This window comes from Plasmodium gonderi (genome assembly GCF_002157705.1).
Source record: "Plasmodium gonderi DNA, contig: Chr09, whole genome shotgun sequence".
Lineage (NCBI taxonomy): Eukaryota > Apicomplexa > Aconoidasida > Haemosporida > Plasmodiidae > Plasmodium > Plasmodium gonderi.
The window spans coordinates 933,536-1,071,611 of NW_021628934.1; the positions used below are offsets into that span (position 1 = coordinate 933,536).

At 31.0% G+C, this 138,076-nt stretch overlaps 23 protein-coding genes across 23 annotated transcripts in view; 14 read left to right on the forward strand and 9 right to left on the reverse strand.

Annotated features, from left to right (window-relative positions):
- Positions 1-7,622, forward strand: part of PGO_091940 (hypothetical protein, conserved) — a gene marked incomplete at both ends in the record, with an annotated part of 9,153 nt that extends 1,531 nt beyond the window's left edge. The window contains 20 exons of the mRNA XM_028687782.1: positions 1-235; positions 430-624; positions 841-1,173; positions 1,362-1,560; positions 1,817-2,389; positions 2,529-2,613; positions 2,799-2,979; positions 3,224-3,343; positions 3,532-3,784; positions 3,987-4,244; positions 4,429-4,677; positions 5,004-5,236; positions 5,455-5,573; positions 5,664-5,843; positions 6,057-6,214; positions 6,382-6,442; positions 6,542-6,769; positions 6,924-7,031; positions 7,173-7,325; positions 7,471-7,622. The exon at positions 1-235 is cut by the window's left edge and continues 1,531 nt beyond it. Coding sequence (XP_028543583.1) covers positions 1-235; positions 430-624; positions 841-1,173; positions 1,362-1,560; positions 1,817-2,389; positions 2,529-2,613; positions 2,799-2,979; positions 3,224-3,343; positions 3,532-3,784; positions 3,987-4,244; positions 4,429-4,677; positions 5,004-5,236; positions 5,455-5,573; positions 5,664-5,843; positions 6,057-6,214; positions 6,382-6,442; positions 6,542-6,769; positions 6,924-7,031; positions 7,173-7,325; positions 7,471-7,622 — 4,073 coding nt within the window. The remainder of the gene's footprint in view (positions 236-429; positions 625-840; positions 1,174-1,361; positions 1,561-1,816; positions 2,390-2,528; positions 2,614-2,798; positions 2,980-3,223; positions 3,344-3,531; positions 3,785-3,986; positions 4,245-4,428; positions 4,678-5,003; positions 5,237-5,454; positions 5,574-5,663; positions 5,844-6,056; positions 6,215-6,381; positions 6,443-6,541; positions 6,770-6,923; positions 7,032-7,172; positions 7,326-7,470) is intronic.
- Positions 7,623-7,745: 123 nt separating this feature from the next.
- Positions 7,746-8,549, reverse strand: PGO_091950 (conserved Plasmodium protein, unknown function; the record flags this gene model as incomplete). Its single annotated transcript, XM_028687783.1, has 1 exon — positions 7,746-8,549. The coding sequence occupies one exon, from the start codon at positions 8,547-8,549 to the stop codon at positions 7,746-7,748; it is 804 nt and encodes a 267-aa protein (XP_028543584.1).
- A 3,272-nt stretch (positions 8,550-11,821) lies between these two features.
- PGO_091960 (calcium-dependent protein kinase 6) lies at positions 11,822-17,655 on the forward strand (the record flags this gene model as incomplete). The annotated part of the gene is made up of 6 exons (XM_028687784.1): positions 11,822-14,858; positions 15,237-16,180; positions 16,371-16,692; positions 16,897-16,973; positions 17,238-17,378; positions 17,611-17,655. The coding sequence occupies 6 exons, from the start codon at positions 11,822-11,824 to the stop codon at positions 17,653-17,655; spliced, it is 4,566 nt and encodes a 1,521-aa protein (XP_028543585.1).
- A 1,705-nt stretch (positions 17,656-19,360) lies between these two features.
- On the forward strand, positions 19,361-35,426 carry PGO_091970 (dynein heavy chain; the record flags this gene model as incomplete). The annotated part of the gene is made up of 2 exons (XM_028687785.1): positions 19,361-35,091; positions 35,357-35,426. 2 exons carry the CDS (start codon positions 19,361-19,363, stop codon positions 35,424-35,426), a joined length of 15,801 nt encoding a protein of 5,266 aa, XP_028543586.1.
- Positions 35,427-36,454: 1,028 nt separating this feature from the next.
- Positions 36,455-43,099, reverse strand: PGO_091980 (hypothetical protein, conserved; the record flags this gene model as incomplete). Its single annotated transcript, XM_028687786.1, has 1 exon — positions 36,455-43,099. The coding sequence occupies one exon, from the start codon at positions 43,097-43,099 to the stop codon at positions 36,455-36,457; it is 6,645 nt and encodes a 2,214-aa protein (XP_028543587.1).
- Positions 43,100-50,596: 7,497 nt separating this feature from the next.
- Positions 50,597-57,262, forward strand: PGO_091990 (calcium-dependent protein kinase 7; the record flags this gene model as incomplete). Its single annotated transcript, XM_028687787.1, has 2 exons — positions 50,597-50,701; positions 50,903-57,262. 2 exons carry the CDS (start codon positions 50,597-50,599, stop codon positions 57,260-57,262), a joined length of 6,465 nt encoding a protein of 2,154 aa, XP_028543588.1.
- A 2,041-nt stretch (positions 57,263-59,303) lies between these two features.
- Positions 59,304-62,596, forward strand: PGO_092000 (leucine-rich repeat protein; the record flags this gene model as incomplete). The annotated part of the gene is made up of 4 exons (XM_028687788.1): positions 59,304-61,432; positions 61,718-61,845; positions 62,142-62,251; positions 62,543-62,596. 4 exons carry the CDS (start codon positions 59,304-59,306, stop codon positions 62,594-62,596), a joined length of 2,421 nt encoding a protein of 806 aa, XP_028543589.1.
- Positions 62,597-64,454: 1,858 nt separating this feature from the next.
- Positions 64,455-66,317, forward strand: PGO_092010 (RING zinc finger protein; the record flags this gene model as incomplete). The annotated part of the gene is made up of 1 exon (XM_028687789.1): positions 64,455-66,317. One exon carries the CDS (start codon positions 64,455-64,457, stop codon positions 66,315-66,317), a length of 1,863 nt encoding a protein of 620 aa, XP_028543590.1.
- Positions 66,318-69,548: 3,231 nt separating this feature from the next.
- On the forward strand, positions 69,549-71,404 carry PGO_092020 (translation elongation factor EF-1, subunit alpha; the record flags this gene model as incomplete). Its single annotated transcript, XM_028687790.1, has 2 exons — positions 69,549-70,368; positions 70,503-71,404. 2 exons carry the CDS (start codon positions 69,549-69,551, stop codon positions 71,402-71,404), a joined length of 1,722 nt encoding a protein of 573 aa, XP_028543591.1.
- A 2,181-nt stretch (positions 71,405-73,585) lies between these two features.
- On the reverse strand, positions 73,586-77,212 carry PGO_092030 (hypothetical protein, conserved; the record flags this gene model as incomplete). Its single annotated transcript, XM_028687791.1, has 1 exon — positions 73,586-77,212. One exon carries the CDS (start codon positions 77,210-77,212, stop codon positions 73,586-73,588), a length of 3,627 nt encoding a protein of 1,208 aa, XP_028543592.1.
- A 2,617-nt stretch (positions 77,213-79,829) lies between these two features.
- On the forward strand, positions 79,830-82,058 carry PGO_092040 (hypothetical protein, conserved; the record flags this gene model as incomplete). Its single annotated transcript, XM_028687792.1, has 1 exon — positions 79,830-82,058. The coding sequence occupies one exon, from the start codon at positions 79,830-79,832 to the stop codon at positions 82,056-82,058; it is 2,229 nt and encodes a 742-aa protein (XP_028543593.1).
- A 1,340-nt stretch (positions 82,059-83,398) lies between these two features.
- Positions 83,399-84,388, forward strand: PGO_092050 (hypothetical protein, conserved; the record flags this gene model as incomplete). Its single annotated transcript, XM_028687793.1, has 2 exons — positions 83,399-83,722; positions 84,254-84,388. The coding sequence occupies 2 exons, from the start codon at positions 83,399-83,401 to the stop codon at positions 84,386-84,388; spliced, it is 459 nt and encodes a 152-aa protein (XP_028543594.1).
- Positions 84,389-86,112: 1,724 nt separating this feature from the next.
- PGO_092060 (SMC family, C-terminal domain containing protein) lies at positions 86,113-89,775 on the forward strand (the record flags this gene model as incomplete). The annotated part of the gene is made up of 1 exon (XM_028687794.1): positions 86,113-89,775. The coding sequence occupies one exon, from the start codon at positions 86,113-86,115 to the stop codon at positions 89,773-89,775; it is 3,663 nt and encodes a 1,220-aa protein (XP_028543595.1).
- A 2,107-nt stretch (positions 89,776-91,882) lies between these two features.
- On the forward strand, positions 91,883-92,934 carry PGO_092070 (ribosomal protein L7A; the record flags this gene model as incomplete). Its single annotated transcript, XM_028687795.1, has 3 exons — positions 91,883-92,057; positions 92,265-92,368; positions 92,776-92,934. The coding sequence occupies 3 exons, from the start codon at positions 91,883-91,885 to the stop codon at positions 92,932-92,934; spliced, it is 438 nt and encodes a 145-aa protein (XP_028543596.1).
- Positions 92,935-96,698: 3,764 nt separating this feature from the next.
- Positions 96,699-99,162, forward strand: PGO_092080 (endoplasmic reticulum oxidoreductin; the record flags this gene model as incomplete). The annotated part of the gene is made up of 5 exons (XM_028687796.1): positions 96,699-97,276; positions 97,619-97,962; positions 98,167-98,393; positions 98,551-98,654; positions 99,015-99,162. The coding sequence occupies 5 exons, from the start codon at positions 96,699-96,701 to the stop codon at positions 99,160-99,162; spliced, it is 1,401 nt and encodes a 466-aa protein (XP_028543597.1).
- A 1,024-nt stretch (positions 99,163-100,186) lies between these two features.
- On the reverse strand, positions 100,187-104,866 carry PGO_092090 (hypothetical protein, conserved; the record flags this gene model as incomplete). The annotated part of the gene is made up of 1 exon (XM_028687797.1): positions 100,187-104,866. One exon carries the CDS (start codon positions 104,864-104,866, stop codon positions 100,187-100,189), a length of 4,680 nt encoding a protein of 1,559 aa, XP_028543598.1.
- Positions 104,867-106,719: 1,853 nt separating this feature from the next.
- PGO_092100 (hypothetical protein, conserved) lies at positions 106,720-108,678 on the reverse strand (the record flags this gene model as incomplete). The annotated part of the gene is made up of 4 exons (XM_028687798.1): positions 106,720-107,190; positions 107,346-107,975; positions 108,241-108,278; positions 108,636-108,678. The coding sequence occupies 4 exons, from the start codon at positions 108,676-108,678 to the stop codon at positions 106,720-106,722; spliced, it is 1,182 nt and encodes a 393-aa protein (XP_028543599.1).
- Positions 108,679-114,053: 5,375 nt separating this feature from the next.
- PGO_092110 (hypothetical protein, conserved) lies at positions 114,054-116,171 on the forward strand (the record flags this gene model as incomplete). The annotated part of the gene is made up of 3 exons (XM_028687799.1): positions 114,054-115,610; positions 115,793-115,887; positions 116,075-116,171. 3 exons carry the CDS (start codon positions 114,054-114,056, stop codon positions 116,169-116,171), a joined length of 1,749 nt encoding a protein of 582 aa, XP_028543600.1.
- A 2,449-nt stretch (positions 116,172-118,620) lies between these two features.
- On the reverse strand, positions 118,621-119,447 carry PGO_092120 (LSM domain containing protein; the record flags this gene model as incomplete). The annotated part of the gene is made up of 3 exons (XM_028687800.1): positions 118,621-118,877; positions 119,086-119,187; positions 119,351-119,447. The coding sequence occupies 3 exons, from the start codon at positions 119,445-119,447 to the stop codon at positions 118,621-118,623; spliced, it is 456 nt and encodes a 151-aa protein (XP_028543601.1).
- A 1,740-nt stretch (positions 119,448-121,187) lies between these two features.
- On the forward strand, positions 121,188-122,984 carry PGO_092130 (pyruvate dehydrogenase E1 component subunit alpha; the record flags this gene model as incomplete). The annotated part of the gene is made up of 1 exon (XM_028687801.1): positions 121,188-122,984. The coding sequence occupies one exon, from the start codon at positions 121,188-121,190 to the stop codon at positions 122,982-122,984; it is 1,797 nt and encodes a 598-aa protein (XP_028543602.1).
- Positions 122,985-125,490: 2,506 nt separating this feature from the next.
- On the reverse strand, positions 125,491-126,903 carry PGO_092140 (ethanolamine kinase; the record flags this gene model as incomplete). The annotated part of the gene is made up of 1 exon (XM_028687802.1): positions 125,491-126,903. The coding sequence occupies one exon, from the start codon at positions 126,901-126,903 to the stop codon at positions 125,491-125,493; it is 1,413 nt and encodes a 470-aa protein (XP_028543603.1).
- Positions 126,904-132,077: 5,174 nt separating this feature from the next.
- On the reverse strand, positions 132,078-133,135 carry PGO_092150 (GrpE protein homolog, mitochondrial; the record flags this gene model as incomplete). Its single annotated transcript, XM_028687803.1, has 2 exons — positions 132,078-132,108; positions 132,255-133,135. 2 exons carry the CDS (start codon positions 133,133-133,135, stop codon positions 132,078-132,080), a joined length of 912 nt encoding a protein of 303 aa, XP_028543604.1.
- Positions 133,136-134,931: 1,796 nt separating this feature from the next.
- PGO_092160 (ribosome biogenesis regulatory protein) lies at positions 134,932-136,636 on the reverse strand (the record flags this gene model as incomplete). Its single annotated transcript, XM_028687804.1, has 3 exons — positions 134,932-135,103; positions 135,644-136,141; positions 136,569-136,636. The coding sequence occupies 3 exons, from the start codon at positions 136,634-136,636 to the stop codon at positions 134,932-134,934; spliced, it is 738 nt and encodes a 245-aa protein (XP_028543605.1).
- Positions 136,637-138,076: the final 1,440 nt, after the last annotated feature.

A 138,076-nucleotide genomic window follows, 5' to 3' on the forward strand; every position in this document is an offset into this window, starting at 1 on the left:
AGCAAATTTTTTATGTAGACGCTATCTGTAATTATTCTATTAGCTATCAAATGTGTCCACTTTCAATGCATCACATATTTAGATATAAGCATTTAATTCGTGATAAACAAAAATTATACAATTCTTATTATGACCAGAAGGATTACATTGACATCTGGGATTTTCCTCTTGAGTTTGATGCATACGAGGATAGTTCATATGAAATGATAAATGAGATAATGGAGGTGGAAGACGGGTAAGACCTATTTTTTCTTGGAGAATTATTCTGTTTCTATTCGTATAGTGACAAAAGTTTTCACTCATGCACCGATCTATAACCAATACTAAAAGTAAAAGTGCTCTTTCATGTACGCACTCATCGAGTTTCTCCCCCCTCCCCCCCCTTTTTTTTTTTTTTTTTTTTTTTTTTTTTTTTTTTTTTCTTTTAAGAGACGTCTTTGTCGTTCCCAGAGAGCTGGAAGTCCTGGAATCCGAAGAAAAAGATATCATGATTATAAATAAAACTCCAATAGAATACACATGTGTATGGTCAAATGCTGTAGACCCACGGAAAAAACAATTCACCCATTTTGAGGTCAAACCGGAGGAGGCACAGCTTTTACCTTATGGCTGTCAAACATTTAGGTATACTCTTCTGTGAGTTTTTTTAAGAGGAATTCGTTTCTCTCCCTCCCTTTTTCGGCTTGGTGATGGTGTATTCGTAGGTATGCATATTCACAAAAAAATCATCGTCATCACCATCGCCACTGTCATCATTATCTTCACTGTCATTACCACATCTTGTGTTATGCTCATCCCCCAAAATATGCATGAATTCTCCGTTCTACAACTGTCCTTAAGAGTCAAAAATGTAAAGACACTGAAGGAAAGATACATCAAAGAAACACACGAATGCATTATTTTCCCCTCTAACAACAAAGATTACAGAAAATGCAATAGCAAAACGTTATTACCACCAATATTTCTATATGTTACGCTTTTTCAATTTAAAATCAAATATTTATGTGAAACAGAAAATGTGCCCGACAGATTATCCTTCTATCCTAAACATATTTCTTTTTTGAATATGATAGAACGGGAAAGTCCTTATGTTGTTGCAAAGTTTGAAAACAATTCAGACGTTGCTCAAATGGTTGATTTTACTCCCTTTAAGGGTGACATGGAGGCAATCCGGTAAAAATATGTGGCCCAAAAACAGGGAAAAAACAATGGAATTGTCAAAATAATGTACATTATATATGTATACATATAAGTATATATATATACACACACATATGTATATAAGTGAATAATCGGTGACCACCGCTATTGATGCTAATTCTTCTTTTTTCCCTTCCTTTTTATCATCCCCTCATTTTCAGAGTGTACCCACTAGTAAATTACGTCCCAAAAAGGAGCTTCCTAAATGTTCTTATTTTTTATTCCCACAAAAAAATAGAATTAAATGAGTCTGAAATTAAAATATATTATTTAGTAAATGGAATTAAAAAAAAGCATATATCCGTTTTCGTCTCGCGTGAGATAAACAGCGTCTTATTAAACAATGGGGATCCAAATATAGTAAGGCAGTTCCTCAAAAATGTGTGTCTAATGTGTGCATGATTTATGCATAATTTATGTACTTACATGTTGATACATATTTATGTATTCCTTTTTTTACAAAATGTTACTCTGGGATGCCCCTTTCTGCTTCTGCAAATGGTATACCTCCTTTACTTGAGAAACGATGCCTGTATTTTCCAAATTTGTTTTCTTTTTTTCTTTTTTTTCTTTTTTCTCTCTTTTTTTTTACTTTGACTTCTTCCTCACTGGAAAGAATTTACAATGTGTAAGCACCGACACAGATAGTTCCAAAAAAGTAGTCATCGAAAATATGACAGAAAGAAATGCACTGTGCATGTTAATTAAGGAAGATGTCAGCAAAATTGTTGATATTAATATAGAGGGGAATAAATCGATGTTTGAAGAGCAAAATAAAGAAGATAAAGTTGACGATAATATGGATGAAATAAACAAAATAAATGTAGATCAATTTCAGAATGGAAGCGAAAAGAAAAATAAAGAAACAAGCTTACTTATAAATGAAGACAAAAAATACAACTTTTATTTCTTCTCTTTATTTCCCTTTGAAAAAAGAAATTTGCACATCTCTGCTTTTTCTGATTCCACTTTAAGCAAATCAATTCCTTTGCTCTTCGACCATATGCTGTATATAAATCAGGAAGATATGAAAAATAAATTTATATATTTAAAAAATAATATGAAAGATCATCTAAAAAATTGCAGAAGGTTCCTTATCCATGTTAACATAGTAAAATGCTCCCTCACTCTGCACCCAAAAATAATTGAGAGTGAGCCGATCATATCCGGCACTACGTTTAATGCCAAGGTAGGTAGTAAAAGGGTAGAGCAAAATAGCAGAGCAAAGTGGTAGAGCAGAAATAATCACACTTTCCTGCTCCCCAGAATGAAGCCGAAGGCTAAAGACCCCCTTAAATGCTCCACGAACTTTGCTTTAACCATTTCAGATAAGGATACACAACGAACACCCCGTTAAAGTAAATTTTAAGACAAAGACTGAAATTAGTCAAATAGACAACAGGAACATATTCGGTATGCTCTCTCGATACAAATATTTAATGAAAATTGCACACATATATTTCTTTATCATATTCATGCCCCCTTTTAATTGGAACATTTTTGTACTGTGATATATATTCCATCAGACGTCCCATGTTTTTTTCCAATTTCAATTCCAATTTCGTTTTTTTTTTTTTTTTTTTTTTTTTTTTCCAAAGCTCAAGAAGAAATTAAAGAAGCAGATAAAAATATTATAGCAAAAGAAAGCGAAGATGTAATAAATCCATTTTCGGAAAAGTATTCCTATGTCTCTTTTAACACCAATCAACAGGGGCGTTTTGTCTACCGCTTTTGTGCTTTCATGGGAGGTAAAAAAATGAAAGAAAGGAAACCAACAATGTTTCCACCGAATTGATAAAAACGATTCTGAAAAATCTTATCCTTTTTTCAGGAAATAAGTAACAACATAGGCAGAAGAGAAAAACGGCAAAAGAGACAAAAATAAAAAGGGCAAATGAGAAAAAGAGAAAAACGGAAAAGGAGTCGATACACGAGGAAAGTCATCCACATGTGCACACTTCATTCCCGTGTACTCACCAAGTGAAACAAAAATTTTAGCGATGCACTAATCCCTCATCTGCAGGAGCTATGTTGACATTATACTGAATGTTGTTATGCCATATTTCCAAATTATTGACATAAACGATTTTAAAACCCCCCAGTCCATATACTGGAATATGACTTCCGTAGATAAGATAAACATGTATATTTTTTTTTTTTTTTTTTCTGAACAATTGATAGATTAAAATTATCTATATCCAGTTACTGTTTTTACGAAATTTTAGCTCTTGGTTATGTTTAGGCTTTTATTTTAACACATAATTTAAGTAACGTTTTTTTTTTTTTTTTTTTTTTTTTTTTTTTGAAATGTTTTCTTTTTTTTCCTATTAGGTACCTAAAAGAAAACATATCAGAAATAGACATGGAATATAAGAAAAGCCAAGGGATGGAGAATATGAAAAAGTTATTCAATCAATTTAATTATATACCATTTAACATTGGAAATAATACACTAAATGAAATAACACAAGTAAATTTAGTTTTATACAACCCACTAAATGTGCCTCTAAAGGTTCAAATAAATAGTATAAAATCATACATTCTACCTATTTTACCACCTTACGTCAAAAATGAAGAAGAGCAGGTAATATTAATGCATAAAAACAAATTGTAAGTGTCCCTTATGATGAAGCAAATAGTTTTCGGAAGTCGATGTGGATATTTGACCATAGTGATAGTGGGAGTAGATATGATGAAATGTGATACATTGCATGATATGTATGCATATATATATATATATATATATATTTTTCTACCTTTTTCTCCCGTCCTGTAAATGCAAACAGCTGGCCCATCTCTTATACGTAGACAACACATTTCGAAGTTTCATGAGATGCTTAGACTGCTGTGAGATTAGACCCACAAATTTTGAAATAATAGAAAAGGGCACAAAAACCATTACTCTATATTATAAACATAAATATATTGGCCTCCACAATATGCCATTAATAATTGATGTTGAAAATGGAAAAGTGGTTCCGTTAAGTCTATGTTCCCTCACCTTTCATCCCCAAGTACCTCCCATATACTTGATGAATATTAAGGTAGCGAATTCTAAAAGCATTGCAATGGTTTCAATGTGGTGCACGTTTTCGTGCTTCTTGTTACTTGTCTGTTTTTTGGTTAATTATTTGCTTTTTTGCTTATTTGTTTTTCTGCCTTGTTAGCCTAGCTTGATATATATACAGCATGTTTTAATTTTCACCTATTCACTCACCATTTTCTTAGGATTTAAATGAACACGTTTTGGGACTAAAAAACGAGTGCATCATAAACATAGACATACTAAATGATAGTGAATTAGATATATATTATGACATAGAACAAAACAAAAATTTGGTAGTTTTAAATCCCAAGGGAGTTATAAAAAGACGAAAATATATTTCCTTGTTTATACTAATTTCGAGACTATCGCCATCTATAATTATCGAAACGTTGATAATGAAGCCATACTTCAAGCACTTGCACAAAGATATAGTAATACACCTGATGCATGCGTTACGTCCCCGTCACCCATTGATATATGCGCATGAATGCATACATACTTACACAAATGCATACATACTTACATAAATGCATACATACTTACACAAATGCATACATACTTACACAAATGCATACATACTTACATGAATGCATACATACTTACATGAATGTATACATACTTACATGAATGCATACATACTTACATGAATGTATACATACTTACATAAATGCATATCCATTTGTGCATGGGTGAATATGTGTACATCTATAAGCACATATACATATGCTAGACATACCCCAAACCTCTGCACTTGTAGGAGTTAAACAGAGTACCAATAGAACTCAAGCTGAAAACCACAGCAGACAATATATACAAAGATGCCTATAAAAAAATCAATGTGTTCAACAACAAATGCATTAATGATATTCATGGACAAAGCATCAAGACCTTCTGTTCTAATTTTGTCCCTCCTTATTCTTACATACATGTAAAGAACAAATTATTTTACATCACTCCCAGTTCTATAAACATTCTATACGCCCCGACAAAGTAAGATAAAAGTGTTTTCCCATATGTATCAGTGAAACGATGAGAAGGAGGAACTAAAGCAAAAACTACCACATGAATATCCTCCCCACATCGACTCAGTCTCCACCCCCTTAACAGCGTATTAAATAGTGATATTTCCATTTGCACACCTGCATACACACAAATGCACATTTCCCAATTTTTTTTTTTTTTTTTTTTTTTTTTTTTACGACTCGCAGCTCCATAGTTGAAAGAGTTGTTATAATAAAAAACTACTCATTATCAAAAAATTTAAAATTTAAAATATCCAGTAAAAACACACTTCCAGGAAATCTTTTAAAAATCACCCCAAACAAAGGTTAAGTGAAATAAATACTGTTCTCTACATACCAATAAACTGCAGTCTCTTCATTTCTCCTTTTTTAATAACTTATTTTACATAAAATAGGAATCGTGAAAAAGGAAGAACACATTGTTCTCAGATTTACTTTTATTTTAAGTGATATATTGTTGGACATCGAAGGAAACATTCAAATAGAGCTAAAGTATGTAGAAAATGATGTATCTCTGAAAGTAGAGCCGCAAGAAAACAGTTGCATTGTGGACGATCCATCGGAAACGAAAATTGGTATGCAAATATGTGAGCGTATATATACATAGGTGTCACATATGTACGTTTATATTTACATTACGTGTACTCGTTTTATTTATTAAAAAAAAAAAAAAAAAAAAAAAAAGAGCATGGCATATGTGGTTGTGTTTGTATGGAGATAGGCTTGTGTATGTGTGTGTGTATGTCTTTTTCACGTAATTCTCACCTTGGCCCATTTAATAACCACAGAAGAGGTATACGAAGACACTAGGGATGAACGAAGAGGAAACGAAGGAGCTAAAGTTTTACAAATATCCAAAATGAAGAAGAAAAAAAAATTCGATGATATAACTTTTTCATATGCCCAAAAAATATTTGAAAACATTCAGATGTTCAAATATTCATATGTAATTATGATGCATACAAATATATATGCATGTATGCACATGTACATGTCTACATATGTACATATAAATATATGATAGCATGTACTAGCTTAACCTTGCGAATGTGTACGTTCACGTATGGACATAAGACAAGCATACATTCCTGCTGTTTTCCCCTCGAACAACAGGAAAACATCAATAACAGTATGCTTCAAAAGGCTGTGAGACGATTATACGGAATTCATAATGGTAACAAGAAAAGGTATTGTGTAAATATAGGGCTAAACCCTTTAAAACCTACTATTACGAAACTTAATAATATAAAAAATATTTTCTTCAAATTATTAGAGGAACCGTCTAAAGAAGAAAATCCCAAAGAATCAGTTGAACGAGGAGTTAGTGTATTTCCTAAGTTTTATTTTTATATTCACATCAAGTTATTCACATGCAATTCTGACGATATAGCAACAGCAAAAAATAATTTTAAGAATTTAGTCAGAACTAATATTTACCCTGAAAAGTTGTACTTTAAAAAATACATCAATTTGCCCATTCCTCTGGAGGACAAATCGAAAAGTATGTCTATCCTTTAATGCACCGTCACATGTATATATATGATTACGTGAATATATTCCTGCCCGCATTTATATGTGCTTATGTGTATGTATGTATCACAATTATGCCATTTTCACGCATTCCCTTTTTGCGTATACGTTCACACAACTTTAAGGATTTTTTAAAAGACACTATTTTGAATTTGATAAAATGGAAAAAATCAAGACTCAAGATGAAAAGGGAAACCGAATCTGCTTCAACGAGGAATTTAAATATCATAAACGTAAGCCTTCAAAACGCTCTCCCATTTTTTGAGATATTGGTCCATTCTTTACGACCTTTTTCAGATAAATTCTCACAACCTCTTGACAACGTTTGCATACATTCTCTACTGCACTATTTCCAATTTTTCCGAATTATATAGGAGACATTTACGTCTGTATGTTTACGGGAATGTTTAAAAGCATAATCAAGAATGATATAAAGAAACACATTGCAATCCTTTCCGATATAAACTCCTGTTCGATCCAAACTATTGAGAACATTTTGCGCGAAGATTTAATTGATGTGGTGACAAGTTGGTTTAACATGTGGAAAAAAATGATTACACGTATATATATATATATATATATATATATATATATATATTTGTAAATAGCCACGTGTAGCAACCTGTTCAACTTAATCACACAATCGTCACTCTTTCTTCATATACTTTTAAGGGAATAAAAAGACGGATTTAAATTCTCAAATTAAATACGATTACACATTTTTGAGGCCGGCAATTCTATCCCATTTCTTTTCGCATATGTTTTCAGATATTATTAATAACCTTATAAATGAAACTAGTTTGTTTGCAAAAAAGTTGGACTAAAAAATTTAAAGGGTAGAAAAATTATGACGAGGAATTCAAAGGGGAAGATGGGAGAAAGGGATTAAAGAGAAAAAACTTTCGCACGAAAAAATTGTTGAAATGCTACAAATATGATCAGAAAATTTAATAAATGTCTTTATTGAAATAGTTCTCCTCTTGTATGTCATCAAAATAATCTGCACCATGGTCATTTTCATCTGTGGAATCCGTACCCATATTTATGTATTCGTCTTTACTTTTATTATAAGCATCGATTGCAGATTTAATCCGCTTTTCTTCCCTGCGTTTTTCTATATAAACCTTTAAAATAATATATAAAGAATAGGATGCAATAAGAATTGTTGATAGGAAAAGTGGAGAGGATCTGAATTCAGAAAGCGATATAGTTAAAAAACATCGTCTGATTTTGAGGGGTATATTTAGACACAATAAGTTTTCTTTAAAAATATTTCCTATAGTCAGTTCAATTTTTTTATTTATTAAAATGGTATATACTGGATATAATGCTAAACAGAAGCTACCAGCGCAAAAGAATTTAATTAAGACATCTTTGCTAAATCCCATCAAAAATTTAGACGTAAATTTATTCCATAAATTTTTACCTTTTTTATTCAAAGAATTGTTCTTCAATTCTTTTCTTCCATCCTCAAAACCCTGTGAATATAAAACGTGCACACTGTTCTGCTTTTTTACAATATATTTATTATTAGGGGTTATTTTATTCTTGCTTAAATTTATCAAATGGTATTCCTTTTTATCAAACCCAATAAAGGCATACTTCTTGCTCTTATTTTTTTTTCTCTGATAAGGGTTATGATGATACCCAAAATGTAAGTACCTCTTCTGCGTTATATTTATAATACATTTTATATTTATAAGGGCTAAGACAAAAAGAGGGACAAAGGCAAAGAGTTTAAATTCTTTCATTTTAAATACTAATTTTACTTTCGAGAATGTCTTTTTGTAGGAATATTTTACTAAAGCATACTTTTTTATTTCCAAAATAAATGGGGGAAATGTGTACCCATATTGCTTTTTCTCAAAAAAAAAAAAAAAAAAAAAAAGCTTTTTATACAATTTTTGAAGAGCGTAAATCAGGACAGCTTTGAAAGGTTCTTCCACTTTTTAAGCATAACAGAGAAATTATGATGTATTTACAATTGTGCTGAAAAATTAGCTCTTAGTATTTCATTTTCCAAATGTTCAAGTCAAGCCAAATCAAATCGAATAAAGTCAAATAAAGTTAAGTTTTTTTTTTTTTTTTTTTTTTTAAAAAGATAGTGTCAAATGGCTTTAATTTTTATTTTTTATTTATTTATTTTTTGTTCTTAGCACATTCTACCACCCTATTAGTGCGACTTACTATCGAAAAGAAGTGTACACTTCCATCTTTATGCGCTCTTTTTAAATTTGCTTGAAAACTAATTTTGAATGTTCGATTAAAACGCAGATAGAGACTCTCTTCCTATCCCTTTCCATGAAGATATATGCTCATACTTTTAGTGTTTTTACTTTTTTTTTTTTTTTTTTTCTTTTTTGTATAGCTTGGTTATTCAATGAACCAACAACAAGGCCTTTGCGTCACACACATTTGAATAAGAAATTGAATAATAATCTGAAGGGTTCATAAAACATTAAAAGAAAAGCCTGAACAAACATAATTTCTAAGTTGTTTGAAAATATAGTTTACTGTGCCACACTCTGGTGGCTGTAGTATGCACATAAGGGGAGATGTGCAAAAAAAGAGGGGAGAAAAACGCTTATGTGTATATTTCACTTACGTATAAGTTATGCATAAGTGTACATTATTGTATGCATACCTCCAAAAGTATTTATATGGCAATACAAAATAAAAAGAGTGTTAAAAAATTGTTAAGTGTAACATGTTTGATAAAATGAGAAAAAAAAAAATAACATTATGAAAAGGTATAAAAAAGTAAGAAAAGTGTGAAAAGTGTTAACAAATACAGCATAATGTGAACCAGTAAGTAATTCTACAAACACATGCATATAGGAAATGCATGAGTTGTAAAGTAAAATGATGATAAAAAAAATAAAAAAAAATCAGGCCTCTAAGGCAATAAGAAAAAAAAAAAAAAAAAAAAAAAAAAAAAAAAGGACAAGCAGACAAACGAACAAACAAACAAACGCAAGTGAAAATAAAAATAAGTTTTGTAACGGCGAATTACACTCTAAATTTCACTTAATTTTCATTTCATTTATTCAATATCAATAAGAAATTTCTAACTTTTGTTGGGTTAATATTTCTGCTTAAAATGTTGGAATAAGGAAAAAAGCAAAAAAAAAAAAAAAAAAAAAAAAAAAAAAGGAAAGGGTTGTGTGGACGTACACATATAACAGCTCTTCGAAAAAAGGTGGAATTTTTTACAAATGTATAAGACTATACATTTTTCATTTTAAAATAGTAAGGATTTTTATACTGGATAAATCATGTTTTTTGTCTGATTTTACTTGTTTTTTTCATTTTTGTGCTCTCGTATGTGGTTACATACATGATTTGCAAGCAAGCATTTAATCACATTTTATGTTATTTCATCGCATTTTACCTAATTTCGTCTTATTTCACCTCAATTTACTCAATTTCGTCCCATTTCATCGCATTTAACTCAATTTCATCCCATTTCATCGCATTTTACCCAATTTCGTCCCATTTTACATCATTTCAACGCATTTTCCCGTTTATTCCTCCAATTAAATGCATGCTAACTTTTATTGTGCATACATGATAAGCTCAGACATTATATATTTGTGTATTCCATACTTATAGATACATATACTTTATGATCACACTATACCTGTATATGTGCTACTGAATATATACATATACAAAAATATATATTACAAGATCCCCATTCACATGGCCCACTTTTCGCTTATAGCAAACCTTCTTGTTATAAACCCACTCCAACATTCATAACGGATTAAAAAAAAAAAAAAAAAAAAAAAAATTCATTATTTTAAAATAACATTTGTTTTCTTGAAGTTTTTTTCTTTCTTACTGTGCCTTGATATACACATTATGTTTTACGTATTTCATGGGTGTGTTTGTGGGTGCCACAAAAAATTTATGAAAATAAGCAACAAATCATTTGCTTTACACGTTTGTTGTGTGGATCTACAGGTTCGTCTACAAAATACAAATCCCCTTTTAACACTTTGACAATTCATTTATTCAAAAGTTAATAAAACATTGCAGTGTGTGTATGAAGTCTAATGGACATCGTACCATCCACCAGTCACTAATTTAGTACACGCGAAAAAAAATTATATGTCGTTTATCACTTAACAGACATAAGAGTGAACAAAGCTACTGTTACATTCAGAACCTATTTCATATAATTTTTTTTCTTCTTTTCTTACAGTTTTAGAATACACACACGTACACATAAAAAAAAATAAAATAAAAATAAATAAATAAACAAACGCTTATAACAAAAAGAGAAAAAATTAAAATCTACAAAAATTGAAAATTACGTACTTGATAAGTGATATACTACACATTGTTTTATTATTTTTATTATTTTTTTTTTTTTTCTTTCACCTTTTATTTACAAAATCGTGAAAATGGATAAAATAATAAAACAAAAACAATAGTGGTTTTTGCTTTAAGCAAGATATTAAATCTATGTATCCAAAATGAATGACAACATTGGGGATTTCGGAAATGTGCACATTTTGGAGTTATTTGAAAATGTAACATCTAGTAATGTGAAATATTTTGAGTTAAAGAAAATCCTTACTTTTGTTTTATGAAAAATATAACTTGGATGATTTTCCCTGGAAAACAACTGAACGGGCTTTTGTAGCACCCCGTTTTTTTTTTGTTTTTTTTTTTTGTTTTTTTTGCTATATTTTTTTTTTTTTTTTTTTTCCCCTACCTCGTCCATGTTACCAGCCTTAAATATAAACGTTTATTTTTTTTTAAAAGTCGCAAAAATATCCTAAGGTGGTAAGAATATAACTCTGAATGTATGTGTCTATAGGCACGTGTATACATATGTAATCATGCGCACGTACATTCTTATTCATACCCTTTTAGAGCATTTTCCGCTTGTGGACACATTACAACCTTTTTCCTCCAAACCTTGTTACATTTTTGCCAATTTTGTATAACATGATATTGGAAGTTCTGAAAAACAATTTTGAAAAAAAAAGGGGAACATTATTATATTGACAAAATGAAAAATAGTGCCAACAAACAGAAAAGAAAAAATAAAAATAAATTTACATTACACGAAGAAAAGGAAAAGGATAGGAGAAATGTAGAAAGCGTAAATAATGAAAATTCATTCGACTTATATGAAGAATACAACAAAAATGTTTTCCCAAATACCAGGAATAGAGTAATAACAATAGATGCTTCTCTTCAAATATCAAATAACAAAAATGTACTAGAGAGGAATAAGGTATCACCGAAAGGATTGTACATCAATTCGAAGGAGAATATACACTATGGGTCCAATGAAAATGAATTGTTTGCAGAAGATATTTTTGAAAACGAAAATTTTCATGAGGTGAATTTTGTTGAAGATGAAAATATGGAATACAAAACATATAATTCTTACACGAACTCAAAGGTTAAATTGTTATCTAAATATTTATTCCAAGATAAAAAAAAGAAAACTGACAATATGCAAAAAAAAAACAAAATTAGTAAACAAGAACAGCAACTGTCTTATAAGGAATATTATTATAATAATGAATCTTCTAAAGAAAATCATAACGAGTTCGATTCAGACATTATTAAATTTCTCAACAGGAATAAGAAAAGCATAGAATATGATAAGCAAAATGAAGGCCACTACAAAAAAGGAGTTATACACACTTATGATTCTAATAACAAGTATAATATTAAGCGAGAGAAACAAAAAAACTATCATGTTGTTAAGGAAGACAAGAATAACCATAAGCATTATCAACAGGATAATGCAGACTATTACGATGCTGAACAGGTGGATCAAGACAACGAAAAAGAAGAACGGGAAGAGGGAGAAGAAGAAGATCAGGAAAGAGATAATAATAGCTATTCCGATGATGATAGAGATAATAATGGCTATTCCAATGATGATGGAGATAAGAGTAGTTATTCCAATGATGATGGAGATAAGAGTAGTTATTCCGATGATGAAGGAGATAACAATGATTATGACCCAAATGACAATTATTATGACGGCATTGGCAATCTGACAGAAAAAAAAAATTGCGGAGATCAAATTTGTAAACATTTTCTCAAAAATGCGTATAAGAATATAAATATGCCAACGGAAGGAGGAATTTATGATAAAAAGGAAGAAGACTATTTTGAAAAAGAAATAATGAATCCTATAGAGGAGGATAATAAATGGAATATCACAGCATATGATAATTACGCAGGTATGTATGGAAATAAAAACAATTATGAAATCAAATTTGGTAGTGGAAAAAGCGGAGACGATGAGGAGGAAAATATAAAGAATAAGGAACAAATGCAAAATAAAAATTTCGTGAAAATAAATTTGAATGAAATTAATTTAAAAAAAACATATATTCCATGTAACAAACAACATAATATTCAAAGGAATGGTATGGAAATTAAATCACCAATAAGAAACACTTTGAACATTGGAAAACCAAATTTAAGCATTAATAAATATAATTTTAATACCCTTAATAGAGAAGATAATCTAATTAAGTTTAATATCAATGCCAACATTAGAAGTAGTGATAATAAACCGAATGGTAAAGAGGAGAGGATAAGCGAATTTGAGTATATGCCTACTTCATTAAGACAGAATGTGTACGAAGGTAGGGGTAATTATTTTTTAGAAAAAAGAGAAGCAAAAAGAAAAGAAGATTTAAATTTCGGGGAAGTAGAATATAAAGATCATCCATTTAGGGAAGAAATTGAAAAGAAGGATATTAATACCGAAGAAAAAAAAAAAAAAAATATCAAAAACTTTTTAGACAAAATAAAGCGCAGAAAAAGTAATGAAGATTTTTTAAAAAGGGAATGTAGTAAATATGAAAATTCAGAAAAAATAGATAAAAAAGACAAATTTAAAATGAAATTTACAGATATTCTGTACACACGAACATTAGGTAATTTTTTCAGTCGTAACAAAAATAACATTGCAAAATCTTTGTCACCACAACGAGAAAGAGATAGTAGTATTGATTCATCTGTTACATCAAGTAATACAAAAAAGTTCGATCCGAATAATTATCGTAAGCAGCACCAGAAACATGATCAGTTCCATGACCACAATAGTCATCATGGCAAAAATAGAACTCTTCTGCACATGTACGCAATAAAGGAGGAATTAAAATATTATAAGACAGGGAATTCAGAAAAAAGGTTAGATAATATTTCGAATGAAGAGAAAATCCGTATTGACAATGCTGATTATTACATGAATTCACTGGGAAATGAAAAAGTGGACATTTTAGACAGTGATGGAAAAACATATGATAAAGGCATATTTCACAAAATGCCAAACGTGATGAACAAGCAAGTTTTTTCTTCCAAAAGGTTTGATTCGTGCAAATTTTACAATCATGTAGGAGTGCCTAATTCTGCATTAGATAATAAAATAAATGAATATAACAAATCCTCTGGTAACAGAAGAAAATCTCATCTAGAGAACTTAACAATATCCACTTCAAAGCACACCTTTGGAGACCACACAAAAATTGACGATAATACAATAAACTCAAATAGTATAATAAATGGCATATATAACAAGAGTTTTCACTCTACTAAGTATGATTTAGATGCAGTTACTAGCAGTAGACAGATGATTGTAAAAGAAAACATTCCTCCTCAACATCTACAGTTGTGTTACAAAAGTACACTTGGGAGGGAAAAAGCAATCATAGGATCGGAAAATAACCAAAAGGAAAAGGATATCATGACACAAGAATTAGATAGAAGAGACGAAGAATTAGACAGCAGAGACGAAGAATTAGATGTTAAAATGGACCAAACGCTAAGTAGAAAGATGATTGAAAATAATGAATTAAAGAAACGAAATGAAAATAATGATGATGTTCTAACGACCCCATTTTATATAAAAAGTAAAATAGACAAGGTTTTAAAAAATAGTGAAATTTTCGAGAGGTCTGCTAGAGCAACCTTTCAGCAGTTTGATGTGAAAAATAAAAATTTTCTCCACTTCAGTGAGATCGAGTCGCTCATACAGAAGCTTTGTTTTAACCTCGAATTACCTCCCGTAGACAGTAAAAATAAAATAAAATAATATAATATAATAATAAATAAAATAAACTGTTTTTGCACGTTTATATGTATGCCATATTGATTCATATTCATGCTGATTTGTATATACGTAACCTTGACCAGAGAAAAAAGTGCATTTCATAGAGGTGCATTATGCACGTGCTGTGATTCGCCAACTTTTTTTTTTTTTTACTTATATATATATATATATATATATATATATATATATATATATATATATATATATATATACATATACATATACATGTACATATACGTATACATATACATATACGTATACATATACATATAGATGTATTTTTTTTTTTTTTTTACTTCTTCTTGACATCATTCTACCGTCTTATCACCCCACTTCTCAGAAAACATCCTTTCAATTGTTTACAAGGACTACGACAGCAGCAAAAATAATAGCATGAACTACACAGACTTCCGGCAAATGTACTGGGATTTGCTAAAACAGATAAAGAAAAAATATTATCCAACGAAGAATTTAAAAATAAAAAGAAACTGTATTATAAGCAGAAAGAAATTAGGAGGATATGGTTACTCATCAATTTACAACTACCTAAGTTTCAAGAAAATTCTTGGGTGTGGTGCATTTGGCGAAGTACACTTAGTTGAAGATAACATTTGCAAGATTTATAAGGTTGTAAAAATATTAAAAAAAAAAAAATTGAAAAATATTAAAATAAATGAAGAAATTAATGTATTAATCTATTTAGATCATCCAAATATAATAAAAATATTTGATGTCTATGAAAATGTTGACTGTACCTATATAGTTATGGAACTTTGCGAAGGAGGGGAACTAATGGATAAAGTAATGAATTCAGCAATTTTTAATGAAGAATACATAAAAAATATTATGTTTCAAATTTTATGTGCAATAGCTTATATGCATAGTAATAATATAGCTCATAAGGATTTAAAACCAGAAAACATTTTATTTAAAGCTAAAGGTGATGATACTTTAAAAATTATAGATTTTGGATTAGCAGAATTAATTAATCAAACAGAGGGGGTAAGCAAAACAGCTGCAGGAACTATTCTCTATATGGCACCAGAAGTTTTTAAAAAAAATTTTACAATAAAGTGTGACATATGGTCAGCAGGAGTAATTATGTTTTTTTTATTCTCCAAAAATTTGCCCTTTTGGGGGAATACCTATGAGGAAATTAAGCTTAGTATATTTAAAGATGAACCAGATTACAAAAGTTTAAAGGGGAAGTTATCTCAGCCTGCTTTGCACATGTTGAAACTCATGCTACAAAAGGACCATACCAAGAGGCCAATGGCTGCCGTGGTAAAACACATTTCTGCACACATATGTCTGTAGTTTTCGCTTGAACTTGAACTTGCTCTTGAACTAGTGGGCACATATTCATATGAACTTCTTAAATTTGAGTACGAACTTGAGACGTACGTGCATTTTTATATACCCACATGCCAGTACATCACATTCATCTTCTCCTCCCCATGCACACACACCCCAGCTCTTGCATCACCCATGGTTCCAGGGTTTCCTCGATCCAATTGTAATAAACCAAAGCACCCTGAATAACATAAAATCGTACATGAAACAGTCGAATATAAGGAACATTATAGTAAACATAATGGCACATGAGTTGAGTGTGATTGACAGTCATTTGAAGTACATCAATAACCTCTTTTGTAAAATAGATACTAATCATAATGGTTCACTCAGCCATGGAGAAATTTATTCTGTTTTGTCAAATACGGGTATTAAAAAATGGGACATCAATCGAATTGTCCAAGCGTTGGACATCAATGATAGAGGAAGCATAAATTACACAGGTAGGTACATTAACTTTCCTTCGCTGAAATTCATTCGAGAGGAAAGTGCATACGTACATATTCATATAAACACATCCTTTTCCATATATTGTATATATACGCTCATACCATTATAAACACATGCGCTTACATTTTACCTCCTCTTGTCCATCTTCCTTTTGACTTACATATTTATGTTCCAAAATTACCCCTTCGTCTATCCAGAATTCATTGCAGGGTGCTACCAATGGAAGAACATAGAATCCACCTTTTTAAAGGCAGCTTTCAACAAGATCGATAAGGTTGTTAATACATGTGCGATGGGTGACATTTTAAAACATCACCCAAGCTACATCACCCAAGCTACATCACCCAAGCTACATCACCCGAGTTACGTCACCCGAGCTACGTCACCCAAACCACATCACCAGAGCTACGTCACCATTTTGCCACTTTGTCCCATTGCAATGTCGTCATTTTCCCGTTTTCTCTGTTTCACCTCTTTGCATACTTACTGTACAACAACAAAAAAATTCCTTAGAACGAAACAAAACTTAACTTTTTAGGATGAAGATGGGTACATCAGCAAAAGTGACATTGTCACATTGATGAATGATAAAGTCATAGAAAGTCATGACGTGGATAATTTTTTCATGTCTGTGTTTCGTGTTAAAAAGGGCTTATCCTGTGAGAGGAGAGCCAATCGGGTAATCTGGAGAGCTTAAATGAAAAAAATTGGAAAAAAAATGACAAAAAATTGGAAAAAAATTGGAAAAAAATTGGAAAAAAAATGACAAAAAAATGGAAAAAAATTGGGAAAAAATTGGAAAAAAAATGACAAAAAATGGAAAAAATTGCAAAAACAAATTGCAAAAAAAAAAAAAAAAATAATAATTATTGTTTTAATCCCCACAATAAACTTATTTTTCTCATACACAGATAAACTTCGAAGATTTTAAGGCGTATCTATTAAGCACATTTTAAGTCCATGCAGAAAAGGAGAAAAAAACCCTTTCCACAAGTGAAGGACAACAAAGATAAAATATAGAGAACATTTAAACTTAAAAGTAAAAGGAAACTTTTTCATTTTTTTAATGCATCACCTTATAGTCTATTTTACGTGTGTGTGAGTGTTTATTTGGAAGTGTACCATATGCATACGTGTAAAAAAGGTACATGTATATAGGCACATGCACAAACACACCCAGACAGATTAGCATGTGTACTACTTTTTTTTTTTTTTTTTTTTTTTTTTCTTCATTCCGCCGAATTCTCATTTTTACACACCTCGATGTTTATTTTATTTCCAAAAGCATCCACTCTTTATAGTTTAAAATATGATTTAAAAGGAGTTTACAAGCATGTGCTACTTAATGTGTATTATTGTAGTTTGTCTTTGTGCAGCACCGTATCTTATCGTACCACATCTTATCATACCACATCTTATCATACAGCATCTTACTTTAGCACACCTTAGCTCATAACATCTTAACTAATCACACCATGTTATTTTTTTTTTCTCCTCCCTATATATTTCCTTTTTACCCTTTTTTTTTTTTTGTTTCATTTTCAAAATATTATTTAAAAGTCGCACCCTAAAATATCCCCCTTTTTTATTGTTTAAATAAGAACAATGTCTATTACATGAAAGTTTTAAAAAACGGATCTTCAGATTCTAATTTTTTATCAAATTTGATTATGGCTTTTGATAAAATGTGAGATATGCAGAAAAAGCTAGTAAATTATATGTTACTTAATATGCCTTTTTATTTTTTTACATCTACCTTTTTTTTTTTTTTAGTAAACAATTTTGCACACACCATATGAAAAAGAGAAAAAAAAAAAAAAATTTAAATAACTAAAAGAGTAATGAAATAAATGACGAAAATTATATATTAACTTTCTAATTTTGTACAAAAGAAAAAAAAATATATATATATATGTATATTTATATATATATGTTAAAAAATTTGGAAATTTCTTGTGGTGCTATATTTTATAACATCTTTCTAGGATTAACGTAAATGTGTATCCACGAAAATGTGTGGAAATACTAGTAAATGTGGAGAATAGGAGATACTGCATTAAAAATAGACATGTTAGACATTGGCTCTATTGTGTTAGATGCTCATTTAAACTAATCATATTTGTATAGAAGGCGGAAAGGCCACATGTATTTTTTTTTTTTTTTTTTTTTTTTTTTTTTTTGTACATAACCTCGCAATTGTTTAAGTAAACGGGAAAAACAAAAAGTGCGCAAGGGGATCAGAAAAGGTCCAGGATAGGTTCACAAAAATTTTAGAAAATATATCAAAAATATCAAAAACTGGTCTTTTGAATAATGCGGGAAGGGGATCATTTGCGAGCATTTTCTAACAAATGCAATAAACCCATATTTTTACGTTAAAAAAAAAAATAAATAAATAAATAAATAAAAAAACAAGAATGCCGATGTGAGTCTAACAGATTTTTCATTTCTATATTATTTCGAAGGATATATTAATAAACCATCACAGTTTGTTGCAAAAAATATATGCAACTTCTTCATAAATAAGAATATACACATCTACACACATGCATAACGACGTATATATATATATATATATGTATATATGTATATATTACATGCAAGCGTATACCTCTTCGCTAACATCTACACATATGCATATTCCCGCATGAGTAAAAAACTATGACAAAAGATCTCGAAAATCAGTATGAACCCTTAAATTTGACAGAGATTAAAAGTAACATTCAGGATAAGAATATAATAGGTTATAGTGTAAACTTCACTATTGGTGGTGTACTATTTTTTGGAGGATTCAAAATAGATGTGGAAAAGGGTGATGGTGAAGGTAGTATATGTAATGATGCATATTTAATTCATATAAAAAAGGAAAAAGCTGAGTATGAAAACCTAACAAGCAAAGTTAAACCAACATTTAGGTGCTACCATAACTCTTGTACTTTGCTAGAAAAGTATGTCGTCATATTTGGTGGACTAAATAATGAAGTCCCATTTGTTGCGTTAAATGATTTATGGATTTTTAATAGCATAAACAAAACCTTTGAAGAAATAAAACATAACAGTGGAGCAGTAGAATCTTTAGAAAACAATATCAACAAAGATTCAGAAGTATATGACAATGTGAAATTAAATGAAGAAGACGATCACAAAAAAGTAGAAGAGGAAGAGGAAGAGGATGAGGAAGATGATGAGGATAATAATGATTCCATATTAAACAGTACACATTTAAAAAATCTAAAAAAATATTTAAGGCATGACAAAAATGAACATTTGAATCAGAGTAATTGTGTCGTTCCTGCCCCTAGGTATTTTTCTAGTTTAGATGTATACATATGTAAAAAAAAAAAAAAGGAAAAAATAGATCAAAAACAAGGGAAGGTGGAAGAGGAGGAGGAGGAAGAAGAAGAAGAAGAGGCGGAAAAAAAAAAGGAAGGGGACCAAATAAATATAAAAAATAACAGAATTGTTCTAAATAATGAAAATATTTATGAATATTTTAGTCTTATTTTATTTGGTGGATATGGTGGTTATGACAGAAGCAGTTTTAATGATTTATACGAATATGACATTTTAAAAAACGAATGGATTTTAAGATCTTGCAAAGGTAGCATCCCTTCACATAGATATGGTCACATTTCTTTTATAAATGGAAATAATTTGTTCATTTTAGGTGGAACAAATGCAGAAGTAAGTTTTAGTGATATGTATACCTGTAATTTAAAAACCAATGAATGGTCTGAAATTGATTTTTCTTATTCCTTTAACTCCTCAAAAGTATTCTGTAGAACTATACTCGTCGAATCGATAGATAAAAATATAATTTTCATTTTTGGAGGACACAATATTGTTAGTGATGATAAGGGGAACAGAAAAATAGAATATAATAACATTGAGTTGAATATGCTCAAATTGTATGATACGTTTAAGTTGGAAGATTTGAAATACAACGTTGTTAGGCTTAGAGAAAGCATGATAGATTCTACATTTACTGGAGTTGGAAATACCACCACATCAGTGGCTAGCTATGCACAAAATGGATCATTGATGAATAAAAATACCAATAGTATGAACCAAATAGACAAGAAAAAAATAACAGAAAAAAGAGAAACACAAGTAGAAGATGCTGCACCAAGTAATATTACATTCTGTTCTATTACTTACGATTTTGTTGAATCGAATCTAATTATTACGGATTCAAAAAAAAAGATTTATGTAATGAATATAAGTAAAATTATAGGACCTAAATATGCCATTTTTAATTTATTGCCAAGATATTGCAATATGGATGGCAATAAAAAAATATTATTGAAAGGAAAAGGGTTCACAAATGAAGGGAAAATAACTATAAAATATAAGTCAGAAGATGTAAATCTATTCAGTGAGGGGGTTTACATTAATGAAAATAATATTTATACAATTGTACCTAGTGCAAAAAATAAAATTAAAAATAATATTTGTGATGTACAATTATCTATCAATGATAAATGTTACACAACCAATAGTTGTGTCCTGGAGTACTATTACAACATAGATCTAAAGAATACTCTTATTTTTGGAACTGGTTTGTTAGAACCCATATGTTTAAAAGAATCAAATATATTTTTTTTAATAGCTAGAAATTCATTAAATGAAAATAAAAAAATTGGAGGGGACAAATTCGAAATATGTATCTCATATGAACAGAACAACCATCATCACAATTTGAAATACACCATATACGACCTTAGCAATGGTTTTTATATTGTTAAGTATTTTCCTTATGAAAAGCACACAGAAGAAAATGCTGCTACAGTTCCTTCTATTCATGGTGAAGAAACTGGAAATACTGCAGGGAATTCCAACTTAACACAGGGTGTCGGAAGTACCGATGGGAAAACTGGAGAAGAACCAAGTGTAAGCGTACCCGTGGAGGAGGGTTCAACTCTGATTATGGAAGGCGGAGGTTCACATGTAGGGATCAGCAAAGAGGATCTGGAAAAGGATAGAATCCATGACAGCCGTAGCAATGACAGCCGTAGCAATGACAGCCGTAGCAATGACAACCGTGGCAATGAAAACCACAGCAATGAAAACCACAACAATGAAAACCACAGCAATGGTAAAGGGTTTAATGAAGTTCCTTTAATGAACACAGGAACTGTCCACATCTCAGTGAAGTTGAAAGAAGAACATATTCGAAACAGCCCATTTGCCTTAAAAGCATACAACCTGGTACAAGAAAAAACAACGTTCGTCAAAAAATTCGTTAATGATAGATTAGAAGACTTAGTAAGAAAAGGGGAAAGAGTGTTTGACTTAATTAAAAACAAAGATATGAATATTGCTAACTTGATTGCGTTAAATAAAAATATTGAAGACTTCCTGCACAATTTCTCGAAATCCATATACGACATAAATGTAATCGAGCAGTACATACGCTATGGAACAATTGATGCAAGTAAAATAGAACAAATAATAGAACAGATGCATCTGGATGGAAATGTGGTCGATTCCTTTCTGGAAGATGAGTCTTCCATTGATAGACAGATTAATGATTTGATAAATGGAGAAAAAAACAAGAAGTCGTGTTCGTGGGGTAGCACAAATGGAGAAAATGAACAAACTGAAAAAAATACTGAACATGAATTGGATGAAGAGAAAGAAGCGAGAGAAGCACACGAAGCGAGAGGAACAAACGAAGCGAGAGAAGCAAACGAAGCGAAAGGATCGAAAGAAGACGGTAACCAAAATGAGCACACTTGGAAGAACATCGGAAAGAGCACTTTAAAGGTTAAGGACAATGAGAAAATTGCAGGTTATATCGAATCAAACAAAGTAAAAACTATAGACTATATTGACACTAAATTGCTGAAAAAAATGAAAAATTATATTACACAATTGAATAATGAGGAATCCAATTTGAGAAAGAGGAAGGATGATAAAAGAAGCAACAACGCTGATACAAAGACTTCAGCAGCCTCTACAGTGACGAATAATAATAATGTGCGAATGAAGGAGGAAATGGAGGAAAATTCTTACGAAGAATATCTACTCCAGTGTGAAGAAAACCAAATTGAAGTAATAAAAAGCTTGCTAACATTTTACTACAAACTAAGGTCTGTTTGTATTTGCAAGAAAGAAAAGGAATTGAAGGATGAATTTTTGAAGGAAGAGAAAGAAAGCATTAAAAAATTAAAATTAAATTTTAACAAATTTGTAAATATAAAAAAAAATTTAGAAATTTCAAGTGTCTATAAGCATAGCAATGGGTGTGAGAATTCACTAAAAGAGTTGGAGAATATGAAAAAATATTTAGCTGAAATTCAAGAAGAAACTACAAAGATAAAGCAGATTTCAGAAAATATAATAAAAATAGACAATGTAGAAGAATTAAATAAAGACATAGAAGTTTTGAATAACGAAATAAGCGAAATTGAGAAGCTATGGCTTTTTATTAAAAAGAAAGAAGAAGTTTTAAATGGATTTCTTTTTTCCACTTTTAAAGATTTAGACGTCGAAGATTTTGATATCGAAATGAAGAAATTACAAAACGAATTTAAAAAAATTAAAGTAGATAGAAAACATAATATATGTAAGGAAGAAATGACAAAATTAAAAGATAACACAAAGTTCATTTCTGTCATAAGTGAATTGAAAAAGCCCTTCATCAAACATAGACATATAAAAGAGATAGAAGATAACATAAATGAAGAAAGAGAAAAGGAAAATCAAGACCCAATCACTATTTTAATTGATGAAAATACATTAACAGTGTATTTTTACAAAATGAATGTAATGAAATACCAGGATACAATCGAAGAAGTAACGATAAAAGCTTACAACGAAAAAACTATTGAAGAAACTATTCAAAAATTTGAAAAATATTGGGATAAAATATACTTTAAAAATAAAAATTATAAAAATAATATAGTACTAACATACATTGATGATATGTGCATAGAAACTATAGAAGAACATCAAGTGACTTTACAAAATTGCTTTTCATCAAAATATTTTCTATTCTTCTCAACAGATTTAAACATCTGGCAAAAAAAAATCTCTAATACATATGAAGTTATACAATTACTCAAAGATATAGAAAAGTTGTGGACCTATCTACAAAATATGTACATTTACTCAGAAGAAGTAAAAAAAGAGTTGCCACTCTATTCTAAGTTCTTTCTAACCATAAATGATGAATATTTAGAAATGTTAAAACACATTAACACTAATAATAGCAAAGTTATCGAATTTTCAAATGAAGAAGGAATTATAGAAAAATTAGAAGAACTAAAAGTTAAGTTATGTAAAAGTGAAAAACCGCTAAACGAATATCTGGATTCAAAAAGGAAATCATTTCCCAGATTTTTTTTTATATCATCCACTGATTTGATCGATATTTTATCCAATGGAAATAGTTTCAAACTCGTTAATACCCATGTGCAGAAAATTTTCCTTTCTATCAGAAGGTTCGTTACTAGAAATGAGTCTCTCACTGAGTATGAGAAGCAAAATGAGGTTAGCCTTTTTCCTGCTGGAGGAAGCAGTGGAAATGGGGATACACAAAATGGAGAAAAACAAAACCTTGATAAGGAAGACAAACCGAAAGACACAGCACAAGAAATGAACTCGTTAGTAGAAAAGGATGATACCACAATCAAAGGGGAAGAACAGAACGAGATTATTACAAAACTTATTTCATCGTACGGAGAAGAAATATGCAACTTTCATGATCAGCTAGCTCTGAAAGGAAAAGTTGAATGCTACCTGAATGATATAATAAGACATATTAAACACACTTTAAAATATTACATTGCAAACCTGTTTAAGTTAAAACATGTATATAACAAGGAAAAAGAAAAATGGATTGATGAAAATTACTTGTCTCAAGTTTTTATCCTTTGTAACACTATCTTTTTTATACAAGATGTTGAAAATATTCTAAGAAAGAAGGATTCAAATGTTCATGAAGAGTTGAAGATGTATTACAAGAACCATATTATTCAACTAGAAAATGTAATTAAAAAGGTTCAGAAAAAATTGACCGTAAAAAATAGAATAAAAATTATGTGCATAATCACTTTAGATACTTTCTACAGAGATGTATTAGAAGTCATTTTGAAAAATAAAAATTCAATATCTGTAGATATGTTTGATTGGCAATCTCAAATTAGGATGTATCCATACTTTAAAGATAAAAGCAGTGATAATCATCTCCTCTCAATGAGAACAGGTAGGATATCGGATAATACTGACTTTGTACAGGAAAATGAACAGATAATCGGATCTACAAAACACAAGGACGAGGGAAATTCCCAAATTATTGCAGAAGATACAGAAGATGCAAAAGATGCAGAAAATGGAGAAGATGCAGAAGAACAGGAACAACTACAACATTCCGTTGTGCACAAGAGCGATGATGAAGTTTATAAAAAAGATTCTCGAAATTTTAAACAATTGTGTATAAAAATAAGAATAATGGATTGCTCTTTTAACTATTCTTATGATTATATAGGAAATTATCAAAGGTTAGTTATAACCCCTTTGACGAGTCGTATATATATAACTGCTACTCAGGCCCTGAGCTTATATATGGGATGTGCTCCTGCTGGTCCTGCAGGAACTGGTAAAACAGAAACGACAAAAGATTTATCCAGCTTTTTTGGAAAAAACTGTTACGTCTTTAATTGTTCAGATCAGTTAGACTATAAAAGCATGGGTAATATATTCAAAGGAATTGGTAGCACAGGATGTTGGTGCTGCTTTGATGAATTTAACAGATTAATCCCAGAAGTTTTATCTGTTTGCTCTATTCAATTTAAATCCATTCTAGATTGTAAACGCAATAACAATAATGTGTGTATAATTGGATCAGATGAAATCATTGTTAAAAAAAATTGCGCTGTTTTTATTACTATGAATCCTGATTATTTAGGAAGATCAAAATTGCCAGAAAGTCTTAAAATATTATTCAGACCTATCACTGTAATTATTCCAGATTTTAACAAAATATGTGAAAATATGCTCATGGCTGAAGGGTATGTAAATGCAAAATATCTGTCTATCAAGTTTACTACTTTTTTCGAATTAGCACAAAGTTTACTCAAGGAGAAACATTGCGATTGGGGGTTGAGAAGCATTAAGAGCGTTCTTACCAAAGCAGGGTTCCTTAAACGAGCTTATCAAAACATGGATGAAAATAAATTACTCTATTCAGCTATACACGACATTAACATTGCAAAAATATCCGCTTCCAATTGTCCAGTGTTTTCAGGGCTCCTCAATGATATATTTCTTTCCAATAAAGGGGAAGGGAAATCATCTGCTTCTTTGGAAATAGTAGACTCATCAAAATCGATTCCTTCAGAGGATAACCCAAATGAGAAGAAGTGCAAATCGCAAGGATCAGAAGAAGACACAAAAAACACAGAGACAAACTTAAGGGATAAACATAAAGATGGATTCCATCAGAATAAGATGGAAGAAGAGTTGATGGAAATATGCAAGAAGAATCACCTATTTGGGCTGAATTATTTTGTTAATAAAATTATACAATTAAACGATATTATTAATATAAGACATTGTGTATTCATCATGGGAGAAGCGGGATGTGGAAAAACAACATTGTTTAATATGCTAATGGAATATCAAAAGCAACAGAATTTAAAAACAGTGAGTATTAGAATAAACCCTAAATCTATCAGCATTGATGATTTATACGGTAATGTACATATCAAAACAAGAGAATGGAAAGATGGAGTTTTTTCGAAATATATGAGAAATTATTCCAAGAGAGATGATTGTGATAAAGCTTACATAATTTTTGATGGAAATTTAGATTCTCATTGGATTGAAAATATGAATTCAGTTATGGATGATAATAAAGTGTTAACCTTATCATCCAATGAGAGGATATTATTAAAAAATCATATGAACTTAGTATTTGAATTTAGTGATTTAATGTTTGCTACCCCTGCTACTATATCTAGAGCTGGGTTAGTTTATTTTTCTGTGGATACGAATGATATATGGAAGAATTATTTTCTATCATGGATTGATAAGCATGATAATTTTAATTCCACTGTTAAGAAATCATTTGAAAAATTAATGTATAAATATGTAGAGCCCACTTTTGCTTATCTAAATACAGTACAAGCATCTATTAAGGTATCTGCCATATCACATATCCAATCTTTGACATCTCTATTAGATATACTATTAAAGGATAATAATTACGAAAGTATTGAACACTATTTTGTTTACTCAGTCATTTGGTGTTTTGGTAGCTTTCTTGGTGAAAAAGAAAATGTAAATTACAAGAAATGTTTTGATAAATATTGGAAAAATACATTTAAAAGTATAAAAGTGAACAGAAAAATTAGCGTATTCGACTTTTACATAGAAAATAATAAATTTAAAGAATGGGAAGAAAGTGAAATAACGAATGAAGTAAATCCAAATCATTTGCTAAAAGATGATATATTCATCGAAACAGTGGAAAGCTACTCATATAAATATATAAGCAAATTATTTTTAAAATCCAACATGCCTATCCTTTTTATAGGAAAGACAGGTGTGGGAAAAACACTTTTATGTAAAAAAATATTAAATGAAGAAAAAGAACAATATAAAAGTTTCTACATGATTTTTAATTATTATACAAATTCTAAAAATGTACAATGCTTAATGCAAAGTTGTTTAGAAAAAAAATCTGGCAAACAATTTAGTCCTCCATATCAACAGAAATTAATTTACTTTATAGATGATATTAATATGCCCAAATGTGATGATTATAATACACAAAGTGCTATTGAATTATTGTGTCAATATATAGATACAAATTCATGGTTTGATTTAGAAAAACTAAATTTGATAAAAATATTAAACACCAAACTTGTATCTTGTATGAATTATAATAGAGGAAGTTTTACAGTAAATCCAAGATTACTTCGTCATTTTTTTATTTTAAATATGAATTTTCCAGAAAATAACACTGTAAATAATATATTTAGTGTACTTTTGAAAGGGTATTTTAGTAATTTTAAGCAGGATGTATCAGATTTAGTTCCGTCCATACTTAAATCCACCATTTCTTTATATTACAATATAGAAAAGACATTCAAAAGAACAGCTACATATTTTTATTATGAGTTTAATTTGAGAGATATTCACAGTGTGGTTAAGGGATTACTCACTGCTCAACCTAGTGTTTTTCAAGATTGTGATAAACTTCTCTTTCTTTGGCTCCATGAATGTGAACGGGCTTATTCAGATAAACTAAACAAAGTAGACAAAAAAAAGTTTAAAAGTATTATTGTAGATATAATCAAAAAGATGTATAACAAGTACGAAATTAATAAATTTGTTATGAAGAATTACAATGATTTGCTCTTTTCCAATTTCCACAAAGGAAATAGTGCTAGTAGTACTTATCACACTAAAGCTTACGACTTGTGCAAAAATATGGAAGAATTGAATGAATATTTAACAGAAGAACTAAACGAATATAACAATTTCTACAATTTAAACATTGTACTCTTTAATGATGCTATAAAACATATATGCAAATTAATCAGAATAATAGACAATTTAAAAGCTCATGCTTTATTACTAGGAATTGGTGGTTGTGGAAAAACAACAATATCAAAATTTTCTTCCTATATATCATCCAAAACATTTTTGGAAATGGATTTTTCAGCACATTGTACTGATAATGATATAAAGAAATATTTACAAAATATTTTCCACAAGTGTGCAATGAAAAATGAAGACATTATTTTATTTATAAAAGAAAGTAAAATACACGATAGTTTTTTTATCTACGTAAATGAATATATGTGTTCAAATAATATTATCGATTTATATACGAAAGAAGAAAAAGATTACATCATACAAAATATGAGGAACATAGCAAAATCAGAGGGAATCCAAGAAAATGACAATGATATATTTGATTTTTACATCAAAAAGGTAAATGAAAATTTACATTTTATTCTTTGCTTCTCTCCTACAAGCAATAATTTTAGGGATAAATCTAACAACTTCCAGTGCATACTTAACAAAACCATGATTGATATTTACGAAAATTGGGAATCTGATTCCCTTATGTGCGTTGCCCAGAACTATGTTAAAAACATTTACATGAACATCACCACAGGGGATATTGTCTTAAACGACGATTATTTAAAGTTGTTGAATCGTACAGAAAATATCAGTAAGGATTGTTCAACTAAGGCAGGGCAAATGGGAGAAACTATCACCACACCTGCTACTCAAGTGGGTGAAAGTGCATGCACATTGCCCGTAGCTCATGCCAAACCCCCTACAAACGAAGCTGAATATGTCAATCTGAAAGGAATTATAACAGAATATCTGAAAGAGTGCTACGAAGATCTTTTGGGCATATCATCCAACTACTACTTACATGAGAGGTCGCACATTTATATAACCCCGAAACTATACCTGGAGAGCATCAAGACGTACCACATGATGCTGGAGAAAAATATAACAAGCATAAGTAACAAAATGGACATGCTAAAAAATGGAATTACGAAAATGAATGAAACAAGTTCTAACGTAGAAAATATAAAAAATTGCCTGAAAGAAAAAAAAAAAATATCTGAGGAGAAAAAAGAAGCGGCCGAAAAGTATGCTATAGATATTGGGAACGAGAAAATGATTGTTAAAAAAGAAAGTGATTTGGCAGATATAGAAGAACAGAAGTGTTTGGAGATTCAAAAAACAGTATTGAAGCAACAAGAAGAATGTGAAAATGACATAACTCTAGGTATTCCACTAATAGAACAGGCAGAAGAAGCTTTGAATACATTAAATAAAAAGAACATACAAGAATTAAAAACATTAAATAAACCCCCACCAGGAGTAGAAGATATTACTGCTGCTGTTATGCAATTATTAGCAACAATTGACACAACTATAAGTGTGGACAAGTTTGGAAAAATTAAAGATGCCAGCTGGAAATCTGCTCAAAAAATGATGATAAATCCAGAAAAATTTATTTCTTTACTTAAAGATTATAAAAATAAAATAGATGAAAACTTAGTCCCAGATTGTAATTTCAAATATGTAGAAAATTTAATTAATTTGCCACATTTTAATAAAAATGCGATTCAGAAAAAATCCAAAGCTGCTGCAGGTTTAGCTGAATGGGTTCTAAATATTACATCTTTTTATAAAATTATACAAAACATTTTGCCAAAGAGAATACTACTAGATAATACCAAAAAAAGTCTAGAAGAAGCAAATGAAAAATTACAAATAGTACGTGAAAAGGTACAATCCCTCAAATCTCAGTTAAGCACTCTCATAAGTCAATATGATCATGCACTTTACGAAAGAGATCTTGTAATTCTAGAAGAAAAAAAATTAAAAACCAAATTAGAATTATCTATCAGATTGATTGACGCTTTAAGTAGTGAACAAATATCATGGTCTAATCAATATGAAACTTTGAAAAAAAAAAAAAAAACTATCTTAACAGATATATTGTTGTCTTCCACATTTGTGACATTCTGTGGAGGATTTACAAAAAAGTATAGAAACAAAATAATGACCAAGTGTGTTGAAACGTTAAATAGGAAAAACCAAATTCAAAATAACATTTTTAACGAAATGTTCAAGAAGTTACATAATGGTCATGAAAAGGAAAGTATCAACAAGGGAAATTCTGAGAAAAGATCAATGGAAATTCCATCTGCAGTTAAGATTGGAAGAGACTGTGGGAACAACGCCACTGTTGTGGATAACGGTGCTAATGGAAATGTTGGAATTTGCCATAACGCAGATTTACACAATTTGTCTAAAACGAGAGAAGAAAGTGCACAATGTGCAGATGGAGCGAAAGAAGATATAATATATGATATTTTTTCTGTAACTAACTTCAATTTAGATCTACTTATAAATGAAGAAATTTTATCAAAACTGAGCAAACAAGGATTAACTTTAAATTCAGTGTGCATAGAAAATAACTTAATACTAGAGAACAGTGAAAAATTCCCTATCATTATAGACCCACAAATGGAAAGCTTGAAATGGTTAATAAATAATCAAAAGGAAAAAAGTGAAAAGTTAATTATAACAGATATTAATGATAATATGCTGCTGAAAAAAATACAGGAATGTATATCATTTGGATATTCAATAATTATAGAAAATGCAGATGAATATATTGATAATACCTTGTATAATATTATTTCTAAAAATATTATTAAAAGAAAAAATAATTACTATATTAATATAAATGATAAAGAATTTGTATTTCATCCATCTTTTTATATTATTCTACACACTCAATTATCTAACCCACATTATCAACCAGAAATTCAATCAGCTTGTTCTCTTATTAATTTCACAGTAACTCCTGATGATTTAGAGGAACATTTATTATCTATAACTTTACAAAATGAGTTTAATCATTTATCCAAAAAAAAAAAAAAATTGTCTTTATTAAAATATGATTACATGTGTCAGCTGTCTTTTCTCCAATCCTCTATATTGCAAAAATTAACCAATGCCAAAGGAGATATTTTAGAAGATGTATCATTAATAGAAAATTTAGAAAAAACAAAATTACTTAGTGAAAACATTGCAAAGAAGACAGAAATTGTTAAAAATACTGAAGTACATATTAATACCATTATTAATTTATATAGACCTTTGTCAAAAAGAGCAGTTATGTATTTCTTCGTTCTACAGAAACTCAAAAATATACACTCATTTTATTTTTATTCCTTGGAAATATTTTTAAAAATATTCATTAAGTGCCTCAATGATTGTTCTCAATTCAGGCCTCCAAACAGTGGTCCAAACGTTAAGGAAAAAAAAAAAAACAAAAAGGTTCTAAAGGGGCCAGGGTCGCATAAAAGCAGTGATATGCAACAGGAGAAAGCGAGAGAAGAAAACTTGGAAACATATAAATTCGAACTGGAGTCTCCAACGAATGCAGCCGTAAATGGAGCCACAAATGGAGCCACAAATGGAGCCAAAAATGGAGCCAAAAATGGAGCCACAAATGGAGCCAAAAATGGATCCACAAATAGAGCCACAAATGGAGCCAAAAATGGAGCGCGATTATCGGTTGAGTCATTCGATCCAGAGCCTGACCCTTCAGAAGTGGAAGAAGAAAAAATAAAAGTTCTGGTGGAAGAGGAAAAGCAGAAAAACGGGTATAGTTCACAGAAAAAAAATGAGGATCCCGAAATGGAAGGTCTAGAAAGGTGCAAAATATTAGAGGAACAAAATTTGGATGAAGACGACCTGGGTGAAGAAGACCTGGGTGAAGACGACCTGGGTGAAGACGACCTGGATGAAGAAGACCTGGGTGAAGATGACTTGGATAATGAGGATGCGAAAAATGAAGGAACGAAGATAGATAAGAACGAGGTGGAGAAGAGGGTGAACGTGCTGATAAGTCTTCTAATTGAGAAGATGTGGATGTACATCGACAAGGGGTTATTGGAGAGAGACAAGTTAATCGTGAAGTGCCTAATTATGCTAAACTTGGAGAAGCTGAACGGTAAGATTAACCAAGAAGAAGAAGAAGTGTTTATAAACCCTAAATATAAGTTAAAAATGAATAAAAAGGAAAATGAACAACATGTAGAAAATAGATTAATGAACAAATCATTTATTAGTGAAGATTTATATCAGGATTGTAAAAATTTAGAAAATTTGAAAGACTTTGAAAATTTAACAGAAAGTTTAGAAAGTGAAAGTATGTCATGGAAGCAATGGTTTCTGAGCGACAAGGTAGAAAATGAAGAACTTCCTCGAAAATACAACAACTTAAAGGACTTTTCTAAACTGCTATTAATAAGAGTATTGCGTAAAGATAGATTTCCGATAGCTTTAAAAAACTACATTAAAGCCAATATTAAAATGACGAATGATGAGAAAAATACATGTTCACTTGGAAAAATACTAGAAGAATACATCGACAATAAGACACCTGTTTTGTTTCTCTTAACCCCTGGCAATGACCCATCCAAAGATATAGAAGAATACGTTGAAAAGTTAAAAAAGGAAAAAAAAAAAGAAAAAAAAAGTGAACATAATGAAGAAAATGAAGGCAAAAATGGAAAGAACATTGGAGGTAAAAGTGAAAATGAAAATGAACTTGAAGGTGAAAATGAAAATGAACTTGAGGGTGAAAATGAAAATGAAATTTCATATGTAAACATATCTATGGGACAAGGCCAGGAAGATATTGCTCTAAAGTACCTTAAAGAAATATCCAAAACTGGAGGATTAATATTTTTACAAAATATTCATCTGATGACTAAATGGTTAAAAGAATTTGAAGAAAATTTAGATAAAATACTTGCGGATGCTCATCCAAACTTCCGACTATTCCTATCATCAGCAATTCCTTTGGAAAAAGACACAAAATTATTACCTGAAAAATTGTTGAAAAAGTGTTTTCGAATAAATAATGAAAAATCTTTTAGTTTAAAGGATAATATTAAATCTTGTTTAGAAAAATTTGAAAACAAAGACTATGACGATAAACTGAGAAATGTCATTTTTGGTCTATCTTATTATCATAGTTTATTATTGGGAAGGTTTCTATATGGAAAAATTGGGTTCAGTCAAACTTACTCTTTTAATGATAATGATTTGGAAATCTCTTTTAATATTATCAAGAGATATTTAAACAGCTACAATGCTTTTCCCTTAAGAGATGTGTTATTCTTGATAGGGGAAATAATTTATGGTGGTCATATAACAGACATATGGGATAGGAGAATAAATAAAACGTATATTAAAAATATACTCAAGGAGATATACAAAAATGTTGTTTCGATTAATGAACGTGCTTGCCAGTTTCAACAAAAGATGGATCCTCAGGGTAGCGACTCTCACCTGAAGGGAGTAAGCGCCCAAGTGAGTTATCCAAATGTACGCAATGGTGTCGATAATGACGTTGATAATGATGTCGATAATGGTTATGATAATGATGTTCACAATGATGTTCATAATGATGCTGATAATGATGTTCACAATGATGTTCATAATAAGGATGATGTGTGCGATGAAATCGAGGGAAAGAACGATATAGACTCAAACGAGAGTGAATCTTCCATGGGAAACCATAAATTCCACAAGAGGAACAACAAAATAGGCGAAATAGACGAAGTGGACGAAATGGACGAACGAGCCATCCTGAAGAGCACACGAAATAACATATTGTTCGAGATTTTTAAATTCCCAGATTGCACCAAATACAACATTGGTCAGCTAAAAAAATATATTGATGAAAAGTTGAACAAAGAACAGACGTACCTACTAGGGTTACATGTGAATGCAGAAATTGAGTATATGAAAAATGAGTGTTCTAGAATTCTGCAGAATTTACAAGAGATTAGCAATAGAGAAATTTCCTCCACTGGTACTTATCAAAAGGGTGAAAAAAATGATAACAGTAAGGGTAGTAATACTGACCATAATACAGATCCTTCAAAGTGCTCAAAGTTGTCAGACGAAATGGGGCAAAAGAGGAAGGACAACAGCAGAAGCACCAACAATGGGGGTGGAAATGAAACAGAGGAAGGGGAAAACAAAGGAAGCAAAATTATATACGACATTATCAACCGTCTTCTAAACGAACTCCCTGAAAAGATCGACATACAGGATCTGAAAATTGAAGACTCTGAAACGAATACATTTATGATTATAGCATTGAAAGAAGCAGAAAAATTTAACATACTGATTGAATGCATCAATGATACATTAATTGAGATAAAGTTAGTCTTAGATGGTATTTTAAATATGAATAATAAAATACAGAATACTATTAAATCTTTACTATTACATAATATTCCTGATATATGGAAAAATTTTTCTTATCCTTCCAAGAAAAAATTAATGCCATGGTTTGAAAATTTTAAGTTGAGAATTATTTTTATAAAAGAATGGATTTCAAAAATACGAAATAATATATTTTTACCAAATTCTGTTTGGCTGTCTGCTCTATTCAATCCAATTTCTTTTCTCACTGCAATTAAGCAAAAATTTTCTCATGAAAATAAAGTTCCTATTGATAAGTTAAGGCTCAAATGGCACGTAACAAATATAACTAAGGTAGAAGATTTAAACAATAAAAACAACGCTTTATATATTCATGGTCTATTTCTGCAAGGTGCTTCTTGGGTAATAAATTCAAAAAATGACACATTCACATTTGATAAAGATAATTTAAATGATAACGTCTCTTATGGAAACATAGTCGAATCCATCCCAAAAAATATTTACTTCCCCATGCCACTTCTGTACGTTTACTGTATCACCAATGAGCAAGATGAACTCCTCAATCGCACCTTGGACTCCCACTATTTGGACACCCCTCTCTACATTACTTCAGACCGTGGAAATACTTTTGTCTGTTCGATCGATTTGAAGTAAGTCTCCTAGGGATGCTCGACTAGCGTGTGTGCCACGCTTTGGCACAATTTCTAGCTCCCCTATAGGGGCGGATGAGCTGCACCTATGGTATCATATATAGGCACATTCATACGAACAATTATAGGCACATTCATACGAACAATTATAGGCACATTCATACGAACCATTGCTGGAACATTCATACGAACCATTGCTGGAACATTCATACGAACCATTGCTGGAACATATATCCCCTCCCCCATTTGCTTCCTCCCACTGCAGCCTAGAAATTGACGATGTCGAAGACAAATGGATTTTGGCAGGAGTGGCACTGTTACTATCGGACGATTAGATTAAAACGCTTTCTGTTCTTTTCCTGTTTCGTCACAGGGCCTAAACGTTGTAAACCTCATCTCAATATGTACATACTTTTTCACTGTGATTCTCCCATTGAAACATCTGCATTTTTATGCTATATGAAGTTAAAAAAAACGAGTTTTGTAAAAACGACTTCAAATGATTTGACAAGGTTTTTTTTTTTTTTTTCTTTTTTGCATGCTGCATTTATTTTGCGTATTCCTCCATTTGATGAACAACTTTCTCTGACCAATTAAAAAATAACTCGGTTTGTTTATGAACAAACAGTTTCAATGACGAACATGACTAACATGACGAGCATGACTAACATGACGAGCATGACGAGCATGACTAACATAACAAACATAACGAACATTAACATTTAATATTTTTGATTAATTCGTGTTGATATCCTGCATATGTGTGCTTAGTAAGCATCACTTGCAGGGGTACATAAAACGTATCAGCTTACACAAGCGTATGTGTAAACTATGGGGCGGGACAGATATATTTGTAGCATATACGGAGTGGTAAAAAAAAAAAAAGAAAAGAAAATATAATAAATATAATGTAATAAGATAAAAATTATAAGGATGAAAAAACGTTTCAGATAACAGTAGCGATAACAGTCCATCAGGATGACAAAGTAATAGGCTGTGGATTAACAGCGTTGTTAAAGCTGTCTCCTCACTTGATGCTATATATGTGTATACATGCACATCCACATGCACGTTTTTTTTTTTTTTTTTTTTTTTTTTTTTTTTATCACAAAAAAATCACCCCTTGTGTGGTTCTAAAACATGCTATCCACAGGGAGATCGAACTGCTTCATTTCTTTTTCTGTCATATTAACGCGAAGAGTTATGTGCAATTATATAGTAGAAACATTTGTTTGCACCCCTTCTGTTCTTATTAAAACACAGGTTTAAATGCAGACTCAGACATTTAATTACACGAAAATTTTTGCTGCATTTGAAGACATTTGTAATGTTGATATAAATTGTCGCCATATTTTATAGGATATTATTCATTTTTTCTCTTCTTTGCAATGACATTTTGATAAAAATTTTTAATTTGATCTTTCGTTTTTCCATATGGATGTAAGGCTAAAAATAAGGTATCCCAATTTTTTCCTTCTTTTGCAAAAACTTCAAAATAAATTTCCTTTTCTTTCTCTGTCCATTTGGTAGCACTCTTTCTAAACAGATGTTTGGAAGGATCAGAGTTCTCTCCTTCATAATTTTCTATTTGCTGTACAAAATCTAAAGAACCATTATTTGAAGATTTGCTACTTTGAAAGGAATTCCTCTTATTATGCAAATATATGCTATCCGTTAGATCTTCTTTCGTGGGAAGTTGCATAAATTCATATTTTTCCATCTGTCCATCATGCCCAACTTGCTCTGAATCTGCATTCTCAACTTCACACCATGAGCCTTTGTTATCTAAATAAACATCTTTTTTATTACTAGCAGTCGAACTACTTACACTATATTTTTTCGTGTTATTCCAGTAATCCTCTGATGGAGTATGGTGAGCATTGTTCTTCTCATTAAAATCCAAATTAATAAAAATTTCTTCCTTTGGAGAAAAATCAATAGGTTTTGTATTTATCTCATCTGACATGTTATTATTTATCATGTCGTTCTTTTCCCCACACTCATAAGAGGAACTTTTTAGTTCGTTATTATCATATGTCCATACATTTTCAGGTTCCAAAATTTCATTCTTAATCTCTGTGTCATAATTTGAATGTGTTTCAACTGGTTGCATTTGGGACACTTGTTCCAATTGAACTGCACTGCTCATCTGTCCTCGTTGATCTTGAAATATCTTCCTCATTAATTCTACATCCACATTTCGATCACTTTGAGTAGATAATTCTACGTCTCCAATTGTCTCCGTCTGTGGTTCCTCATCCATTTGATTAATAATTCCATATGCCATCTCTTCATGTTCATTTGGCTGGATCATTTGTTCTTCATTCTTCTGATTTTCAAACATTTTTTTCCTTTTATAAGTTTTTTCATTTTCTTGCTTGTTTGTTATATCTTTCTTATAATCCATTCCCCTTACTTCTTCTCCGTCCATTTCTCTTCCTTTAACAGTAGCATTCACAACAGACATGATTTTTCTTTTCGTTGCACCGTTCACTCCGGTGTGGTGTGTCCATGTCTTACTACCCTTCTTGCTGCCTTGGTTTTTCTCGTTCTTACAATCCGTTTGGATTACATGTCTCGATATGTAGAATTTATCCTCATGGGTCAGTAATCCCACTTCTCCCGACTGCTCCATTTGTCCCGTTTGCTCGGACTTGCTGATCTTCTTAGGAAGAATATCCCTCCCATTTCCCTTAACCTTTACTACAGTCGTCGACGATTTTCTTTTCATGTTTTTATCTTTCTGTATAGGAAAAATCTCATTACTTTGGAGACTGTTTTTTTTGGAGCCTTTTTTCAATTTGTAATCAAATGTAAGGGGTGTTGAAAATTTAGCTTGGTTCTGCACACCGCCCTTGATACTAGAATCTTCCCCATTTTTATGATTTATATTTTTTAAAAATTCAAAGCATTTATATAAACTTTCTTCACATGTTTCAATTTCAATGTTTTTTTCGAATGCATTATTTATGCCTGCGTTTGAATCAGATATTGAGCTTTTCCTTTTTCTTTCTTCGTTATTACAATATTGGGGTGGGTTATAATTCATTATATTATTACTAAAGTCCGTGTGATGCACAGTGGAAGGTTTAAATTCATTTAAAGGAAATTCGTCGTTCAATGTTTCATTTTTATGTTTACAACTACTAGTACTACTACGTGGACTGGTTTTGGAAAAATTTACAATATTGCAATTTTCTTCTTTTTCTACATTTTGTATGAACACGTTATTATCATTGTTAATGTTCCATTTGTAATTATAAATATTACGCATTTTTTCATTTTTTTCATTTTTTTCATTTTTTTCATTTTTTTCATTTTTTTCATTTTTTTCATTTTTTTCATTTATCGATATCCAATTTGTTTTATTTTTTGGAGGTTCTATTGTAGAATTTATTACATCCTTCTCATTGCTTCCATTTGATTGATAATTTTTTTTGTTATGTGTCAAATAGGAAGGCTGCCCAGAGTAAGGTTCATGATTCTCTCTTTTTGTTTTTTTTAATTTTTTAACTGCATTTATAGTTAATTTGTCTTTATATAGTTCCGTTTCCTCGTTCTGCTGATAATTTTTCCATAGCATAGGTTCGATATTATAAGCATCGCCTCTATCATCCGTCTCACCACCATGGAGTACAATGGGATCACTATCAAGCACTAGTGCACTTTCTGCATTATTGTTACTAGAAGATGGAGTTATGATTAAACTACTAAATGTTGCATTACTTGGTTGATGATTGTTTATCATGGACATATGATGAGGAGTTAACTCAACTAAGTTCTGCACATGTGGTAACTCTTTAATCCCTTTTTTCTTTTTCTGGTTTTTTTCATTTTTTTTTTTATCTGATTCTAAATTTTCACTATATTTAATTTCGATTATATCTGAATTTATTCCATTGTAAATATAATTTTCATCGTTCTTTATTAAGAAGCATAATTTCCTATTCGAACTAAGTATGAAGTTGTAATTTTTGGGAATAACATACCCATCAGACATGTTCTCAAGCACAATGCTTTTGTTTCTTTGAACGCCTCCTCCTCCATCACCACCGATACTACTTCTACTACTACTTCCATGCATGTCATTCCTATTTATTGAGACCGTTGAACTTGTGCTATGATAAGGAGGGTTCTGGACTACATCCCCTGGTGCAACAGTTGATCCTGCTACTGCTACTGCTGCTGCTGCTCCTGTGGGATACATGTTCTTATATGTTTTTACAAAATAATTCTGGAAGAACTGACGAATATTTATATAATTATAGTTAAAATAATTCGATCGTTCAAACTCGCTTTTGAAATAATTATTTTCCAATTTTTTCATTAACTTGTTTACTATTTCTTCCTTGGAATGCTTCTTTGTTATGTCATTATTTGATGATGCATACTTCTTACTTCTCTTAACTTTACTTTCTGATATTCTCAATAAAAATTTTTTAAAATTAAAAAAATTTTTTGTTAAATAATAAAAATCGACGCATTGTTTTGTGTTTTTAAATTCTAGGTATTGACTTATTTTTTCAAAATGTTTTGGATACAAAAAATATTTTTCTAAGTATATTTTTATTTCCTGTTTGTTCCAAATGTAATTTTTTTCGTTCAGCAGGTCTTCATTGCTGAAAAATTTGTTCAGCTCTTTTTCTTTCACTTCCTTCCCTTTCGCTTCTTTTTCTTCTTCTTCATCTTTTTCCGAGTCTACCTTTATTGGATGATCACCCGAGCTATGAAACAATATGCCCATCTTTCTCTTCCCCGTTGATACGTCTTTTTTGAAGACATTGAATTGCTTGGACGAATGGTCTCTATGATGAATGCTAGAAGAATCGCTACACTTTAATAACATGTTGTTTGAGTTCCTATAGAGAACATTTCTTTCCAATGCAAATAGAGGTAACTTCACGTGTTGCATGCAGTATAAGTAGGGATACTTTTCAATCAAGTGTGCATATTTTTTTTTTCTAAAATCATTGGAAAATATACAATTTTTACGCCACGTGACACAAGGACCTGTTAAATTGGCATATTTAATATTCATATATTCTTTTTTCTTCTCCTTTTTCTCCAGCTGATTATCGTCATCGTCATCACCACACACATTTTGTTCATTAACTGCATTGTACGCTAAATTTTTATTATTATGTTTAAAACCACACGGTAGTGGAACAAATATATTTGGGTGGTCATATGCTCGAACGGGTAAAATACCCCATGCGAAAATATTTTTTTTTTCTTTATCCTTTTCATAAATTTCTATATCTTCTTTCCATAATTTATAAATCTGTTTATAAATAACACTATGATCTTTTATTGTTTTTTCTAGCTCATTTTTTCTCCTTAAATAAAAATCGTAAAAATAACTCACTTCCATAGGCATGTGTTTATTTCGAACTTCTATATTAAATTCTTTATTAGGAATATTATCCAAGTAATATTTCACTATTATTTCATCATTATTATCGCTATAGCTTAGCATAGAGCTGTGAACTGTCAAATAATATGTCTCGATTTCATTGTTTCTCTTTACATGTTGTAATCCATTAGGCACAAATTCTTCATTCATAACAGGATAATAATAATGATCATACTGATTTTTCTTTTCACTTTTTCCTTTATTTAATCTGTTTTTTCGCTTTGGAATATGTTTCTTCTTATTACCATGGTAACATGTAATGTGTTCCTTTTCTCCATCGTAACTTTTTTTTCTGATTGATTTGCCTTTTCCATTTGGAGGCCATATTTTTCTTCGTCCTCCTGCTCCTCCTCTATACCCTTTGGTGTGTTCTTCTTCAATCATGTTTAATCCATATGTTCCCTCTTCGCTACGTTTTTCTTCATCCTCCAAATTATTATAACTTTTTTTTTTTTTTTTTTTTTTTTTTTTTTTCTTCTTCCCTTTGGTAGAATACAGGGCATACTTTTTGTTCATATAGCTCAACAATGTCGATGGCGAAAAAGCAGATCCCGAATCGCCATTTATTTTTTTTTTTTTACTTATTATTTTTTCTAAATGAATCATTATGTCTTCTATGTCATAACTCATATAATCATATTCAACATTATTGACATAAAAATAGTGATATTTTTTCTTCTCGTTAATATTTAATCTGCATAAAGCATTTAAAAAAATATTGTTAAATCGAATATTATCATCCAGTGCCCTTATCACTGTCATGCTGATGTTATTTTCTGCATTTTTCTTCTTTCCATTTTTTTTCGTTTTCTGTTTTTTCTTCTTGTTGAATAAGTTTTTATATTTGTACAGAGATCCTACATATCGTTCATAATGCACGTCTGAGTCTAATATTAGGTCTAGGAATTTTTTATGGCAACTCTTTCTCATCGGCTTTTCCTCAAGTAATTCTTCTTCTTCCTTTATGGAATATTCATCAAAAGTGGAACTCTTTACAACCCCATTACATCTCCCCTCATGAGAAGATGATGCACACATATGACAATTCAAAGAATTCGAGGGAGTTTTCAATCCATCGATATTTTCATTCACTCGAAGTTCCAAACAATTGGAACACAAATTGTTCATCACATCCGTGGATGGAAAATTTAAAATTAATTTAATTTTTTTTTTTAAATTTAACAAATGTTTTGGAATAAAATTTCTCTTAATGTACAGGTAAATACAATTATTTTTTATCTCGTTGTTATAACACAAATTTCCAAGTTTATGGTTGTTATTAATTGGTATATGCCTATCGGCAATTAATGTCTGGTTTAAACCCGTGATATCACATTCCTGTGCCAGAACATAATCATAAAATTTGTTCCTTTTTTTATTTCTTGAAAAATAATTTGTTACTAATTTATCTCTTTTTTTATCAATTACTTCACAATAGAAAACTTTACTTATACTTGTTAAAAATTTTAATATATTAGACGTTATAATTTTCGTATTATTTTTTGATATATTTTTATTTATTTCTTTTTTCATATAAATCCAATAAACCTTTTTATTTTTATAATCATTTATAGGATTGGAAGAATTGTAAAAATAACTATTTTCTGTAAATGTTTTGCTCGGATAGTCATAACTTGTGGGGGTGCTTCTGCTTACTGCTTTTTCATAGTCATGTTTATTCCATGCATAGGGGTGAATGCTATGGATATTTTCACTTGGTTGTGTAATATGATAATCTTTCTCATGCATATTTTGTGAATACTCCTCATATGATACCCGTTCATCCTTCTTTCGACATTTCCTCCTGCGGCTGAGAAAATTCACAAGCAATTTCCTCTTACGCATTTTTTTCATTTCTTGGTTATAAATTTGGTTATTGTCTTGTTCACCAAAAATATGACCACACAAATTCGTGTCCTTGTAATATTTATTTTTCGACAAGGCTTGATATAAACCGAGAACAACGGAATTTTTAATTTGTAGATTATCACTTGTGAAATTGTTATGATGGCATTTACTCTTCATGCATAAAAAGTTATTACTAAAAATTTGTAAAGGTGTAACTGAATTGGAAAATTGATGTGATGAATTTGTATTGGTGTTTTTTTTTTTTTTTTTTTTTCTTTTTTCATGTTTTATACTTTTTCCTACTTCTTCATGTTCTACAACACCTTCTTCTTCATCGTGTTGCTGATGCAGTTGTTGTTCTTCCTCTTCTTGTTCATCTTTATTGTAAATTTTTAAGCTATTTTTATTTTTTGTAAAATCAGCTTTTATCAAATCTTTCTCCATTTTTAATATTGCTATATCATCATTATTTTCTTCATTAACAAAATTTATTTCTTTGGATAGCTCTTTTGTTATTTTTTGTAATGTCTCTACATTATTCTCTTCAATTTTTAAATTATTTAAATTGGAAAGAAGTTTCCCTAAGTAATCATACTGCTCATCTAGTTTTCTTAATCCTTGTTTCATTCTTCTTTTCAGTTTTTTTAAAATAACACTTTTTATATCCTTTTGTTTTAGCTTCTTTTTTTTCGAGAAATGCAGGTATTCTCCACCTTTCTCTTTCTTACTTTTTTTGTTTCCTTTCATTTTATTTTTCACATTATGTGTATGAATAGGATTGGATACTTTCAAACTTCTTATACACTTATGCAAACCGTATAATTTTGTATGTCCTTTTTTTTTTTTTTTGAGCTTGATAAAAAAATCCTTCCTTCTTTGTTATTATGTACATATTTTTTATCATAAAACTAAAATGTATGCATCGTTCAATTCTACGTCTTTTGTTTTGTTACTGCAATTCTTAATCTTTGGAAAGATTTTCAAACAAGAATTGACGAAATGGGGAATACGCATGAAGAGCGAGAAAATTTATAGTCCAGAAAACAAATTTTTTATTTTTCCTATTCATTCACTTGATCACAGGATATATTCTTGTAAGGACGCTGCAATCTCATTGATGTAATGCAAATATATGAGGTTCTCATGTGCACTACGAACAGGTAGAGAACGTATTCATATAAGTTTGTCAACTGTTTATACAAAACTAAACATGTGCCTACAAAATAAATGTTATTATTACAAAATTAATAGGCTTGGGGGTGTATTCCAATGAAACCTATAATCATGGTAAGAATGGAGGGAAAAAAAAAAAAAAAAAAAAAAAGAGCGGATGAAATGGAACGGAGGAATTGCGACGGGTGAAGTGGAATGGAAAAAAGTGAAACGACGAAATGAAAAGGAATAAATAAGTAAATGAAGTGGAAATGAAGGAACGGAATGGGTGAATAAAACGGATAATTAAAACGCATGAATAAAACGGATGAATAAAACGGATAAATAAAACGGATGAATAAAACGGATGAATAAAACGGATGAATAAAACGGATGAATAAAACGGATAAATAAAACGGATGAATAAAACGGATGAATAAAACGGATGAATAAAACGGATGAATAAAACGGATGAATAAAACGAAGGGGATAAAGTGATCTATAAAAAAAACAAAATGCATAAAAAGGTATGAAAAAAAAAAATTCAGAATATGATACTGCTTTAGAAAAAAAAAAAAAAAAAAAAAAAAAAAAAAAAAAAAAAAAAAAAAAAAAAAAAAAAAAAAAAAAATCTTAAAAAAAAAAAAAAAAAAAAAAAAAAAAAAAAAAAAAAAATAGGCCATGCAGCCAAGCCAAGCACCCAAATCAAACGGTGATAATTACTTCCTTTTGGTAAAATTTAATTATTAAGGGCTTGAGGGACGTCCTAAAAATTTTTCAAATTTCCCTCAAAAAACTTCATTGCAGTAGTGTCATCACCATGTATGTCATATGTAACATATATGTAGCATTTCCTTAATTGAGTGGAAAAAAAAAAAAAAAGTAAAAATAAATTTCTTCTTTTACCATCATCAAAAAAGTAAGTAATAATTTTATCCATTTTCCTGTTTCTTCAAATGCTACAAAATAAAAATAATATTATGTAGCAAGTGACACAACCTTTGGGATAATTATGACGAGAATTTTTTTTTTTTTTTTTTTTTTTTTTTTTCCTTTGCTTTCATTTTAAAAAATTCAAAAGCTTTAATCCAAGTTTGTTAATACATATAAGGATATGTAAAATCACAGAGTTGTTTTATGAAGAAAAATGACATTTATTTGATTTTAAGCTTACTTTTTCCAGGACATTCTTTTAACATAATGTTTTGACTTTTTCATTCTACTTTTGCTTAATTCCTGTTTCAAGTTGTTACCGTTCGGTTCATCAACCTATTCAATTTTTCATCCAAATTTTAAGCCAAAATTTTTAGTTCCCTTTTGTTTTTACCTCTCTGAAGATTGAATAAATAAGGAAATGCCCTCACCACATTGATCAACTTATCATTCATTCGTTCTTTCATGAAATTTTCTGATCGCATCTCTTATCATTTACGAGGTATATCCGTGAATGCGGAAATAAGGCAAAAGCAAGATACGACATCATTTATGGGTATTTACAATAAACGTATTTATACATGTATGTGTACATGTATGTATATATATACATACTTTGAAATGAATGGTGCGTTTTCTTGTCCTGCGTTTTTTTATATGGTTCTACATCCCGTGATACACCCATTTCGCATATTTATTGACAATCCTTGTCTTGCAAAATTGGCAGCCGTTAGGGACAAATGATGGCACTTGTTTAACACAGCATGGTGATTTTTCTCAACAATTTTGCTCTGTGAAAAGTCCAAATTGATGTGATGATAAGATTTGGTGCAACAAAATATAAATACGTACAAATGTCATTAATTATCTGCAGAATGTAAAAAAAAAAAAAAAAAAAAAAAAAATTTATTTGACTTGTTTATGAATAAATGTACACTAACTATGAATTGCATATATGAAGGACAACAAGGCAATGAAAATAAAATTAAACATTCTTCGAAACAAAAAATCACATACATAGAATATAGGAATCATATTATTTTGCCCATTTTAACCAAAAAAATAATATATATCTAAATTATATGTTGTTCATACATATATGGAGTATGATGCGTGTTTTGTGCGGCAATATATATACACCCTCCAAACTAATCACACTTTTTTTTTTCTATTTTGTTTGAAAATATTTTAAAATCGTCATATCCTTATTCGATATTTTGTTGAGGTGGAAAAAAAAAAAAAAAAAAAAAAGAGCTGACGAGAACTGTACCAGTATATATATATATATATATAGTGTTCGATTTCCACGTATACGTGCTATGTCAAATGGTGCAAATGCTTCATATATTCCTACGTATATGAATACATATATGTACATACGAGCTCTATACGTTAATAACTGATCAGTTGTACAATTCAGACTTCACTTATGTGTGTAGGCACCTATATACCCCCTATACACGTAGCACACACAACGCATAGAAACACCCAATTTGGAAACAGTAATTTAACATTGCCACAAAAATTTCTTAACAAATTGATGGGAGATAAAACTCTTCAGATCCATGGGAAAGAGAAAAAGTGGAACATTCAGAGTGCTCTTTATATGCTGACATTGCTTTTTTGTAAAATTAGAAAGTGCGTATATTATCTACCATTCTATCAGAGCGTATATGGTGAGGAAGGGGTTCATGCACTCCCTTGTTTTGACACAGGGCAGAGTTCTCCATTTTGCGGTTGTGTTTCATTTTACATTTTTTTCACCTTTGCAATTTGACTTCCATATACCATGTGTTTTTTTACGCGTAGAATCTGGTGCACATATATATGTATATGTACATATATATATATATATATATATATATATATATATATATATATACATACCCATGTGTGTATGTACTCGAATTAATTCACACATACTAGATGTTATGTAAGCACATGTGGACTATTTTTCATGTGAATTAATTTAGCAAACGTTCAAACGAAATAATCTATAACCCTTACCACCTTTGTGTATCCCTTTTACGATATCTATAGTTTTTGCCACTTTAAAAAAAAAAAAAAAAAAATCCAGCACAAGATCATCAAGTTTTTGATGAATTATAATTGCATAATTATCCTACTTTCCGTTTTTTGTTCCTTTCTCGGTATTGTAATTTAAACGCAAATATGCACATGACAGGTATAACGTTTTACGATGTTTTTTTTTTTTTTTTTTTTTTTTTTTTTTTTTTTTTTTTTTTTTTGTCATTTCTTTATCTGTGCATTCCCACTTTAATACATGTTCAAGCGCAATCTGTTGCTTGTTGGTTCCACGTGAAAGCAAAAATATACATATATATATATATATATATATATATATATGTTTAATTAATCATGCGCAAAAATAAAAACGTACGATTTTAGTTGCCACGATTTGGGGATATTGTGCACAAAAAATCTATGAACATGATATATATATAAATGGATATAATATATATTATGCTACAATATTAGCACGGGAAGTGGGTATTACCTGCGGGTTTAGGCTTTTTATATATATAACTAATACCGTTGTATACCCTTTTCACTTTCCAAGGGAGGAAAAATGAGGTGAAATGTGAAGCATAAATAGCAACACGTACAATTTATTTATAATTTCACATAATCACAAAATGTTGTGTTAAGTAATATTCTTAAAATATATACAAGAGCATTAAAAGAAATTACTCTATTTTTTACAGGTCATTTTTTTTGAACTTGTGTTTTTTCATAGGTTTTTTTTTTTTTTTTTTTTTTTTTTTTTCATGCACCATTTTTTTTTCTTCTTATGCCCTTTGCATGACTTTGTGTACGTTTGCTTGTAGCATTTTTTATATATATATTTTGTGTACACTTTTTATGTACATTTTTTATATACACTTTTTATGTTCATTTTTTATATACACTTTTTATGTACATTTTTTAGGTACATTTATTACTTTTTCTTTCCTTCCCCCATTTTTATAACCTTTTTACTTATTCCCCTCACTTTTTTTTTTTTTTTACATGCAATTAACTGTATAAATATAACATAAGGATTTTTTGTAAAAAAAAAAAAAAAAAAAAAAAAAAAAAACAGAAACAAGTACCAAGGGGGAAAACACGAATAAATATAAAACGAGATAAATTGCTGACAAAGCACGTAATCATAAATTAAGTGCAAGCGATACATAAACAAGCGCACATGTGTAAAAATATATGTATAGGGAAAAACCTCTTTTCATTCACATATATACACATGCAGATCTCGTAATATATATAGTTACGTATGCCCCAATTCATACCTGCCTTAAAAGGTATGGAATAATATACAAATTGTCGAATAAGGTATATATATTTGTTCCTTCATAATAGGAGTTTCTTTGTACGATACACATTCTTAATGACATATATACATTTTCAAGAAAAAGGAAAAATGTTCATCTTTAAAATTTCGTATACATATAATTGCCTTCCTTAATCTATCATTTCCCCACTTGTTTATTACTTAATTGTTGCACGCTATTTGGACAATTTTATCATGTTTTAATGCGAAATAAAGAACATATATATTTTTTTTTATATAAATTTATTGTATATTGGCATGTGAACATTTTGCATGCGCACACGAATAAAAAAAGAAAAGCGCACGTATAAATGCATATATTTCCGTATCCATCTATAAATGAACAAGTTCGCGAGTGCGTAGAAGGAGAACGGAAAAAAAAATTCACGTAGAAAAGTAGAGAAGTAGAAAAGTAGAAAAGCAGAAAAGTAGAAAAGAAGAAAAGTAAAAAAGTAGATAAGTAGATAAGTAGAAAACCATTAACGCACGAGGCACACAAATGCAGCATTTTTATGAATAAGCTTCGCTGCCCACATCAGACTGGCGTTTTGTGCAAACCGTTATATATTTACCCGTATACATATATTTACATATATACATAATCGTGGCTATATTGTAATGTCATTTTTATCCATTAAAACATTGTTCCCCAATTATATTATATTTTTTTTTTTTTTACCTATTACTACACCATTGGGAGCCACGGTATTTCTGCAAGACACCCTTTACAAACGCAAAGGCGCTCTCATAAGATTTACGCTTCTCGGGTAGTCCGGATGCATGCACGAATTCATAAATTTGTCATAACTTGTATACCACCATAAATACTCAAATTCACGTTACTCAAGTGTGGAAACGCATGTACATACATACTTTATACACACGAGGAAACGTAAAGAAAAATATTCCTAAGCATTACATTTTATGATAGACATGATAAAACAAATGAGACCATTCACAAAAAATAAAATGAAACAAAATAAAATAAGTAAGAGAATAGCTTTTCTCTTTTTATTTAACGTTAATTACTTCAAAAAAATTTTTTTTTTTTTTTTAGCAAAATTCGCAAATACATTATTTATACGAATTTTTTTTTTTTTTTTTACTTATAAAAATATTTTGTGACTTATGGTTGTAACGAGAAAAATAAATTGTGAACATAGCAATTGTATTGCCAAATATAATAAATGAACCATCTAACCCGAAATACAAGACAAAAATGTATAAGAGGGTATTTGTGCCTGGCATACACTGTTAAAGAGAAAAACAAATAGCAAGAAAAGCATATACATTCACATGTTACAGTTGCAGTAACAGTTACAATTACAGTTGCTGTTTTTTAAAAGAAAAAATTTATACATATACACAATTTACAATGTTGTGGATTTTCCATAACTGTGTTTGTCACAACATGCATCGCATTCCACTGTATTTTTTTTTTTTTTTTTTATTTATCATCTTGTATAATTGTGATTCGTTTCTTTCATTCACTGTAATATTGCATCTTTTATGTCTGACTAATGCCCAATTATATGAATACAATTTTGAAAATAGACACTGAAAAAACAGAACTTTTGATTCATGCGTGTGTGCATATGTTCGTATACTGATATGCACACGTGCATGGATGTAAAATATGCATACATAGACACGCACACATAGATGCACGTGGAAGCATATACCAAACGGATTCGTAATGTGTTTCCCTTTCAATGCAAATAAAATTAATGTCACTACACACGTTATTCATCATATACTTAAACGTATGCATGTGTACATATTCACAAATACTATAATCACCCCCCCCCCCTTATTTTCTTTGTAGTAATGCATTGTTAGTTAACAATACATAGACTATTGGCTGTTCGCCATTTGCTCGGACTTATTTCGTTACATTTAAATATCGAAAATTGGATATATACATTTGTATACATCCCTTGTATATGAATTTGTTAATTCTTTCACATTTGCATTTCCCTACATCTACTTGAACATATGAACATATGAACACGTGAATATAAGTACATTTGCTCATTTGCACATTTGCACGTTTGCTCATTTGCACGTTTGCTCATTTGCACGTTTGCTCATTTGCACGTTTGCTCATTTGCACATTTCCACACGCGGACGCTTGAACGACATCAAACGCGAGGAGGCGACCCGCGTGAATCGATGTATAGCATTTCTAAATTGTTGCAAAAGTGATTAATGGTTAAAATAGAGTATTAAATTTTGTTCTTAGAATTCAACAAATTGTGATGCACTTCACTCATCGTTTTTTAATTCTGTGCTAGATTGTCATATACCATTTTGTAGCTTCGCACCTAGTTTACTAAAACACACAATTGCTTGTATATGCATAATTTAATGATTGTGTAAATTTTCACCACTTTTTGTGCGTGGATGTGAATATGCACAATAGGGTACATGCCAACAAATACATACACAAAAACGTATTTCATCGCTGAATACATAATTAAATTTTAATTTTTAAACAGAAAATCAACACATAATCATTTGTTATCAATTGTTGTTAAATTTATTTGTTTTTGTATTTAACGATAAATATTTTATTAATTCATTTTTGTATATAGTTCTATTCTATATACAGTTCTATTCTGTACATAGTTCTATTCTGTACATAGTTCTATTCTGTACATAGTTCTATTCTGTACATAGTTCAATTCTGTGTAGAGAATTTACACGAAATCCTTATTTATGTGTCTTTTTTTTTTTTTTTTTTTTTTTTTTTTCCAAAATATTTAACACAAAACAAGTACTTAAGATTTACGTTTTCATCTGGCTTTTAAATGGGTATCCAAACAGAGAAGGACAAGGAAAAGGAAGATCAAAAGAAAAATTTTAAAATATGTAGCAAAAAATTCGAAACGGATGAACTAGAGGTTTTGAAGAAGGTAAGAAATGGAATATTATGCCAAGTCCAAGTGCATAATGCAATTTTTGTGCAATATTCTGTATGTTTACAAAATGGACAGAATACCATTATTTTATTATTATTTCTTTTTTTTTTTTTTTTATATATCCCTTGTATTATTGTATTAATTTGGATCTTATTATATATTTTTTTTCATTATTGCTTTCTTTTTTTTTTCCAGATTTTCAAGGAATTAGGAAGTAGATCTGCATCTGGCCAAATAGACAAGGAGACATTTCTTCAATTTTTCCCTCTACCAGGATTATGGGGAGAACGATTATTTTTAAAATTTAACTTCAAAAATACAGGTTACATAGATTTTGAGGAATTTATAATTGGCATTGCCATATGTTGTAGGGGAACAAAAAGTGATAAAATAAGTGTGCTGTTTGATATCTTCGATTTGAACTCAGATGGATATATACAGAAATCTGAAATGGTTGCAATGTTATCAAATATTCCTTACATTCATAAATTGAAGAATGTTTTTTTTAATAAAAAAAACAGAAGAAAAAAATATTATTATGATAATGAATACAATTCAAATGAAAATCCTAATGATACAGAGGATAAGGAGAATTCTTATTATGATAGCATAAACAATGATGAATACAACAATGATAAAAATGTAGAACACCATTATAGGAACAACTATGGAGATATCCATGCATACAATAATGGACATAATTATATGGATGATGATGATGATGATGTCAACAATGACAGCAACAGTTACAATGATGATGTTTATAGCGACAATGATGCTGCTGCTGATGATGAAAATGTAGACAATTTTAGTTACAATCATGAGGGACATTGCATCAATGGGCATGTAAACGTGAATGGAAATGGCACAAGCATGAATGGAAATGGCACAAGCATGAATGGAAATGGCACAAGCATGAATGGAAATGGCACAAGCATGAATGGAAATGGCACAAGCATGAATGGAAATGGTACAAGCATGAATGGAAATAACACAAGCGTGAATGTTGCGAACGGTACAACGAATTGCAGCAAATGTCTGAAACAGAAAAGGCGCCTACAGAATCGTAACAAGCTTCTAAATATGAGGGAATTAGCGAAAAAAATAAGAAAAGAGAAAAAACATCAACTAGAAAAATGCATAAAGGATATCAGAAAAGATTGTTATGAAGATAATAACTTGTTGAACAATAGTGATAAGATATCGAAAAAAGAAAAGGATAATAAGTCACCACAAAGATGTTCCATATTTAAGAGTGAAAGTGATGACAATTTCAATACGTCATCCAGTAGTACTTCCAATGCATCTATCAACGACCATATAGATTATTTAAATATACGTAAAAAAAAAGACCTAAAAAACAGAACAAAAAAAAAAAGTACGAGATGCTTAACCAATTATAGAAATGAGAATAATAATAGATTTATGTCATCAACTAGTGATAGCTGTACGAGCAACGAAACGAATTCTTTTATGAGTAGTGATGAAATTGACAGCTTTAGTTCAAATAAAGAACAACGAAATGGGGTAGGAAGTTATTCAAGGAGCACCTCAGATTCTTTTGTTAGTATATATGGTTATCTGATTAAGAATAAACAGAGAACGAAGAAGAAGAAGAAGAAGAAGAAAAAAAAAACGATGGGACTATACAGGGAAGAAGGTTCTATTGAAAAAAAGTGTGCATCCAAAAGCATCGAACGAATTAAAGTAAGGGGAAAAGAAAATACGCGCGAGAAAAATACACCTCAACGAAAGGACAAATCAGATGAGGAAGAAGAAGAAGATGAAGAAGAAGACGTTGAAGAAGTTAGTACGGAAAGTGAACATGAAGAATTTCAATCAGAAGAACATGAAAGAACACAAAATGAAGAACAGGAAGATGGAAGAAAAAAAGGAAGAAAAAAAATATCTTATAATAATAGAAGTGATATGAATATTTACAAAAAAGAAGAAAAAAAAGAGAAAAAACAAAAATTATTTTTACTGGAGTACTTTCTTCCCTCCAAAACAGCTAGAAATATATTAAATGATGAAGAAAATAATGATCTTTCAGATAAAAATGTAGATGTTGATGAAATAGTAGACATGATGTTAGAAGAATGTGAATTTCTTGATAATGATAAAATAACATCTATACAATTTAAAAGTATTATTTATAAGTATGATTTTTTTTTATATATATTTTTTAGCTGTTTGCACGAAGACATTTGGGGATTACAAGGGAATGTACTTTATGGAAGGGATTACATAAGTAACTTTGTCATCAAATCAGAAAATTTTAAAAGTAAACAAATTGATGAAAATGAAGAAGTTATTACCGAAGAATTGTATTTCAAAATCAGGCAACTTTTTATCATACAGGCCCCTGATTATGATTGCGTTAATGATAACTTGTGTGTGAACTTTTTGAAAGAAAAAAAGGCAGAAAAGGAGGAAAAAAACGAGGGGGAAGAAAATCAGCTTCATGGAGGAGACGAAGCAGAAGAGGGAGAAGAAATGGATACAGGAAAAGAAGAACTTCATGATGAACAACGTGAAAAAAGAGAAGAAAGAGAAGGCGTGAAAGAGGGACAGAGTCGCGAAAAAGGTGAGAATCGTCTGTATGTGAACCCCCAAGTTCCCCACTCAGATGCTAATAAATACAAAGACGAATCAGTGATGCGTGAGAAAAATGGGAATATGGAAAATGGAAATGAAGTGGGCAATTTTTCCGTATTAAACAAAGGGAACGGGGAGAGGAATGAATCTTTAAGCACAGAAGCCACGGGTGAAAAGGAGAAGGTGGAGATGGAGAAGAGGAAGGTAGAGAATGTAACAGAAGTGGAAGACGGAAATTCTGGAAATCAGAAGTGCCCACCCTATGCAAGTCCTGTGAGGATTAACGAAGAAGGCAATCAGATAAGTGCTAATGAGAAAAATACGGCACTAGGAAATCAGGAAAAAAATTCGAACTCGAAAAGGGAAGAATCGTGTGACGATATGGAATATAAGCCTCCAAAGAGTCCTCTAATTGGACTGTCGAATAGGATCAAGAGCGACATTAATAAGGACGGGAACCAAAAAAGAGAAGTTTTTATCTCACTAAGAGAAAACGGAACGCATGCTATTTCGGAGTCTCCAGGTTTACCAGAATATACAGCTGCTTGTGAGATCAAAAAAGAAGATATAAACTTTAGCAAATTTTGTGAACCGGAAAAAAGCGCCGCGCACGTTGGCATTACGCATGTTGGTAGTACGCATGTTAGCACCACAAATGTTAGCACCACAAATGTTAGCACCACGAATGCTGGCACCACGAATGACAAGTGCAATCTTGATAGAAAAGATAAAGAAGAAAATGAGAAAAAAAAAATATTAGAAGGAAAGAGAAAAATTGCTGAATGCTTTAATGACATGCTAAAGAATAAGAACACGCTGAGCATGAATGGCATTAAGGAAGACATTCCAGCATTTATGAATAGCAGAAAAATGGATTGTGTAGACAGAAATGGAGGGGGAATGGTGATGACTCTTGAAGATATAAAAAATAAAGGAGGTTATGAATGTGATTTTAATTTACTAACAAATTCACTGAATGATATATTTTCCAAAGAAATTGTGGAATTCATTCAAGCATCCAAAATTAGCTTTAACATTAATGATGTGTGCAAAGAGAGAAATTTACATAGCAAAGAGAAATATAAAAAAGCCAAGAGAAACATTGAAAAGATAAAAAATTATTCCAATAGTTCACATAATTGTAAAAAGAAAAAAAAGTATCTAACAAATAATGGATTCACAAATGAAATGGTTAAAGAGCAGAAGAAAAAATTATCAGTTGTTATGGGAGGTAGATGTTGCTATGAGAAAGGAAAAATAGATGAACAGATGAGTGAACAAAAGGAGAAGCAGCACGCCGAAAAAGAGGTTATGACAAACCAAGAAGGCTTCAACAAAGAGGTTGAACAAATGGAGAGAAATCAAATCCATCAACAAACCAGTGGAATCGAATTAGAAAGGGAAGAAAATCCATTATCAATTAACGAAGCAATTAAGAAAGGATTATTAAGCATGAAGTTACAGAATTTGGATAAGTTGGATTTGCTTGAGAAACTAGGGTTATGTTCCAAGAAAGCTGAGAGTCATGCAGGGGAGGTCTCATCGACATTTTCCTCGAAGGCAAATGAACCGAACGATGAGACGCAGGAGATAAAACTACCATCATCACAACTGATGGGAAGTAACAACGAAGGCGGCAAAAAGGCCTCGTGTAGCTTTTTAAGACATGGAGAAAATATGGAGAAGGGGCAGAGTGGAAGCGTAAAAATAGACCCGAAGGCATGCACAAGTGAGCAGCAGAACGGACAATCGGAAAGAGAGGCAGAAGGAGGGGCAGAAGGAGAGACCGAAAGAGAAGCAGAAGGAGAGGCAGAAGGAGAGGCCGAAAAAGAGGTGGCAAAGGAACTGGAAGAAACGCCAACCGAAGGAAAGAACGAACTTCTACCTTACGAAGTCAAAAAAAAAAAGAAACACGAGCTGACAAAAAAGCATGTGAAGGACGTAAACCTGTACTCCTGCCCGAATTGCAAAGGACCATTTCTGATGTGCCCCAATTGTCATGGAAGGTATCCTCGATTTTGTGTGAACGAAGACAAAATTGCCATGGAGTGTGAATACTGCGAGTGTGAACATTGCTACTTCTACAATTGTATTTATTGCAATTTTGATTTTCAAAAGTGTTTAGATATGATAAAGAAGAATTCATTAAAGGAAGGAATATTATACAAAATAGGAAAACATTTGCATCAATTTAAGGCAAGATATTATATTTTATTTGATAATTTATTGTATTATTATGATAAACAGAAAAATTTAAAACCAAGAGGATTTATGTTTTTAGAAGGATGTTATGTAGAAGTTATTTCAAAGAATGACAATATCAATAAGTATGGATTTTCCATATGCCACAAGGGAACAAAACAAACACAGAAAAGAAATCTATATGTCAATACATATGAAGAGAGAGAAGAATGGCTACAAGCATTATATTCAACAACGAAGCAAAATACTTTATACAACTTGTACGAATTGCATGAACAACTAGGACAAGGAAAATTTTCAACAGTATATCGAGGAATCAATAAACAGACCAATTCAGAATTTGCGATTAAAGTGATTGATAAAAGGTCTGTTTCTATTTATGAAAAAGAATTGTTACGAAGTGAGATATCTATTTTGAGACTACTTAGACATCCTAATGTTATTTATTTAAAAGAAATTATTAACACTAAGGAAACTTTATATATTTCTATGGAATTGGTAAAAGGAGGAGAATTATATGATTTTTTGTTAACCGAAACGAGACTAAGTGAAATACATGCAAATAAAATTATTACTCAGTTGATTAAAACAGTAGCATATTTACACAGATGTGGAATCATACACAGGGATATAAAACCAGAAAATATTTTATTAACAGATAAATCAAGAGATGCTGAAATTAAATTAACAGATTTCGGATTATCAACCCTTTGTGCTCCTAACGAATTGTTAAAAGAACCATGTGGAACACTTGCCTATGTTGCACCAGAGGTTATCACATTGCAAGGCTATAATCACAAAGTAGATGCATGGTCTATTGGAATTATATTATACCTTTTGTTAAGCGGTAAGTTACCATTCCCAATTAATAAAAATACTGAAATGAATATACAGAAAAATTATGTTCTCAGTTTTAAGGATTATATATGGAAAAGCATTTCGTCATCTGCGAAAGATTTGATTTCCAAATTACTAGAACTCAATGTTGAAAAAAGAATATCAGCCAATGAAGCGTTGGAACATATATGGATAAAAAACCCAACTGCTGTTATTAATGAAAATTCTTTTATTTATAAAAATGAAGAAATTAATATTCTAAATTTACAAGATGTTAGTGTTAGCACCTTTAATATTCCAAAGTATCCCCCTTTCCATTTAGACGAGGAAAAAAACAATGAGGAAACTGAAAATAAAAATGTTTTCAGTTTTCATAAAGAAGACATTATATGTGAAAATAACGATTCGAATGATGAACCCGTTATACCACTTCCCTACAGCGGTGCACCGTTAAAAGAGAATGTCATTGAAAAAGTCGATAGCTGTCAGACAAAAAAAGATCCCCCCATTTCTGACGAGAAGGAAGAAGCACACGCGGAAAATGGAGCGACACAAAATGGGGCTTCTCAAAATGGGGCATCTCAAAATGGGGCATCTCAAAATGGGGCATCTCAAAATGGGACTTCTCAAAATGGGACTTCTCAAAATGGGGCTTCTCAAAATGGGACTTCTCAAAATGGGACTTCTCAAAATGGGTTATCTCAAAACGGAACTGAACAAGTCGAAAATAAAAATTGTCAAGGTGGAGGAATATCAAATAGTGACATAAAGGAGGAGTGTTCCCAATTTACAGAAGAAGCAGGTTCGGAACCCAAGACCAACATGCAGAATAATGATAGAAACAACAATCCCCCGATTGTCTCTTCATCTCAGGTTGATAAAGATGAAAATGTTAAAGTTGATTTGAACTCGAAGTAATTGCACTTTATTGAGGGGGTGAAGGAAAAAAAGGGATACAAAAATGGAGGCAAAAATGGAGGCAAAAATGGAGGCAAAAAAGGAGGTAAAAAAGGAGGTAAAAATGGAGGCAAAAATGGAGGTAAAAATGGAGGCAAAAATGGAGGTAAAAAAGGAGGCAAAAAAGGAGGTAAAAATGGAGGCAAAAATGGGGACAAATATGATTACCCCTTTTCTTTCAACCCATGTGCTTATAAATGTCTCTAAATGTGAAGAAAGAAGTAGGAATAGTTATGTTGCTGGAGGTCTTGATTCTTTGATGCAATACTTAATTGAAGATACCCATCATCCCCCCCCCCCCTCAAAAATAAGATATAAATTCACGTTTCCAAACCTTTCTCTATATTCCATTTTTAAAAGCTTAAAAAAAATATTGGCTGTCCATACCAGATGGTCATATCGATGGGGAGGATAAAAATTGTTGACATCTCCAAAGTGTATTATGGATGTGTGCACGTTTCCTAAGCGTGCAAGGGGAAAAGAGAAGTAAACAAAATGACTTATTTCGTGACACTTCGTACGTATGCCTGTGTTTATGCTTGTGTTTATGTTTATGTTTATGTTTGTGTTTGAGTTTATGTTTTTGTTTGTGTTTGAGTTTATGTTTTTGTTTGTGTTTTTGTTTGTGTTTTTGTTTGTGTTTGAGTTTGTGTTTGAGTTTGTGTTTTTGTTTGAGTTTTTGTTTGTGTTTATTTTTTTTTTCCCCCCTGCTTTTGTTGGCCTCCGTCAACAACACATATGCACAAACAATTAGTATACCATTTTTTGGAATTTTTATTTTACCTTTTTTTTTTTTTTTTTTTTTTTTTTATCCCTTTTTGAAAACATTTTATCACGTCCCAGTTGAGGGAACCATTCAAGTGTTGCGAGCATACAATTATTTTATATTTTCACTTTATTTCGTTCTATTATATATATATATATATATATATATATTTTTTTTTTTTTTTTTTTTTCCTCTCACTTTCCAATGTTATATATATACACGTAAGCATAAATGTAATGCCTGTGTTGTGCTCCAATGAAGAGAATTTTATTGCTGCCGTTTTTTCAAACTGGACAAAGAAATACGCGCATATTCGCGCAAAAGTATTTTTTAAGACAGGTACAAAATTGGGAGTAAAAAAAAAAAAAAAAAAAAAAAAAAAAAAAAATATTAACATATGTGTGGTAAACAAGTGCTTTTGTGTGTACATTAATGTATGTATTATACACACAAGATTGTGGGATACACGAATAAAGGGGAACTCTCTTTTAACAGTAGGTAGATACTTCTATCCTCTCCACATATTAAGAAAGAGAAGAAAAATAAAGTGGAAAATTAGGCAAAATATCAGCATTTTCAACCAAATCGCAGGGTTTTTGCTTTTTCAAAAATAAAGACGAAAAGCTCAGCATTTCAATTTTTGAAAGCACACACAATTAGCTTTTTCTCAATTACACGAAGGAGATATTGAGAAAAGGCACATGGATTATCGTGTGCGTATGGATATTTTTTTTTAAGTATCCTCATTTAGAGACATTATAAAATTGAATATATTCACGTTTAATGAAATCCTTCTGAACATTGCAGTAATAGGTGTGTAAGATTCCAGTTCCCTTTTGGCAAATACTTCTTTTTTTTTTTTTTTTTTTTTTTTTTTCCCCACAACATATTTACTGCGCGTTTCAAAATTTGGATAACGAAGAGAGATACAATTCCTTAGCTTAAATGCATATGGAATTAAAATACTTGCGTGTTGGTAAACTTGCAGCAATCACAAATGCATATCTCGTATGTTAAGTCTGTGTATCACACTCCTGTGTCACTTTCGCGTCAACAGGGAAATGGAAGCGAATCATAAAGAAGTGACAAAAAGGAGTGACACAAATAGCAGAAAAATTAAAAACAAAAAAAAAAAAAAAAAAAAAAAAAAGGGATAAGTGTGATAGGTGAACTAGAACAACGGCAACACAAGGCATAAATTCCACAAACCTAATCAGAAACACACACATCCACAGGATGAACGATAAGAAACAGTTGAATATAGCTAATTTGTTCAGAGCGAAAAAGGAAAATGATGAGAGGAGAAAAGAGAACAGCAGGAGCACTTTTGGAAATAATGAAAAAATAATCATAGATAAGGAAAAAAAAAAGTCCATTTGGTCATTATTCACGGAGGTGGATGCGACAATAGGTGAAGAAAGGGGTGGAAAGAAAAAGGATGACGATGGAAATCCAAGCGTAGACATATTCTTCACCCCGCGAAGTGTACCCCAAAAAAAGGAAGAGATGGAAGAGAAGGTGAAAAATGCAAGCGTCAATGCAAGTGCCAATACAATCCCCAACACAATTCCCAACACGATCCCCAACACAATCGCGAATACATTCCCCAATACAATCCCCAACACAATTCCCAACACGATCCCCAACACAATCGCGAATACATTCCCCAACACAATTCCCCACACAAACGCCAATGTAAACCTAATTCCAAGGTTGTTTAAAAACGCACATGAAAACTATGACATTAAGAAAGAAATAAAAGATATTGCTAATAGCTTTAAACGAAAGAATAATATTTTATTGGGCGAAAAAGAAGAAGACAATATGATAAACAATATTCTTCTGTCGACAAAAAGAATAAAAAGGAATGGTGAAAAGAGGCAGTTAGCGTCTTGTGCCACTCCCACCCACCCCCCTGCGTTCAATTCCTCCATGTCATATAATGCATATAAGGAATTTTTTGCAAAACCTGGCAAGAACGAAAAATGGAAAGAGAGCAGAACAGAGCTTGATAATAAATCGTACTTGGAATTTTTAGGAAATAATAAAATAAGTCACAAAATAGAAAACGATAATATTATGAGTAGAATGAAAGAATCCAATAAGTTAAGTACGTCTTGTTTGCACTCATCGAATGAAACAACTGTGGGGGAGGACAAGGAGAAGGATGGAAGCAAAAATGTGAAAAACAGAAAAGATGGTTCAACCATCATCCCTACCAAAGATAGTGCTATAGGAATGAAGAAAATAATAATGAGCGAAGAGGATAAGAAGAAAAACATGTACAATACATGCATAGTAAAAAAGAAAAATGTGTGCATCCCTGTAAATGTAGTAAACGAAAATAATAAAAGGAATGCAATGAAAATGAAAAAGGCACATGAAAATATTTTTAAAAAATGTAAATTCGATATTTTTCATCATCTGGGAGATGATATATTTAGACATATCATATCAAATGTGAAAAATAAAAATATGATTTTACTAAATAAAAGATTTCGAGATATAGTACGATTTCTGCGTTTAAAATTAATATATGATGAATCATTAAAAAATTCCATTCCTCCAGAAAGCATTATAAAAACCATGTATGCTTCTGAAAATATTGAAGTTTTAGATCTATCAGGATGTTCACACTTAACTTCGCATCATTTTAATCTATTTTGTAACTCTAATAATATCAAATTTAATAAAACCTTAAAAGTTTTGTGCTTAAGGAATTGTACCAAAATAACAGATTCCAGCTTAAAGGTTCTTTTGCATCGATTTAAATATTTATCAATTGTGGATATTCGAAATTGTTATAAAATTAGCCACGATGGGATATACCCCCTACGTTTTAAAAGTACTTTACGAAAATTGTATCTAGGCAATATAACATCTGCCAATGTATCGAATTACCATTCTGATGACACACTAAGGGTCTTATTTAGTTTTGCTACTCCCACAAAAGGAGAAGGGTGGTGTGGACATCATCCTCATGTTACTACTTCTGAAGAATCTGGAGAAATCGTTCAATTGGACACTCCTCTGAATCATTTATCTTGTTTCGAAATAACAAATGCGAAACAGTTGAGCGATATTTCTTATCTATACATTATTTCAAAAAATTTAAAAATACTGAATTTGAAAGGGTGCAACATTGATGACACATCTTCCAATTTCTTCAAATGCCTTACTAACATGATTGCCTTAAATTTAGCAGACACAAAAATATCAAATGAGGTGATAAAAACTGTGTGTGTTTACTCTCCTCAAATGAGGGTTCTTGATATTTCAAAAACGCTCGATGTGGACAATGGCACAATTTTGCTCGTAGCAAGAAATATGACCCGCTTGCGACGGGTTAAAATTGCCTCCCTACAGTAATAAATTGAGCGATGTGTGCATATAAATAATGCATGTGTTTCTGCTTGTGATAGATAATATCTATTTGAGAGGAGTGTGTGTATGTGAATAGAAGCAGAAAAGTGATCGAAATAGCAAAAAAAAAAAAAATGCAGATTTGTTCGTTACCTGCCCCCATTGCACCTCGACCCTTTTGCAACGAGAAATCTCCCCCAACACGAAATTCATTCAGTCAATCATTTTTCTCTTTTGTGATTTGTCGATTTCTCAACATCTCAATTCGTCCCTTCACCGTTTCATAGAAATGTAGACAATTTCTGCATCAGGGAATTTCTCAAGCACTGTAAGGATCTAGAATCAATTGATTTTTCAAATTGCTGGAAAGTCAATAATTCCTTCTGTAACATGAACGGATTGGACATACCATCAGGTAATAAACAGGAATTTTCCCTCATTACGTACCCACACAAACGCAGGGAAATAAAAAAAAAAAAACACAATTTTCGTTAACCACTATACAGCACTCTTTTTTATAAAAGAACATTATCAGAATTATTAGCAGTGTAAAGTGCCAGACTTATTTATTACATTTGATCTATATTATATTTACAAGATGGGATGCATACCGTGCATCCATGTAACATATCTGTCTACACATGTACCTATCTATATAAATATTTCTTTTTTTTTTTTTTTTTTTTTTTTTTCTTTATGCTTGCCTTTCAGGACCCAAACTGAAGGACTTGGGAGTCTACCAATGTTCAGTTGACCGACGGATTTGCGAAGAAGCACTCATAGGAGTTGGATGTTCTTCTGTGCGCGTTCACATTTATAACGTACGGAGGAAAAAGAACAATGTGTCCAAATGGTGCATTGGGAAAAATATCACTGTAGTGTTAAAGTTGCACATTACATATGAAACCGTCTACTAATATGAATTCATTCATTTATTTGGTTATTTTATTGTTCTTCTCCTTCTTTGCTTTGCTGCATCATTGTTTTGCTGCTTCATTGTTTCGCTGCTTTACTGTTTCGCTGCTTTACTGTTTCGCTGCTTTACTGTTTCGCTGCTTTACTGTTTCGCTGCTTTACTGTTTCGTTTTATTTTTTTTAACATTTACCCGCAGGAAATGAAAATATTTGAGACATCCATATACACGGATGTTGACAAACTAGAGTAAGGGGACATCATCATATGTGTATGGATTTTAAAAGTTACAACTTCCTCGCAACATACAAACCACACACACCTAATCTTTAACATGTGTATATATATATATATATATATATATATATTTTTTTTTCCGCTTTTTTATCACCATTTTGAAAAGACTAAATTTGTATATAGTGATGTTATTCTTTTATCATTTATTTTTAACATTATTTAACTGACTCTTTATATTTTACATTTTTTTTTTTTTTTTTTTTAAATTGAATTATATTAACAAGTTTTTGAATATGACTTTTTTTTTCTTCATTGTCTTTTTCCATTTATGGCTGAATATAAAATTTGAAGGAATTTTTTTATGTCCAAAAGTTCCTTTTCACTTTTTTTTTTTTTTTTTTTTTTTTTTTTTTTTTTTTTTTAAAATTTTTTTAAAAAAAATATTTTTTTATATTTTTTTTTTTTTTTTTTTTTTTTTTTTCATTTTTTGTTTTATTTTAAATTTTTATGATTTTTTTTTTTTTTAAAATTTTTTTTTTTTTTTTTTTTTTTTTTTTTTTTTTTTTTTTTTGTATTTTTAACAAGTGTGTAAAAACAAATCCATTCATACATTTTTCACATCAGTTTCAATTTTTTTTAATATTTGCAGTGATGCATAAAATAGAGGCGGATATAACAAGAATATGGGTCAAGGGCAAAAATATGCATACAAAATTGTACATATATATATATATATATATATAAAGGGGTAAAAAGGATGTGTGATAAGAAAAAAAAAAAAAAAAAAAAAAAAAAAAACATCACATTATTAGTATATATATAAATATATACAACATTAGATATAATATATATGTATGTAATATAACTGTTATATAATATTTTATTTAATGAGTATACCCCGCTAACTCTGTGTTCTGTGAAAATATAATTTTAAAACTTCATTGAATGATGAATATTTTTACCTGGCTCCCTCCTCATCTCAAATACATCCCATACTCTTTTTTCCTGTTTTCATTTTTTTCCGTTCCCATTCTGTCCACCTGTATATTTTTATTTGAATGCATAACGCAAACATGAATTAAATAAAGGAGTACTAAATAGATATACTTATATATATATATATATTTGTATATGTATGAACTTAAATTTCAATTTTAAATTGGTCCAGGCATGTATGATTTTTTACCCCTACGTTCGTAAGCATATGGATGTATACAAAAAAAGAAAAAAAAAAAAAAAAAAAAACTCGTACGCATGAAAATGTGCGCCTTAAAAAATTTTCAAATTATGTATTGCACTTTTAGCTTTTTTATTTTTGTTTATTTATTTTTTTTTTTTTTTTCTAATCAAATTTTTGTGGTCCGTTTTTTTTTTTTTTTTTTTTTTTTTTTATCACCTTTTATGTGATTCATTTTTAACCCATCCCAGTAATTAAATGAACTTTTCTCTTTTCGAAAGATTCCATAAAGAGTGAAAATGCCTCAGAGGGTTTCTTTTTTTATTTTCTTTTTCGGACATTATTTAAAAAAAAAATAACCATTAAATAACCATAAAATAACCATAAATAATCATAAATAACCACAAAATAACCACAAAATAACCACAAAATAACCACAAAAAACCAGAAAGATAAAATAAAATAATGCAAATGAAATGAACTAGTGCAAAAGAAAAAGAAGGAAAAAAGGGGGATACATTTTTTTTTTTTTTTTTTCAAAAGGACGAAAAAATAAAAAGATATAAAGAAGGGGAGGGGGAGTTCATTGTATACAACTCACATCTGAGAAGTAATGAGTAGGTCCAGATGAAAATATAATTGAGAAATTCAGACCCAATTATTATAACAGTGTGTTATCGAGTCTTATTATGTTGAAATGATGGACAGCAATGAGAAAAGAGGTGCAGCAGCTGAGGAATTTGCAAGGAGTGCACTTGAGGCTGCAGATGGAGATGTAAATGATGCTACAAACTTTCCCGTCGATAGGGGCGATGAGGTAGCCAGTGAACTCTCAAACGTTTATGAAGATGCAACAGAAAATGGAGATAATGTTGAGAGTCAAAACAATAATATGAATCAATGCAACCAAGAGAGGGAGATGTCACAAAATCTCATGAGGAAGGAGATTGTCCCCATAAATACATCTTCAAATATGCTAATAAACAGATTTGGTAAATGTAAAAAAGGAAGAGAGGATGAAGAGAAGCACCATAGTAATAAATGCACCATGAACAGTGGAATAAATAAAGAAGGAAATAATAATGATAGAGAATGGGAAGATATTCCATCAGAAGTGGAATGTGCTATATGTATGAAGCTTCTAATAATACCAGTTACGATTCCATGTGGTCATAATTTTTGTCGAGATTGTTTAGAAAAGGCAAAAGAGTATAATAATTCATGTCCATTATGTAGATCAAATATGGGAGATAAAAAAAATATTAACATTCTATTAGCCGATTTGATAAAAGAGAAATATCCATTGACATATGCGAAAAGAGTAGAAGAAATGGAAAAAATGAAAAGAGATAAAGAGGAAAAAATTTTGAAAGAAAGATTTGATGCCATTAAAAATTCATCAGTTATTCCATTGTTTAAAGTTCCACTAACATCTGGCCCATATTTCCCAGGAGAAGTATTTGATTTAAATATATATAATGAAAAATTTATCAATCTTATAGAATTCATATCGACCGAACGTACATTTGCAATTACGTCCAGTAAGGATAAAGGAGAAAATGGGGATGACAAAATGTATGGAATACATGTAAAGATATTACAGCAAAGTAAGATTAATCAAGTATTTTGTATAAAATGTGTTGCAAATTTTAGGGTGATTTTGTACAATATAATACATTTTCCTCAGTATGAAAATTATATAGCTAGCCATTCTCCACTTTTTGACGAAACGGTACCGTTCAATTTATTTGAATACTCCTTATTGAGGGCTAGCCATGGAGTTGGAAAAAGTTCAGGTTCATCATTTCAGAATGATAAATATAGGAACAATATTTCTTTTGTCGAAAATGGAAGAAATTCAACATGTAAAGAAATTGATAAAATTTATGAAGACAATTGCAAAGTTACTGATAAGGGAGGAGCAGGAGGAGGGGTCCTTACCAATAAAACGATAATTAATTTGGGAAAGGAAAAAGTGGAAAAATTAAAGGCATTATTAAACAAAATCGAATTAGAAGATGATATAAACTCAATTTCGTTATATTACGATCAGTATAGAACCATTATAAACAATTCATGTGATACTACTGATTATAATATATACAATGCTGTGAATTATTACTCCTGTGTGATATTTTCAAGGATCTGTCTCTTGTGCATACGGTATCAACTGAATCGATTTGGCAATGCTGGAATCAGATTGTTTAATAGCAAATTTAGAAACGTTAAACTTACCTCCTCTGAACCATCCAATGAAGAACTAGAAAAATTTTCCTACTCCCTAAGTAGTGCAATTATTTCAAGATCTATTTTAAAATGGAGATGGTTTAAGACTACCAATACGACAGAACGGTTAGAAAGTATAACTCAATATTTTTTGAGAAAAAAAAACAAAAGTATCCTAGCCCTTGACAATTCTCGTTCCCCCTTGATTCATAGATTGTTTATGTTAGATTCCATTTTATCCTCTCTCCTCTTCCTCGTCTTCTTTTTGATCATTATATTCGTCAAGTACTTTTCTTCCACTGAATGGCGATGGAGAGCGTCTCCACTGGGATGATGGTGTGAGGTCCTTTTAATGTTCTTCAAATGGAAAGTCATGCTGAGATGGCTGAAAAGGAGAAATAATTTCGTAATGGACCATTGTGCGACGTATTTTTTTTTTTTTTTTTCATTTTTAAGACGAGTTGTAGGAATAATTCCGTTTAATTTACTCGTACTAAGTTTTTTTCCCATTTTTACGGCCCTCTTAACTGCCATTCTATGGCCATTTTTGATCCCCCTTTTTTTAACGTCTCACGTTTTTGCTCCCATGTATATTATTCTATTTTATTATAATTCTTTCACTTTATTTTATTTTTTTAATTATCCAAACCATCCTCCAAGGACATGATAGTAGCATATTCTTTTTTGTTTACCTCCAAAGGAATAAAATATTCGTACCTTTTTTTTTTTTTTTTTTTTTTCGATAAACCAGCATAATTGGGTATAGTGTTTTTATTCAATTACGTATAGAACACACACACACACACACACAAGTGCTGCATATTTTGCATTATGTCAAAATGGAATATATACCAATTCGGGGTACAAATGATAAGAATAGACAATTTTTTATTCACATCGGGTCTCTCACTATACAGCACATAAAAAAAGACAGGGTACTTTTCTCCCCATAATTGCTTTAACAAATGAGAGAAAAAAAAAGAATAAAAATCAATCGTAAAGAAGTGGTCATCTAAGTAGTACATCTCAGTGAAGTACAGGAGCCGCAAAGAAATTGACACATGTTCATAATATTTGCACAAATGTGAGAATATCGATTGGGCTTTCAAGCAACACACACAACATTTTTTCATCCTCGGTGCATATCCAATTCAAATTCGAATTTAAATTCCATATTAAAAGAAAAAAAAAAAGAAAAATGCTTTCAATTAAGATACAGGATAAGTATAACCATAAATAAGATAGATGTCTTTCCTTTTCCTTAGGTTTTTGATACCACCCTACCTCGTGCTAACGGTCGATTTTTATTTCGCATAGTCATACAAATTGTTTACGTATTATTTATACACGATGGATCAGGGACCCGGATTGGGTATGACACACTTTTTTTCTTCCAAATGGTAACATGCAAGTGTGTGCATAAGTATATAACCTAGATATACATGTTCTCACCCCTAAGTTGGTATATACATATATATATATCCATATATACATGTGTGTGTACACTTAGCTCAAATGGACAGTACATAAAAGAAATGCCACAGGAATATAGACATGTAACGTGGAATTACCCCATCCTCTTCTTTTTTACCTGAGTCATTGGGTTCTAGGAAATTACATTACCCATGTGTGCATATATCCAACTGATTGAAATGTATCCCCCAATGTGGGTGTGCCACGATCTGTATTGCAAAACTGTACTTCTCTTAACAAATACATGTTTACTTTAAGTGTATGAAAACGTGAGAAAATGGAAAAAACGCTAAAGTTTCTTCAGTTCCAAGTAGTATTACATTACCATGTTTTCACTCTTCATTTCACCCCCCCCCCCTTCATATGCATGTTGTTTATATTTTCACAATTTAAACATTTTAAAAAAACAATACAGAGAAAGTATTCAATTGTGGTGTTCATATAAAATGAAATGTTTTTTTCCAAGTGACCTACAATTTTTACTAGTGTTTTTTCTTGCCACCCCTAATTTGCATAATCAAGAAGTGAATCAATCTGAAGATCAACATATATTATGACTTTAAAAATGGAGAAACGAAAAAAAAAAAAAAAAAAAAAAAAAAAAAAAAATTACACGTTAATTTAAGCTTTCATATGAATACGTTTTTTTTTTTTTTTTATCATTTTGTTTACATTTAACAGATCATACGTGGTAAAACAATAGGAAAAAAAAAAAAAAAAAAAAAAAAAAACAACAAAAGGTTCATCATTGCTACATTTTGCTTACGGTTCCTAATTTGTTATGCAACTTTACAAAGGATATATTTTTATATTTATATTTTTTCACATCCCTATGCTTTCATTTTTTTGGGGATTTTTTTTTTTTTTTTTATTAAGTGCACCTATCCCTTTTAATATTAAAAACTTCTATAAAAAAGAAAAAAAAAAAAGGATAAACAAAGAGAAGCAGCAAAGTGATGCAAAGAAAAACAAAGAAGAAATGTATATGAAAAAGTAAAAAAAAATTTGTATGAAAACGTAAGAAAAAAATTTGTATGAAAAAGTAAGAAAAAAATTGTATGAAAACATAGAACATATATATCTTTAGCAGGCACATATAGATAGATATGCATAATATATATTTAAAGAACAATCTTGGAACATAAAGCGTACTTATTGTTTCGTTCACCCATCGCCCTACTTGCTAAAGTAACCCCATATTTTAATTCATTTGAAGCATACTATTAGAACATCATGTGAATTGGAACTGAGAAAGAAAAAGGAGAAAAACGTGAAAAGTGCAAATGCACGAAACAGCGAAAAAACGAAGATGTAAAGAAGCGAAAAAATATAAGTGAAGGGTAAATAGGTATATCCATATACATCTGATATTATTTTACTTTTGTGCTACTTACAAAAAAGAACGAAAAAAAGGGGAAATAATAACAAAGAAAGAAGGTGCAACAGCGTAGGTACATCCTTGAGATTGACTAGAGGAACGAATGAAGCAGTACTGCAGATACGAGAAAAATCCATTCGCACCCCTATAGGTCGTATACAATTACCAATTCTACAGTTTTAATTGTTCCATTTTTCCCTTTTTTTTTTTTTTTTTTTTTTTATTTCTTCCCCAACACTATTCCCTCTTTCCCATGCACATTTGTGTACGAACCCGAAACATTTTGAATCCTTTGCCATCTTCACACACTGTACACCCGTTTCTTTAAATGTAAAATTAAAAAAAAAAAAATATATGAAAAACGAATTAATATAGAATTAATATTGAATTAATAGTGAATTAGTAGCGAATTCGTAGCGAATTAGTAGTGAAAAAAAAAATGCATGAAAAAATATATCAACTTACACTTTTTGCATGAATTGTGGGAGCCATTTTTACCCGCATTACAATTCTTTCGTGGTTCCTATCTATTCAACAAATAGCCACTCGTATATGTGTGGGGCTCGTATTTTTTGAACATCTGACCGAAAGCATAATCGTGGAGTTCCATACACACATACACACAATGCATAGATTACTTCCTGTGCACCGGACATATACACTATTGTTATGCACCTTTCCCCTTTGCATCCTTCTTGTATGACATTTTTTCAGATGAATAATGAGCCCTTTAAGTTCAATGTGAACGCCCCATCATACTACCCAGGAATGACACACCAAGGGAATGAACACGAAAATGAACATGACAATGAACATGACAATGAACATGACAATGAACACGAAAATGAACACGAAAACGAACATGAAAATGAACATGAAAATGAACATGAAAATTATGGGGAAAATGTATCTTCATCCATGGGGACAGAGAATGTGGAAAATCCAACGGTTAATGATATACAAGATCAAATCAGTAAAATGGTTATAAATGATCAAGAACGAATTGATGAATATGCAGATGATATCCAAAGTGAAGAAAATAAAACAAAAGAAAATGAAGAGACGCAAGAAGAGCAGGTGTTAGAGAAAAAAAATAATTTGACACAGGTTGATCCAAGGCATCACTTAAATATTATTTTTATTGGACATGTAGATGCAGGAAAATCAACTGCATGTGGAAATATTCTCTACATACTTGGTTATGTGGATGATAGAACGATTGAAAAATATGAAAGAGAGGCAAAGGAAAAAAACAGGGAAAGTTGGTTTTTAGCATTTATTATGGATATTAATGAAGAGGAGAGACAAAAAGGAAAAACAGTGGAAGTTGGAAGAGCACACTTTGAAACAAAGGATAGACGATTTACAATTCTTGATGCACCTGGCCACAAAAATTTCATTCCAAATATGATTAGTGGTGCTGCTCAGGCAGATGTTGGTGTCCTAATCATATCTGCCCGAAAAGGAGAATTTGAAACGGGTTTCGAGAGGGGTGGACAAACCAGAGAACATACCTTGCTTGCTAGAACTTTAGGTAAAGACACAAATTATTATACTAAAGTGACTCAGAACGTGAGTCTAAGTTAAATTTACACGTGTGCGCGCTGTACTTGTCTCACGTCACGTCTACACGCTGCTCTTGTCTCACATCACGCCTCCCATCCTCAGGAATCAACCAACTCATCGTGGCAATAAACAAAATGGATGACCCAACATGCAACTGGAGCGAAGGAAGGTATGATGAAATTCAGAAAAAGATTACGCCATTTATAAAATCATGTGGATACAACTTGAGTAAAGATGTGTACTTTGTTCCCATTTCTGGTCTGACCGGTCAGAATTTATCTGAACATGTATCAGACAAAAATTCGAAAATATATGACTCAAGAGCAAGTTGGTATGACACATCAAAACCAACTTTATTTCAAATTTTGAATACCTTGCCTCCACCCCCATGGGATGAAAATGGTCCTTTACGAATTCCACTTCTAGAAGGATATAAAGATAACGGAATCATAGCAGTTGGAAAAATAGAATCAGGAACATTGTATGGAAATAATATGAGTTGTATATTAATGCCAAATAAAGTGAAAGTAAAAGTGATGAATGTTTATTTAGAGGAAGATGAAGTACCTTATGCAAAACCAGGAGAAAATGTTAGAGTCAAATTATTAGGAGTAGAAGAGGATCAAATAAGTAAAGGTTTTGTTTTATGTGATTCGATTAACTTATGTTCGGTAGTTAGTGAATTTATTGGCAGAGTAGCAATTGTGGAATTGCTTGAACACAAGCCAATTATAACAGCAGGATATTTCTGTATTTTCCATGCACATACAACATGTGAGGAAATACAATTTGTTGATATGTTAGAAGTTATTGATAAAAAATCAAAAAAAAAAAAAATCAAACCCAAGTTTATTAAAAATGATTGTATTGTGACAGCTCACTTTTTACTCTCCAACCCGGTATGCATAGAGGTTTATGACAAACTACCACAGCTTGGCAGGTTCACTCTGAGGGACCAAGGGAAGACCATAGCCATAGGAAAAATACTTGAGTTGAAGGCATAATGTCAGGTTGTGGGTACATTTTTTCACACAGGTACATGTTCTGCTGTGTCAATCTCGATGCATGCATGGATGCATGGATGTTTGTTTGTTTTTTATTTGGATTGATGCATCATTCAACCTTGTGCTATGGAATAGTTGAACGATTCATGGTGCTAGATCACCTTGTGGCTGTGTATACATTTAGGGCTCTTAATTTACCCGTTTATATATGCACAAGTGTATATGTTTATATATATATATATTTATCCCAACCATGTATATAGATGACTCATCATGAATAGCCATTTTATTTATACACTTTCGTCCACATGAATGCATGAAGAAATGGCACTCCGACTTTTTACCGTGTTGCATACGAGTACCAGTTGTGTTAGTTTTTTTTCACTTGGAACATTATCATATAGAAATGTATGAGACAGGGGAGGGGGGGGGGGAAGAGGAGAGGATCAAAAGGAACAATGGAAAGAGATCTAAATTTTTAAGAGTTCATATTCATGTTGTGTGTGTAGATGTGTATGTGCATACTTTTTAATCTCGAATATCTCCACCCTCTCTCACGACTTTTTTTCGTGTATTGAATAGGAACCCCCAAAGAAATGAAACTTAATACGATAAAGAATAAAAAAAAAAAAAAAAAAAAAAAAATTCACGTCTTTTTGCACTATAATATGATGCAGTATAAATATGATATGAAAAAAAGGAGGTTGAACAGGTGCTCCACTATACACGTTGAAATGAGATAAGAATTCTTTAATTATCAGTTTACACTTGTGTTGCACTTAGGAGCAATTGTGTGTTTGTGTATTTTGCGGGTGGGGTGCAAAAATGCAAAAAAAGATAAACCCAACGGAGCCTAGAATAATCGAACTGAGAAGAACCGAACCGAGCAGAATGAAACATATCAGAACAAAACTTGGTTGCATTGACGTGAGCCATGTAACCCATTGTGACGTCGTTCCAATTTGTTAGTCTGTTTTAAATACGGGTGCTTCTTTAAAAAAAAAAAAAAAAAAAAAAAATTATTTTTAGGTTTCGTTTTGTAAAACAATATATGTATGGAAAAAAACGTATTGAAAAAATATGCAGAAACAGAAGTTTACAAAAATGAATGATTAAATATGTGAGAATAAAATTGCACTTGGGACGATAACTAGGTCCTCCTTTTCCCTCTCTTCTGCTCCATCGCACGGGGGAGGGGGGGTTTGCATGTATACATATTTTCTACATATGTAATGCGCATCATTGTATTTTCTGTGTACTCAAAGCATGTAAGTGTATTTTCATAAACATGTATATAAGCATATTTTGCAATATGTACACAAGTGCAGAAGCATATGCGCATTTTCTGGGAAATGGAAAAAAAAAAAAAAAAGAAAAAGGGGAGGTGAAGATGGGGGGATAATATCTATGGGGTTATATATTATTGGTAAAAAAAAAAAAAAAAAAAAAAAAAATTTATTTCCTCGAAAGAGAGAATTTTAGAAATGGAAAATAAAGAGGTATCAAAAATAGTAAATACAGATGATACGCCTTAAGAGTATGTTTTATCATTTTCGCGAATTTTCAAAAGCAAACGTGAGTGTTTTGTGTCTGTCCTAATTGACAACCACCACACCCCGGTGTTCTCTCGCCCCGATATAAAAAAATATGGAATCGAAAAATGATAAGGCCACATACAGAAATCTGACAAATATGCATATAAACAAAACTTATGTATCTGCTTAAATGAAAGAAAAAAAAAAAAAAAAAAAAATTAAAATATAATTTTTCTAAATAATGTGCGCATAATCAACACACACATACACATAAAGGAATATAAAGGAATATAAGGGAATGAGATGGGTAATAAATTTAGCTCGGTGGTGGGGCGTGACATCGAAATGACCGTCTCTCCCTTTCTACATCTTCCGTGTGCATAAAATATATAAACTTCGTCAAAACTATACAAAAATTAAAGCACAGAAAAAATATGAACATGAAACATGCTTTTCTCTAAAGCACCAAAACTCATCACAACAAAATCGTGCACTACACACAAACAGGCCAGTATCTACACGTCCGCTCGACCATCGCGCTCATCGGCTTGACCAATTTTTCCAACGAACATCACACATGTCTCCTCCTCACGAATGCTGCGAATAATAGTTCATTAGACCCCTCCTCCTCTCCTGCTCCCTCATGTCAAAGATGCAACTTTCGTTGCTTAAACAGAGAACTGAGGAGGTTGCTATTTCGCAAAAGGTAAAAAACAATAACGGCAAAAATCAAAATCCATATAATGCACCAAGTGGCCACTTCATTATTATTCATAATCAAATCTTCCTGAAGGGATAAATCAATATTGGCAATAATTTTCTCTCTTTGTGCACTTGTTGATTTTAAGCTCTTGGAGATAACATTCTCAAAATATTGTGGGAGCACAAAGTAATTATTGACAAGTTCATATTTCTCCTTATTGTAATGAAAATACAAGGTTGGAATAATCCAATTGAGTATGACACCTTGGTATGTGTATGTATTCATAATAGTTTTAAAGGCTTCAAGTTTCATTTGATCCCTTTTCCCTTTATTTACTTCATTCAATGTAACATTAATTTTGTCAATCATATCTTTTGCTAAAGAATTCATATTTTCATTGTTATAAATTAAATCTGGTATTTCATAATATTCATATGGAATACGGGTTGTGATTATGTATTTATTAATATCTTTGTTATGGCTTTTATCAGTAATAACTACACAACCATTAAATAAAGCATCAATAACCATCTTGTTTAACATACCAGCAAATTTGGAACTAATTATACATATTTTACTTCTTCTTAAAATATTTCTATATTCTTTCAATTTATTCTTAATTAACTTGTGCGTCGTTTGTAATCCCCATACTTTCCAATAATATAAATCATATTCATATTTTTGAATTCGATCTTTTAAATTGTTCATATTTTTATTATATATATAATCCATAATCTTTTGAATCAAGAAATCATTGTAATTACTAGAGGTTGTGTTGTACAAATATAAAATGTCAATATCTCTATGTATGTTATTTAAAAAATTCGGTACTGTGTCTTTATATGTACATGAGGATAAAAATACATCAAGTAATGAATAACTAAGTTCAAGTTTGGGGGTATTCTTTTTTTTCATTTTTCTTGCTTGGTCATAATAAAAAGTTGGACTCACAATCATTTTATTTGAACCATCATTTGAATGATTATCTTCTTTTATTTCAAAAAAGTTTTCGAATTTATCCAAACAACATGGGTTCACCCCATGAGGTAAAAAGGCCCACAGTGTTTTTTCATTTTCATCTTCATCATATTCATCCAAATTGGAAGAAGAGTATTCACCATTGATTTCTCCAGAATTCGAATCGCTTCCGTCCTTTTCCTTATTCTTGTTGGATTCGTTTTTTTTCTTTTCATCTTTTCCTCCTTGAGAAGACGAAGAAGATGCACTTTTTTTCGAACCCTTTTTCTTCTTATGCTTATTCGTTATTACCTCATTTGAGTTATTTATGGATACCTTATTCCACAAGCTGTTCGTCAATTTTCTTTTCTCTTCTTCAATATCTATGTTATTCAAAGGGCTGTATTCAAATATATTCACTTGATTTTGGAAAAAAATGTGGGGAAATAAATTCAAATAAGAATTCTTCACGTTGTTGTCCCAACCATCGTTCATAAATATCAGGGTCGTCATTCTTGGCATACTTTTTAAAAAAAAGTAATGATTATAATAATTTGATACAAAACTATTATGCACAAATATTATATCAAATGGTTCACTTCCAATTTGTTTATCATAATTATGCAATAGTGTGTGTAAATTTTTGGAAAAAAACAATGGGTAGTACTTGAATCCATATCCCCAAATATACGTGTTCCATTTTAGTTGACTTTCCATTATGTCATATAAATTAAAAAAGTATCTGTCCATAGATGTTGAGAACGCTTTCTTTGTTGCTAAAAATAACACACGTGGAACTCTTAACACATATTTCGATGTGTTTCTCACATCTGCTTTTGCATCTAACGGAGGCAATGGGATAAGGAATGATTCCGATTTCTGAAATGGGACAACAGCATTTTTCGAGCGAGAATTGCTATTATCCGTCAATGCATGATCAATGGAATACTTCTTCACCATCGACTTTACATCAATGTTTAAGTTGTTCAACATATATTCCAAGTTGTTATAATTGATGTAGGAGAATATACAATTTTTTGTCTTACTAGAGGCACAGTTGCACTCGTGCAAATTATCACTTTCTCCTGTAATCAATCCTCTCAATAATTTCTCATTTTCTAATTTATTTTTTCTTAAAAGATGACTATTAATCGAACCGCTTTCCACAGAATCGTTATCATCGAACTCATTTATGTCATCAAACATTCCTGTTTTTTTTTCCTTTTCTGCCTCGCTCATTTCTTCATAATCTACACTACCACTATTTCCATTTACATAAATTTGATTTTCAAAATTGTCATCAATATTGTATTTATTCTTAATGTCTTCCTCATTCGTTATATCATTTAATATTTTTCTTTCATATGAGTATGGATTATATTTATCCTTAAGTGTACTGAAGAAAGTCCTTAATTTTGCATTCTTTTCATTTATCTCTTTATTATTTCCCTTGTTCTTATTTATCAAATTTTGTAATTCAATCAATATATCCCTTTCATTTTTACTATATTCTAACAATATAGACTCTTTATTTCTAGAACCATCCATTACACTTTTATCCAATGAGTACGGTGCATTTTTATTCTTTTCTCCATTTAAAAAATTTCCGAACAGTGATTGGATACCTTCCATTAGTTTTTTATTTCCTCCTTCTGCTCCTCCAATATTTCCAAGAAGGCTAGTTAAGTGTTCCAATGGGTTTGCTCCCTTACCATCGGCACCTCCTTTGTTCGCACCTAAATTTCCTAATAAGCTAGTTAGATGTTCCAATGGGTTTGCTCCCTTACCATCGGCACCTCCTTTGTTCGCACCTAAATTTCCTAATAAGCTAGTTAGATGTTCCAATGGGTTCGCTCCCTTACCATCTGCACCTCCTTTGTTTGCTCCTAAACTTCCTAACATGCTAGTTAGATGCTCCAATGGGTTTGCTCCCTTACCATCGGCACCTCCTTTGTTTGCTCCTAAACTTCCTAACAACTTGGTTATATTTTCCATCGGGTTCTTTGATCCCTTTCCATCAATATTCCCGAACAAGCTATTTAAGTGCTCCAACGGGTTAGACCCTTTTTCGCCATCCTTACCATTAGATCCCTTTGTATTACTATTAGCATTCATCATATTTAACAAATCTCCAAATGAATCCATATAATTTGCTTTCTTCCCATCTCCACCTGTATTATTACTATTCCCTTGAGCACCACCCTTGGATGTACCACTAAACTGTTTTAGCATGTCCATCATTTTCCCCATGTCTATATTATTTAAATTTGAATTTCCGTTAGCATCCTTTGAATTTGCCGTTCCCTTGTTTGAAACATTATTAAAAAGATTCATAAGGTTTTCTAGACCACCATTTGATGAACCCTTTGGGTTCAGAAGATTACTTAAAATGTCAAAACTAGCGTTATTATCATTTGAGTTACCACCTTTGCCTCCTTTCCCATTAAGCGAATTCAAAATATTCCCTAATTGACTAAAATCGAAGCCATTTTTCCCTGGTTTATCCTTCCCCCCTCCTTCATCTGTATTATTTGATTGGTTATTGTCATTTGCACATGCTACATATACTAAAATGAACGAATATAAGAAAATACATCTGGTAAAAATATTCATTTCTATGAAAAAATAAAATAAATTAGCACTATTGGCACATATATTAAATCGGTGAAAATTAAAAAAAAAATAAAAATAAATAAATAAACAAATAGATAAATAAACAAATAAACAAGTAAACAAATAAACAAGTAAACAAATAAATAAACAAATAAATAAATGAACAAATAAATAAATGAACAAATAAAAAAACTAAATTGGGAGAGACTCAAATGTGAGAAATCAAATATGTACTAAGCAAAGAAGGGAAGGGGAATTTCTTTTTTTCTTTTATACACATTTATTATTTTCTTTCTTTTTTTTTTTTTTTTAAGACACAAATGAAGTTAAAAAAGGGGGATGATGGATATATTATTTTTTTTCATCTTTTCAACATTTAAAATAAACTAAAAAAAAAAAAAAAAAAAAAAAAAAAAAAAAAAAAAAAAAAAAAATAGAACTATTTTTAGCCTTTATGATTCATATACCTTTTGACAAAATAAGTGTAAAAATAAAACAATACGTATTGTGTATACATGAGAGTACACTGATGCATGTATGTAAAACACGTGAATTTATCTAAGAATGAATATGTATATATATCTACACATTTTTTTTTTTTTTCAACTTATAAAAAATATACTTCGATTTGATATAAAAGTTAATTTCAAAATATGTTATCTGTTACATGCTTTAACTTATTTAATTTAAATTTTTTTTTTTTTTTTTTTTTTTCATGTATGAATAGTTCAGGTGAAATTAAAAATTATAACACGAAGCAGAATGGAACAAAATAGGTGAAAAACATAAAAAGTGCGTGGAAGGACGGTAAAGCGGAATGAAAGAAAATAATTGAGTATTATACGATAATTTGCCTGTTTATTCTGGCTAAAATACATTCATGTCGCATATCATATATTTATGTAGCTTTGTATATATATATATATCGGCATAAAGACATTCACGTATCAGCCCCCTTCATACAATAATTCTAATAAGATCATAAATTGGTACAATTGTGTGATTTCATTGGTGTGAGGCTGAACATACACACAAGTATATATGGTGAATACATTAGGAGCAAAAAAAAAAAGAAAAAAAAAAAAAAAAAACACACTCAATAGTTCTTTTTCTCTCGTTCTCTATACTCAGACAAATGCAAAGGGGCATATGCTTTAAGCTGGACCGTGTAGTACCATACGAAGCATAACTGTTATCTTTGCATTACTGAATAGAGTAAAATTACTGAACGTAAAAACGAGTAATCATGTAAAGATGCAAATGCACGATGGTACAATCGCATAATAGAGTAATAGCATAACCGTGTAATCGCATAAACGTATGAACATATAATTATTTAAATGTTGAAAGAGATCCAGATTTGTTTGAAAAATACTTGTAAAAAAAAAAAAAAAATAATAATAATAAAAATAAAATAAAAAATATGACTTGTTCAGGTAATTTTGATCATTTTCAATGTACAATGTATCCAATAAGAAAAAGCTAAAATAGCACTTTTCGTTCATGTATGAACAAAAGTAACATTGTAGTAACTTAATCTTAAGGTGATTTTTTCTCCTATATTGTATTATTTACTTATTTTTATTTTTTTTTTCTTTTTGTCGTCCGTTGAGTAATTGTTAAAAATATGCTTTTAAAAAGTAGTCAAAAAAAAAAAAAAAAAAAAAAAAAAAGAAAAGAAATTTTCCCGAAAATAAAAAAGGCCAAGTGTACATATTTGTTATGAAAATAAATGCAGATAAAAATAATGTATCATTATAATCAAGTAAAACTAGGGTATAAAATGTAAGAAAAAATTTTTTTTTTTTTTTTTTTAATGTGGGGAATTTTAAATAAAAATGTAAACACACATTTATAGGGTAAATGATGCCGTGCGCTTAAAAATCAAATTTTTTTTTTTTTTTTTTTTTTTTTTTTTGCCCCTAATGTATTCGAATTTCATAAGATAGGAGACCGAGACCGACAAGCATGCACAGAAGAAAATGTAGCACAAACTACAAATATGAACGAGGATGGTGAAGCGGAATCAGAACCGCACAAGGCAAAAAATATATACATCTAGAAAATGTACATACTGCAGAGCCCATAAACACCCTGAAAAAAAAGTAGCCGATGTATATATATGTATAGAATTATATGCTACCCATGATACTGTGTACATATATGGTCCTATGCAGTGTATATTTTTTACATGTATCGAAAGATGCATAGCACAATTTATACGACAAACAATGAGACCTCTAACCCCATGAAGGGAAAGTAAAACATATAACTAACAATGTTATTATACATATATGTAAAAAAGGGGAAAAGAAAAAAAAAAAAAATAATAAAATAATAATAATTTCACAAAGATAATATAAACACGCATGCGTTTTCCAATTCATTTTATTTTCCTTCTTTCGGCTTAGTCTCATTTGTATAAGGAAAAAAAAAAAAAACAGAACAGAACAGAAAAGAAAAAAAAAAAAAAAAAACACATGTTTCACTTATATATATGAATCAAGTACAAGAAAAAAGCATGTCCACAAAAATGAGCTTTAGATGTCGTTGCCCATTTTCCCCCTTATAAATAAACAACAAATATTATAGCTACAACATTCACAGAAAATATACTATGTTTTTTACAGATGTGCGATTTATAAGTAAATTAGCAAAAAGCAAAATTTCTAAGAGGAGGAGTTGGATTAAACGGAATAAAAAATGGATGCTGCCAAAGGTTGAAAAATCGTATCTAAAACAGGAGCAGGATTTTGCAGTGCCGCACAAAACACTACCACAAAATACACAACCTGACGAAAGGAAAAGAGAAGCAGAGAGCACTAAATTTGCAGACGGAACAAGGGACGATTTTCATGGAACAAGAAAACAGAAAGTAACAGATGATTACATGAACATGTTAAGAGAGATAAAAAGAAATGAAAAAAAAAAATTAAAACCCCATGAATATAAAAAGTTGCTGAAAGAGAAGGAAAGTAATAAAAAACACAGCCCAAATGATGACAAGATACATTTAAAGAATTTACTACACAGTAACAATGGGAAGGGTATACGTTTGGATATACAAGATTTTGAGGATGAAGAAAAGAAAAAAAAAAAACATGAAATGAACACATTTTGGTATATGCCCAATCCTTTTGAAAAGAAAGGAGTGTATGGGATGAAAGAAAATTCGTTTTATAAATCATTTATCCGAGACAGAGAAAGACAGCTAGACAAGGTTGATGAGAAAAAATTAAATGAAAATGAGAAAAAATTACTGAATGAAATACGCAAAAAAAGGTACAATGTTAATAGTGGATTAATTGAAAAAAATATGGCAACATTGGAACAAGATGAAAAAAAGGAAAAAAAAATTCGTATTAATCCAAAAAAATATTGGTTCCACGAAAAATATATCTCTCCAGATATATCTACCTTGAGCACTGTGAGAGCAAGAGAATTGAGATTTTTAATGATGAATGAAGCAAAATTAGTTAGAAAAGGGAAACATGTTGATGTTGAATTATGGCTAGCTTTTATGCACCGAGTAATAAATTTGTCTAGCAAAGTACATGTAAGGAGCCTTCTACGATATTTACAAACTATTGCATCTGTTAAGGTGAACAATAAAAGAATGATTAATGATATAATGTGTGAAATTTTTAAAAGAGAAGATCATATGAAACCGAAGCATTATGTATATCTTTTTCAAGGATGTTCGAGACTAAAATGGAATGATTTTAAATTAATCTATGCGTTAAAGAATATGACTTTATGTTGGTCCATTCTGAGAAATAATTTTTTAATAAAATCGGCAAATTCCATTTCGAAATTGGGATTAGCAAATAATGTTTACAGCAAAGCTTTACAAATTACTCTAAATGAGAGGTTACAAAATTTTACTGGAAAAAACTTGAAGGCAATTAAGGCAATCACTTTTTTAGAACTTTTTACTGAAGAAATGATCTTTAAATTTATTTCTCTCGCCACATTTTATAAAGAATATTTCAATTATTACACTCGACACTTGCAGGTTTTGCATTTGTACATAATGCTCTTCTGTCCATCCATATGGGATAGACTCACCAAAGAACAGAGGACGTTTCTGCAGAGATATTCACGAGGGGCCAATTGGAAGGAAATTAACAAAGAGAACCGCAAGAGACACCCCCGAGAGTGGTTCACCTGTGATGGTGAAGCGGATGATGATGATGAAACGGATGATGATGATGAAACGGATGATGATGGTGAAGCAAATGATGATGGCGAAGCAGATGATGATGGCGAAGCAGATGATGGTGGCGAAGCAGATGATGATGGCGAAGCAGATGATGATGGAGAAGCGGATGCTGATGGAGAAGTGGATGCTGATGGAGAAGTGGATGATGGTGAAGCGGATCACGCACGACATTCAAATGATTCGCAAATGGGTGGATCTGACACCAATCAGTCTAGCCATATTCCTAAAAATACTGATGACAGACAAAAGGTCATAGTAGGGGATAAGATATGCGGGGGATACACAAGTATGTTACATAAAGATATTAGTGACATATTGAGGATGCTAAAAATTGAACATTTAAATTCGGTTAAGTGTGGCCCATTTATAGTGGATATATATGACCCGCGATCAAATTATATTATTGAATTAAATGCCCATTTCCAGTATTATTTAAACTCGGAAAATTTAACAGCGTTATCAAAATGGAGACATAAATTTTTGTCTCACATGGGTTATAAAGTAATTCACATTTCACATAAACTGTGGAACAGTTTACACAGTGATAAACAAAAAATAGATTATATATCGAATGTTTTACCAAGAGTAATGTTTGTCCATTCTCCTGTTTATTCTAAGGCTTAAGGTATTTCTTCATTTTCTCTCTTGTAAGGATAAGCAACACATGCCAAGTCGTCAGACCTATATATATATGTATGTATGTATGTATGCATGCATGTATGTGTGTACTTTTTGGCATTCGTGCTTCTTGTTTTTCATATCTGTATTTTTTTCAGTTCATGTATATCCACCCGATGTCGTACTTGTCATATCCTCCACTTCTTGTTGCCTCTTCCCATGCGATTTACCCATTCGCGTAATTTGATTCCATTTAAACTTTTGGTACCATTTTTGAATCGCAAACACGAAATACACATATAGTATAAACATTTCTTCACATTAGATTTGCTGCCATGATGAAATGGCCCTATCGAAGTGGAACAAAGTGAAAACAATGTGCTGAAGGGAAAAGAAACAAATTCGTCCAAAGTATACTAATTTGCAAACGATTTAAACAAAACGCTAGTTCGTTAAACATTCCAAAAAAAAAAAAAAAAAAAAAAAAAAATTCATTAAATTCGGGTGATATTCCATAAAAATGTTGAAACGTTTTATATGTATATAAGGTATAGCCTAATGAACAAATTTGTTTTACAAATTGTTCATGAGAACGATGCAAAAATAATGGTGTGGGTCTTAAATATTCGCATGAGGTGTTTTTTCAGTTGTTAAGGCTGAAAAATAGCGAGGAATATTGAATGGGAGAGATACCTTATTTATACATAGGGTGCCATTGCAAAAAGGGGGGGAAAGAAAGAAGAGAGCCCCGTTCTTTTCTTTTTCTTTTCCTTTTTTGTAAAGTGCAACTGTTTCCTGTGATGCGGGTTCCTATTTAGAAGGCAAGATGTGCGTTTTCTATTGCCATAAAAATTCATATAAATGACTTGATCACGAAGAAAAGATTTTCTTATGTCTGTTGTAATTTTTTGGATTGTAATATTTTACCCGTATTATGGCAAATGCTTATTAGATTTATGCCTAGTTTTATGAGATACTCCACCATGTCACAGCCCCATTATGAAAAAAGAAAAAAAATTCTTATAGCGTATAAAAAATTACCAAATTGCCTGATCAGGTCAGGTAGAATATGATCTATTTGCGCACACACACAAAAAAAAAAAAAAGAAAAAAAAAAAAATAGCTAAATAAATTGGTAGATATAAGGATAGATTGACAGATAAATTGGTAGATATAAAGATAGATTGACAGATAAATTGGTAGATATAAAGATAGATTGACAGATAGATAGAGTGTTCTTTCCCCCCCCCAAGCTGTTCATAAGGGGAAAAAAGTGTAGAAATGAGGAGCCCCAAATATTCTTAACTGTCGTGCTCTGCCTTCACTCCAACATCTAAACATCACAAATGATATTTTTTTTCAAAAGGGCCATTTGGAGCACCCCCGACAGATCCCTGTTTCTTATGCATTCGAGAAACTTTTTCCTCAGCAAAGGAAAATTGGCCCCAAAGGTGAAGCCAGGAAAAAAGGGACAAGATAAAAAAGATGCTGGGAGTGGAGTAAACATGGACAGCAGTGAAAAACAGAAGGTTCATATTTTTAACATATACAATACAGTTGACAAAGATCATGATATTTTACCTGACGATGCCTATCCCAAGTGGTTGTGGAAGTTGGAAAAGCCGATGAAAAGCTATGGGGAGTTAGCACTAATGTTTTTATATGGAAAGGTGAAATGATAAAAAAAATAAAATAAAATGTAGTATAATATAGTGTCATATAATACACTGCAATGTTGTGTCATATAATACACTGCAATGTTGTGTCATATAATACACTGCAATGTTGTGTCATATAATACACTGCAATGTTGTGTCATATAATACACTGTAATGTTGTGTAACAACTTTTAGCCGACGCGGAGTGGTGTATGCAGCACACTTCATATTTGCTAGATGGCTCTTTTTATGTGAAAAAACTCCCAAGTGACGTTGCACTAATGGATTAGTAGAGGAATGTCTACACACACTGCACATTTTCACGTTAAATTTTTACGAATACACGAAATCCTAGCCATTTAAATTTTCTTAATTTTGTTTCTTTATGTTACTAAAGATATTTTAATTCGTGTTTTCATTCGAGCTTTAATTCGAGCTTTAATTCGAGCTTTAATTCGAGCTTTAATTCGAGCATTAATTCGAGCATTAATTCGAGCATTAATTCGAGCTTTAATTTGTATATTTTTTGTTCTTTTTCTTCAGAATGTTGAAAGTGCCACGGCAGAGGATTATCACCGCTTTCGCAGGTTGCACAATAAGAACATAATCAAACTGAACAACATGAGGTTAAAAAAGTCTAAGCGATCAACAGTTAAGCCAATTTTTTGGGACCTATAGACCTGAAGGACTGTATAAACGAAGGACGATTTTGTGAAATTGGAATGTGTATTATCTGTAATGTGATTTATATGGTGACAGAATTCCTAGTGCACATTTCTTATGCAAATTCTAGTTGTACATATATATATATATATATATATACATATAAACATACATATTCGTGTGATGGAAAGGTAGGTTAAGCAAGGAGAGCAGGAAGGGGAATCTGTTTATTTCTGAACGCATTTCCATTGCTCTCTTTTGAATATACAGCATATGGTTAAGAAGAGTGGCACGAGATTTTTCTCCATCACCATTTGAGTACTTTTATTTATTATGCACATTATATGTATACATTTTTTTCCCCTTCTTTTTCTCTCTCCATATCCTTTGCCATTTTGCAATTGTATCAATCAACAGATGACATATGAAAGGTATATGTATGCAGGGATGAAATTCTCGTGAATATTTTTTTTTTTTTTTTTTTTTTTTTTTTTTGCTCCTCCCTCCACCGAATAGATTTTGACGTTCTTTTTTTTTTTTTTTTTTACATTCGTTTTGTTGCATTTTTACCTACTTGGAAAAGTGACAAAGTCGCAAAGTCATAAAAATGTAAAACTAGTGGATTCTTTTCAAAGAAAAATACTTATCGGAACTTGGGGAAAAAAAAAAAAAAAAAAAAAAAAAAAAAGCAAGATAAAGAAAATTAATTTTTCTGTCCACACGTTTTAATTTCCCGAGAAGTGCAAAAAATGTGTTTCCACATTTTTGCTTGTGTATGCATGTGAGATATAAATTTTGTGATATGCTAAGGGGGTCACTGTTTTCTTGTGACGTTATATCTTAGCTCAACCCTCACACTGAAGGGCTTGGGGGGGGGGATGAGCAAAATGGTTTGAAATAAAAAAAAAAGGCAAAACAAGGCAAAACAAGGCAAAAAAAGGCAAAACAAGGCAAAACAAGGCAAAACAAAGAAAAACAATAAAACAACTTCGTATTAGGAAACATAAAGGTTGTTCAATTTATTTCCTATGATTTATTCATAGCGAACGAATGAAATATTTATGACAAGAGCAGTTCTTCGTTACCCATACACGCGCGGCTAATTTCCGAGCTTTTTTTTTTTTTTTTTACACCTTAATACAAATTGAATTGATCTTTATATACACTCCTTAAAAATCGTTTTTAAGTGTATAACACAAGATGGGAATAACCTCACATTTAAAAAAAAAAAAAAAAAAAATGAACATAAAGTGACAAGAGTGGTGTAAAAAAAAAAAAAAAAAAAAAAAAAAAAAAAAAAAAAAAAAAAAAAAAGAAAAAAGAGGTGTAAAAAAAAAAAAAAAAAAAAGAACATAAAGTGACAAGAGTGGTGTAAAAAAAAAAAAAAAAAAAAAGGGAAAAAAACAGAATTTCTCTTGTCGTTTTGTTCCACATGTGTGCATTAAGTGGTTTATTAAATTATAGCTTTTATAAAAAGGCTAGTTGTTCGATTATGTATTATTACACTTGATTGTGATATTCGTGTATTTTATTATTTATTAATTTTTTTTTTTTTTGTAAGAATGATACACCATAAAACTATAAGATAAGAGGGAGAAAAAGCAAATAGGGGCAGCACATATATATACATATATATATATATGTATGCACAGATATTACAAATTGAACTAATCGTGCTGTGGGTGTTAGGGGAAAAACACTCATAAAATGGAAAAGAAGAGACAAAAAGGATCCTACAAATGGATTTTCCTAATAAAAGAAAATTAATCAAACCCAAAATTTTATTCAGTAAGAAAGAGACAAAAGCACGCAAAAGGGATGATAGTACAGCATATTCACATGTGAAATCGGAAGAAAGGTCAGGGGGTCGACCAGACGTTCTAGATGATGAACAAGAGGTCAAAAATTCTAAAGTGAATGCTAACGAATATTGTCCTTTTCGAAAAAACAGCAAATGGAATGAAAAAGAGAGAAAAGAAACAAGTAAGAGAAGAAACATTCCAAGGATAGACATAGACAATGGTGAGAGAAACGAAGGAGAATATTTGAAACTCATGAAAAAAGGAGCTGTTATTGAAATTACTGTGTTTAATTGGATGGTATTCAGCGGCCCAGTTACACTGAAAGCAAAGGAAGGAATAAATCTAATCGCTGCTGCAAATGCAAGTGGTAAATCATCGCTTGTCTGTGCACTTGTATTTGGACTTGGATATAATTCTAGCATATTATCCAGAAACAAAGAACTAATTAATTATATAAAAAAAGGAGAAAAAAAAAGTTTTATTGAAATTAAATTAAAAAAAGACGATAGAACAAATACATGTATTAAAAGAATTATGAATATTATAGAGAATAAGGTGGAAACATTTTGGTTCGTTAATTATAAAAAAGTGAACTTTACAGAAATACAATCTATTCAAAAAGAATTTCATCTAAATTTGGATAATTTAATAACATTTATGCCACAAGAAAATGTAAGCAAATTTTCTAGGCTAAGTCCTGAGGAATTATTTGAATGTACTCTTTTAGCAATTGATAAAAGTTTATTAGACAAATATAATTATTTAAAAAAATTGATACAAGAAAAAAAAGAGAGAGAACACGCGATCCAGTTATATGAGCACCAGATTAAAGAAGAAGAAAAACTCATAAAAGATTTAGAAGAAAAAAAAGGGAAGTTTGAGAATTTAAAAAAGCTTTTAGCAAAAGTTAAAACCTATAGAGTGAAAAAATCCATTATTGCAATTAACATGAAAAAGGAAGAATTAGCAAATGTAAAAGAAAAAATTGACAATTTAATGAAAGACAAAGATGAACATTTCGAAACATTAAAGCAGTACTTGTCCGAATTGGAAAAGTGTCACAAGGTAATAAATAATTTAACCATGAAACATTATTGCGAAAAAAAAAAAATCAAAGATGCAACAAATAGATATGTCAAAATGAATGTTCAACTAGAAGAAATAGAAGTTGAAATTGTCAATGAGGAAAAAATTATGGAAGACACTGTCCAACATATGTATGAAAATATGGAATATATCAAAAATTTGGATAAGAAGAGAAAAAACATTCAGGAAGAGATGGAAAAAATAGAGGAATTTTTCAGGGAAAAGCTTCCTCCACTGGGAATAGAAAAATACACAAACAGTAGTAGTCTACAAGTAGCAGAAGAAAAAAAAATAGAAACAGAACTAAATGATTTGACAAATAAAAATAAACAATTTTTAATGAGAAAATATGCACTACAAACAGAATATGCATCTCTAGTGGAAAAGCTAAGAAAAAGACAAAATTATGAAAATATACAAGAGGAAAAGTTCTTGAACAATATCGAATTTGCACTTCGAGAACGGATTATGAATTACAAAAGGAATATAAAAAATATTGTGCAAACACATGAACTTTTAAGCGAATCAGTATTAGAAAACATCAAAAAAAAGTATGATGAATCAAAAATTACAAGTAAGAATGATATGAATGGAGAAATTATTGATGAATTGTCCAAGAGGAACATTATTTATGGGCCCCTTTGCAGGTACATCAAATGTATCAAACCACAATTCGATTATGTTTTAGAATTTTCCCTCAGAAAATATTTCAACAGTTTTTTATTAATCGAAAAGGAAAATACAGCACTACTTGAGGCGCTATACAAACAGTACAAATTATCAGTTATTACCATGTCGAAGGAGAATCATAAATTTTGTTGTGTCACGAATGAAATGAAGGAAAGAGGTGTTGAATGTTTCATATATGAACTTTTTGAAAGTCCAAAAATTATAAAAAATGGATTGATTAATTTCATTCCTATTAATGTTTCTTTTATAGTTCGCGAAGGAACATTCAAAAACAAAACCACTAAAGATATAAACGAATTTAACAATTTTATGTTGCTCGAAATTTCAAAGCAGATAAATGAGAGAGTGGGAAGTTTACTGTATTTTTGTGAAAATAATGTTCATCGATATAGAATAAGCACATATGATCAAAATGTGTATATGGATAACTTTTCCTATATTGATAAGAGATGCAAAATTTTATATCACATTAGTCATGAAGTAAAAAAAGACATTCAGAAATTAGAAGAGAGAAAAAAAGAATGCGAATCAGAGTTACAAATATTGAAAAGTCGAATGGAGGAATTAGATTTACTTAAAAAGAGAAAGAATGATGAATATAATAAAATCATTTTATTAAAAAACGAAATTAATATTAAGAGAAAAAAAAAAATTATCCTTCAAAAAGAGTTAAAAAATGTACATGAACATTTGAACCTCTATTTGAAGGGTGAACAGCTAATAGATGAAAAGAAAAATGCCATAACAAAATGCATTAACCAATTAAACGAGAAGAAAATAAAAATTTGTAACGATTATTTCGATTTGTTAAAAAGACATAAAATGAATGATATCGAAGCACTTACCATTTGGCGTAGACTTTCACAATGGAAAAGATATCTATCTCTTATCAAAAGTGAAAATGTAGAAAATGAAAAAAAGCATCAACTCTTCAAAAATCAAATAGAGATAGAAAAAACCAAATATTCTCTACTCACACATGATTTAACCGAATTAGAAGAACTTTTAAAAGTGCAAAAAGCAGAACTCACCAAAGAGGAGGTAAAATCATTGAAGGATATCAATATATCTCTGGAACAAATAGATAACATATTGCAAGAGTGCTCCATTCAACAAAGAATTTATAATAATTTAGATAAAAGTGAGGAAAAATATAATATCTTAGCATCATCTATAGAGAGACACAATGAAAATGTAAAGAAAAAAAAAGAAGAAATGGACAATTTGAAGAAATTAATGCAGTTTAATAATGAACAAATACAATTCATTTTACCAAGTTGGGTGAACCAGATTAATGAATGTATCATTTTTCTAAATCATAACTTGGAAAAATTTATGAACTTTATAAATTCAGATTATAGTGCAAAAATCGAACTTGCAAAAAAAAATGATTTATTTGAAAAATGCCAATTATTTATCAAAGTAAAATTTAAAAAAAATGCACCCTTCTTACTCCTATCCGTTTCACATCAATCTGGAGGAGAACGTTCGTTAACCACCATGTTATACATTTTATCAATTCAAAAGTTAACCAAAAATGGATTCTATGTGTTGGACGAATTAAATCAGGGACTTGACAACACCAATGAAAAAAAAATATTTGAACTCCTTTCCTGTCTTTCCAACCCTTCCATGTATAAGCAGCATTTCATGCATCACTATGATTACAAGTATATTCAAATTGATTACCATTCAAAACCGCAGTACTTTATTTTGACACCACAAATAATTAGAGACATATTTTTTAAGGGCATCACAGTGCATTACTTGTTCAACGGATTCGGGGTGCTTTCCAACCAGTTTGACACACTAAGCACTGTCTAACACATGACACGATTTTGATATGTTTGACGAATGCTCCTAGTTCTACAGAATGGTGAAAAGCAAGGGAGAGAGGGGGTAGAGGCGAACGGGAAGGAATAATATTCCATCCATTGCGTAGTGCATTTGCCCATGCTGCCCTACTCTCATACTCTTCCAGTATCGATGCTTTTATTTTTGTTCTACATAATTAAATTGGTAGTTTTTTTTTTTTTTTTTTTTTCATTTTTTTATAAGTCCATTTGGGTAGAGTGCTTTACACCGAACATTTGCGGGGTTCATGGGGACAGAAGCCTCCTCAAACTGTGCAAGTTTTAATTACTGTAGCGACGTAACACTATGATGCTTACGGTGGCAAGGTCGTATGTGTGCACATTTAGTAACATACATATATAAAAGTGCACAGAAATGTGTGGAAGTGCATAATAATATATATCCCCATCCCCCGCTTGACAGACTTTACAGGTGGGAGGGGGGTTACCTCATATGCTTAATCGGACCGTTCCGTTTGTTCCTTTTTTTTTTTTTTTTTTTTTTCTTTTTTCATGTATTCATAAAAAATGTCATTACAATAAGGAATTTTTCCCTTTTTCTTTCCTTCAATCATTTTGATCATAATTACATAGAAAAATAATAACGGTGAAAAAAAAAAAAAAAAAAAAAGTAAACTAAACTGCGTTATATAAAATGGTGTCAACAGGAAACAAGCGCGGAAAATTGCTAGGATTGATGTATCTCTTCATTTCACTTCATTTCACTTCATTTCACTTCTTTTCTCTTCTTTTCTCTTCTTTTCTCTTCTTTTATTTTGTTATACATTGTTACATATTGTTCTATTTTGCATTGCGTTACTTTGTGTTGCTTTTACTTTGACTAGGCTTGGTTTCCCCTTGTTTGCTTATTTGTTTGCTTGTTTGTTTGCTTTCTTGTGTTTGTTTTTTCTTTTTATTTTTTTTGGAATCACGAGGGCACTATTACAAGGATCGAGAAAACGCATGTTCATCAATTTTGTACCGCTACGTAAGTTTGGCCATATCCTCGCCCCGCCGCTGTTGCAGTGAATATAAAAGTGACAAAAAAAAAAAATATTCCACTATTTCGTTGTTTCATTGCTTCATTGTTTCATTGCTTCATTGTTTCATTGCTTCCTTGTTTCATTGCTTCCTTGTTTCATTGTTTCATTATTTCATTATTAATTTTTTTTTTTTTTTTTCCCTTTTGTATTTCGTTTGAAGACTATGACTTGCTATTTTTCCACAAAATTAAAAACTATAAAAATAAAACGAAGCAAAATAAAACACGGCAAAATAAAATACGGCAAAATAAAATACTGCAAAATAAAATACTGCAAAATAAAATACTGCAAAATAAAACAAAGCAAAGTAAAATACTGCAAAATAAAATACGCAAAAGGAAGCAAAATAAAGTACTGCAGAATAAAATACGGCAAAATAAAACACGCCAAAACAAATGACCAGACGAATGAACGAATAGGGATCAGGTATGAGGCACTGAGGCGAAAATATTTAAATCCATTTTTAAGTTTTCCAATCATCGACCCAAGGTGGACGAAAAAATTCCCTCAACCGTATAAGGAGTTGTGTATATATATTTATGTGCGCACCATGCACTCGTGAATGCATAAAATAAAGTATGTGAGACAACGCTAGATATAGAAGTTTCTATTAAAGAGAAAGAGCGAACTTTACCAGATGAATCGTATGTCCCTGTGACATTTATAAGATATATATATATATATATATATATATATATATATATATATATATATATATATGTCCTCTTTTGTATGAACCGGACGAAGAGAGGATATATAACACATCACCTTTATCGAGTAGGGGAGAACAAAAAAAAAAAAAAAAGAAAAAAAAAAAAAGGAGTACACAGACACATTGATTGGTAACATACAATACAAGTAAAAATATATCGCATAATAACAAAAGGGAGAACGATATAGATCACTATAATAATACATTTATCAGAGTTGTGAATATTTTTTTTTTCTATCCCAACCATACAGAGTATTCTGTTTTGTGCAATCCCAACTTAGTGTAAAAATTCCAAGTAGTACAAATATTATATTCAAAACAAAATGTCTGATGCGTTGGTGTCTACGGAAGTTTTAAATACGGTGGATATTCAAGAAAATGAAGAAGAAGTAAATGCAAAGATTTTTCCTTTGGCTTCCCCCGAATTGACAAATCAAATTCTGGATGTCATCCAAAGAGCAACTGTATATAGGCAGTTAAAGAGGGGTGCGAACGAAAGTAAGGAATGTGAAAAAAAAAAAAAAAATAAAATAAAATAAAAAAAAAATCACTAATTTATTAAAAGTAGAATTAATTTATAAATACGTTTTCTATATTTATGTACTGCATGACGTTATACACACCATGTATATGTGTATATAAATATCTGTTCAAATCACCTGGCTTAACATTTTATTATTTATTTATTTATTTTTTTTTTCTTAGCTGTCAAAAGTCTCCACAAGGGAATATCAGAATTGGTAGTTCTTGCTGCTGATGCAAAGCCACTGGAAATTATTTCGCACATTCCGCTTGTCTGCGAGGACAAGGTGAGTTCTTCATCTTCTTTCTTAATCCCTACCCCGTTCTGCTAACTGTATATGTGTGTATGTGCATGTGTGTGTATGTGCATGTGTATGTATGTGCATGTGTGTGTATGTGCATGTGTATGTATGTGCATGTGTGTGTATGTGCATGTGTATGTATGTGCATGTGTATGTATGTGCATGTGTGTGTATGTGCATGTGTATGTATGTGCATGTGTATGTATGTGCATGTATATGTATGTGCATGTGTATGTGGTTATTTCTAACCCATGCGAACCACTTTGACCTCGTTTGGATTGGCTTATCTGCCACCATAAGAGTAGGAGTTGTATTAACCGTGCCCCAATTGATGAACCTTTTCCCCCACCCCTTTTTTTTCCCCCTTTTATTGCCCCCTTTTTTCTGTTCAGAATGCACCATATGTCTACGTCCGCAGCAAAATGGCACTCGGAAGAGCCTGTGGAATTTCCAGATCAGTCATAGCAACATCGATAATAACTAAGGATGGTTCCCCTCTAGAGACACAAATAACTGAGTTGAAAGATTTAATAGAACAGATGCTAATTTAATCCCGTTCTATACTTTTTTACTCGTAGTCTCGTATTTGACAACATCACACAATATGTACTAATTTAAAAATAGTATATTTTGCTTTATTATAAAAATTGGAAATTTGTTTTTTTTTTTTTTTTTTTTTTTTTTTTTTTCTTCCCCTACCACCTCATATCCCTTTAAATTTGTGAACTTTAAGATAAACACGTGAACACTAATTGCCACTCTTTTCAGCAAATTTTTAGTTTTTTTATGGTTAAATTGCAAGATTCGTTTATGCAAACTTTATTTACCGTTACTGTTGTTCTTGTTTCTTAAATATTTTTTTTTACTGAGATTTTATATGTGTATATAAAAATAGTCTTTTTTTCTTTTTTTTTTAGCATAGCTAATTTGGTAGCCTTATTAAGCTAACTCTGTAAGGCTTCCCATGTTGGATTTCCAATGTTAGACTTGTTTAAATTTTTTTTTTTTTTTTTTTTTTTTTTTTAAACTGTTAAGTCTTATCAAAGGAACCATTGCCGCATAGTATATTAGTAAATCAACCCTCACTTGTGGGAATATAAATTTTTAGAAGGTTCCATTTTATGAGACTGCAATTTTCTCTCATATTCAATATGTGTACCATGCGTTGTACATTTATTGTGCAAGTAAATGTATAATCCGTTCAGGTATCAAAGATTCATAAAATTGAAAACTTTTCAATTTTGTGTATAATGCATACCGATTTTGTAGGGGGTGGGGGGAAGAAAAAATGCAGTTAATAATTTTTATAAGAAATTTTGAAAGTATTATAAAAGACACTGAATATGAGTTTTGTCACCAAATTGTTCGTACGAGAGTGGTAAGGTGCATACGAAATATATATACTGATTTACATATAAATTACTTTTTTCGCGTATTGGTACACACTGACACACATTTGCATGCACATGTTCACGCCTGGGAGAGAACTTTGTTGCATGAGGTTGATGGAGTGTGTTTTTTCAAAGCTGGAGAAATACGGGGGAAGAGGAATAATAAAAAAGGGCAAAAAGGGAGGAAATGGAAAAAGAGGCAGAAAAAGGAGGCAAAAAGAAGGCAAAAAGAAGGCAAAAAGAAGGCAAAAAGAAGGCAAAAAAAAAAAGGAAAAATTTTACCAAAAAAGGCCAAATGAAAAGCAATAGGGCAAGCACAAATACGGGCGCATAAAAAAAAAAAAAAAAAAAAAAAAAAAAAAAAAAAAAAATGATTCTCGTTTAAACTTATACATAAAAACATTTTTGAGGAATTTTTTTTTGAATTCGAAAATAAGGGTATATAAATATATACTCACATATCCACATAAGCAAGCACGTATATGAGAATCAATGCATAATTTTATATATAAGAAAAGAACATACATAACATACTAATACATGAGCGTGCAAAAATACATGTACGAATTAAGCACGCACGCAGCATCGAACGTGCCATGTGAGCCAAGCATATATAATAAGCTAAGCAAAATAATCACGTGGGTTTTATGCATAACAGAACTTTCCATCTGAGCTATGCGTATGACACCCGAACAAATAACCTTGTCAGAGATATGCAATATATCCGAATATGCGTATATAATACGTATACCCTCCCCCCACCCCACCATACATCACCTCAACGAATGATTCAGCGGTGGGCACTTTAAAACATATATCCATGTTCTTCAGTCAAATTATTTTTCCACTTTTTTCTTTAGCCCTGTTGAGTAAGTTTTTGTAAATACTTAACTAATCCTCTTGTGCTTTTACACCCCCCCCTTCCATCCATCAGGATCTACTTAAATCATGCAAAAATACTGCCATCTTAATGTACTTTATAAAATTATGTTAAGGAGATCCCAATGTGAAGTACTTTGGGTCTCTTGATTTGTTTTTAGCTTTTTCGATAAACTGTGATTTATTACTTACACACAATGCCTTTACCCCAGACCCAGCACCATGGTCAGTTGCAACTATAGTCCTTCATGCGAAATGTAGAAACAACAGGAAAAAGTCATTACATACAAAAAGGTATACACATACGCGTGCGCACACGGGTACACATGCACAAACATATATATTTATGTATATATATTTATATAAACACGTATGTATATGAACACGTGTGATCAAACACAAAGTGCAAGAGGGTGTAACATATTTTGAATGACAAGAGGGATGGGGTCAAAATTTATATCCGTAAACACATATATAGAGGCGATGCAATTGCGAACCACATTTACGTGTACAGAATTAATGTGCAGCTCCATACTTTACGCATTTATTTTTTCGTATAATATATGTATACACATTATGTACATGCATATAAGGGTCTACTTGCCCTTTCCATCACTATAACAAATATTGTAAGTGAAACAAAAATTTTTATGGCACATAATAGATTACAAGTTTTTATTTTACACATCCTCCACAGTACATTTCACATACACCACCATGTTCTCAGTTTTTCATGAACACCTTGTCACGCTGCATATTTGATTTTTATTTGAATAAAGATTGCATCACCTTCTATGTCTTTTACTATCCCCCAAAGTTTATTTTTTCTAAACTTTTCCGTTTTTTTGTTACAATATTATTTTGTGTATATCAAAATGAACATGTAGACCATCTACCGGGTTGATCTGCATTCCGTTCCGCTTTTTTTTTTTTTTTTTTTTTTTTTTTCGTCGCCATCGTACGATATTATGCTGTCCTTTTTTTCACCTGTGATAATTAATTTTTTTTTTTTTTTTTTTTTTTTTTTTTGTGTTCATTTTAACTTCCGTTTTTCTCCTCTAACTTTTGATGCTTTTTGAGTAACCGTATTTCTTATAGCCTCAAAAAATTGAAGTGCTCTTCCAAGAGCATATCTAATTTTCCTTGCATTGGATGGGCTTGTACTCACACATGCGTTTTTCACATAAGTGCATGAATTCAGTGTAGCTGTCCTTGGCTCAGTGTGATCTTTTATGAAACGCTTCTCTAGAGACACCATTCGGGTGGTGCACCCATCACATCCATCACATCCATCACATCCATCACATCCATCACATCCGTCACAACCATCACAACCATCACAACCATCACAACCATCACAACCATCATATCCATCACAGATATTTTGCAGTGTGTATATGTGTACGCTTCTATGCATCTCCTCACGTATAAATTCACCCTTATACTTATTGCCCAATTGACATGGAGCCGTGAGGAGAAAATCACGCCTCGTGAATCCGTGCCTTAGACAAAACACATTCATATAACACATCACAAAAACATAACACCACATCTGAGAGCCTTGTGTGCATATGAACTATGCAACAAAAGGTATACACAATCCCCCCGGCGTGAATGTACATCCGTTCCTGGGGTAGAAGTGGCACGGGAGGAAAAACCTCACGTGAAGTGAAGTCGAACAGGAGGAAGTGAAGTCTAACAAGAGGAAGTGAAGTCTAACAAGAGGAAGTGAAGTCTAACAAGAGGAAGTGAAGTCGAACAGGAGGAAGTGAAGTCGAACAGGAGGAAGTGAAGTCTAACAAGAGGAAGTGAAGTCTAACAAGAGGAAGTGAAGTCTAACAAGAGGAAGTGAAGTCTAACAAGAGGAAGTGAAGTCTAACAAGAGAAAGTGAAGTCCACCAGAAGGAGAAACCTCACGGGAAACTGTTTCTCCTAAAGGGAGACACAGAGTCATAAGAGTCGCAGAGAGGAGAAGCCATATCTATAGAACCTCCTTAACAAGAACCCCCCCGCCCCCTCCCCCACAAATAATCTCTCAGGAAAAAATGAAAATCGCCGTGATCTCCGTACTACTTCCAATAATATTTACTGGTCTTTTTTTAAAGACAAAGGAACAAGATACCTTTATATCATATGGAGTAATATTGAAGGAAAGATTTAAAGAAATATTATTATACTTCAACATATTTGACATTGAATTTCCATCAAGTTATGTTCATAATGAAAAGATCCTAGGGCTTCATGTACGGGACATTGAAAAAGATGCATATGAAGTATATCCAATATTAAAAGAATTAAAACAAAAGGATTATTTTCGAATTTTCAAAGTGAATTTACATATACCATGCAAAATTTTAAAAGTAAATGAAAAATGTAAAGAAATGAAAAAATGTAGTGTTTGTGAATGTGAAAATGAGGAAATACCATATAATTTTCGAACCAATGAAATTGAAATAATTGAAGATAAAATGTCGAATGAAGATTTGAAAAAAACTTTTATTGAAAATAAACTCTATAAAGACATATTAGGAATCTATGCCACATCTGATGAAGGATTTTTAACTTATGTAGATTTGGTTTACAACTCTCCCTCATTCACTGCCTACGAGGGTCGAAATATTTGGTACGTCAAAATTTGGAGTGGAAAATCACATTCTACAATGAAAAAAATTGTATTCACATAGATGTAAATCATTTACATTCGTCACTTTTCAGAACAACTTGCTTATCTCGAGTGTTCAAAATTGTTTGTATCCCAGGATTGGCACGCATGCAAATATAAAATTTACATGTCATAGTTTTTTTTTTTTTTTTTTTTTTTTTTTTTTTTGACCCTTGTTTTATACGTGATGTAATAGCTGTACTTATTTTATTTTTTTTTCCCCTTTTTACATATCTCTCCCACGTATGGAAGATATATTATATATATACACATATTTACTCCACCACCATCCACCTGACATAGGAACAAGATATATAAAGAAAACTGTTTCCAGAACGAGAAGAATGGATGTAAGGAAATGAAAAGTTTTTATAGAATAATTTCAGGAATGCAATCCAACATAGCGATTTTATCAGCTGAATATTACTACCTTAAGAATGATTTTGTATTCGGAGATTTGCACTCTGTTGATGTTATAAAAAGTGATTATTTTAAAAAGTTAAATTATGATTACAATGTGAATTTCTTTAAGGAAAAGATTGCACTTTACCCGGAGAGGATTGAAAATTTATATTTTACTTTTGCCATCTTGCTGAGAGCCATGTGTCGACTGAAGCCCCTTGTCAGCCAGTGCAAGTGCAACTCAGGTGAGGCGGGGTAGCTATGGAGGGGTAGCTATTGAGGGGTAGCTATTGAGACGTATCTAGAGAGAAGTACCTATTAATAGATAGCTAGAGAGAGAAAGGGGGAAGAAGCGAGATCCTCATGCCTGTAGACTCTCCACAACCGTGAAACATACCGTAATGACATCTACTTCCAAATTAAACCATTTCTCCTTGAATCAAATGCAGGTCAGGAACAGAACGACAAGGAGGCGCTTAAACTTCTGGATAATTTACTGGGGAATTTATATCACGCGTGTTCATCGAAGGAATTCTTAGAACCGATATTTCCAACACATGGGAAAGAAATATTAGCGAAATTTATGAACATAACCAACATTTTAGATTGTGTACCTTGTGTCAAATGTCGTTTGCATGGAAAACTAAAAACGACTGCCCTGCAGATAGCCTTGGTGGTAAGTGCGTCCTGGAAAAACTAGCGAATTGCACACACACGAATAAATCAACGAGTGCATGTACGAATGCATGGACGAATACAGACACACAAATATTTGTGAGTTCCTTTTATGAATCCCCCCCCCTCCCCCCTCCCCCTTTTTTCTTTCCCCTCAGGAGGGAATGAGTAACGAACATATTGGATCTCTGGAGAGAAACGAAATCACGGCTCTAATCAATTCCCTTTACTACTTCGCGGATTCGATAATTATTTTAAACAAGTAAGTCGGATGTGCTTTTTTGTTTGGATCCACGTTAGAGTGGATCACGCATGGGTGCATTGCATTAGTGCGCATCTCGTTTGTGTGCGTCTCCTTTGTGTGCGTCTCCTTTGTGTGCGTCTCCTTTGTGTGGATCTCCTTTGGGTGGAATCGTCTTACTCTGTTATGTGGTGTTACATATGATTATGCTGTACATCCAATTATATTTTCCGTCTCTATCACATTACATGATCGCTCGCGTGGTGGTAGTATAACTAACCTAGCCGTGATGGGAAGCAAAAAAAGTTCAACACATTCAGTGAAAAACACATATATATCCGCTTATGATTCCATACTTCTTTTTTCCCTCCATTTGTGCAGATTCGAAGAAAGATTAAAATTAAAAAGAGCAACATTTATTTTCTACCTGTTATCATTTTGTCTATGCATAATTTTAATAGTATATTCCGTGATATTTATAACTGTGCGGAATTATAATAAAGAAAAAAAAAAAAAAAAAAAAACATAATAACAAGTTTATTTAAAATTGAAATGCGTATATATGTATTCACATCTGCACACGCACAAAGACGTGCAACTTTGGAGAATTCAAAACTTTTAAAATCCACTATGAATTAACCAGTTCGAAAGTTGGCACACACAAGCGCACATAAAAAAAAAAAATGCCTGACCGAGTTAAGCCAAGCCAAGCCAAACAATACTCCACGATATGCGTGTGCGTTTGTAAGAAAAGTTCCTGCATCCAAATCTCTCATAAATTCAAAAAATATTTTGAACTCCCGAACTTTTTGACTAAATTGATGATTTATTTTCAGCTCCCCTCTGTAACTCCATATATATATCCAATCCATGTGTGAACGAAAGTCTTTTTGCTTTTTTTCCCACACGTGTGAATATGTATATATATATATATATATATATATATGTACATATCTCTCATAGCTTCACTTCATAACATGATTTAATGTGCGTATGATTTTCTTCTTCCACTTTATTCTCCTTCCGTCCATTTCATACTCCATTTGATGACATTTTTTTTTTTTTTTTTTTTTTTTTTTTTTTTTACGCCCCCCCACTTGGTATGCCTCCTTTTCACACCGTGCCATGGATGAACATAATAATACTTCAACAAAAATTCATGATTCTCTTTCACTTGACAACTTCGAAGTTTCATAATTCAGCAGTTGAATAATTTGACAGCGTCTCAAAGTTGGAAAATATTGCGAAAAATTAGCGAAATTGGTATAATTGGAAAAGCTTCGAAATGATCGAAAAGTTTGAAAAGCTCGAAATGATCGAAAAGTTCGAAAAGTTCGAAAAGTTCGAAAAGTTCGAAAAACTTGCAAAATTGGCAAAATTCGCAAAATGCACGAATTTCTCAGCTCAATTATTAATCTAGGGTGTTGTGGTCAGAAAATTGATATTCCAAATGTGGTAAATAAACGAAACTCCTATTTAGTTCTCTCTGTATATTTTTTTATCGACCCTTTTTTTATCTGTCTCTTCTTCTTCTTCTTCTTCTTCTTTTTCTCTCAGTTGGAGGGGGCACCTTTTTTATGTATTTCTATTTTGCCATTCATCCCTGTGAATAATATGTAATTACATGAAGCAGCAGTTGTGCTGGTCGATCCCTCATCGTTGATATCCAAATCATTCGAAGATGCATAATGACTGAGGAAGGAAATATACGAGGGGATAAAGGAACACCTAGTGTTGAAAATGTTCGTTTTCGAAAAGGTGGCGATGGGATTGTCCTGATCGTCATCATTATTCTCCTCATCATCAAAGGCACTCCAGAAGTTTATGGGTTCAAAAAAAATATCACCAGCATTGCTGATAGCGCATAGTTGTTGCCTGTCATCACAATTAGCAGTTGTAAAAATATTTTTATTTTTATTTTTATTTTTTTTTTTGATATCTGTTGAACTATTTGAAATTACATTGATCCAATTTTCTCCTCTGATATCATAAAAATAAAAATTGTTAGTTCGATCTAAACTAAAGATTGTGTTGTCATTAATGAGAGATGAATAGATGATGTTTCCAAAATTATTTGAAAATGTGTCGTTCAAATTTTTTTTAATTTTTTTCTCATATAAATATTGTGGATTCATATAATTTATGGAGATATAATTTTGTTCATACACTTTTTGTATAGTCTTATAGAAAAGTCGCACTTGTTCATTTCCATAAAAGCGAAAGAATTTCCCAGAGCCAAATTCACCCTTTGATGAAAATTTACTTTTATGTAACTTTCCTATTTTGTTATTTCCATTTGGAGAAGAAACGCTGAAACATTTAGAATTCAAATTTTCAAATTCCAGTTTTTTCCGAGGTCTTGTTCGAATATCAAATAATTTGAATCCATCAGATCGTGTCAATAAAAGTTTATTCTTTAGCTGCACAAATTTTACAGAATCGCTAAAATTATCATATGTTTGTAAAATTTCAAAATTATTTTCAACGTTAAGTAATTGCACTGTTTCATCTGATGAACCTGTTGCTAAATAATTCTTGTTGAAACTCATACACGTCACTGTGTCATTGTGTAACTTTCTACTTACCAATTGATTGTAAATGTTTGCACTGTACAGAAATTCGTTTCTCCTGTGTTTATTCTTTCTCTCCTTACAATTCTTATGATTCCATCCGTTACTGATCTCATTGCTCACCCCATTACTGCTCCTCTCGACACACTCAAACACATCATCAAAGGAGGACAGCAGAGAATTTTCAGAGTCACTCCTAGATATTCTCGAATCATTGAGGGATAAATATCTCTCGTTTAACAGTTTTTTTCCCTTATTACTACTGCCTCCCCCGTCCTCCTCCTCCTCCTCTTTTTTTGGGTGTTCGTTAGAATCCATGGGTTCTACATCACACTCATTCACTCTCAAAATGCTTTGTGGGTTCAGAAAAAGAATATTTCCATTGCATGTCCCTATGATATATTTCCCTTGGACATTTGTAATACAAGAAAAGTTTTCATCACCAAATTTTAGAGAAATCAAATTATTGTTATTTTTTATTTCGTATTTTATTAAATCATTATAACTAATTATTTTTATAAATCCATTATTACAAACAAAGCAAATGTTGCTATGGTTGTATGCAACTCCATTTACAACACATGGTATCAGATCGATTCTATGTAAATTCCATTTGTGTCTTTTGAAATAATTTCCACGTATATCCTTATCACCATTTCTATTTGGTACGTGCTTTGTTCTTGTACATTCATCAATGTATCCTCTTCTCTTGCTTCTGTTTATGCCTCGAAACTTGTTCTTGTTTCTTTGATAGTAATCCGTTCCATTTATATCTTTCACTCCTTCGAATGACTTGTCTTCTTTCTGCTCTCCATCTTCCTCACCACAGACATCTCCATGGTAAATGTCTCCTCCTCCCTCATCCTCTTCCTCGTCCCGTTGGTGATGATCGGGGTCGTCTTCATCTTCCCCATCTGTTCCATCTGCTTCGTCTTCTTCGTCTACTTCTCTTGCTTCGTCTACTTCTCCTGCTTCGTCTACTTCTCCTGCTTCGTCTACTTCTCCTGCTTCGTCTACTTCTCCTGCTTCGTCTACTTCTCCTGCTTCATCTTCTTCATCAACTTCTTCATCATCTTCATCTTCTTCTTCATCTTCTTCTTCATCTTCCTCATCCCGTAGGTATCCACCAAATCGGTCTCCCCTAAGTCCCCCACGGGTTAGTAACCTCCTACGCATTTTCAAGTCTTTTTTCCTTTTCCTCTTGAAATAGAGTTCAGACAAAACTTCATTAAAAATTGGAGAGTAATACCAGGGAGAATTCTTAATCTCCTCGTTGTAGTTAAAAGAAACAGATGATTTTCTAGACACGTGATGTTCTTTAAAAATTTGGAATGGGCATTGTCCAAATTCGTGTAACTGTGTTTTTAACGCTTTAGAAGGCATAGTAGTAATTAATGATTTAATTTTTTCATTAAAATTTCGTTCAAATTCATTTTCTTCTTCTTGTCTAATTCGATCACAATGAGACTTATAATTAGCTACACATAATTTTTCATTAAGTATAGTATGCATATATGTAAGGGGGTGATATAAATTGAAATTTTCTTTTGCTATTTGTCCACTTTGTTTATAACCAAAAATCAAATTAATCCATTCGTTAATATGCTTATTTGCATAGTTACTCTCAAGAGAATTTTTCATTTTTATTAAAAAATCTTTTGATGAGGTACACCACTTAGGAAGAATGACATCATGGATATTTCCTTCACTTGAACCAATGTCAAGAAAATTTTTTAAAAAGCTATCATTGTCTTCATAAAATTCTGGTATCAATTCGATGAATGAAGAATTCGCATTTAAAGCAGTGTTAAATGTGCTTTCAATAGATAAAAATATTCTCGAAAGAGTGTCAAATTTACCACTTTGTAATTTCAGTTGACATTCTGGATGTAAACGAATTAAAAAATAAACAACATAAGCTAAGGTAGAATAATGGGAACCATAAAAATAATCATGATCTTGCATCTTTTCTATTAAAGAATTTAATCTATCCGGATTTAAACAACCAACTGGTTTTCTCAAATTTCGATAAATAGAATCATCATTTAAATTAATTGATTCACTAGAATAGTCACATAACAACCAAGGAAAAATTGGATATTGAGAAAAATCTTTTCTACTTCTACCAGCGATACAATTAATAAAATCTAAATATTCATAATTAGATATAGCACCATATTCCCATTTCTTCTGAATAGCATATACAAAATCTTTATTTTCTTCTATAAATAAACATTGCGGTTTTATTTTTTTCAGTACAGAAATTATTACTTCTCTGTCACCATAATTGACAAATTCGATATATAATGAACTATATTTTTTCTTACTTTCATGGTCAAATATTATTTCTAATGCATTAGGTTTCATAATTATGATTCTTTTAAATACATGTAAAATGTTTTCCGTTTTCCATTTCTTTTCTTTTTTATTTGTAAAATTTGGATTATATTGGAAATATATAAATTTATTTGTTATGTTTAATATACCTTTGGTTCTTAACAAGGGAGATATTTTAAATACCCAATATCCTTCCATTCTTTTTGTAATTATTTTTTCATGTATGCTTATACTGCTTATATCAAATTTCATATTTTCTGTCAACCTTTCCATTATCTTCTCAATGTACTTTTCAATATCAACTTCTTTTACTTTGTTCAAGTAGTTACTGTTTTTCCCTCTATTCACTGAGGCGCTGATCCCACCCCCTCTCCTCCCTTCTTTCTCGTAATCACCAAAATTTTCTCCATCCTTTTCTTGCCTATTTTCCCTTGCCCTCTGGTATTCATTTGAAAATTCTCCAATTCCACTTCCAGTTCCAAATCCAGTCCCTTGCTGCTTTTTCTTCTTTTCCTTTATTAGAATTTCCATTTGCTTTTCGTGTATCACCATCGCGATTTTTATTTTCGAGACTATGTCGTACATCGCTTTCAGCTTCTTCCTGCTGCTGAGAGATCCATCACACTGGAATGAGTACACAAACGAAGTTGCACTGTTGGCAGTAGTGGTTGCAGTAGTGGTTGCAGTTGTGGGTGCAGTTGCGGTTGCAGTTGTGGGTGCAGTAGTGGTTGCAGTTGTGGGTGCAGTTGTAATGGCCACTTTAATAGCCGCTGTAGTGGAAGAATTTTCCATCTCATTTTCATCGAAGTTATTGAGAATTTTCTCAAAGAGAGGAATTTTGTCGTCTATATTGTCGTTATCAATCATTCGAATCTCATCGTAGTATTCATTGTAAAGACTATTCATTAAGTTAATACTTCTTCTATTTTTCCTATCGTATGTAAACTGAGAAGTGCACCTTGTTTTCTTATTATATAAAATCGTTTTAATTTTAATAACTTCAGACGTTTTTATAATTATTTCATTTTGTAACGCACACATCTTTGCATTTTCTAATTTCTTAAAAGGGAATTTCAAAACATCCTCATCCACGCTGTATGGTTCAAACACTAAGGATTTTGAGCACAGCCTTAACCTTCCACGTGTGCATATGTACATGTTTGTAAATTCTTCAGATTTAATTGCATGCTCGTTTGAAATTTTATCTCTATGTTGGATGACACCATTCTGTTGTTTCCTCCTCATGGTTATTAACATATCATCCATATATTCTTCATCTTCCTCTAAAAAGAGTAAATTGAAGCACCTTGCCGTTGATTTTTCCATTTTTTTTACACCTTCACTTTTGGGATTCACTCCTTAGCTTGCTCCTTCCCTCTTTTCAGTTTTTCAGAGGATAGTCTTTTCCTTTCAACGTTGCATATGCTGTGCGTGATTTTCTGTGAGTCCAACAGATAGCAGCAAAATCAAAAAGTAAAACTTTAATTTGCCTCCCTTCGTACACACAATCGATAGTAGATGCAAAGAGATGGGCTGAGAAAGTTAGCGTTGCTCAATTTGGAGATTCACTCCTTTGTAACTTCTAAGAATGTTGAACTCCGTGTCAAGTAAATAAAATTAGAATTGACTTTGGCTCATGCCACCATCCGTCCTCCACGCATATGAATTCGTTTCACAACCGTTCATTTTTTCTCTCATACGAATTCGCATGTACGCATTTAAATATGCCTGAGCAGGCATGTGCGTGTGTTCAAAGTAGTGATTATCAGTGTGGAAGTGCCAATTTGTCAGTGTAACGGTGTGCCAATTTGCCAATTTCCTAGTGTACCAATTTCCTAAAGTGCCAATGTGCGATATCCATTATGCGCAATACGTATGCCTCAAGCTTGTTCACGTAAGGACAGACTCATCATTCCTCTTTCGATGTGCCCAGAATCCTTTTCACAAACATTACATATATGCATATATATATGTATATACATGTAACCCCACGTGTTTCAAAAATTCGTACAAATGTATTATTTGTTCATGCGTATTTTATAACATGGAGTTGTTTTATATATGTACTTAAAAATTCTAAAAAAAAATTTTTTTTTTTTTTTTTTTTGCTTTTATATCAAACTTAGCATATGAAATATATGTATCTCTTTATATGGCTTCTTTCATGTCGTTATTTTTTTTTATTTTTATTACTTTTTTTTTTCGCTTCCCTTTTATCATGAATTCTCAATATAGTGCAAAAATAAAATAATAAATAAGAAAAAGGAGAGGAAAAAGAAAGAAAAAAAAATAATAATAATAATAAAATAATAATGAAAAAAATAATAATAACATAATAATGAAAAAAATAATAATAAAATAATAATGAAAAAAATAATAATAAAATAATAATGAAAAAAATAATAATAAAATAATAATGAAAAAAAAAATAAAAAAATAAAAAGTGAACATTTTTTCTCCCATAATATGAATAACATATATTCACATGTATAATTTATCATGAATCCTCCCAAAAACCCATAAGAACAGAATTCATATAAAAAAGATAACGCACAGTGTTAGAGCACATAAAAACTATTTCTGAGCCAGTCTGGTGAAGAAGGGAAATGGAGGGATCCGTTTTTCTTCTTCAAAATTAATGTATAAATTAGGACTTGTTGTAAAAGACAAAAACAAATTTGGACCCAAAGGGTTGATACGTATAATTTGAGGTACAAATGATACACATACGAAATTTTACAAAAGGTGCACGACGGTACAAATATTACATGCCTATGCGAAAACACATATAAGTAGATATATATATATATATATATCTACATACATGGAACGGTAGTACTTTCTGCAGAATGAACTGATATGAAAGAAATTTTTTTTTTTTTTTTTTTTTTTGATCCATTTGAAAAATAGCATATGTTTTTGACATCACTTTAAAAAATTCAATGTTGATACTCGTTCGTCTGTTTTCCATGTGATCTCTAATGTTGAAGCTTATTTGTGGAGATGAACTTGTGGAATGTAAAAACGCTGTATGTATACTATCCACGCACAGTACTGTAGGAATATTTTATGAAATATGTTCCATACCTAGGTAGACTTATGGATATTTATACCATATATGTATAAATATATATGTATACATATACACGCGCAGCATATAATTGCAGGCAGTGTGGATGCTACCTCTTCTGGAATCGTTGTAACCTTAATTTGTGCAGTTCAGATAATTCATTATTTATTTTGTTATACTGTACTACACCATCTGTCCTACCGTTTGTTGCATCATTTGTGTTTTTTAACAAATCTGTAGATTTCCCACAACTTTTATTTTTATTCATATTGGCATGAATTTCATTAACCCTGATATCCATATTTTTTAAAGTGCTACTAATTTTATTTTCATTCATGTTATTAAACATACTTTTGTTATTATCCTCTCCACTTGGAAGTGCTTCAATGCATTTTTCAAACATAATTCCATCTTTATTAACAGTACTATTATCCGATTCATTTTTTGGTTCCATCTTTTCGATAAATTCGTACAATTGTGATTGTGCACATATGGGATCCTGGAAGTTTTTCAGATTCCACACTTTAAGTTTTCGACCCGTCCTTTTGCACAGTGCGCAGATGTGTGGCAGTTTTGTTACCTGCATGTACATGGTGAGGGAGGGAAAACATGTTTTTCATAAGGACGTAAATAAATGAGTAAATATGTACATATGTATATTCTAGCACACATATGAGGGCATATCATAATTGAGGAGGGGTAGAGGAATTTCCAGCGTTCCCTTGCTGTACTAACCTTGTACGTGCTCATGAATATCATAGCATCTTGGTCATGCTCATAACGAAGCCAGAAAATGAAAAAGTCTTTTATTATTTCTTGAATCACTTCATTATTCCATATATCTCTATTGAGACGCATGGATTCAAATTCTGAATCTTGGATATTGACAAGTATATACTTATCTTCTTTTCTAGACTTTTTACGCACTTCTTCCAATGATAAGTTGCAATTCAGAAATACAGGAGGGGAAAAGAGTTTTCCAATAGCATCTCCTAATTCGATTTTGCTTTTTTTATCCTTTTTATTTTTCTCATTAAAATGTAAAAAGTTAGATTTATCCATATCATGAATTAAGGCTTGACTGAAATGTTTATCTGGTTCTCTAATACAGTCGTCATATTCAGTACTGTAGTCTTCCATTTGGTCTGTTACATGTTCGTTTCGATCTCTTGTGTTCTGGGTTCGATCCCTTGCGTCCTGGGTTCGATCTCTTGCGTCCTCTATTCCAACTTGTTGTGTGTCCGCATCTTCTAATGTTTCTTCCCCTTGTCCCATTCCATCATTATGATGTTGGCTATGCGAAGTAGGTTCCCCATTTATTTCGTAATACAAATTTAGCGCATCACTACAGTTTCCATTACACATCTGGGATGAAAACAGAAGAAAATATGTGTTTACGTAGATGTGGAGGTGTTCGTGCGGGGGAAGGGGAGCTATGTTGTGTGGAAAATGTTAGTAGCAACTGATACATATACAAGTCAAATAAGTCCACTATGGAGATTAATAAAACGAAGAAAAAAAAAATAAAAAAACAGTAAAAACATACAAGACATACAAAACATGAACTTGATAACATCTGATTCACAGCTTTCTAGCAATTCTTCTTTTTTTTTGTCTCTTAAGTTCATACTTCCAAATAGTACAGGGCTGTATCCTCCGTTGCATCTTCTGTGCTAATTAGAAAAATGTAGAAGAAATTATTAACTCATTTCATTCTTTTATTTAATGAGTGTTGTTATTTTTCCAGGTTACTAATTTGTCATTATGTATATCAGTATGTGTAAATGTGCATGTGAGTATGGGCATACACATCCATGCAAAAATGTCCGTGCAAAAATATACATGCAAAAATGTCCGTGCAAAAATATACATGCAAAAATGTCCGTGCAAAAATATACATGCAAAAATGTCCGTGCAAAAATGTACATGCAAAAATGTCCGTGCAAAAATGTACATGCAAAAATATCCATGTGCAACCATTTATGGACATACATTTTTCATATTTTTTCTTCTTTCTTCTTTTACCAATATGCCGCAGGAATTCTTCAATCTCTTGCTTGGCTATCATTTCTACGTTTATCAATTCGTAACATGTGCCAACTTTTTAGCAGCAAATTTGCCTATAGATATATATTTTAATTGATCAAATACTACAGCTTATATGTATACATATCAACGTATGTTTTTCCCTCACCTTTTCAGTAACGTATTTTTTGTTACTATTTTTTCTCTTGTTTTTCACCAGTACTCGTACTAGTGTTTCACTTTACCCAGATGTTTTTGTGTCAGTACAAATGGCTAACTTTTTTAGACATGAAAAAAATAATACTTCTCTTTCCTATGTATTTTTTTTTTTTTTTTTTTTTATAAAGTGCAAGTTTTATAAATGATCGCTTGAACTGTCTTGAGTTTTTTTCACCTTTGTCATTTTTTTTTTTTTTCTTTTTTTTTTTTGTGTTATAATAAATTTTCTTCTGTTTTCACGCGAACGAAGACGGTAGGAGCGGGATGTACAGGTGTACGTGGTTATATATGACCGTACATGTACATATAAATATGTAAGTATTATATATGTGCGTTGCATTATTTACTCATTTCCCTATGTATTACAAACTTGGCCATTTCTTCATACAGGAATATATATATGTGTGTATGCGAATATCGCCGTATGTGCGAAGGTATGCACTAATGTAATTATTTACCCCTTTTATATGCACCTATTTATATGCGAATTTGTTCTTACATTGTACATATAGAAAAGTTTTTTGCATCCTTAACAAATATCAAAACGTCTTTTAAAAGAAACGAAGAAAAGGTAGAACTGTGTACTGAAGAATAGTTTACTCAAGTTGTGCAAAATAAAAAAAAAAGATATTATTGCTAGTATAATGCGTTTTTTACATTTAAAAAATGGTAGGGAGTGAGGGAAAAAAAGCGCGATAAAAAAAAAAAAATTCCGACTTGCGGATTTAAGTTACAAAATTAATGTGCTGAACTGATATTTCAACTTGTAAATCGTGATTCGACATTTGCCAATTTATTATTTCCATTTTTTTTTTATTCTTCCTTATTTTCCAATTTTGCTACCTCATTTAAGGTCTTATTTTTGCAAATGTTCGGGGGATAGGAGGGGCGTGGAACCATATTTTTCCTTTTACATTTTGATCAATAATTAGTTGGCCCTGCCTAGGAGATGTGAGCAACCAGGGAATAGTAAATGAACAATACAAAATGTGGATCTGTTGATAAACTGAAATCATATTTGCTTGTTACTCGACTGGAAAATTAGCCTTTATGACAATTTTTTAAAACTTAAAAAATGAATGTATGAACGAGTTGCGAAATTGAACTAATTACCTACTAAGCAATGTAAAACTTACATGAACATGCAACACTTCCCGAATTTTTTTTTTTTTTTTTCTTCTTTTTGCAACTACTTTATTTCCATTTAAAAAAAAAAAAAAAAAAAAAAATAGATAAACAGGTAAACTGATAAACAGGTAAACAGATAAACAGGTAAACAGATAAACAGGTAAACAGATAAACAGGAGAATAGATAAACAGGAGAATAGATAGACAAATGAATAAATATATACATAAATAAAACACTGAATTTTCCTCATGTATGCGACGCGTGGAAACCTTAAAATACATGTGATTTTTATATCCTTCTTCAAAAATGTACAGGATGTACAATTTCTGCCATTCCTTAATTAAAACCCATTCTTTGGAATGCGTTACTTGTGCACAGAACCCCAGTGCAATGACGTGAGCAGCTAAAAGGAACACGCGTGATAGCATTGATATATTTATGTATATAGCAAAAATATATTTATAGATTACCTCAACAGTGTTGTATGATAAAATGGTTAGCTAAATCATAAAAAAAAAAAAAAAAAAAAAAAAAAAAAAGTCCCATTATTTTATGAACCATGCATACAAAACTCAACTTTTATAATACGTGGACTGTGCTTTTTTTTTTTTTTTATCTTCACCTGAATAATCATATAATACGGAAACCTTTTTATATTTCCAATATAACATTATTATTGCATTTGCATTATTTTTACTGTCATGCTTGCTCCCCTTCTTATGTTATGGCAATGAGATTAATCTCTTACTAACAATATATATAATTAAGAATATACACAACTTGTGACATACTTTTAAGCTAAAAATCTACTCAAAAATAAACACTTAAAAAGTGTGCAAAACAAATGTAAGAAAAATGTGTTTCTTTCTCATAAAATAAACCAAAACGGTAAAAATAATTTTCTCAAAATAGAATTTTTTATGAGAACCGGAAATGTGTTGTATATAGTGTATTTTATATATATACCCCTATTTTAGATAGTTATATATAATAAATGCATACATGTAATAAATATATATAAGAGCCTTAGCGCCTATGTAAGAACTTTTCATAACACACATAAAATAAATTATTATGATAACCATTTTTAAATTTGTTCATATTTTGCCTTGTGCTACTTTTTTTTTTTTTTTTTTATCTTATTTTATAATTTACAATTCATATTTTATAATTTATATTTACAATTTATGTTTTACAATTTATGCTTTATAATTTATATTTTATAATTTATGCTTTATAATTTATGCTTTATAATTTATGCTTTATAATTTATATTTTATAATTTATATTTTATTTTATTATTTTTTTTTTTTTTTTTCTTTTTCCCTTTTCCCCTTTATTTTTTTCTGCGTATATCAAAAAATGTATCAATGTTCAGAAAATAATTATTTCAAATTTTGTAATATACGCAAAAAAAAAAAAAAAAAAAAAAAAAATTGGGAAAAAAATCAATTTGTATACAAACCATTTTCATTACATATTTCATTAACTTTCATAATAATAAACAAACACATAAAAATAATTCATTTTATTTAAAATTTAATCCTATTTTTCTTTTTATTCCATTTTGTTCAACTGATTTTTAAATAAGCAAACACATGTATACATATATATTACATATATATATTATGTAACATTATTTACATTACATATATAAATGTATGTATACACTTTTAAATGAATATAAGTTTCTTTTATTACTTATATATACACGTTGTAATAAATTCACAAAACTTTTCTAAGTCATGATCTGTAAAATAATACAATCTCAAGCTTATTAAGCGCACAAGTAGTAAAAGTTACAAGTTGGTTGTTTAACCGTTTATCGTATAATTTTTTTTTTTTTTTTTTCCAGCGTTGTTCTTTTATTGTACACTCTCTTATATATACATATGATGCAAAACAAACATAAAATGATTACACAGTTTTAGAAAGTGGAAGAAAAGATAAGCTTTTTTATTTCATTTTAATAATTGACTATTTGTAGTTTATTATTTTTTCATCTAAATTAAGTTATGATGAACGAATTAAGAAATATAATAAAATTTTGTCATTTAAAAATAAATTAAATTTGACGTAAATTATCAAATTGGAAGAACAAAAAAAAAAAAAAATAAATAAAATAAAATAATAATTGTGAAGTTGCATCACCATTTTGTGAATTTTTAATATTTCCAAGGTTTTTTTTTTTTTTTTTTTTTTTTTGTGAATAACATTTTTGTTGCACAAAAACACGATATTGTAGATTTAAGGATAAAAACAGAACATACAAAGGAGAAAAAAAAAAAAAAAAAAGAATAGGAAAAATAAAAATAACTGCGTGAGTGGACAAAAGGACGACGAAACAAAGAAAAATATGCAACTTATATACATAAATAGGGGTGGGTCATAGGCCATAACATCATCCCCCAATTACGTAAATACATAACATACACACACGTTTAAGAGCAAGTTTTTATATAAAGTGCCCATGCTACATTTTGAAGTAACCACATATGCATGTGCAAAAATTTACATGTACATATGTTGTTTTATGTATACCAATAATTAATAAAACCCTTTTTTAATTCTGAATATAATTTTTATATTTATAAGAGGAAAATTAATTTGTACATTTTTAAAGCCCGGGGGATACAAAGGTTGTCATATTTGTGTCCCTACGGGGAGCCAAATTGAGCATCTATATGTAGAGGCATATATGTAGGCACATACATATATATATATGTACATAGAGATATATAGATATATATTCATGTACCCCTATATATTTTCCTGGTTTGACGAAAAAAGTGTGTAATTCATTAAGCATCACAGCATATTCGCGTAGTTTTTAATTCTAATATTAATGCACTAGAGAAAGAGAACTTTATTCCCGATATTATAAATATTACTTTTTTAAATGATGAAATATATAACTAGCATACAATATTTGTCAAGAAAAAATATGCATAAATAATGAGAATTTTTTCAAAAGAAAAAAAAAAAAAAAAAAAAAAATAAATTGTTGTACAAGAATTATACTGAACTTTTTTTTTTTTTTTTTTTTTTTTTTTTTTCTCCTCATTTCCCATTTGTAAAGAGTATTCATTTAGTTATTGGCTACTAAATTTTTTCATTTTAATCACCTCTATAATTTATATGTGTCTTTTTTTATAAACACGATGAAAGTGTAATTGAAAAGAAAGAAAAAAATATTGAACCCAATGAGGTGTGTAGATTGTCAAAGTTTTTCACTTTTCTGTAGTAGGAGGGGAGGTCGTATATAAGCGTATGTATATATATATTTGCATGTGCATTCGAGAGTGCATTATGCAAGTGTATGCCATACATACATATATGTATGTATATATATATATATATATATACAGACGCTCTTATACAACCATATATACATAAACCCTATGTATATAGCTGCATGTATACCATAGGTGTGGAATCCTCCCGTATGCATACACATATATCTACACATAATATATGTACATGGGTGCACGAACAGAAAATCAAAGAGTATGCGCTCTGAACGCATTCAAAGTTTGCATACCGTACAGCATAGATCGACAAAAAAAGTGACAAAGAAGATATACGATATTGAAATAGAAAGGAAAATAAAAAAAAAAAAAAAAAAAAAAAAAAAAAGAAGATCGATACGACAGAATAACAAAATAAGTAGAAGACGAAAACAACACAAAGTGCGTATAATAATGATAAACTGACCACAAAATTTTTACGCGCAAGTAAGAAAAGAAGAGAATATAAAAGCGAAAATAAAAATCGCAATATAAAATAAAGCTTTAGAAATTGACGAGAGAGAAGAATCTCCTTGTAAGATTAGAATTCTTAAGAATAGAGAAGAGCAAGATATATGTATATACATACACACATATATTGAGGTTTGTTATAAGATCAGATTAGAATAAGACAGAGTAGAGGAAAAAATAAAACAAAAAATAAAATACGTTAAAATAAAGGAGAAAACAGATAGATAAAGAAACAAGATTCTATAATCAATCAAAACCAATCCAGTGAAAGTGGAACAAAATTTTTTGCCCCCTTTCTAACATAATGAAAAAATGAATGAGAAAAATGATAGTGAATTGAGGAATAGCGATAATGTTAACGATGCTTCTACGGTAAAGGAAAAAGAGCATAATATAAATAACAAAACAAACGAATTTGAAAAAATTAGAGATTCTTTTGATTCGGCAGACTCGGTTGATTCCGCGAATTCCGCAGATTCAGCAGATTCAAAGGAGAAGGGAACTTCGGAATGTGTCGATACAAATGACAAAAGTGAACAGAAGAATGATGAGGTTAAAACGCCTTCGTTTTTTACTAAATGTGTTAACAAAATAAAAAATTTCAACAGTGCCACATCTGAAGGCGACGTGGATATGGAAGTGGAGAAAATGGGGAGCAGCAAAGATAATGAGGGAAATACAAACTGTAATGACAATGAGGAGAGTGGTGGTGGGATGAACTTATTATCGAAAGAAGAGATAAATCCTGCGGAACAAGAAAAGACCATGGTTACCATACCACAGAATTGTGAATTACAGCTAGCCATAAGTGCCATATCGACATTTCATAAGAATAAAACTGAATTAAATCTAGATAGAGGAGAAATTTATCTAAATGAAAATGAATTAGCATTAATTTCGTACCATCTATCAACAAGTGGGTTTAGATTTTTTCCCATTGATGACACTAAAAAGAAAAAAAAAAGAGAACTTTCCAAGTTGGACGAATTAATAGTTGACACAAAGAGAATAAAGAGTGATCATCCTATTGGATCAAGTTTTAAAAGGGATGGAAGTTATGAGGGAAAGAAAATAGAAATAGGAGATAGAGGCAAAAATGAGGATTTCTCCAATGCAGATGAAAATGTTGTAAAATGCGAAATAAAAACAGGAGGAAGTGATTGTGGCACATTATTAACACATTCAGGAAATGTTGGAAAAACTGAACATACGAAAGTGTACCATTATGCAGAGAAACAAGAAGACAAATCTGAAAGGAAACTGAAAGAATATGAAGATGATATTCACAGAGATAGTACACTAAACGAAATGAAAGAGAAAAAAAGTGATAAGACAAGTAATTACTTAGACGAAGATGCGAAAAAAGAACTTGAGGATAAAGAAAAGATAGAATTATGTGATGAAATTTTAACGCAAATAAAGAATTCCTTTTATGATCAAATATTAAATATAGAAAATAATTTTAAAAATTTAGATAATAAAATAGAAGATAATAATTGTTTTTATTTCCAATGTATAATGGAAAAATTAAAAAATAAAAAATATGAAAATACTTTTTTAATATATAATGACGTATATTTGTATCTGAATAACTTATTATTTATGTCCAAACCGTCTAGTTATATATGGATGAAGTTACATGAATTATCTACTCAAATTACTAACAGCATTTCAGATATTCAACAAAGAAAAAAAGATAAAGCATGGATACAGACAATTCACAATGTACACCATCAATCCATGGCTAAGGAAGAAATGAAAAAGGAAAAAATAAATTCACAGGATACCATTGAACAGTCTATCAATGAGGAGGAGAAGTTGGCCTTCCAGTTGCTCCTAGGAAAATTGCACCAGGATATACACTTTGAGGTGAGAACATATAGAAGTGGATATATTCTCTCTCCACAGGGATAGAGAGATATTGATTGTAGCTTTTTAGAAGCTTTTTTACCTCCATTTTGTTGCTGTAATATTTGCCGTTACAAAGCTGTCTATATGTGCGAGTCGTTCCTATATATATATATGCCCTTTTTTGTTTTTCCTCCCATTAGCTTTTCAGAAAATTCAAAAACAAAGCAGTATGGAAGACCCTGGAGGGAGGGGAAATAGAGCTAGATGACAAGCTGACCAAAGCGGACGTGTTCAGGTAAACGCAGATCCCGCATGGTGAAAAGGAGAACCTGTTCACGTTCATTCTCATGTTCATGCTCATGCTCGTGTTTTTTTTTTTCTTTTTTCCATTCTGCATATATGAATTAATTCACACGTTTTGTTTGTGATATCGCCCCGTTCACTTACGCACACTTTTTTCGATTCCCTTTTTCTCACCGCAGAGAAATGTACAATTGGTGCAAAGACCAGCTAGAATTGAAGAGCAAACAAAGTGACTCATCAGAATCTGAGAGTGATTCTTCAAAGGACTCATACTAGTATCCTGAGTACACTTTTTTTTTTTTTATCATTCATTTGCTTGATAGGTTTTGCTTTATGCAACAGTTAACAGTTGAGAAAAATACCTTGCCACGGATATATGAGTCATATGATATATTTTTTACAACGTATTTAAGGAAATATTATGACCTTTTGTAACATACCGCTCCATTTTCCTACCATATTATCCATTATAATATTTGTCATCCATGTTAGCGTTTATATTCGTATCCCTCATGCTATATGCACACTTACAAATCTTTCTTCCAGACGCACAATCCCTTTATTTTTTATTATTATTACTATAATTATTATTATTATTTTTTTTTTTTTGTACTAATTTCAGCACAAAATTATGTGCACAATCACTCGTTAGAGTGTAAGTAAGAATAGTTAAAATTCGAAACTTTTATAGTTGAAGACACTATACTCTGTGTTTGTTCGTGGCCATATGTATGTGTTCCACGTACAGTTTCGCTGTTATTTTCCAACTGTTTTATTGTTAATATTTTTTTTTTTTTTTTTTTTTTTTTGAATTCTTCACATTTTAATTATTTGAACGTGCCTTACAATTGTGTTAGCTGGCTTTTCCTGTGTTTACGTTGTTATTGTCACTATTACAGTTACTATTGTTGTTGTAGTTTTTTTTTCCTTTTTTTTTTTTTTTTTTTTTTTTTTTTTTTTAAACCCTTTTTCCTTTTTTTTTTTTTTTTTTTTTTTTTTTTTTTTTTTTTTTTTTTTTTTTTTTTTTTTTTTTTTTTTTTTTTTTTTTTTTTTTTTTTTTTTTTTTTTTTTTTTTTTTTTTTTTTTTTTTTTTTTTTTTCTGAAGCCCTTTTCGCGTATTTCTCTGTTATATATTTTGTTTTATCACGCCTGAGAATTTCGTTACTTAATTGTTTTAATGCATCCCTCAATGATTTTTAAGTTTACGACGTATATATATCATTTACATATACATATATGTATTATATACATGTGTGTGCCATATGTGTATGCACATATGTATGTCTACATACATATATTGATGGGTTAACACACCCCACATATGCATATGTACACATTCACACACATTCCTCGTCCCTCGAAAAAAAAAAAAAAAAGGCAACGTGTGAGGAATCGACCTCCTATACGTCTTTGCGCGACCCGCATATGTAAACCCTCACCATCACCACGTGTTAGATTTATTCAAATATAAATCTTTTAGCACTTTTTATGTTACTACATCGTGTACCATGTGTATTTTTATTTTGCCTGCACTCCTTTATTATTTCATTATTATTTTATTTTTATGTTTCAATTTATCGCCTCAGTTTATTACTCCTTTTTTTAAACCCCGTACATCTTTTAAATAACAATTGTCAAGTGTAAAATTTAACTTAGTCCAATATAGTCTTATTCAAATCGAACTGAATTTGACAATTAGCTAATTGTGTGGTGCATATATATAATAGAGCATAATGCACCACACTCAGGAAGAGGACACCTTGAACGGATGCATATTACTATACAATTAAATGGTTTATATATATTCCTCTAAATTTTATTAAAGGTTCAAAATTTCCAAGAAAATAATTTGGACTTTTCAATTTATTTATGGTTGAAGAAGAGAGGAACCTAAACACATTTTTGGGGGTTATTAGAAAAATATGGGATGTTAAAAAAAAAAAAAAAAAAAAAAAAATTCATAATAATTTACGATCTAGTGATGAAATGAACAGAATTTACTTAACATATACTTCATAAAATATTAACGTCTTATGAGTAAGGAAAAGAAAGATTTATATTATATGTAATAAAAAAGTAGCAAATGTGGCATAGAAGTACTTTCGATTTACAATTTGTTCATAACAAAATATTTACAAAAAAGGCTACGAAAAAGTGGAAGATGAAGATTCATTGGGGAGTACAAAAAAAAAAAAAAAAAAAAAAAAAAAGAAAAATATCAAAAAACGGAAATCCCAAATGAGTGTTAAAAGCAAAATGATACTTTTAAAAAAAGAATACTAAAAATTGGGTGAGGGAGTATTTGTGCGGGCGTGTTGTTCATGTGTCTAGATTCCCTTTAAAAGGAAATTCAGGAATTGGGTTGAACACAGCCATATAACACACACGCATGTATGTACGCATGCATGTACACATGCATATATGTATACATATTCATACACATGTGCATAGACCTGTTTTATGTACACAGTCTCATGCAAAATTCGTAAAGAAGAATGATTCTTGATAATTTGGGTGGGTGGGGGTAGATACACCGAAATTAGGCACATAAAAAGGAGAGTGATATATACCTCCTCTTCTCCTTGGAAATAAATGTCAGAGTTTAGAAATATCTTGATGGTTCATACAATGGCACTCAAACATCCACTTCTTCTTCTTCTTCTTCTTCTCATTTTGTGGTTGCAAACTGCCCATTCTTTGCTCATTTTTTATTTTTCCCTTACGGTTAATTCTCAAAAATGGTTGACTCTTGATTATTCTCCGGTAGATAATTCAAAATTTGGTTTATGGGTTTGTATCGCAAAATGACATTCTCAGATAATGGAGCTGTCACCACCATGTCACTTGATGAGTAGACTTCTGCTTTCTCATCCTCTTCATTTTCTTTTTTGTGTATTTGTGAATAATCAAACATTTTTGAGTACTTATCTTCATCAACTGAACCGAAGTAGGCAATGTTATCTCCCCTTATTATGAGGTTTCCTAATGATTGGATAGCGAGTTTAATGTAATGGAATGGAAAATAATAACTAGTGAAAAAAAAAAAAAAAAAAAGAGTTCACGTTCGTGGGGGGGGGGGGGTTCATAAAACAGACTCATAGGGACTTAGAACTGAAAAAAATTTTTGCAGCAAATGTTAACCCATAAATGCACGAGCATCTAAAACAAAAAAATCATTTGTAAATTTTACCTATGTACACATCAGAAAAGTAGTTTTTATCTGGGATTATTATTTTCTCTACACAATGAGTTAAAAAAATATTTCCATGCTGGTCGTATGTTCTTAGTATACCTTTTTTGTGTGTTGCAGAAAAAAAAAAAGGAGAGGTATATGTATGTGTGCATTTGCATGTGCAGGAGAAAGATGCCTGGGGGATAAATATATTTGAGAGAATGGTAATTCATCCCATATCCAGCTTAACATATACATAACAGTTTCTCCTCCTATGACTCACCTAAGTACAATTTATTATCCCTGGAAGAAATAAAAATGTATGTATCGATATCCTCCTCAAATGTGCTGAACCAAAGAGGCATGGAAGAAGGCTCCATTTGCCCTTATTCCTCGTGTGTGCGGATTTCTTTTAAATGTAGATGGTGTTGAGAATCTCTTCGTACGTATAAGCATGGGCATATATTACTCGTGTAGCACAAGCGTGTATATATGTACATGTATATACATATGCATATACATTTCATATGCACCTGTGTTTATCCCGCTTGGCTGTATTCTCTCATGTTCCACTTGGTAAACAAGCGTTTTCAAGTATTCATATGTTCATCAATCAAGCATTATCTTTTCTTTTTTTTTTCTTTTTTTTTTCTTTTTTTTTTTTTTTTTTTTCCCTTTTTACTCCTTCAGTTTCACCTACTTGGGAATAAAATTTTGTTCTGTTTGACCCCTTTTTACCTCTTATCACAGTACCGGTTCAGTTTTTTTTTTTTTTTTTTTTTTTCTTTTTTTTGTAAATATCCAGTTTTCTTTCCTTCTCCAAATATGAAATGGAAAAATTAAAATGTAAATGACCTTTCCCGATAATTACAATGATGCTGTTATTTGTAGGATCTTAGGTGATTTACACTCCATGCATATTCTTTTTGTGTATGAAAAGAAGTAGACTTTTGTAAGGTTGCCATCAGCTGTATCTTCTACATCTGCTGCTTGGCCCCTTGGGGGTATTTTCCTAACACAAGTTTACTCAAGTTAATTCAGAAATTATCTTGAACCTCTCTCTCTCCACTTGTGTCAACATATTCTGATAGCAAACATGAATCAGCTTAAAGTATACACTCCTTTAAAACGGGAACTTAAAATTGAAGGAGGGGAAAAAATGTAATAATCAAACTAAAGTAAAATGTAAAAAATGAATTTCATGCATCCTATATGGGGGACACTAGCATGAGCCTTACCCAAGCCAAGGGAGAAAAAAAAAAAAAAAAAAAAAAAAAAAAAAAAAAAAGAGGAAAAAAAAAAAAAAAAAAAAAAAAAAAAAAAAAAAAAAAAAAAAAAAAAAAAAAAAAAAAAGGAAAAAAACAAGGAAAAAAAAAAGGAGGGAAAGAAAAAAAAAAAAAAAAAAAAAAAAAAGAAAAGAAAAGAAAAGAAAAGAAAAGAAAAAGAAAAAGGAAAAGGAAAAGGAAAAGGAAAAGAACAAGAGAATGGAAAAGGAATAAGAATGGAAAAGGAACAGGAATGGAAAAGGAACAAGAATGAAGAGAAAACAAGAGTGGAAAAAGAACAAAAATGAAGAGAGAACAAGAGTGGAAAAAGAACATGAACGGAAGAAGAACAAAATGTGAAACTTAAACGAATAGGAAAAATATAAGACGTAAATATATTTCCCAAACGAACATTGTCATAAGTATGCCACGACTGTGAAGTGCCTCTTTTTTTTTTTTTTTTTTTTTTTTCCCTTTTCATTTCGACGTAAACATTTGTTTGTTGAACGCCCCCTCGAATTTTCTTTTCCAATTGAGGTAGGACATTTGACATACGCACGAAAATGAATAAAAATAATGAGATGAAATAGAAAAAAAAACAAATAAAGCAATAAGATGGAATAGAAAAAAAAAAAAAAAAAATAAAATAAAATAAAACAATAAGATGGAATAGAAAACAAAATAAATAAAAACATAAGAAAAGATAAAATAAATTAAAAATAAAATAAATAAGAAGGCAAAGCACATAGAACGCAAGTCAAAACCAAAGTGACAACCACACAGAAAAAATATACACCTCGATCAGTTGCACCATTGCTTGCCCCCGACCTGTGCTGTAGAAAAATTCAGTTGACGATGCAGGTAAGAGTTGGATTTATTACTATGCTAATCATAGGAGTGGAAATTAGTAGAACTATGAACATACAAAAGAAAACCAATGTAATGTTTATCAAAAATACATTCACAAATACAAGTGACATAAGTGGTTTAAGTAGCAGTATGAAAAAAAAAATAGATGCACACTACAGGCCTATGAAGAACCAAATGATTGGATCCAAAAAAGTGGAGCAGGCTATAGTACAGGTGGATGATGGGAGAACTGCCCAGCTTCTACATCACGACAATACTCTGCATCATACATATATAAATAATAGAGAGGAAAAAAGAAATTCATATGAAGAAGATGCTAAAGAAATTCTAGGAAAAGTGGCGAGCCATGAGAACAACTATAACATATATTTGGAAAACAACAAGATGGACGAATACATATCCGATGTAAATGTAACGAAGGAAGAAATGAAAATGTTGTATGAAGATATGCATCTGGGAAGAATGTTTGAAAATTTAGTAGCCAAATTGTACTATAATAAAAAAATAAATGGGTTCGTTCATCTGTATAATGGACAAGAAGCCATAAGTACAGGAATCATAAAAAATTTAAGACCATCAGATTTTGTAACAAGTACATATAGAGACCATGTTCATGCGATAAGCAAAAATGTAGCACCAAAAAAAGTTTTAAATGAATTGTATGGAAATTATTACGGAAGCACAAATAGAGGCAAGGGGGGATCCATGCATATATATAGCAAAGATCACAACTTCATTGGAGGGTTCGGTTTTATTGGAGAACAAATTCCTATAGCCGTTGGCTTGGCTTATAGCATTTTGTACAAACAAGAGTTTCCACCCCAAGGGGCATATTCAAACGGGGCATATTCAAACGGGGCATATTCAAACGGGGCATATTCAAACGGGGCATATTCAAACGGGGCAAATTCAAACGGGGCAGATTCAGGCGGGGCAAATTCAAACGGGGCAGATTCAGGCGGGGCAAATTCAAACGGGGCAGATGGAGCAAGCGCTAGTGTTACCAAAAAAAGCACCGATGTAGATGTGGTAGTCTGCTTTCTAGGGGATGGCACCACGAACATTGGGCAGTTCTTCGAATCTCTAAATCTGGCATCTGTATATAATTTGCCAATCATATTCGTTATAGAAAATAATAACTGGGCTATAGGAATGGAGGGATCAAGGAGTTCAACAGATGACATTATGAACAACTACGTCAAAGGAAAGTCTTTCAACTTAGACACCTATAGAATTGACGGGAATGATGTGTTAAGGATATACAAATTGATGAAAAAAAAGGTAAAAGAAATGAGAAAAAGAGAGTGTGGACCTGTGCTTATAGAAGCAATTACTTATAGAGCTAAAGGTCATTCCCTTGCAGATCCAGATGAGCTTCGAGTACAGGAAGAAAAATCATCCTGGAAGAAAAGAGATCCTCTTGTACATTTAGCTAGCTACATGAAAAAAAATAACCTTGTCAAAGAATCATTCTTTGAAGAAATAAAAATAAAAACCAAAGAAATGTTAAAAAATGCTGAACTTGATGCTGATGAAAACTTAAAGAACAGCCAAAATATAAACGTATGTCATTTGTTGAAGCAAAATATTTTTGCTCCCTCAGAAAAAACTTCCTGCATGCCTGAGTACAAGCAATACACAAAGTTTGATCACTTGACGGATTCGGAACTTGCTGAATATTACGAAGCTCTTCAGAAGGAGAAGATCAGAAAAATGCAGAACAAAAAGGCCGACCCGTCCGAGTTCTTTACACGCAAGGCCCTCCCCCTTGTCATTAACTAGTGCGTTCCCCACCACATCATGCTTCTGGGACGGAGCACCACATTGGTACAGTGGTGCAGTAGCATAATTGCATAACGGTGCAGCGGTGTAGTAGCATAATTGCATAATGGCCAATGCACATGCACCTCTGTGAATGGACACGCAAATGTGCTATATGAAGGGGATTTTCCTACTCGAAAACTCATATTGGAAATTTCGTATGTGTGAATGTCTGCACATTTGATCATGGGATATATTTATAACTCACCATGTGCCACATTTTTCCTAGTATATTTGTTATCACATTTGAATGATGTTTTCAAAAAAAAAAAAAAAAAAAAAAAAAATGGGTTCGAACATGTAATGAAATGGATTAAATGAGGATTTACCACATCGCAGTTTATACATCTATCTTTTACTTTAGTGAATTTTTTTGTTTTTATTTTATTTTATTATTATTATTTTATTTTTTTTTATTTTTACGTCCCTTTTTGTTCTTATTAATTGTATCACTTGGATTGTTTTCATTCTTTTTTTTTTTTTTTTTTTTAGTTTCCATTATTTAAAAATATTATGCGGTTCCTTTTTTTTTTTTTTTCTCTTTGAACAATCCAATGAAGGGTGTTCCGCCTGTATATTTATAACATACAACTAATAGATGTAAATTAACAAGATGAAATTTTAACTCTTAACAAAATGGACATTTTGTTTTGAAGCATTTTATGATTCACCCCCCTTATGTTAATATAAACGAGGTGCAAAAATACAGATACGTAAAAATGTGCGGTTCAGTTTATTGCCTTTTCAGGAGTGATGTATAAGACATGTGATATGGTGATATGAACCATGTACCTTTTTACAATGAATTTGGAACATTCATCAAACTTTCCATTCCACCCCTCTTCAAAAAAGGGAATATTAATAATGAACAAAAGAAATTGAGGAACAGATAACTTGTTATATTTTTCCTTACATATTCATCATTGCTGTAAAGTTCAAGACAAGGTGATATATCTTGCATTGGTCAAGAAACAGTGTAATTCATTTCTCTGTAATTTTTCTCCTCAACCACAAGTACTTATAATACCCCTCTTACACCAAATAGATACAAAATCAACAGTGATACAAATATAATGATAGAAAAAAAAAAAAATAAAATAAAATACACCAAATTAAAGCAACAGAAAAAATGTCTTCATACATAATCATAATAAGAGCTTTACTAAAAAACATGAACACTAGATATTTACAATTTTTATAGTGATTGAAAAAATAGAGTTTCACGTTAAATGTGTTGTTAAAATGGCTAAATGGAAGAAAAAAAAAAAAAAAAAAAAAGCCAAATAATGTCGAGATAAAGAGGTAACACTAAAAACAGAATTATGCATAACAATTCACATAATACTGATGGAGAAAGTGTTTCGGAATGGAAAAAAGACAAACACACATTTGTTATAATTATAGGAATAGATAGAAAATGCAAAAATGGTATAAATTATATTACCATCATTATATAAGAAATATATGTAAATATGGGGAGAGACAAAAATAAAAATAAAAAAAAAAAAAAAAATGGGAAAAAAATTACACCTTAAAAAGTTCATTCACGAGAAGAAGGGGTATATAGATAGCTAATGTTACTCATTTTTCTGTGTATCATCTGGATACTTAACCCAACTATCTATATCTTATTTATGGGAGAGGGGTTCACGTAGACATGCAGATGTATAGAGGCATGTATGTCGAGTCTGTTCGTACGGGAAGGGGAAAAAAAAAAAAAGAGGTGAACTCACACTACTCCCTTATTTTGGTATAAATAAACATTTCATGCGCTCATGCAAACATACCCTTTTTTTTCTTCTTTTTTTCTCCAGGACATTGGGGTATTCACAACATGTTGCATTGTTATGCTTACCCAAACATGGGAAACGAAAAAAAAAGGTAAAACATGGGGGAGTGGGAAGGAAATGGCTGTTAAAAAATTGCACAAAAGGTACGGCAAACTAACTGACGGAGTCTCCTATTTGGTGATAAATGATAAACAAAATATTTCCCTCCTATTTAATGAGTGTGTAGCAAAAGCGTTTCCCATTTTGGAAAGGTTCATTTTCTGTTCTTCATAAAAATTCTCTTTGGAATCTCCACTCAGCTTTTTCCTCCCTATTCTTCATCTCGTTGAAATGGCATTTTGGAATGAATGAAAAAAAAAAAAAAAAAAAAAAAAAAAAAAAAAAAAAATCTCATAACAATGGGGGACTCCTGCAAATGTGGTCTTTAACATATCAATATGTAAGATACTGATACGTGTATCCTACCCGAACGTACGAATGGAAAACAATTTATGCGAGGGATTGGAAGGTAAAGGGCAAAGCAAAAAGGTAAATCAAGCTCGTAGGTTCCCTCATCACTTGGATCACCACATGGGAAAAAGTCTTCACCAAACAACTCGTCCAGGTGCTCAAGCAGTGCCTAAAGAAGTAGCTAAGGCAGCGACTCCGACATGCACTTCCCCTCTTTTGCACTCGTATCAAGAACCCGTGTTGGATACCTTGGATCTAAAGATGGGTAAACAGGACGCTGTCAATCGAGTCATCCCATAATTAATAAAATCAAAATCAATAGACGAATGAAGACCTTGTAGTAAGGACCATAATCCCCAATAAATATGAGAACATATATAAAATGGTTGTATTTCTTGAATCAGTTTATTAATTAAATTTTCATCGTCTGTATTCAAGTAATGCTTTATGAAATGATATTCTTCATCCCTAGAAGGAGTCAAATCCCAATCACAATTAAACCCAGCATATTCATTGAAATGATTAGCTATGTCGTATGCTCTTTCCATTGGACAAGCATATTCAAAATCGATAAACGAGATGTTCTTTTTATCTGTCGATATGAGATTACTACCACCCTTTACATCTATGTTAGATGAAACAGAATCTGTATTAGATTCGCATTCATTGGATTTAGAAGATACAGCAGATTCTGTACTCACCACCACCTTGGATGTATCAAATGTGCTAATAATATTTGAAGACAATAAATCACAGTGACATAAAACAATGGGAGAATTTTCCATTTTACATAATTTTTCTATTTCCTGTATAGTGTTTTGTAAAACATCAAAATCAATAAGTTTTAAAATATTTGCTTTTGCATCAAAAGAACAAATTTGTTTTCGTTCTTCATTCAGCAAATTGAAATATTTCCAAATGGTACTCCACAAGAAAGATGGTCTAGTTCCTTGAACATTCTGAGAATTCTGTAATTCTTTATACAATGTATCATTTAATTTAACATCATGTAGAGCTTTCAAATTTTTTGCAATTAATTTTTGAAATATTGGATTTTTTATATCTTCCCTTGAGAGTGCATATCCATCCATGAACTCTTCAATTCTTCCATTTGGAAAAAATACATAAATTTTTTTCCCAATATTTTTATCATATAAAATAATGGAAATTTTCTTTTCTCGATCTCTATTTATAATTTCATTTGTTTTAGGTCCATAAAGTCTTATCAAATATTTTGCTTTTTTAGATGTGTCTTCTACTTTTACAAGAATATTTGTAATTCCTCCATTTATCATTTCAAAATTTAATTCATCCACTTTATTTTCTTCTATTAAGTCTTTTCCATAGTGCAACATCACATATTTGCAATAAATGAATAATGTATGTTCATTTTCGAAGATGTTACTAACAAATATTTCTAATAATTCTTCTGCTCTTTTGCTTCTGTTTTCTCCTTCTTCTATTTTTAAATTATTTTCTGATATTGGATATACTCCATGCTTATTTTTTGTTTCTGTAATTTGTGAATTCGTTGATCCTACACTCGTTTTTCTTCTCACGGATACATGGATACTTTCCATCGATAGACAATTCGGCTTCTTCTCTGTTTCCTCAAGCCTCCTCTTCTTATCCTCTTCCATCTTCTCTTCTTTTTCTTTCTCTTCAATATGGATATATGTATCTACCTACTTTTGTGCCCTTTTTTGGGCTCTCGGTTGTGTCTTTTTTGGGCTCTCGGTTGTGTCTTTTTTGGGCTCTCGATTGTGTCTTTTTTGGGCTCTCGATTGTGTCTTTTTTTATGCCCTTGTTTGTGCCCTTTTTTGTGTATTTTTTTTTTTTTTTTTCTAAAAATATTCACTTATAATAACAAGTGTCTACGCAACGAACAAGACAAATAAACTGCGTTCTGTGTAGAAATGTATACTTTTTTCACAAACGGAATGTGCCGTGAATTTTTGCAATTGGAAATTTGGACAACTTGTCATATGTGTGTTTAAATGGGATCAATCCCAAATGAAATCAATCCCAAATGAAATCAATCCAAAGTACATTTCCCTTTTTTCTGAAAGCCGAAAGGCATATTCACATTGTCCAAATATGAAATCGTACGCAGATTTTTTGCTTTCACTTAAATGTAAGAATATGTAATATGGTTATCACTCTCTTTTATGTAAAATAAGTTATAGAGATGGCAAAGTAGGTTTTTTATTTAATAATTGAAATGCGTACATAGTCGCCTGATGATATGTTTGGTTATGTGTTTTGTAGTTTACTTAGTGTACAGAAATATACCCCTACACTAGCAATAATAACGGTATTGTGTTATATACACTCACTTCTTCTCCTTCTTGTCTAGAATCCAGAATTCCTTTACTGTGTCAACTCTACTTCCCATGAAAAAAAAAAAAAAAAAAAAAACGCACATTGATAAGTATTAAGATTATATCATAAAATTGTTTTTTTAATATCATTACATACATATATAGGTTTATATAACCATATTTGCGTACCCCCCTCCCCAAAAAAAAAAAAAAAAAAAATGTAATAATATGTAATTGCTAACTTTGAGGTAATTGCTTCTTATCTATTTCGAGACTATTGCTACTGTTGTGTACATATTAACATGTGAAATGTAGATAATTTATTCTTTTGTAGTTATCACAGAAATGAAGTCATATAAAAGAAAATAGAAATGACAATACTGTAATGTTCCTACAACACAGTTTTCACAGTTTTCACAAAAGTACAGAATAGATTTTCCTTGACACTCCCACGGGTAATCTCTTGCAAGAAGAAGAATCTGAATTTTTATTTACAGATGTTCTGTTTCTTCAGTTATGAACAGTCCAATAAATCACAATTGGTAAACGGAACGTGTAAATACCCGATTGGCTATCGGGGTATATTGCTGACGTAAAAAAAAAAAAAAAATAAAAAATAAAATTTCACTGACGTGTTCAATTTTAAATAACACATGAATGGTATGCTATTTATCTGCGAACAAATAAAAAAAAATAATAAAATAAAAAAATTGTCATATAATATTGAACACTATAACGTAAGTACTACTTTTGGGGGCGTGCGTTTTTCCCACATGCAAGAATTATGCAGAAGTGGGGACATTTGCGTGTGGATACATATGAACACACAAGTATTCATACACGTGTATGGTTATATATATATAAGTAGAAGCCTATGTGTTTACACACCAAATTACTTTTTACCCTCTATATATGCACTACTAGATTGGAATGTTAACATTGCACAAGTGTGTGTGCAGATTTTGTGTGTAATTTACATACACACACTATCGTATATCTTTTGGAGTGTACGGGTGGTAGTAAGTAAGCTAGTAATTTGGCCGTTGTTGTTGAAATCGAAAAAGAAAAGATATGTCAAGAAAAAAAGGAGAAGTAATGAAAAGAGGTAATAAATTAACAAAATGGAAAACTAGATTGACAAAAAAAAAAAAAAAAAAAAAAAAAAAAAAAAAAAAGACAAACGTTTGCATGTATGCACTGTATACCGTTGCATACACAGTTGCGCAAGCACGTGTGAAAAAAAAAGTTAAACGAGTGATTTATATATATATATATATATATATTTTACTGTTTTATTATATTTTATTTCTTTTTTAAGTAGATAGAGCTCAGCTACAACTACTCCATGATAGGCGGGGTATTCTCAACAGAGCCCTTAAATGATATTCATGGCATGTGAGAGAGACTGTGCTGTATTTTCGCACATATAAACATATTTTTATGCATATATACATATATATCTATACGCACGTATGTATATTTTTCACACAAATGTAATACTGATTTCCCACTTGTTTTCGTAACAGATATGAGCGAAAAGAAGAAAAGAAGACCCACGAAATAATTTGTCTGCACATGCGTATGAACACATGTACACATAAAAACTTATGAAAACGAAATTTATGAATGAGCAAATTTATGAGTGCACAAATTTATGAGTGCACAAATTTATGTAGGTATAAATTCGTGTAAATGTAAACTGGTGCAATTACAGATTTATGTATGAGTGTAACGGCCCATATAGAAAAAAGAGTATACACCAGGAGTGTGTATTCTGAGCTGTGTCCAATTCTGTGTCTTGTTTCAGATTCATGTTAGTCTTTTGAGAAAATAATTTTTTTTCTTTTTTTTTTTTTTTTCTTTTGCGACGTGGAAAACTCGGGAAATTGATCACTCAGCAGATGGTAAACTTGTGAGATAGTTTTATCTCAACTCAGAAAATTGAAACTCAGAAGTTTGACAAATAACCAATTTTCTGCGTTAAAAATGTTTTATTTAATTTTTATTCTATTTTTTTTTTTTTTTTTTTTTCACTTGGGAACTATAAATTAAAAACTATTGTGTAAAAATACCTAAACGTAACTTAAATTCCTTTTTTTTTTTTTTTTTTTTTTTTTTTTTTTTCTCTTCCAAATTTGGTTGCAAATATATATGTACGTGTGCCAAGTGGGTAAGAGAAAATAAGTGAAAGTCTTTGGGTGTGTACAAAAGTATATATTGGTTGGACTTTTACGTTGTAAGTAAATAAGGGGGGAGGGGGGCAGGAAAATGGATAAGTTTTTCTCTTTTTTTTTTTTTTTTTTTTTTCCCCTCTTTAAATCCTTCTTTTGCTATATTGTTCTCATTAAATTTTTCAAGTCGAAAAGGGGAAAAAGAAACAAAAGAACTGAATTGTGTTAGTGAAAAGCAGTTAATTGCTCTTAGTAAAATGAAACTTTCATAATTGAGGTAAAATTTTGTGAAACTGAAAAATGGAGTTTTCACGCTCGAAAACGTTACAATGAATAAATGAATGAATAGATGAATGAACAGATGAATGAACAGATGAATGAACAAATAAATGAACAAATAAATGAACAAATAAATGAACAAATAAATGAACAAATGAATGAACAAATGAGTGAACAAATGAATGAATAACATGGAGGTAATTAAATATATAAGTAAAACAGGGGTAATTAAATGGAAATGGCTTAAAGTAATTTTATAAAAAAATTACAAAAAAAAATTAATTTTTAAGTTATGCGCCTAATTTTAAATTGATTAACGGGTAAATTTAAATTTTTACGAGGCCAATTTTAAACTATTTAAAAAAAAAAAAAAAAAAAAAAAAAAAAAAAAAAAACAATAAAATACACTAAATCGATGATACTAAGGGATGGGGGGAAAAATACCCAGACGTGAAAATTCTTCCAATCCAAACCCTAAGCAACTTTGAGCAAAGCTCTCCGACCAGCACCATCCCCCACTCCCCCAAAACCCTACGACTCAATATGTACGACATAAAGAAATTGTTTATAATTTTTTTTTTTTTTTTTTTTTATTTTTTTTTACATACACTCCCTCTTATCAATGTTGTGTGAAGATTATTATATATATACCTCAAGTGTGTGCACAAATTTTCAGCTCTTTTTTATGAATAATTAATGTTCTAAGTTCTCTTTGCCACATAAATTGAGAAAAGAAAGTTTAAGTTAATCATGTCAATGGAGAAAAATATTCAAAAATTTTTTTCTTTATTCAACATATGTACACGGATGATTGAATATTTATGTGAACAATACATATATATAAGGCTATAGTAGGAGGTATACATGAATATAAAAATTTAATAGGACATATTATTCGTGAGAAATAGGGCCGCGAGATCTGCACATTGGGGGAGGAGGGGTGAAGGGGTACAGGAGAAGTAGAAAAATGTCAATACGTGTTGTAACATGCATGGATAAACCTGAAATCAAATATGCAACACATGTTATAATTTTTTTTTTTTTTTTTTTTTTTTTTTTTTTTTTTTTTTCCCTCGCTTTTTCGAAGAAAATCATTGATAAATCAGTTTATTTAAAAAATTAAAAAGTAGAATTGTATCGAAAACGTAAAATGTGGTATCCGCTATTTATCACACACCGTTTTATTGAGGCCAATTAGTGTGATCCTCTTAAAAATATGACTTCATATAAAATAGGAAATTATTTTTACTTAATGGATAAACGTTATAATGTCCTTCCCCTTTCACTTTCTTTTCTTGTTCACGTTCACCTTCACTTTCGCCTTCACTTTCGCCTTAACTTTCGCCTTAACTTTCGCCTTCACTTGTTTGTTTGTTTTATAAATAATGTTAAAAAGCATTAACATGTAGTTTCACTTAAGTAAACATTTTCAGCAGTACAGAAAAAGAAATAAAATTTGTAAATCGATTTCCCCCCACCACCACCACCTTCCTGCCTATTTGATATCCCATTGCACCGCATCAAGAACAAATAGTACATATGAACTTTGAAAATCACCTGGTAATGCAACATTATTTGTGTTTTTATTTATGTTCGTTCCGAATATGTGTCATATATGTGTATGTATAAAAAATGTATGCTCATGCATGTTGACATGGAAAATTTGTTGCTTATGTACGTGTCCCACAAACAGTGAAGGGTGCTACATTATACTTTGTGTGTGTGTGCATCGAAAAGAGCACATGTTTTGAATTTTCCTGCCGTGGCGTGGTCGTGCGAGGAACACGATCCTGCCTTATAACATGAAAAAAAAGGAAAAAAAGGAGAAAAAAAAAAAGAGGAAGAATTTGTCTGATGCTACTTTTTCGGAAAATCGAATCCAAAGGTTGCTCTAATCCCTTAACGTGTAGTTCTGATTTGTGTACCTTCTCAACAGCTATGTATATATGCACATCAGGGTTACACGACAAAACCAACATTTGGGTTGGTAGGGAATTGTTTCATATATTCTCCCTGTTCCTTTATCGAAAAGGCTTCATTTTCTTAATTCTTAACAACTCCAACTTTGGCAGCTCTAAAGGAGAGAAAAAATTGGGATGGATGAAAATGTGTTATCTGTCGAATTATTGGCTAGGAGCAAATAAACATCCGTAAAATTAAAACTTTTCAAAAAATACACTCGGAGGGAGTGCGGTACTGAATTTATAGAATGAAAAGTACCGTAAAATTCGGTCCTTTATTTTGTATCCCTGTTGCACAACTGTCGCAACAGTTCCCTTTTCCTTAGTAGTATCGTCAATTTCAAAAAGTGCTTCATGGAATTGAGGGTTGAATTTTTCATTTATTGGATCATATTTGTCAATTCCATATTTATTAAAAATATTATGCAATATGGTTTCTGTCATTTGTATTCCTTTGTATATGTTATGAATTTCTTCATTCTGCTTTAAGGATTCTTCACTAATATTTTTAATGGCAAGTGATAAATTATCCGCAACATCCAATAAGGACTTTGCAAAATTACTGATGCAATAAAGTTTACTGTTTTCAATTTCTTTTATATATCGATTTCTCAAGTTTTCATTTTCTGCCAACACGGACAGATATTTTTCTTTTAAAATTTTATTATCCACAATTTTTTCTTCCATATTTTTCTTTACTTTTTTAATTTCGTTAATTAAATCTACTTTGTTTAACTTTTCGTAATTTATTCTTTCTGCTTCTTCATTCTGTCGTTCTCCCGTGCTGTTCCCAGTATTGTCTGCTCTGTTCATGTGTTCATTGTGTTCCCCGTTTTTGTTATGTTCACCATGTTCTCCATGTTCGCTATTCTCATTATGTTCCTTATATCCATTTTTTCTGTTGCTTTCATTAATTCCTCCGCTTTTACTACTTTCATTTTGCCCTTCCATACCCCGGTCCGGTATATCTTGCCTGCCCGATCCACTTGTGAACAAGCGCCCTCTCATCATTCCCGCATAGGACTCTTTCGGGTACAAATTGGTTAAGTGGTATCTTCTAAATAGCACTTTCTGCATCCCTGATGTGTTTAGGGGGGCTCTGCAACTTACCCCTCGTTTCAGAAAATTCGCGTACTTCATAATTTGCAGATTCTTAAAAGTTAGGAAAAAATTCGGAAAATTTGTCAAAAAAAAAAAAAAACAGTCAGAAAAAGTTCTGAAAAAATTATGACTGTTCATAAAATTTAGGACTTGTTCCAAAATATGTTAGCAAAATATTCTTAACATGGAAAGCTATTTTTTTTTTTTTTTTTATTAACGATCAGGCATGGTTATATATATATATATATATGCATATGCATATGTACATGTATGTGCACGCATTACCCATTCAGCCGCTTGGAATAACAGTTTCTATAACGTACAAAGCAATGGTATGTCGTATGCTTCTCAAGAGCCGTTTCACTCGTTTGTGTCGGTTTTTGTCATGTTAATGCTCGGCTATGCAAGAAATGGGAGAGGTTAGAAAATGGAAAAAGGGAAAAAAAAAAAAAAAAATTCTCTCACAAATGTTAAATGGGGAATATAACAAAATTGTGATCGTTGCAAAAATGTAAACTAAAACACATATGAGGTAGTGCACAAATGCGCTGCAGAAATTTTTCTTTAAAATTGTTCCTTTTTCATTTACTATTTTTTTTTTTTTTTTTTTTTTTGGCCTCAAAGATGGGGAAGAAAAAGTGAGAAATCTTAGAGAATATACATAACTTAATGTATTGTACCCATTGAGGTTATAGCAACTAGGTAATGATTACACCAGCACTCCCACCACCCCCAAACACGTTCCCCTTCCTTCCCTTTCTTTTTCCTTCCAAATAAAACATACTTGAAATGTTTCAAGTGGAATCTGGAAAAAGTGTGTATTTTTGTTTTTTTAAATCTTTTACAACTAGGGGCTGAGGGGAACATATAAAATGTTTCTCCCCCTCGTAAAATTAATACTGATATATATTCTACATGCATCAAATGAACTTATTTTCACACAGGGAATGTACGAAGGAAAAAAAAAAAAAAAAATAAATATAAAATTATTCATTGGGGACCATCTTTGTATTGAATTATGTTACTCTATACCAATGACAAATACATTTCTTAGGTATTATTATGCTCTTAACCTTACAGTTGCTACACTGTATAATGTATGAACATTAGAGGTGAGGAGATACGAGAAAAATAAAATAAAAAATAAAATATAACTTAATAAGAGTTATTTTAAAAAGGGGGTGGTGGTGGTGGGGAAATATAAACATATATTAACTATCTTATGTTAAAAGGTTCTGACTTGGCATGTTTCTCATTTTATCATTTAAACACATTAACTCCCCACACACACACAAGCCCAACAAGTAGAATATTCAAGTACCCATAAACATTTCACTTATCTTAGCATTTTGCAATGATATACGTGCGGATTGTTCTATTTTATTTTATCATTCCCACGAATTGTAAAAAAAAAAATAAGAGGTTTTATATTACCTACATATAAATTGAATGGTAACACATTTTCCTATAGGAATATAGCTATATATTGAGGGTAGGATATCTGCAACAGTTGTATGCAATCAGTGCAAGATGTCATACGTTTCCAAAAGGTCAGGATGAGCACTGAATGGAACACACATGACAGACATTAATACTACCTCGATGATGGGAAATAAAATGTTAAAATTAAAAGGTCCCATATATAACAAAAAAAAAATAAAAAATAATAAATTGATACGAAAATTTGACATGCATATGAATAATGCTAAAGAAAAACAAAATTTTTGCATTAATTCTCAAAAAAAAAAAAAAAAAAAAACTATAAAGAATATAACAAGAATAATAAAAAATAATACGTGTCTTTTCTTCACAAGTATACCAATGAGGAGCACATTTTATAAGGACTTCAAAACAATTGATGCCAATTTATTATTTTGCTTAATTTCATCTTTCACTAAACGTTTCTCGCACTTTTGATGTATTATGCTATTATTTTTCACTTTCATTTTTTTTTCTTTTTTCAACTTTTTGTCTTGTCGCCCAAAAGTAGACGAAGATATTTGAGCCCTGCGGGAAAAGTGGAAAAGTAGAAAAGCGTATATATATATATATGTATACATGTACACTCGTGCGTGGTTAGCGTCGGATGTATTTTCACTATCAAAATCATGGTATGCATTTTTTTTTTACAGTCCTATGAACGAACATAGGTTTGCAATGTCGCGCGTTTTATTTTATTGTGTGCATATATGACAAATGGCTGATGAGAAAAATGATCAATGTTTGTGATAGGAGCAAAACAAATGAGCAAAAATCTCTAGGCCCCACTTGGCAATGTATGTGCCTACTGAGTAAGACGTGGCAATATAAATATAGCCAACATTTTTACACACATGAAAACAGTGACATATGCATATTTCAGTGTCAGTGTGGAGGATAATACAAAATAATTTAGCATGGTTCGAAGAAGTATATGTTTTTTTTTTATTTTTTAGGGTGGGGTAAGGGGGGGGGGGGGGGGGTGCGTTGAGCAATGTAAGAACTCAGGACACAAGTCTTTTCTTTTTCAGTTAATATTTCCTTTGAATATATTATTTTATTTCTTACATTTTCAAGTTGTCGATTAAATTTTCTCTTTTCCTTTTTTGCAAATTAATGTATTTTATATCCTGGGTTGATATTCCTTCTTGATGGAATTTATTTTTCATTTCTCTCATTTTTTGTTTCATTTTTTTAATTTCTTTTTCTTCCTCAATTTTTTCAAATGGGTCTTCATAAATATTATCATTTGGTTTATATTCATGAATAAAATCTGCATTTTCTTCATTTATTTTTATTTGTTTTTTCTGAAATCGTCTAACCCATCCTTTGGAATTGTTGTCGTATATTAATCCACTCTTATTTTTTTTCATTAATTTCTTTTGAGCAAACATTTCCCATTTGGTGTTTTTTTTGGCTTTCGGGATTTTAGAGTATCTTGGTAGATTGAAATGATTAATTTTTGTTAGTTGGAAAATCACATCTCCAAGATCATCTTTTCCACTTTTTAGTTCGTTCATGCGTTGGATGATGCATTTCAGGTTTTCTTCTACCTTCGCTTTTATTCTGCATAAGGTGGGTGTGGTAAGGAACAAAAATGTATCACGCATACGTATTATATGACATTTGCATACATGTCTAAGCGCATATGCCTGATTGTTCATATTCGTTCGTATACATGTACATATGTATATTATCTTTTGCCTTCACACAAAAACTTTCCTCCTGGTGAAAAGCTGTTGGGGGTGGGGTGCAGAAATTAGGCTAGACAAGTGGAAGGAGCAAAATGGAGTAATCTATTCATTAGCGGAATATATATTTTTCACGCCACGTTCTCGGTGTTATGTTTCACATGCATATGTACATCCATACATGCATATGTACATATTTATCGCGTGCTTTTTGAGCGCTCCAAACTCAGGCAACTCTCGTTATTCCTCATCCACTGCCACATCCACTACTACCACTTCCCCAACTGCTCGTTGGTTATTACTCATTTTCAGACGCAAGCATCGAGTTGTCATATGCCAAAAGGTGTTGAGAACAAAATTCTATGCTCATTTTGTTTTCTCCTCTATGCTTCAAACCGTTAATATACTTTTAAAAAATTTTCAAACAAGGAAAAAAAAAAAAAAAAAAAGAAATCAAACAGTCAATCAATCGGTCAATCGGTCAATCGGTCAATCGGTCAATCGGTCAATCGATCAATCGATCAATCGATAAACCAAGGAAGTATAGATATCGGTAAACACAATGCGGATGGGCTACTTATCAAGTGTAAAGAAGAAGAAACGTTTACGTATATCAATATTTTTCCTTTTTTTAAAAGGGCTCATAAAATGGTAAAGATTTATAAAAAAAAATAATAAAGAAAGAAAGAAATAAAGAAAGGTGTTCAACTGTCGTCGTCATCAGCGATGATATAACTTTGCAAATTTTAACTTCCACTCCTGGGTTATATTTGCATATGTACAATCTAATGCAAAAGAAGAAGATCACCAAAAAAAAAAAAAAAAAAAAAAAAAAATGCCTAAACTAAAAAGTAAAACATAATGCATTTCATAGACATTCGAATGTTACGAGAACTTTTAATTTTTTTTTTGAGTTTCTCCAGCATCCCCATTTTTTTTTTTTTTTTTTTTTTTGTTTAAATTATTGCAAACAATTTTATTACAGCAATTGATTATGTAGGGGAAATGGAGAAGAAATTCTCCCTTTTTTTTTTTTTTCTTTTTTTCTTTTATTCTTTTTAATGATGTACCAATGTATTGTCGAAGAAGAAACATATATAGGTTAGGTTTTACCCCCTTTCTTTTGGCATTTTTTTAAAAAACCTTATTGTCACAATCCTTATTTTAGTTTATTTAAATGAAATAAATGTCATGGTATATTTTTTCTTTTTTATATATGTTCATTCGTCAAGTTCAGAAAACATAGCAGAGAAGAAATATTTTTATGGAAAATCAGGCGTGCAGAACTCTTTTTTCCGTGGGATTAGAATTAAATCGGTGTGGTATAACAAAAATATGTAAACCAAATAAGAGAAAAGAAATTTTCCTTCGCAACCTTTGCTTCATCACCTTCAATCCAAAGTCGCGCCAAAGTGTATCAGGGTGGGTAGGTATTCTTTCCCTAATACCTTGATAAAGTTGGCCATCATTAACCATTTACTCGGTATATATATATATATATATATATACATACATATATATACATACATATATATACATACATATATACATAAATACATATATTTATGTACATACATACATAAATACATATATTTATGTACACTTGTTCGAAATAGATACTTTTCATACGCCTGTTCTTGGGCTACTGCATTGCTTACATATGTAATACCTTGTATTGCATTGGGGGTATAATAAGCATCGATGGATGTATAGCGAATCCCATATTAAATGTAAGTGGGCCACCACCACTCAAAAAAAAAAAAAAAAAAAAATTTATTTCCTCTTCCTCTGGGCGTACGTTTTAAATTAT